The following is a 144,179-nucleotide window of genomic DNA, read 5'->3' on the forward strand; positions in this document are numbered from 1 at the left end:
GCCAAAGTCCGCCGTCAAATATCTGGAATATTGCTGACTGTGGCATTAAACATACATATGTATATAACCATGTATATACTGTTCATTCCAAACTATAGACACCTGTATTTTATTGAAAAAATCGTTAATTGCTTGGAGCAAATGAAACTCATGAAAGAATGACTGTGGTCGTGCATACGTCCATGTTAGTGTGTGTGCTAACTCAGACCCAGACCCTCTCACTCGCTCGATCACTCACTCACTCGTCCCAAATGGAATCTGTTTCGGCAGATAATCTGGACTAACGAAGCATTTATCAATAAATTATAAAAGGACCATGTTTGGGTCGAGATATTACGATTGCCCCTTACTACAGTGTTGCACAGTTTCTGAAGTATTTCCCTATATTTGTCAGCAGCAGGATTTCTGCACACGTACGCAGCAGACGTAATTCCAACAAAATCCGTAAACACGTTGTTGAGAAAAGTTTTAATTTACATTGCAATTGTGATTTGTAAAACAACGGATTTTTTACGAACACCTGCAGGCGCGCAATTCGGCGTCAAAAATAGGTGCTCCCGTTCCGTAATCGTGGCACACGCCAGTGTAGACCAGTCGCTGATTAACGCACACAACGTAGTAGGGAGAGTTGAGGCGCCATTCGTAGACGTTGAGGCCGTCGGCGAGGTTCCTGCAGGTGGGGTTGTTAACGTGGCACGGTTGCCCACAGTCCGGTCCCCCAAGATATGCATGCTGGTCATATTCGCCTGGAAATGAACATTTTTCAGATCCCGCTATATTTGTAATTTGAATCCGAAAGCACACCAACAACATGTATAGCCCTTTTAATATTCAAAGTAACGTTCGTATTCAAATGACACATTTTGCAGGATCAATTTCATTTAACAGTCCTCTAATGTGAAAACAGTAGTTTGGATGATGGAACTGTATTACATTGTTTCTACTGAGATTGGGTAGAAGGTCAATGCATTGTATTTGGACAGTGATTAGTTGTCAGGAATGTTGTACTATTTAATGTAAGCAGTTGTGAGGAAGTTACTATATAAACTGTAGTGAACTGTGATAGAGTGGTACAGAAACATGTAGAATATTCTATGTTGTAATGACACTGTGAGGCAGTACATAAGGGGACAAGAGCGTGCCTGACTAATTGCCTTGATGTCCACGGTTCTGAAAGAAAAGGGGACACGGGTGGCCCAGTCGTCTTAGGTGCCGCGATTCGCTGTGTAGAGTTGGGCATCCCTTTGGGCATGCCAGAAACCTATAATTGTGGGTTCGAATCCCGGTTCGCCCCGATTATGTTTCTAGGTTTGTCAGCACCATACCCGTGCTCGTGGGTTTCACCGAAGTGGTAAACGTCTGAGACCTGCATCACTTCGGTGCTTTCCTCCCACATTAAGCTGACATGCCGCGATATAACTGGGATATTGTTAAAAGCGGCGTTAAACCCAACTCACTCACTCACTCTGAAAGAAAATGAATAATGTCCAATTGGAACTAAAGACTCATGAAAGAACTTGGTATAAGGGACATATGGCATTATCCCACGTACTAGTATAAGGCCAGTATGTCAAAACCTAAAGACATTTCCATTCCTCTTTTGTACTGGATTCCAAAGCTACATAAACATCCCTACAAAGAGAGATATATTGCTGAGTCCAGTATGTACCACCAAATTCTCCATCTCACAGATTAACCACAATCCGAAGTACAATCAAGGAAGGACTTCTTTCATTACATTCGCAGAACGTATTTGAGACAAGACTTATTTGACTTAATATCATGTGGATTATCAAAACTCCAAGGGATTTGTTTGAATGTTTACAATTTCAGAAAAGAACCAAGTTCACTTATTACAAAATATTTGTTTTTCAACTTTGTACAATTAGGGAAAAACTTCATTCCTTGATCCATGGAGCATTTGTTACTAAACATGGTGACCATATTTACATCTGTCTTCAGAGGTTCGGGACAAATTGTTCCAAATGAAAGCAAATGTCAACTGAAGTTTAATGTGAAAACAATTTGTGAAATGCTGGACTTCCTTATTGATATTATATATGTGAAATTAATGGGTTGCGGGTAAGGCGTTAAGGCAAGAAGTAGGCATCCCCTACTGGCCCCCTTCTGGCTGAAGTGTTTCTTTAAGCATGAATCTGAATTTCTGCTCGAATTGGCAAAATCAAAACAAGGGATATAAGCCAAGAAGTTTGACTTGTGGCGTATCATTGATAATGGTCAAATAGCCACTTGTTTCCCTACTCGAGCTAGAAATAATAGAGACCAATGAAACTGACTCATCTGTTTCAGAATTAGATCTATGCATTAACATTCGGAGTGACAAAGAGCTATCCACATGACAGTGTGACAAGAGGGATAGTGACTTAACTTTCCAATAGTCAACTCTCCCTTTATGTCGAGTAATGTTCCAACAGCTGCTGCCTGTCGTGTCTACATTACACAACTTTTGAGGTAAAATCGATCTTGCTCTTTATACAAAGATCTTAAAGAGCATCATACTTGCTCAAAAGTTGTTCGATCAAGGATTGTAAAAGCGACAAAATCCTTTCCATATCCATAAGAAATCCCCGTCAAAAGTTTATTTACGATTCGGACTATATCATGAGCATGTGATCATGAATCACTATCAAATAGTGATGATACCAGGTGTTACCGAAAAGTCGAACGTATCCTTGCCAACCAGTGGCACACGTCACAAACACATGCAGAGGCAAGACAAGTGTTCAAATGACAAAACACAGGAACAATATGGTAAAAGTCAAAATAGGGAATTGTATCCGAAATCATTGTTGTCGCTGCTGCTTCAAACTTGGAGATGTCCTGCTTATGTCTACCACAAAACATTCCACCTCGGTTATAAAAGGTTAGGGTTTGTTTAGATTTAATTATGTCATAAATTCTGCAACAGGGGCGGGGGATATAGCCATGTTAGTGGCTAACTCTTGTTTCTGTTAAAGGTACGCCTATGCTCCTATTTTCTTTAGAGAATAAGGAAGCCTGGGTACTTACATTTCCCCAGGGGCTCTGTCCTGCTGCCACACGTGACCATGCTGTAGTGCTCACATCTCTGTGTTCCAGGGTTGTACAACTGCGGGAAGGGACATTCCTGTAGGTTCTGCTCCCAGGAGTCTTCCATGGCAGGCGTGTTGCAGTCGTAGTACTGGGCGCACTTAGTTGGGTGGGCGATCAGTGTTTCCGTTGTCGTCATGCAAATGGGGTTCACGTCGCTTGTGGGTGCATTCAATGCCGATGCTGGAATCAGCGTGAAGTGACAGGTTAAACACTAGCTTGTGAGTGAGGACTCTGAGGTCCACTCCGACCCTTGTTAACAATGCTACCAGAAACTCCGCACTCCCCCTACCTCTACCTACCCCCTCTCCACAATGACCTCTCTTACACCCCACATCGCATCCCTCTCTCCACCTATCTTTCTTACCCTGCCGATCAACACTCCCACCCGGCCCCCCTTTCTCAACCAACTTTTACCACAGCCAACCAAAGATCCTCAACACAACCCTCTCTCCACCTACCTTCTGAAACTTCAGCCGTCCAACGTTCCTCACCACACCCCTAACTCCATCTACCCTCTCTTACCTTAGCCAACCAACGTTCTCCATCGAACACCTCTCTCTATGGCCATCTACCCTCTCTTACCTTAGCCAACCAACGTTCCCCATCGCACCCCTCTCTCCATCTACCCTCCCTTACCCCCACCCAGCACAATATAGACACTACAACATACACACACAAGAACACAACACACACATAGACACACACTCACAACAAACACACATCACATAGCACAACAAACATAGCACAAAACACACATACAACAACAACAAAAACCACAACACACACATACTATACACACACAGACACAACACACACAACGTATCACAACATCACTAAGAAAGGGAATCTTGCTCACATGATTCCAAGGCGGAAATCAGCAGCATCAAGAAGCACAACGCCCTAAACTCACACATCATGGAGTTATAGATGAGATCCAAACTGTCAACAAGAAAAGTAACGCATTTAAATGTTGGAGTCGATGTAGAGTAAACGAAATTTCAGTTGTTGAATCTTAAGCAGATTGGTGTTACTCAAAGCTCGATCCGGATATTTTAATACAATAACAAATTAGATTAGAAAAAAATCATCAAAGCAGTTCACATTGGTAATATCAAGTATTGTTTTTCGAATATTTCATTTCTTTTGTGCATGTTAAGAATACATAACATAAAAATATGTTTGACTATGTCATGGGCCACAGTTCGGCATTGACATTCTCGCGATTCTATTATAGAACATCCCATTTTGATCATATAAGACAGAACATAAAACACAAAACATTGAAGGAATGGGTAAGCAAAGTTGGCAAATCCTGTGTCGTCCTTCTGACCTGAGATACTAATGTATCTTACTTATCGTGTTGGTCGTACATTTGTCTCGCATGCATTATTACGGTGGCCCATAAGGGACATGGAGTCTGTTTTTCAATATTTTGATGTTTAACTTACTTTTATCTTAACCTTTTGCAAATTAACACAATCTGCCATACAAATATGTGATAAATCATGTATAAAAACATCCGAAAACATAGAAAATGTACTTTTAAGTAGCTTTTGAGTCGCTGAAATGTGAAGTGAAAATGTCAAAGACTAAAATTCATTTCAGTTTTTGACATTTTCATTTTGTGTTTTTGACATTTTCATTTTAGTTTTTGACATTTTCGTTTCGTTTTTCAGCGATTCAATATCTTCTTTACACATGATTTATCACATATTTGTAAGACAAATCATGTTAATTTGCAAAAGGTTACGATAAATGTAAGTGAAATATCAAAATATTGAAAAACAGACTCCGTGTCCCTCATGGGCCACCGTACATTATAGATTCCACATTCTTATCTTTTCATTCACAAGACGAGTCCATTTACATTTACTGTGAACATTACAATTAGCAATGTAAATAATTATGACATGGGAAAGATCACATTTATGGGCAAGGCGCAGCATGTTGAAACAGGGATATTTCTAACACCTTTTGTCAAAATATGGTTCACATTTGTTTTGTCTAAGTCTGCCATTAAATAATTGCTGAAGATATAAATCACAGCTATATCAATTTGTGGCCAGTAGTCTTGGTAGGAACATAATAATATAGTGTTCCTCCCACTTTTGTTTTCCATATAAATACATAAAATTTATTATTTTTATTCAGCCTGATATATAGAGAATCTCACACGAGTGGCTTTTGATATCAAATAGTTGATATATTTTCAAAAGACACGAGGGTGAGATTTTATTTATCATCCAACATCATTCTTTCAACTTTTTCAATTTATAGACAGTAATTAGCAGCGTCTTCAGTGTAAAAAGTATTGCTAACAGCTTCAGTAGCAGAGCCATTAGTGATGTCATTTCATTGTGACGTCTTGGTAACAGTGACGTCAGAATGGTCTGCAAAGCATTGTGATGTAATTTCATTGCAGCGATATCTACAGTGTAGATATCGCTTGATCTCATCCAAGCAATATCTCCTGTGGGAGCCAGTTTTGGATGATAAATAAAATGAGTATGAACTTACCTTGACAGGGCTGCGTCTGATACAGGACCACTGCTGGTGGTAGTGATGAGATACGCGTCACGCTTCTTAAACGTAGCACAGGCAGTTTCTGGAAATGTCAGCCGTTATCAGAGCAGGCAGAATATAAAATGACTTTTGCGCATTAAAGTAACTATTCTTAAGCTGTCATAAAGTGCTGTTTGTCAAAATCTTCAAATAGAAGAGGATATAAATGTCATAAATGAATGTTGAGATCTGATTGGTTCACGTGATCTTGATAATTATACCACGTATTCCGCCTGGGGTGAAAATAACTTCCTGAGTGGGATAATAAATGCCATATACCCCGTCAAGGAGAAAAAAGTTTGCACGTGAATTTCTGAATGTGACAATTAATCTCTTGAAGCCTCCTACGACGTTTAAACGAGTCTGTGACAAATCACGTGACACAGCTCAAGGTAACATCAATCTAACAGCAGGGTTTGTTTTCAGTTTGTTTTAACTTTTTTTTACAATATCTGATTGAAACATGTCGGTACTCGTGATGGTCCGGGGTAGAATAGATATTCAGCAACCCATGCTTGCCGTTAAAGGTGACTATGCTTGTCGTTTTGGGCGACCAACGGGATCGGGTGGTCAGGCTCGCTGACTTGGTTGATGCATGTCATCATATCCCAATTGCGTGGATCGATGCTCATGGTTTTAATCACTGGATTGTCTGGTCCAGTTTCGATTATTTACAGACCGCCGTCATATATCATATATATTGCTGAGTGCGGCGTTAAACAACAAATACACAAACAAACAAACACCCCCACCCGTGCTCGTGGGTTTCACCGAAGTGGTAAACGTCTGAGACCTGCATCACTTCGGGCTTTCCTCCAACATTAAGCTGACGCGCCGTGATATGACTGGAATACTGTTAAAAGTGGCGTTAAACCCAACTCACTCACTCACTGTTCCTGTTTCAATGACTACTGTATATTTACATTGAATAAACACATCAGTCTTCTCGTGAGATGAATCCGACAGTGATATGTGCTGTTGACTAGATTCGATCACTTACAGACCTCCGTCACATAGCTGGAATATTGCTGAGAGCGGCGATAAACAACAAACAAACAAATAAACGTGTTGCAAATATGAAACACAGCCTCCGTATTATAATATAAACTGACGTCCAAAAGAAACTTTACCAGAGTTTGAAATCACTCAAATTGCTCAAAAACAACACAACATACATGCATGAAGTAAAGTGTATCAATATATCAACATAATCAACACTGAAAATGACAATCATACCGCGACCGAGAATGACGTCAGAGCCCCCCAAAGTTGGGTGTGGTACAAAACTCGAGCTTTCAGAATCATGGACAATAGGCAGAGTACATAAACAATCGCTCACGTTCAATAACAAGTCATTAGTAGCGTGTGTGACCACCAAATGCCTCAATATACGCAAAAACTCTTCGACACACAGAAAAAGTCAGTCGTCTGATGAGGTCTCGTGGGATTTGACGCCATTCTTCTTGGAGGGCCAAGATCAGTTCTTGCCGGTTGGCTGGAGAGTAAGGGTCGTTGTCGAACACGACGATCCATCAAGTCCCAGACGTGTTCTATGGGGGACATGTCGGGTGAGCGTGCAGGCCACGGCAGGAGGTTGACGTTGTTGGCTGCGAGGAAGTTAGTGACAATTCTGGCTGTATGGGCTCTAGCGTTGTCATGCTGAAAAATGACACCACGTGGCTGCTGTTGGAGAAATGGTAGGACAACTGGACGAAGAATGTTATCCATGTAACGCTGAGCTGTTAAGTTTCAGTCAACGATGACCAGCGGTGTCCTCTCCTGCCCACAGATCCCTCCCCACACCATGACACTCCCTCCATCATATGGTACGACCTCCTGCACGCAACACGCCGCCGTTCGTTCACCCCTCGGCGGTAAACACGTTGTCTTCCATCAGCCCTAAACATACAGAATCGACTTTCGTCAGTGAAGACAACCCTCTGCCAGTCACGTCGTTGCCAACGTCGTACAGTCCGGGTCCATCTCAATCGCAGACGACGATGTTGCGCTGTCAATAGCTGTCCTCTGTTTGGTCTAAAAGCCCTGATTCCATGAGCCCAGAGTCTGCTGGCCACTGTCTGTCGACTAACCCTGTGACCTAAGGCATTTGTCGCCGATGACGTTACTGTCAGGAAGCGATTTCGGAGGTGCAAGGTACGCAAGTACCGGTCATCATGGGGCGTGGTCACCCTGGGTCTGCCTGTTCTTGGCCTGTCAGCGGTCCGCCCTGTCTGTCTGTAACGTTGCATCAAGTTGGTAACGGCAACACGGGAGCAACCGAAGGTTCGTGCAATATGGGCGTGGGTGGCTCCCATCTGTAACCATACCCAAGGCTCGTTCACGTTGTTCGACTGTGAGTCGTGGCATTTCTTTTGTGTTTTTTATCACTGTGGATGTCTGACTTGCCTTTGCAATCGTTTTATATACCCTTACCCGCACATGCATTTGCAGTTGTCCGTGGTGCACGTGTTTTTCACTTTTTCGCGTGTTATCTCGCAAACATGTAACAGACTATTAACATTTTCTGCATACACTATTGCTGTATTTAGGTTATGTGTTTTAGATAGACTACATCGAAAACAAAATTACACTTTGTCTGAAATTTATATTTTCAGTTGCTAAAGTTTCTTTTTGACGTCAGTTTATTTGTGTAACTTTGTTACATTATAAATATTCTATTGTGTATATTACTACCTACTTTACCAATTGAAACATGATTCCATTAGTTTAAATATGAACAATTATGATGAAAATCGTCAATAGGATATATTACAATTGAGTACAAAACACACAGAGTATTTCTCAAATATATAAGAAAACTAAGTACATTCTAGTAATTAATCCTCTTCTGGACAACCATAGAAATGAAATTCCAATGCGTTTATATATACATATAATTATACAACAATGTACGATAACGACCTCAATCCTCCCCCACACCCATACTTTAATAACGATTGTACGATAAACCCTGTACCAACCCTGACAAGGATAGGTTTTAGTCATTTAACGCCCTTGACACTAAACTTATAAGATTATTACAATTTACGTAAAAAGTTATTACATTTAACTGCAAGTTGAGATTATTACAATTTACATCATGCAGTGATGTGTGGTTGAATTCTGATCCCAAATGGTGGGACCAGGTTTAATAGATTTTGAAACAGGTTTTCATATTCAGGGTGGAAAACAGTTGTATGCTGGATTACATTTATTTGAGTACAGTTTAGTGATATATTGCAGTGAAGGTTTAATGCGGCGCAGTTCGAGTGAAGGTTCATCTGCCTCCACATACAAACTGTCCACGGGAGAGGTCCTAAAAGCTCCAAGACAGAATCTTAGGCCTTGATGGTGTAGAGTGTCCAATTTTTCTAAATTGCTTTTGCAGGCTCCACCATAGACAATGGAACCATAGTCTAGTTTGGAGCGTATTAACGATCTGTACAAGTGAAGGAGGGTGGCCTGATCGCCGCCCCACTCGGAATTTAAAACGACTTTGCCTTTAGATATTTAATGATACCTTGATAGGAGTACCATCTAAAAATACATCTGAATCCTTGTGAGGTTTGTATTTACGACAAAAGTGAATACAGTTTGTTTTGGATTTAGAAAATTTGAAGCCGTTTTCGTTTGCCCATTTTTGAATTTTGTTAAGACAGAGCTGTAGTTGTCTTTCTATTGTATTCATATTCTTACCACGACAAGAAATGTTGAAATCGTCCACAAAAAGTGAACCATCAACGCTATTGTTTAATACTTTAGTGAGACTACTAATTTTGATGCTGAAAAGGGTGACTGATAGTATGCTGCCTTGAGGGACGCTCTGATCTTGATCGAAATGATCAGACAGGGTAGATCCAAAGTAGTACTTGAAATTGTCTGTTGTTTAAAAATTGCAATATGAATTGAGATAATCTGCCCCTCAATCCAAATTCATGCAAATCTTTTAAAATACCATGTTTCCACGTTGTATCAGAAAAATCCCTATGAAATATAAATTCGCATTAGTAGGACCATTTAGCATTAGGGGAGGGAGGGGACACAAACGTTTCTGCTTAAAGTCATAAAGTTTCGTCTGAAAGAATGAGCTGAGCAATTTTAATGCACGCCAAAGTCACCCTCAAATATCTGGAATATTGCTGACTGTGGTATTAAACATACATATGTATATAAACATGTATATACTGTTCATTCCAAACTATAGACTCCTGTATTTTATTGAGAAAATCGTTAATTGCTTGGAACAAATGAAACTCATGAAAAAATGACTGTGGTCGTGCATACGTCCATGTTAGTGTGTGTCATAACGTAGACCCAGATTCACTCATTCACTCGCTCGCTCGCTCACTCACTCGTTCAAATGGAATCTGTTTCGGCAGATAATCTTGACTAACGAAGCATTCATCAATTTTTTTTAAAAGGACCATGTTTGGGTGGAGACATTACGACTGCCCCTTACTAGTGTGTTGCACAGTTTCTGAAGTATTTCCCTATATTTGTCAGCAGCAGGATTTCTGCACATGTACGCAACAGACGTAATTCCAAAATAATCCATAAACATGCTATGTATTGGATTGTCTGGTCAAAGTTTCGACATAATTATTATCTGAACTCCAAACACAAATTCCAGGCCCCAATGGTCCCAAATGGAGAGGGGGGTGGGGGGTTGGTATTATTTGCCCCATCTCATGGCATTGGCAAGTTGCCATCGAGTGGGTAGGTTGAGTCTTGTGAACGCAATTTCCTCTGGGGGTACATTTGTGTAAGGATACCCCGGGGTTAAAAACATGCAGACAGATACATGTATTGTTGAGAAATTCTTTACTTCACATTGCAATTGTGATTTGTAAAGCAACGGATTTTTTACGAACACCTGCAGGCGCGCAATTTGGGGTCAAACATAGGCATCCCCATTCCGAAATAGTGGCACTGGCCAATGTAGACCAGTCGTTGATTAACGCACACCACGTAGTAGGTAGAGTTGAGGCGATCTTCGTAGACGTTGGGGCCGTCGGAGAGGTTCCTGCAGGTGGGGTAGTTAACGGAGCATGGTATCCAACAGCGCATTCCCTCATGGCATTTGCCCTTCTCATATTCGCCTGGAAACAAACATATTTCAGATGCCGCTACATTTGTAATTTGAATCCGAAAGCACACCAACAACATTGTATGACCCTCTTAATATTCAAAGCAACGTTAGTATTCAAATGACAAATTTTGCAGGATTAATTTCATTTAACAGTCCTCTACTTTGGAAAACAGTAGTTTGGATGATGGAACTGTATTACATTGTTTCTATTGAGATTGGGTAGGGGATCAATGCATTGTATTTGGACAGTGATAAGTTGTCAGGAATGTTGTACTTTTTAATGCAAGCAGTTGTGAGGAAGTTACTATATTTATATGCTGGTGTGCTGTGTAAACTGTAGGGAACTGTGATAGAGTGTTACAGAAACATGTAGAATATTCTATGTTGTGATGACACTGTGGGAATTTCCAGTAGCTGGTTTGACCATACATAAGGGGACAAGAGCGTGCCTAATTATTTGCCTCGATGTCCACGGTTCTGAAAGAAAATGAAAAATGTCCAATTGGAACTAAAGACGCATAAAAGAACTTGGTATAAGTGACATACAACATTATACCACGTACTAGTTTAAGGCCAGTATGTTAAAACCTAAAGACATTTCCATTCCTCTGGATTCCAAAGCTACATAAACATCCCTACAAAGAGAGATCAAGTGGACGGTCCCAGGGAACAAATCTGGAACAGAACGCAATGCCCCCACACAACACGCATTCTCTATCACTACCTCGCCTCGTTTTAAATTCGCCTCGTTGCCTGAACACCTGTAAATTTGTTAAAGATTAAAGATCAATCACCGAAACAACAACAACAGTTCCATGGCCAGTACAGAACTTTTTGTTTCTTTGGTTGGTTGTTTTTTAACGCCGCATCCAGCAATATTCCAGCTATATGACGGTGGTCTGTAAAATAATCGATTCTTGACCAGATAATCCACTGATTGACATCATGAGCATCGATCCACGCAATTGAGATCGATGACATGCATCAAACAAGTCAGTGAGCCTGTCGCCTCTTACGACAAGTCGCCTTTTACAGCAAGCATGGGTTATTGTTCTTTTGGCCACATATATGAATACACTGTCTGTCTGTCTGCCCATGGCCAGCATGATCATCGGATCCGAAACAGGTACGTGTCAACAGAATTCAGCAACATGCTTTTGTAAAGGAATTACGGAGAATCCTGTATGGCGTCATAAGGCCATTCACGATGTTTTGTTGAACGGAATCCTGAACAAGTCGAGCAATATGAGGCTAGGCGCTGTCATGTTGAAAGGTAATGCCTGGGACATGACGACGCAAAAACGGTAGAACAACAGGGCCGATGATCTCGTCACGGTGGCGCTGTCCATTGAGATTTCCCTTTACCACTATCAAACTGGTCCTCTGTCTTGCTGTAATCCCATCCCATACCAAAACGCTGCCGCCCGAACCGATCTTCTTCCATGACACAATGATTCACCTTCACGTTCACCTCGACGTCGGTACACTCGAATCCGTCCATCGCTGTGGCTGAGGTGAAAACAAGACTCGTCAGTGAATATAACTTGTCCCCACTGCATGGCCGTCCAGCGTAGACGCTGTCTGCACCACTGTAGACGTGCTTGACGGTGGTTTCCTGTCAAATTGGGACGTCTGGCGGGTCTTCTGGCGACAATCCCTGCACATCTGAGGCGGCGACGTATGGCTTGTGAAGATATTCGTCGAAGGCCAGGGATGCTTCTTGAAGTCACTGTTGCTGGCTGGAATTTTGTAGGTGTGCTGTTCGAATCCAGTTGTCTTGTCCATTATTGGTTACACGTGGCCTGCCACTTCTAGGATGGTCTCTGACTGCATTCGTATGTTGCCAACGTTGCCATAAACACCAAATGGTTTTTCTGTGGACGTTAAATTGTCTTGCAACATTACGTTGACTCATTCCTGCTTCAAGCATACCAATGGCTCGCAGACGCTCATTGTCGGACAGGCGTGGCATTTCGTAATGTTGAATAATTGCATAATTTTGTTGTTTTTCTGAGTGGTTGTTGTCAGCACGATCCTAAACAATGCACATGGAAATCCCGTTAACGCACATGTTTTTATACCCATTCTTGAGTAGTGAAATACATGGGGCTTGCATAAAAGACATCTTTTGCATGGAATGCGTGCTTTAATGTAGCAGTTGCGTTTTAGTGGCTTGATTCCATACACGTCCTACAATATTGAAAACCAAGCTTCACTTGTTTGAAAAATACACTAAAATATTGGTGTCACAGGAACTTTTGTTGTTGAGTATATGATATGATCAAACGTGTGCACTTTCATTTCGTTTAAATGTACGCTAGCCTGGTGTATGTGAGGAAAAACCTATTGCATTCCTGTGATATAAATACTTTCAGCCATTTGCGGCAAATTGGCCAGTTACTGTAGTTGAATGTTGAAGGTATATATGTCCATGCTCTTTGTTTCTATCGAGAAGAGGGAACCCAGATGTAATGTTTCAAGCAGCCGATTGGCTGTGTCACACTGGATGACAAGTGTTTAGTCGACAAAGTCATCTATATCCCCCGCTACTATATCTACTTCGTTGGGCGGGGTATAATAAACGATTGACGACCTAGTGGCGTGCGCCATGCTTAATGTTATTCCCTCGCTTCCCTGACCCAAGGGGCATAACTCTCGTGCCTCATTACACCAAGCATACCGCTAAAATACATATCGCACTGTATTATTCTCATGTGCTAACATGTGAACACGACACCTGGGTACTGGCCAAGAATACTTACACCTCCCCAGAGGCTCTCTTCTGCTGCCACACGTGACCATGCTGTAGTGCTCACATCTCTGTGTATCAGGGTTGTACAGCTCCGGGAAGGGACATTCCTGTTGGTTCTGTCCTAAGGTGTAACCCTGCATTTTCAGGCCCGGTGCGCTACAGTTGTAGTACTGGGCACACTCAGTTGGGTGGGGGATCAGTGTCTCCGTCGTTGTCTTACAAATGGGGTTCACGTCGACGTTGCTTGTGGGTGCAATCAAAGCTGATGCTGGAATCAGTGTGAAGTGACAGGTTAAATACTTGTTTGCGAGTGAAGACTCTTAGGTCCACTTTATCCCTTGTTACTAGTGACGCCAAACACTCTGCACCCACCTCTGGGGAACAACGTTCTCAATCTACCCCATCAACACTCTAACCTCTCTTACACTGCACATCACATCCACCTATTCTCTCACATCCACCGACCACCTCTCCTCACCAAATCCATCTCTCAACCTACCCTTTTGCAGGGGTAGCCCAGTAGTTAAAGCATTCGCTCTTCACACTGAAGGCCCGGGCTCGAGTCCCCCGCCCTGATATTACTGGAATATTACTGAAGGCGATGTGAAATCACAGTCAGTCAGTCACTCACTTACCTCCGCAGACTAGCGATCCTCAATATCTCCCTTACCTCCACCAAGCACAACACTGACGGTATACAAAACAAACAGTACAACATACACGCATGAAAACAAAGCATACTACACACAACAAACACACAATGTAACACTCACATAAAACCAACATCACACAACAGAGAACACATAAAAACGGATCACAACACACCAGAACACAACACACACACTATACACAAACATAACGAAAGACACACAGACATACATCACACACATAATATAACGCAACACATTAAAAAGAGAAGCCTGCTCACATGATTCCAGGGCGGCCAGCAGCACCATCAGCAAGCACAACACTCGACACTCACACATCATGGGGCTGTTGATGAGATCCAAACCGTCTACAAGAAAGCTGATGCATTAACATGTTGGAGCTGATCAGTAAACGAAATTTCGGGTGTTGTGTGTTAAACAGGTTGGTGTGACTTAAAGAGCGATTCAGATATTTTAATATGAGAAATATTGATATTTTGAATGACATGTAAATGACTGTTTGGAATGTGTTTTAAAAGTACAAGTTTGGATATGACTCCAATCACTTCTTGTATCCATAATATCTTTATGTCCTAGTTTGTAAGTCAGCTACTTCAAATTCGGCAGCACCTGTCTATGGTCTTGCCTGTATAGTCCTACAGATAAAGGTCAGCCATATTGAATTTGTATGGCTTGTAGAACTGAAGTTAAAACAGTGAATACAACATATTTATTAAATATAATTATACTGGTATGTTTTATCTAACTAATATTCCACTAATAGTTAGATTAAAAGAGGTATCTCACGATTACTCCAAACTACAAAAGTACAGCTTTAATACGGCTAAAAGTGACGGAAATGTTTCTTCGGTATTGGCTCGTCACCTCAAGTTGGCTCAGTTGACTATAAATAGAACACAAACGAGTTTCGTATATTTTAAGGATCCAGATTCAGTGTGTGCCCAGTTATGTATGTTGGTATTCTGGGAAGGAAAATAATCAACAGCGTCCCTCTCACTTTTGTGTTCAGTAAAAAGAATGAAGAAATAATTTATTATCTTTATGCAGCATTATAATTAAAATGAATGTAAGCTTACCTTCACAGAGCTGGACCTGTTCACGGGCAGGTGCTTGTTGTAGTTACGCTTCAGGCGTCTTGAGTGCAGCATACGCTGTCCCTGTAACCAACAGGCGTTATCAGTGTGGAATATGGAATGAATGTTGCGCATTAAAGTCGCTATTCTTCAGTTGACGTGAAGCGTCATTTGTCTACCACTTCACTATAGGATTTAAATGTCTGTGTATATTTAGATATGGGAAATGCACAAGTGGTTATCTGAACAGATATGTTTTTTCAAGTGCAAGGATTCATTAACTGTTCGCGTTTTGTGAAGCGCCTGTTGTACAGACACTCAAGGACACACACAGGCACGAACGCACGCAAGCTTCTTAAGTCGAGAGCCGTAAATGTGGATGGCACGCGTTAAGGTGTTGATCCAGGTCTCATGAAGTGTGCATACGTGGTGGTTGTCAAGGTATCACTGACATAAATGTCGAATGCAATTCCCTGTTTTGAATTGTTCCAAATGTTCATGTGTTTTTTCAGGTGAACAATTTACCTTTACCTGTATTTGTCATGGGTGCCACTGGTAGGGCGGGATAACACTCACCTGGCATCATCACTATTTTTGTCACTGATGGGTCAAATTTGGAAATGTCCTCCACATGTCTACCATACAACTTTGCTTTGAAAGCTTTGCTGAGGTCTTGTATGTTGTAACATTGATTAAACCACTCATGAGAAAGAATGGCATGACGCTCTTTGAAATATTCACAGAAAGAACATGCTCGAATGTACCTCAAAAGTACTGAAATGTAAACAGTGAAGGCTGACTATTGGAAAGTTCAAGCCATCCCTCTTGTCATTCAGTCTTGTGGAGAGTTTTTTGTCACCCTGAATCTTTAAATGTAGTATAAAACACGTCGGAGTGTTTGGGGAGTTTCAAAACCGGAATCCAAGGGATAAAAACCGAGTGGCGTCGACCCCGAGGTTTTATCCCAAGGTTGAGGGTTTTAAATCTCATAACAACCCGATGGTAAGTGTTTTATCCCTCTTGACATCCCTCTTGTCATAAAGTATTGGGGATGGTGTTTTGTCAAACTGAATCTCTATGCGTTGATCTAAAGATGAAAAAGATTTGGCAGTATCTCTCGTCTGCTTTTATTTCTAGCTCAGGTGGGTACATCTGTGGAAGGGAAATGGCTATTTCACCATTATTGAACGATTTTAGACCACTAATATACCTGATTCTTAAGTTCAACTTCTTGGCCAAATTCCCTTTTCACAACCTGAGCAGACCTTCCTCTTCATGTGCATAAAGAAACAGATGAGCAAGATGGGGAGCACAATTGGTGCCCATGGGGATGCCTACCAAATTTTACATAGATGTTATCAAAGACTTCATATGTTGTTTTCTCAATGTACGTCAGATAACATTTTCTTTTATATTCCACAAATTCTCCCGAACCTCTAACGATAGAGATATAACTATATCAATAGCCACCGCGTTTAGTAACAAATGCCCTACGAATCAAAGAATTATGTTTTCGTGTGGATGACAAGGACAGCTATTGACAATGGATCGGGCGATCCTGAGGCTCTGACGATTCAGTATACACGTGGAAGATGCCCACTTACGTTAATTTAACCCAGACCATGTACATGTTAGGGAAATAGTCCAATGATTTACTAATTTCATCTCTGATTTTTTTAGGGGGGAACAAGAAAAATGATGCGGAAGAGGCAGGAGTACTGTTGTGCGGCTTCAGACAACAGACACCTACTTTTTATGCAAATTGTTGATGCTGGTGCTACCTGTGCAGCAGAATGTGATTTCCCTTCTCGCGAATACCTGGTGTCATCACTTATTTTCTGGCCCGTGAAGATCCGGGGCAGAATAGGTCTTCAGCAACCCATGCTTGCCGTGAAAGGCGACTATGCTTGTCGTAAGGCCACTAACGGGATCGTGTGGTCAGACTCACTGAATTGGTTGATGGATGTTATCGATCCCAATTTCGTGGATCGATGCTCATGATGTCAATCACTTGATTGTCTGGTCGAGACTCGATTATTTACAGACAGCCGTCATATAGCTGGAATATTGCTGAGTACGGCGTTAAACAACAAACAAACACTTATTTTCTGTGTTTCATTCATATCATCGTCACCGCTATTTTGCCTTTCACACCGAATGGAATCTGTTTTGTCATATAATCGAGACTGGGTATTGTCTGCCCTTGAAGTTATTTGTATATATATATATGTGTATATGTATAAACTGCCATGTAGATTGCTCCACCTTACGGCCAAGGGGGTAGGTTTAGTCTTGTAAACGCAGTTACCCCTGATGATATATTTGCCCTATGGGGATACATAGGTGCCGACAAATGCATTGTTGATATACTCTTTAATTTCAGTTGACATTGTGATTTCAAAAATAACATATATTTTATGAACACCTGCAGGCACGCAAGTTAACGTCAAAGACAGGTGTCCCCGTTCCGTTATCGTGGCATTGGCCAGTGTAGACCAGTCGCTGATTAACGCACACAACGTAGAAAGAAGAGCCGGGGCGGTTTTCGTAGGCGTTGAGGCCGTCAGGAAGGAACCTGCAGGTTGGGTTGTTGACGAAACACGGTGGTCCACAGTTGACTGACCCAAGACACGCGTACCGGGCATACTCGCCTGGAAACAGACATACCACAGATCCACCTAAAGTTGTCATTTGAAACCGAACACTGACTAACAACAAGTGCGTGTCCGTTTGGTTTCAAATGAAAGAAATAGCGGGATCAAGTTTAAAAAATCAGTTCTCTAATTTGATTTGGTTGGTTTGTTGTTTAACGCCACACTCAGCAATAATCCAGCTATATGACGGCGGTCTGTAAATAATCGAATCTGGACTACACAATCCAGTGATTGATATCATGAGCATCGATCCACGCAATTGGGATCGATGACATGCATCAACCAAATTAGCGAGCCTGACCACCCGATCCCGTTAGTCGCCTCTTACGACACGCATGGTCGCCTTTTACGGCAAGCATGGGTTGCTGAAGACCTATAATTCTACCACGGGTCTCGTTGCTTGGATATACGGAGCCTTTTCTGTGTATTGTATTGTGATGTTTAGTGGCGCATGCTGTTTTGGTATATATGTAGGGATTGGCGGCAAACGAGTGAACTGCTGGTATAAAAAATATCAAGTGCTGCTGTGGCCAGATTTGAACAACAGTCAACAGCAGCGAAAGAAGCTTTACAGAATCGTTTAGTACTAGAATTAGAGTTGTCTGTCCTTATTGGGTACGTGAACATGACAGGCTAGCTAACTGCAGCTTGGATATCTATTTGGAAACACTGAATTCCTGCCACTGTCCAACATTATTCTGGACTGAAGAACTGACAAACCCTTTAAAGACATTCAACTGAACACTCATGCATATTCTCAACATTTGTTGGTGAACTGACATTAATTCTTGGGCATGTTACTTATTGCTGTTGTCACCCTCTTTACCTTTTGTATTGAATGCCTTCTTGTTGACTGTAACCCCCAAACCCTGTGTTTCAATATAAGTTATTAATCATGTGTGGTCACATACTGACTTCACAATTAAGTTGTGTACGTACCAATATCTGGGTTAACCTCTGGATTTTAATTTGGAAATCACCCCTTAGCAGTCAGTTAGGGTACATTGCAACATTCTATATTTCTGCGATCGTAATGCTCGTGTGTGTGTGTGTGTCTATATATATATACATATATAACATCTTTGTTCGTGTTAAAGCATGGCAACACAAGGAGTGAGTGAGTGAGTGAGTTGGGTTTAAAGCCGCTTTTAACAGACGTATTCCAGTTATATCACGGCGTGTCCGCTTAATGTGGGAGGAAAGCCCGAAGTGATACAGGTCTCAGACGTTTACCACTTCGGTGAAACCCACGAGCATGGGTATGGTGCTGACAAACCTAGAAACATAATCGGGGCGAACCGGAATTCGAACCCACAATCATTATATATCTGGCGTGCCCAAGGGACGCAACTCTGCACAGCGAATCGCGGCGCCTTAGAACGACTGGGCCACCCGTGCACCCGGCAACACAAGGAACAATCATCTATTATTGTTATCTGTGAATTATCAACTCAAATGTGTTCACTTTTTCCAATAGAAATGAATCAACGCATCATTGTGTGTATGGACAGAATGTTGCAACTACTGTGAAGCGCGTTCAGCCATTGGCCAGTAAGTAAGGATTGCTGTAGTTAACAACTGTTAAAAGGTATATACCGTATTCGACGTAATAAGCGTCCCGCTCTAATAAGCGCCCACGGCGATATTTGCTAATATATTGGCTAGTGAACAATCCCAATTAACACCCCTTCCGATTGATCAATGTACACAAGACTTATTTATTCGCGTATAATACGCACTCGTATTTCTAATACCCATATTTCTAATTTTGATAGCGCCCTGGGCACTTATTACGTCGAATACGGTATGTATATTCATGTTCTTGGCTTCTATGGAAACGAAGAGGAAGCCTGGGCACTCACATTTTCCCATGGCTCCATTCTGCTGCCTCACGTGACCATGCTGTAGTGCTCACATCTCTGTGTTCCAGGGTTGTACAGCTGCGGGTGGGGACATTCCTGTAGGTTCTTCCCCAAGATGATGCGGTTAAATTTCATGGCTGGGGCGCTACAATTGTAGTACTGGGCACACTTTGCGGGGTGGGGTATTAGCGTCTCCGTCGTCGTGTTGCAAATGGGGTTCACGTCGCTTGTCGGTGCAATCAATGCTGATACTGGAATCAGTGTGAAGTGGCAGGTTGAAACTAGTTTGCAAGTGGGAAGTCAACACCACCCCTCGTTACCGTGCCACCAAACACACTGCATCCTTCTCTCTCCTTGCTCACCTCTTACTGACCGCCTCCGTGGTCTAGTGGTAGAGCGTCCGCCCGGAGAGTGGAAGGTGGCCGCGTCATACCAAAAAGACGTTAAAAGATGGTACTGTTTCTGAGTGGGGTATTCATGTTAAACTGCGGCATGGTATCTCAGTGGGCTAGCACTATAAATCGGCATCAGTCCGGACTAGTACAAGCAGCCACACACACACACACACACATACACACACACACACACACACACGTCGCTATATAAGTGCAAGAATCTTGGACGCAACGTTAAACCCCATTTCACCACCTCACCTCACCTCACCTCACCTCACCTCACCTCACCTCACCTCCGCCGACAAACGATCCTCACCGCATTCTTGCCACCTACCCTCCCTAACCTTTGCCCAACATTACACTGAAAACAAACACACAGTAAACACACAAAGACAGCACAACACAAACACACATACTATACACAGGAAACACACATTGCAACACACATACAACACACACCAAACATACATCACATTGTACAAGAGAAAACCCCAAAAATAAGCACAGCACATACACACGACCACTACACACCGATACCATAACCACCAAACACATCACATAATAGACACCACAAAAAAACATAGCACAACACAGGCACAGACATACAAGAACACAACACACATATACTTTACACACACACGGAGGCAACACACAACATGCCCACACAACACATACATCACGCACAACACAATACAACATCTTTAAAACATTGAATCATGCTCACATGATTCCAGGGCGACCAGCAACACCATCAGGAAGTACAACACTCGACACTCACACATAATGGGGCTGCAGAAGAGATACAAATCGTCTACAAGAAAACTTATGCATTAAGTCGTATGCGATCATCTGGTTGGATAAAACGAAATTTCACTTGTATTTTAAAACGATTGGTGTTACTCAGAGCTAGATCTGTATATTTTAATATAATAACAAATTCGTATTGTGTAGAACATGTAAATGGTCGTTTGGAATGTGTTTTAAAAGTACAATTTTGATTTGGTTGGTTGGTTTGTTGTTTAACGCTGCACTCAGCAATATTCCAGCTATATGACGGCGGTCTGTAAATAATCGAGTCTGGACTAGACAATCCAGTGATAAATATCATGAGCATCGATCCACGCAATTGGGATCGATGACATGCATCAACCAAGTCAGCGAGCCTGACCACCCGATCCCGTTAGTCGCCTTTTACTACAAGCATAGTCGCCTTTTAAGGCAAGCATGGGTTGCTGAAGACCTATTCTATCCCGGAATCTTCACGGGTCTACAAGTTTGAATTTGACTCCAATCACTTCCTGTATCCATAGTAATCATAATGTCCTTATGTCTCAGTGTGTCAGTCAGAAACTTCAAATTCGGCCACACTCGGTTATCTTGGGTTAAGAAGAAAACAGCTGTCTCCCGTCTTGTCTGTATAGCTCTTCAGACAATGGTCAGCGTAAGTTAAATTCCACTTCCATTTATTATTTTGTGAATACGTGTAGAACTGAAGCTAAAACTGTAAATATTTATTGAATATACTTGTACTGGCATGCTTTATCTAACTTAAATTCCACTTCCATTTGTTATTTTTATGCAGCCTGATATATAACATAAATCACAGCTTACCTTATCAACGCTATAACCGATATAGTGCAGGTGCTTGTGGTGTCTTGACTATAGGATTAAATGTCATTGTATATTAGATAAGAAAAATGCGCATATTCTTATCTGAACAACAGATGGGTTTTTTATGTGCAAGGATATATTGGGTCTCCCTGTGCTGTAAAGTCTATTGTACATACATGGACAGACACAGATACGCACAGACGCACGCACGGACTCGGTTTTGCCTGCACAAGGCACACAGTCATCACAGATCATGAGTTTCATTTGTTCTAAGTAATTCACGATCTTCTCAATGAAACACTGTAACCTATATTTGGGAATGAAGTTATTTTTCTCTTTGTTGTTTATTGATGCAATCAGCCAATAATCAGCTACATGGCAAGGAGCATGTAAATGACTGAGTTTGAACCACACAATCCAGTGATATATATTTTGGGGAGGGGGACACGCAATCAAACGAGTCAAAGAGCCTGACCATCAGATCAAGTTAGTAGCTTCTCACTACCAGCATAACAGTTTGTCTTTTATTGAAATTGAACAGGGCCTGTCTCATTTCATTTTTATATCATTACCATTTCTTAGTGTGACACAATCAGTATCGTTAACAGCTGATATAATTGACAGCCGTTGTGTACGTCTGGTACGCGTAAAGGTGTTCATCCACCTGCCGTTATATGCGTCTACGTTGAGCTTATCAAAATCTTTATGAAGACGAGTTAAATGTCTGCGTGTCTGCCCAGTCAATAGATGAAAGACCCGTGAAGATCCGGGGTAGAATAGGTCTTCAGCAACCCATGCATGCCGTAAAAGGCGACTGCTTGTCGTAAGGCCCCTAACGGGATCAGGTGGTCAGGCTCACTGACTTGGTTGATGCATGTCATCAATCTCAATTGCGCTGATCGATGCTCATGATATTAATCACTGGATTGTCTGGTCGCCGTCATATAGCTGGAATATTGATGAGTGCGGAGTTAAAAAAACAAACAAACCAACCAATCTTATCTTGGAGTCAGGTCAAAAGATGTTAGTACTTAGGAAACATACTGGCTTGTCGCATTAGTTGATATGTCACTTGTCCCAATTTCTTTCATCAACAAATCATGTAGTGAGGGTAACTTTTTATAGTTATAATATTTCAGGTCTTGTCAGTGGAAATGGCTACACACTTTTCATGTAGCCAGCTGGCTGGGACAAAATGAGTTTATTACAATTCTGTTACCCCTTTTTTTAGTTTTTGCATTCTACTAATGATAACATCAAGCACTGACTTAAAACACCATAGTTATTAGTTGTTGCAAGCAATAATCGACCTCCTCAATGAAACACTAGAGTCTATATTTTGGAATAAGCGGTAACACACGGTTATTCTGTTTAGAACCACATTGTGTCATAATACCTATCATAAAGACTTTTTCTTAATACTTTAATTTTTCTTGTAGAATGGATGAAAACACAAACAATCAGTTTGGGTCAGTGTGTAGTGCGTTCGCGTGCCGTTTAAATTTGTAATTTATATATTAAGGATAGGGTGTGTTATTCATTTATCGTAATGATTAACAGTAAAGGTGCATATGGTAAGGTTTGATATATAGTTCAGGCGTGTGAAGGAAACTGTGGACACAATCACAGCGTTTGTTGTAAACATCTTCTTTTCTTTTAAAGGGGGAGTGTTTGTGTCCCTCAGTTTCTGGACCAGCCAACCCAGAAAAAAAGACGTAAAAATAATGTCTTCCCCTGGCTTCATCCACTGTCATCATTGTTTGTTGTCTCTGTTGTGTTTGTCAAGGCAAAGTTGTATTTAACCTCAACTAAACAACTACACAGCCGGGCAAAGGAAAGTACACGCACATGTTTGATGGTTGCTAGAAATAATTATTCGATGGTGAAGTATAACACGGTTCTCATAGTGTCTATTTACCTTTGCAGTATTTCGGCGACTGTTTTAAACCTTGCAATTGAACTGTGTTCATAACGTTTGTTATTTTGGGTCAAATCTAATTGTCACGTGTAAACGTCCATTGGCCTGGCAGTTTATGTCCTGGTGGTTTATCACTAGCTTGATAAAGTTACCGGTATCTGTAGCGAAACGTCGCACTGAAAGAATAGAAAAGTTGAGCTCATGTCTTGGTCTCGACAGTTGCAGTCTTGGTCTAGACAGGTGCAGTCTTGGTCTAGACAGTTGCAGTCTTGTTCCAGACAGTTGCAGTCTTGTTCTAGACAGTTGCAGTCTTGTTCTAGACAGTTGCAGTCAGTTACAGTCTTGTTCTAGACAGTTGCAGTCTTGTTCCAGTCAGTTACAGTCTTGTTCTAGACAGTTACAGTCTTGTTCTAGACAGTTGCAGTCTTGTTCTAGACAGTTGCAGTCTTGTTCTAGACAGTTACAGTCCTGTTCTAGACAGTTACAGTCCGGTTTTAGACAGTTACAGTCTTGTTCTAGACAGTTACAGTCCTGTTCTAGACAGTTACAGTCCTGTTCTAGACAGTTGCAGTCTTGTGCTAGACAGTTACAGTCCTGTTCTAGACAGTTACAGTCCTGTTCTAGACAGTTACAGTCTTGTTCTAGACAGTGACAGTCTTGTTCTAGACAGTTGCAGTCTTGTTCTAGACAGTTGCAGTCTTGTTCTAGACAGTTGCAGTCTTGTTCTAGACAGTTGCAGTCTTGTTCTAGACAGTTATAGTCAGTTACAGTCTGGTTCTAGACAGTTACAGTCTTGTTCTAGACAGTTGCAGTCTTGTTCTAGACAGTTGCAGTCAGTTACAGTCTTGTTCTAGACAGTTGCAGTCTTGTTCCAGTCAGTTACATTCTTGTTCTAGACAGTTACAGTCTTGTTCTAGACAGTTGCAGTCTTGTTCTAGACAGTTGCAGTCTTGTTCCAGACAGTTACAGTCCTGTTCTAGACAGTTACAGTCCTGTTTTAGACAGTTACAGTCTTGTTCTAGACAGTTGCAGTCTTGTTCTAGACAGTTAGTCTTGTTCTAGACAGTTACAGTCCTGTTCTAGACAGTTGCAGTCTTGTTCTAGACAGTTACAGTCTTGTTCTAGACAGTTACAGTCCTGTTCCAGACAGTTACAGTCTTGTTCTAGACAGTTACAGTCCTGTTCTAGACAGTTGCAGTCTTGTTCTAGACAGTTACAGTCTTGTTCTAGACAGTAGCAATCTTGTTCTAGACAGTTGCAATCCTGTTCCAGACACTTGTTTGATAAAGTTACCAGCATCTGTAGCGAAACGTCGCACTGAAAGAATAGAAAAGTAACAGTCTTGTTGAAGCTGTGATGACAGCTACAGGCTCACAGATGTGTCTACAGGCACACCTTGTACAAAGTAATATCACTTGGTCCCAGCTGTTCCTTACAGTCATCATCACGTGGTCACAGATGTTCCTTACAGTCATTATCACTTGGTCACAGATGTTACTTACAGTCATCATCACTTGGTCACAGATGTTCCTTACAGTCCTCATCACTTGGTCACAGATGTTCCTTATAGTCATCATCATTTGGTCACAAATGTTCCTAACAGTCATCATCACTTGGTCAGAGATGTTCCTTACAGTCATCATCATTTGGTCACAAATGTTCCTAACAGTCATCATCACTTGGTCACAGATGTTACTTACAGTCATCATCACTTGGTCACAGATGTTCCTTACAGTCATCATCATTTGGTCACAAATGTTCCTAACAGTCATCATCACTTGGTCAGAGATGTTCCTTACAGTCATCATCACTTGGTCACAGATGTTACTTACAGTCATCATCACTTGGTCACAGATGTTCCTTACAGTCATCATCACTTGGTCACAGCTGTTCCTTGGTCATCATCACTTGGTCACAGATGTTCCTTACATTCATCATCACTTGGTCACAGATGTTCCTTACAGTCATCATCACTTGGTCACAGATGTTCCTTACAGTCATCATCGATGATTAAAGGTGTCTTGAGTGATGAGGCCTTACTGTATATAGAATGGCCAGGTCGTGTACAAACTGTTGAGTGATGGTATGCGTACTGTGTTGAGTGAATGAGTAAATTGGGTTTGAGGGCGCTCTGAGCATTATGTGAGAAACATCCCAATGAAATATAAATTCGCAATAGTAGGACCATTTATCTTTCAGGGAGAGAGGGGATACGATAGTTTCTGCTTCAGTTTCGTCTGACAGAATTAGCCGAACAAGGTTAATGCACGCCAAAGTCCGCCGTCAAATATCTGGAATATTGCTGACTGTGGCATTAAACATACATATGTATATAAACATGTATATACTGTTCATTCCAAACTATAGACACCTGTATTTTATTGAGAAAATCGTTAATTGCTTGGAACAAATGAAACTCATGAAAGAATGACTGTGGTCGTGCATACGTCCATGTTAGTGTGTGTGCTAACTCAGACCCAGACCCTCTCACTCGCTCGATCACTCACTCACTCGTCCCAAATGGAATCTGTTTCGGCAGATAATCTGGACTAACGAAGCATTCATCAATAAATTATAAAAGGACCATGTTTGGGTCGAGATATTACGATTGCCCCTTACTACAGTGTTGCACAGTTTCTGAAGTATTTCCCTATATTTGTCAGCAGCAGGATTTCTGCACATGTACGCAGCAGACGTAATTCCAACAAAATCCGTAAACACGTTGTTGAGAAAAGTTTTAATTTACATTGCAATTGTGATTTGTAAAACAACGGATTTTTTACGAACACCTGCAGGCGCGCAATTCGGCGTCAAAAATAGGTGCTCCCGTTCCGTAATCGTGGCACACGCCAGTGTAGACCAGTCGCTGATTAACGCACACAACGTAGTAGGGAGAGTTGAGGCGCCATTCGTAGACGTTGAGGCCGTCGGCGAGGTTCCTGCAGGTGGGGTTGTTAACGTGGCACGGTTGCCCACAGTCCGGTCCCCCAAGACATGCATGCTGGTCATATTCGCCTGGAAATGAACATTTTTCAGATCCCGCTATATTTGTAATTTGAATCCGAAAGCACACCAACAACATGTATAGCCCTTTTAATATTCAAAGTAACGTTCGTATTCAAATGACACATTTTGCAGGATCAATTTCATTTAACAGTCCTCTAATGTGAAAACAGTAGTTTGGATGATGGAACTGTATTACATTGTTTCTACTGAGATTGGGTAGAAGGTCAATGCATTGTATTTGGACAGTGATTAGTTGTCAGGAATGTTGTACTATTTAATGTAAGCAGTTGTGAGGAAGTTACTATATAAACTGTAGTGAACTGTGATAGAGTGGTACAGAAACATGTAGAATATTCTATGTTGTAATGACACTGTTAGGCAGTACATAAGGGGACAAGAGCGTGCCTGACTAATTGCCTTGATGTCCACGGTTCTGAAAGAAAAGGGGACACGGGTGGCCCAGTCGTCTTAGGTGCCGCGATTCGCTGTGTAGAGTTGGGCATCCCTTTGGGCATGCCAGAAACCTATAATTGTGGGTTCGAATCCCGGTTCGCCCCGATTATGTTTCTAGGTTTGTCAGCACCATACCCGTGCTCGTGGGTTTCACCGAAGTGGTAAACGTCTGAGACCTGCATCACTTCGGGCTTTCCTCCCACATTAAGCTGACATGCCGCGATATAACTGGGATATTGTTAAAAGCAGCGTTAAACCCAACTCACTCACTCACTCTGAAAGAAAATGAATAATGTCCAATTGGAACTAAAGACTCATGAAAGAACTTGGTATAAGGGACATATGGCATTATCCCACGTACTAGTATAAGGCCAGTATGTCAAAACCTAAAGACATTTCCATTCCTCTTTTGTACTGGATTCCAAAGCTACATAAACATCCCTACAAAGAGAGATATATTGCTGAGTCCAGTATGTACCACCAAATTCTCCATCTCACAGATTAACCACAATCCGAAGTACAATCAAGGAAGGACTTCTTTCATTACATTCGCAGAACGTATTTGAGACAAGACTTATTTGACTTAATATCATGTGGATTATCAAAACTCCAAGGGATTTGTTTGAATGTTTACAATTTCAGAAAAGAACCAAGTTCACTTATTACAAAATATTTGTTTTTCAACTTTGTACAATTAGGGAAAAACTTCATTCCTTGATCCATGGAGCATTTGTTACTAAACATGGTGACCATATTTACATCTGTCTTCAGAGGTTCGGGACAAATTGTTCCAAATGAAAGCAAATGTCAACTGAAGTTTAATGTGAAAACAATTTGTGAAATGCTGGACTTCCTTATTGATATTATATATGTGAAATTAATGGGTTGCGGGTAAGGCGTTAAGGTAAGAAGTAGGCATCCCCTACTGGCCCCCTTCTGGCTGAAGTGTTTCTTTAAGCATGAATCTGAATTTCTGCTCGAATTGGCAAAATCAAAACAAGGGATATAAGCCAAGAAGTTTGACTTGTGGCGTATCATTGATAATGGTCAAATAGCCACTGGTTTCCCTACTCGAGCTAGAAATAATAGAGACCAATGAAACTGACTCATCTGTTTCAGAATTAGATCTATGCATTAACATTCGGAGTGACAAAGAGCTATCCACATGACAGTGTGACAAGAGGGATGATGACTTAACTTTCCAATAGTCAACTCTCCCTTTATGTCGAGTAATGTTCCAACAGCTGCTGCCTGTCGTGTCTACATTACACAACTTTTGAGGTAAAATCGATCTTGCTCTTTATACAAAGATCTTAAAGAGCATCATACTTGCTCAAAAGTTGTTCGATCAAGGATTGTAAAAGCGACAAAATCCTTTCCATATCCATAAGAAATCTCTGTCAAAAGTTTATTTACGATTCGGACTATATCATGAGCATGTGATCATGAATCACTATCAAATAGTGATGATACCAGGTGTTACCGAAAAGTCGAACGTATCCTTGCCAACCAGTGGCACACGTCACAAACACATGCAGAGGCAAGACAAGTGTTCAAATGACAAAACACAGGAACAATATGGTAAAAGTCAAAATAGGGAATTGTATCCGAAATCATTGTTGTCACTGCTGCTTCAAACTTGGAGATGTCCTGCTTATGTCTACCACAAAACATTCCACCTCGGTTATAAAAGGTTAGGGTGTGTTTAGATTTAATTATGTCATAAATTCTGCAACAGGGGCGGGGGATATAGCCATGTTAGTGGCTAACTCTTGTTTCTGTTAAAGGTACGCCTATGCTCCTATTTTCTTTAGAGAATAAGGAAGCCTGGGTACTTACATTTCCCCAGGGGCTCTGTCCTGCTGCCACACGTGACCATGCTGTAGTGCTCACATCTCTGTGTTCCAGGGTTGTACAACTGCGGGAAGGGACATTCCTGTAGGTTCTGCTCCCAGGAGTCTTCCATGGCAGGCGTGTTGCAGTCGTAGTACTGGGCGCACTTAGTTGGGTGGGCGATCAGTGTTTCCGTTGTCGTCATGCAAATGGGGTTCACGTCGCTTGTGGGTGCATTCAATGCCGATGCTGGAATCAGCGTGAAGTGACAGGTTAAACACTAGCTTGTGAGTGAGGACTCTGAGGTCCACTCCGACCCTTGTTAACAATGCCACCAGAAACTCCGCACTCCCCCTACCTCTACCTACCCCCTCTCCACAATGACCTCTCTTACACTCCACATCGCATCCCTCTCTCCACCTATCTTTCTTACCCTTCCGATCAACACTCCCACCCGGCTCCCTTTCTCAACCTGCCCTCTTTTACCACAGACAACCAAAGATCCTCATCACACCCCTCTCTCCATCTACCCTCTCTTACCACAGCCAACTAACGTTCCCCATCACACCCCTCTCTCCATCTACCCTCTTTTACCACAGCCAACCAAAGATCCACAACACACCCCTCTCTCCATCTACCCTCTCTTACCACAGCCAACCAACGTCCCTCATCGCACCCCTCTCTCCATCTACCCTCTCTTACCACAGCCAACCAACGTCCCTCATCGCACCTCTCTCTCCATCTACCCTCTCTTACCACAGCCAACTAACGTTCCCCATCACACCCCTCTCTCCATCTACCCTCTCTTACCAAAGCCGACCAACGTTCCTCAACACACCCCTCTCTCCATCAACCCTCTCTTACCACAGCCAACCAACGTTCCTCATCGCACCCCTCTCTCCATCTACCCTCTCTTACCAAAGCCGACCAACGTTCCTCATCACACCCCTTTCTCCGTCTACCCTCTCTTACCACAGCCTACCAACGTTCCTCATCGCACCCCTCTCTCCATCTACCCTCTCTTACCACAGCCAACCAACGTTCTTCACCACACCCCTCTCTCCATCTACCCTCTCTTACCACAGCCAACCAACGTTCCTCACCACACCCCTCTCTCCATCTACCCTCTCTTACCACAGCCGACCAACGTTCCTCAATACACCCCTCTCTCCATCTACCCTCTCTTACCACAGCCGACCAACGTTCCTGATCGCACCCCTCTCTCCATCTACCCTCTCTTACCAAAGCCGACCAACGTTCCTCATCACACCCCTTTCTCCATCTACCCTCTCTTACCAAAGCCGACCAACGTTCCTCATCGCACCCCTCTCTCCATCTACCCTCTCTTACCACAGCCGACCAACGTTCCTCATCACACCCCTTTCTCCATCTACCCTCTCTTACCACAGCCTACCAACGTTACTCATCGCACCCCTCTCTCCATCTACCCTCTTTTACCACAGCCAACCAACGTTCCTCACCACACCCATCTCTCCATCTACCCTCTCTTACCACAGCCGACCAACGTTCCTCAATACACCCCTATCTCCATCTACCCTCTCTTACCACAGCCGAACAACGTTCCTGATCGCACCCCTCTCTCCATCTACCCTCTCTTACCACAGCCGACCAACGTTCCTCATCGCACACCTCTCTCCATCTACCCTCCCTTACCTCCACCTAGCACAATATAGACACTACAACATACACACACAAGAACACAACACACACATAGACACACACTCACAACAAACACACATCACATAGCACAACAAACATAGCACAACAAACACATAGAAAAAACAACCACAACATACACAACACATCACAACATCGCTAAGAAAGGGAATCTTGCTCACATGATTCCAAGGCTGTCATCAGCAGGAAGCACAACGCCCGAAACTCACACATCATGGAGTTATGGATGAGATCCAAACTGTCTACAAGAAAAGTAATGCATATAAATGTTGGAGCCGATTTGGAGTAAACGAAATTTCAGTTGTTGAATCTTAAGCAGATTGGTGTTACTCAAAGCTCGATCCGGATATTTTAATACAATAACAAATTAGATTAGAAAAAATGATCAAAGCAGTTCACATTGGTAATATTGTTTTTCGAATATTTCATTTCTTTTGTGCATGTTAAGAATACATAACATAAAAATATGTTTGACTATGCCATGGGCCACAGTTCCGCATTGACATTCTCGCGATTCTATTATAGAACATCCCATTTTGATCATATCTAACACCTTTTGTCAAAATATGGTTCACATTTGTTTTGTCTAAGTCTGCCAGTAAATAATTGCTGAAGATATAAATCACAGCTACATGTATATCAATTTGTGTATGAGTATGAACTTACCTTGACAGGGCTGTGTCTTATACAGGACCACTGCTGGTGGTAGTGATGAGATACGCGTCACGCTTCTTAAACGTAGCACAGGCAGTTTCTGGAAATGTCAGCCGTTATCAGAGCAGGCAGAATATAAAATGACTTTTGCGCATTAAAGTAACTATTCTTATGCTGTCATAAAGTGCTGTTTGTCAAAATCTTCGAATAGAAGAGGATATAAATGTCATAAATGAATGTCGAGATCTGATTGGTTCACGTGATCTTGATAATTATACTACGTATTCCGCCTGGGGTGAAAATAACTTCCTGAGTGGGATAATAAATGCCATATACCCCGTCAAGGAGAAAAAAGTTTGCACGTGAATTTCTGAATGTGACAATTAATCTCTTGAAGCCTCCTACGACGTTTAAACAAGTCTGTGACAAATCACGTGACACAGCTCAAGGTTACCTCAATCTAACAGCAGGGTTTGTTTTCAGTTTGTTTTAACTTTTTTTTTACAATATCGGATTGAAACATGTCGGTACTCGTGAAGGTCCGGGGTAGAATAGATATTCAGCAACCACTGCTTGCCGTTAAAGGTGACTATGCTTGTCGTATTAGGCGACCAACGGGATCGGGTGGTTAGGCTCGCTGACTTGGTTGATGCATGTCATCATATCCCAATTGCGTGGATCGATGCTCATGGTTTTAATCACTGGATTGTCTGGTCCAGACTCGATTATTTACAGACCGCCGTCATATATCATATATATTGCTGAGTGCGGCGTTAAACAACAAATACACAAACAAACAAACACCCCCACCCGTGCTCGTGGGTTTCACCGAAGTGGTAAACGTCTGAGACCTGCATCACTTCGGGCTTTCCTCCAACATTAAGCTGACGCGCCGTGATATGACTGGAATACTGTTAAAAGCGGCTATAAACCCAACTCAATCACTCACTGTTCCAGTTTCAGTGACTACTGTATATTTACATTGAATAAACACATCAGTCTTCTCGTGAGATGAATCCGACAGTGATATGTGCTGTTGACTAGATTCGATCACTTACAGACCGCCGTCACATAGCTGGAATATTGCTGAGAGCGGCGATAAACAACAAACAAACAAATTAACGTGTTGCAAATATGAAACACAGCCTCCGTATTATAATATAAACTGACGTCCAAAAGAAACTTTACCAGAGTTTGAAATCACTCAAATTGCTCAAAAACAACACAACATACATGCATGAAGTAAAGTGTATTGAGAAGATCAATATATCAACATAATCAACACTGAAAATGACAATCATACCGCGACCGAGAATGACGTCAGAGCCCCCCAAAGTTGGGTGTGGTACAAAACTCGAGCTTTCAGAATCATGGACAATAGGCAGAGTACATAAACAATCGCTCACGTTCAATAACAAGTCATTAGTAGCGTGTGTGACCACCAAATGCTTCAATATACGCAAAAACTCTTCGACGCACAGAAAAAGTCAGTCGTCTGATGAGGTCACGTGGGATTTGACGCCATTCTTCTTGGAGGGCCAAGATCAGTTCTTGCCGGTTGGCTGGAGAGTAAGGGTCGTTGTCGAACACAACGATCCATCAAGTCCCAAAGGTGTTCTATGGGGGGCATGTCGGGTGAGCGTGCAGGCCACGGCAGGCCGTTGACGTTGTTGGCTGCGAGGAAGTTAGTGACAATTCTGGCTGTATGGGCTCTAGCGTTGTCATGCTGATAAATGACACCACGTGGCTGCTGTTTGAGAAATGGTAGGACAACTGGACGAAGAATGTTATCCATGTAACGCTGAGCCGTCAACGATGACCAGCGGTGTCCTCTCCTGCCCACAGATCCCTCCCCACACCATGACACTCCCTCCACCATATGGTACAAGCTCCTGCACGCAGCACGCCGCCGTTCGTTCACCCCTCGGCGGTAAACACGTTGTCTTCCATCAGCCCTAAACATACAGAATCGACTTTCGTTAGTGAAGACAACCCTCTGCCAGTCACGTCGTTGCCAACGTCGTACAGTCCGGGTCCATCTCAATCGCAGACGACGATGTTGCGCTGTCAATAGCTGTCCTCTGTATGGTCTAAAAGCCCTGATTCCATGAGCCCTGAGTCTGCTGGCCACTGTCTGTCGACTAACCCTGTGACCTAAGGCATTTGTCGCAGATGACGTCACTGTCAGGAAGCGATTTCGGAGGTGCAAGGTACGCAAGTACCGGTCATCATGGGGCGTGGTCACCCCGGGTCTGCCTGTTCTTGGCCTGTCAGCGGTCCGCCCTGTCTGTCTGTAACGTTGCATCAAGTTGGTAACGGCAACACGGGAGCAACCGAAGGTTCGTGCAATATGGGCGTGGGTGGCTCCCATCTGTACCATACCCAAGGCTCGTTCACGTTGTTCGACTGTGAGTCGTGGCATTTCTTTTGTGTTTTTATATCACTGTGGATGTCTGACTTGACGTTGCAATTGTTTTATACACTTACCCGCACGTGCATTTGCAGTTGTCCGTGGTGCACGTGTTTTTCACTTTTTTGCGTGTTATCTCGCAAACATGTAACAGACGATTAACATTTTCTGCATACACTATTGTTGTATTTAGGTTATGTGTTTTAGATAGACTTCATCGTAAAAAAATATATACTTTGTCTGAAATTTATATTTTCAGTTGGTAAAGTTTCTTTTGGACGTCAGTTTATTCTGAATGAAACTATGTAAAAATCACTTTATTGGTGAAATACGTTCAAAGTGAGATTGCCAATCATGAGCCATGACAGGTATTACGTTATTAACAACAAAATTAAAATAAATTGAGATTTACCAAAAGATGTTGAAAGATGGTAATTGTTGTTACCCTGCCTGGCCTTCGGCGCACAGACACAATGTCGCTATGTAAGTGAAGCAATTTTTAAAGCGACGTTAAACCCATTTTCACCTCAACCACAGGTTTATAGGAGGCGTCTCAGGTATGAAGTCCCCAACATCTGTGATAATTATAAGCTTATATACTAAACAACAAAAGTTCCTGTGACATTCAATAAAATTTAAGGCAAAGTTATGTTTTTTTCCAAATCTGAAACAATTTCGGTTGGCAACAGATAAAATACTCCTGTAAGTGTTCAAATGGTTTAATTTGCCATACTGACTTCAGAAAATGCGTGATTCCATTAAAAAAAAACATGTCAATTTACAAATCAATAGCGTGTGCGTCCACCTCTGGTTGCGATGCAAGCAACACATCTTCGTCTCATTGAATGGACCAGGCGTCGCACAAAGTCCTGGGGGATATCTGTCCATATCTGCTGGAGCATGTTTCGAAGTTCCTGGAGTGTCTGTGGAACACGTGGTTGACGTCGAAGGCGCCAATCCAGCTCACCCCACATATGCTCGATTGGTGAGAGATCAGGGAAGCGAGCCGGCCATGGGATGACATTCATGTTGTTCTGTTGAAGGGAATCCTGAACAAGTCGAGCAATATGAGGCCGGGCGTTGTCATGTTGAAAGGTAATGCCTGGGCCATGACGACGCAAAAACGGTAGAACAACAGGGCCGATTATCTCGTCGCGGTAGCGCTGTCCATGGAGATTTCCCTCTACCACTATTTAACGGGTCCTCTGTCTTGCTGTAATCCCACCCCATACCATAACGATGCCGCCCCAGAACCGATCTTCTTCCATGACACAATGATTGACGCAACGTTCACCTCGACGTCGGTACACTCGAATCCGTCCATCGCTGTGGCTGAGGTGAAAACGAGACTCGTCAGTGAATAGAACTTGACCCCACTGCATGGTCGTCCAGCGTAGACGCTGTCTGCACAACTGACGGTGGTTTCCTGTCAAAATGGGACGTCTGGCGGGTCTTCTGGCGACAATCCCTGCACATCTGAGGCGACGACGAAGGGTTTGTGAAGATATTCGTCGAAGGCCAGGGATGCTTCTTGCAGTCACTGTTGCTGGCTGGAATCGATTTCGTAGGTGTGTTGTTCGAATCCAGTTGTCTTGTCTATTATTGGTTACGCGTGGCCTGCCACTCCGAGGATGGTCTCTGACTGCTGTCAACTGTTTCGTCTGTTGCCAACGTTGCCATAAACACCAAATGGTGTTTCTGTGGACATTAAATTGTCTTGCAACATCACGTTGACTCGATAGTGCTTCAAGCATACCAATGGCTCACAGACGCTCATTTTCGGACAGGCGTGGCATTTCGTAATGTTGAATAATTGCGTAGTTTTGTTGTTTTTCTGAGTGGTTGTTGTCAGCACGAGGCTAAACAATGCATATGGAATCCCGTTTACGCACATGTTTTTATACCCATTCCTTGGTAGTGAAATGCATGGGGCTTGCATAAAAGTCAACTTTTGCATGGAATGCATGCTTTTCTGTAGCAGTTGCGTTTTTGTGACTTGATTCCATACATGTACTAAAATATTGAAAACCAAACTTTACTTGTTTGAAAAATACACTAAAATATTAGTGTCACAGGAACTTTTGTTGTTGAGTAAAGTTACATTAGTGACACATTAAAGTACGATAATTAAACTTATATGTGTCTTTCCGTCTGAAATAATTGTGGACTTCTACTGATGAGAAGCTTTTATATATAGATGTGTGTGTGTGTGTGTGTGTGTGTGTGTGTGTGTGTGTGTGTGTGTGTGTGTGTGTGTGTGTGTGTTCATGGTACCAAAATAAGAAATAGTGTTCCTCCCACTTTTTTTCAATAAAATCACCAACTATTATACTTCTCTTTTGGACCCGTGAAGATTCCGGGGTAGAACAGCAACCCATACTTGCCGCGAAAGGCGACTATGCTTGTCGTAAAAGGCGACTAACGGGATCGGGTGGTCAGGCTCGCTGACTTGGTTGATACAGGTCATCGATCTCAATTGCGTGGATCGATGCTCATGATGTCATCACTGGATTGTCTTGTCCAGACTCGATTATTTTACAGACCGCCGTCATATAGTTGGAATATTGCTGAGTGCGGCGTTAAACAACAAGCAAATAAAAAGCTTGAGGTACTCATGTAATACCTCTCCTTCTTTAAATGGAGGATTGAAATTCCCGAGTATATTTAGAAATGGGAAATGTGCATGTGGTTATCTGTTATTTCAGGTATGTATTAAGACTTTGTAAAATATGGATAGGACGACTTGTATGGAATAATTTGTCGTATAATAAATGAAACATATGTATTAATGTTTATAAACGATGGATATGAGGATAAGAATAAGGTTTGATAGTTGTTTCAAGTAGAAATATTTTAATGGGTAATACAAGAATGTTATATAACGCCAAATCAGGAATACCTAAATCAAATCATTTGTTTAAATATCTTTGTGAAAAAGTCGAAATATTTGGATCCCTAGGTTGAAGCAGTTGCCCCATAAAGTAACCATAATTTTTTAGGTCTTTTGGGATGACGCGGCCGGGGATCACATCACCAAGCTTCCGCTCCCAGGGAAGTCACTCTCTCCACAAGACCATGGATGCGGTCCGGTATTTACTGGAGTTTCTGGTATGTATTAGGATTGCGTGTCATCGTGCCCCAGGGCAGATGTGTTCATGTGCAGGGACATATTAACTCTCCGTGTGTTGTTAACAGCCTAGTACACACGCACGCACGCACGCACGCACGCACGCACGCACCACACGCACGCACGCACCACACGCACGCACGCACCACACGCACGCATTCAGTCATATCTTCATGTGTTTCAAATTTTTAGAAGTCAGGAGTGTGTGTTTGTGGCTGCTTGTACGGGTCCGGACTGATGCCCGTTTATAGTGCTAGCCCACCGAGATACCCCACTCAGACACAGTATACTGACCGAGACGATCTGTACAACAAGTACTATCTTTTAACGTATTTTGGTATGACGCGGTCGAGGATCGATCCATCGTCCTTCCACTATGGGTAGAGGCTCTAAACACTACACCACGGAGGCGGTCTATGACGTCAGTAGACGAAGCAATAGAACAGAGGCTGATAATGTCAGTCTAGTGCGTGCACTAAGCTCATGCATCATCATATGATATCGACAACTATCGTGTTATGCCGCCACTGACTAGTTTATTACTGAGTACTTGGCCACAGCAGGGACAAGATGGGTTTGTTTGTTTGCTTTTTTAAACAATCGATTCGGGGCCAGACAATCCAGTGATTGACATCATGAGCATCGATCCACGCAATTGGGATGCGATGACACGCGTGTATGTGTGTATTCTTCGTGACGTTTGTTTGTTTTTTGCTTTACGCATTACCCAGCAATAGTCCAGCTATGACGGCGGTCTGTAAATAATCGAATCTGGACCAGACAATCCAGTGATAAATATCATGAGCATCGATCCATGCAATTGGGATCGATGACATGCTTCAACCAAGTCAGCGAGCCTGGCCACCCGATCCCGTTAGTCGCCTCTTGCGACAAGCATAGTCACCTTTTACGCCAAGCATGGGTTGCTGAAGACCAATTCTACCCCGGATCTTCACGGGTCGCAGGGACAAGAAGATGTTTTCCACAGCATACGTGAGAATCTAACCCGCTTATCTGTAAATGCATTTATCACTCCGCTAACACTAAAGCATAGAATGTAATGGGTTAACAGACACTGAGAAAAGAAATAATTGGTGGAAAGATTTATTCAATCAAAAACAATAATCACCATACAGTGAACTCATATCAGGGGACAGGATCATCAAAGCGTGTATTAAACCTGAATCCATTGATGAGGTTCGCCATCAATTTATTCAACACTTCCAACACAACATATTGCTCATAATCACAACGATTACATATTCACAACAAATATAAACCGGGAGTTTATACCGCCCGCAATGAGACTTACAGGGTAAGTGTGTACACATTCAATGACGGGCAGGTCAATACATCAAGACTTAGTGTTAAATACAAGCTTGGTAACGAATATAGAATTATTCACGAACTTCAAAATATTTTAGGCAACAGAACAGTATTCATGGTAGTGACTTACTTATTTACCCATGTACAAACAGAAAACCTTAGAAATCCTATTCAGGACGCGGCGTTAGTTACATCCGATTCCTTGAACACATGAAAGAAACTTGACTGTCAAATTCTGGATTGCTCTATCGCCCCAAGTATGCATCACAAATTGATTGATTAGGCTGAAGAAGTCCGGGAATGTGTAAAAGAAATTCTGGATATCGGCACAAAAGTAAAGCATCACGTGACCCCGTTCAAGTTCTTAATCTTCATTTCTTCAAGCAGTCTGCTCAACGCACATCCTCTTGACTTTATCGAAGATCTGTGGTCCGTTCTCCTGGTTGCACGTACCCGAATACACCACCCGCCCATCCTCACACACGACAAAGTTGGCGGTGTTTTCCCATGCCGACCATTCAGCCCAGTGGTTCAAGCCGTCGGGAAGACCCTTGCAAGTTGGGTAGGTCACATTACAGGGTCTACAGTGAGCAACCTCGCATTGGTACACGCGGTAGTCGCCTGTCAGAGAGAGAGAAGGTTGTAAACCCTTGAGTTGTAAACCATTGTGGACGAGACAAGACTGATTGTGAGGAACGACCAACGTCGTCGGGTACGACGACACCTACCAACCAAGTCACCGAACCTCATACGACCGGCATAGCTTGATGGGTTGGTTGGTTGTTGTTTAACGCCGCGTTCAACACTATTCCAGCTATATGACGGCGGTCTGTAAATAATCGAGTCTAGACCAGACAATCTAGTGATTGACATCATCGATTCGTCATGGGATACGATGACATGCATCAACCAAGTCAGCGAGCCTGACCACCCGATCCTGTTAGTCGTCTCTCACGACAAGCATAGTCGCCTTTTATGGCAAGCATTGGTTGCTGAAACCTATTCTTCACGGGTCAGCTTGATGGGCACCTATTCTAACCAAGACCCTCCACAGGCTGAATATGCTCAAGTATCCCATGCTGATCGTAAAAGTCGACGAGTGAGGGGTTTTACGCCTCTGTTAACATAATTCAAGCCATATCAGATATCAACACCAGAAATGAGCTTCACGCCTTCTACCCTTCATTGGAAGGGTGGCGCCTGGTATGGCCAACTATCGGCAGTCAGTTTCCGACGCTGTTGGGAGTTGCTCAAACTGGTTTCCCTGATCCATACGTGATTATGTACTGTACGCTTTGACACATTTGGTTTATGGCCAACAAAGGCTTAAATATCCTTACTTCGTTCGCTCACTATCAACGTGTTCTAGATTAAAGAGCTTCCTCTATGAATGTCATAGGTAATGATATACTCACAGCGATTTTTGGGTTCGACTCTTTCACCGCATTCCACCATGGTGTAGTGCTCGCATCGTTTAGTGATGACGTTGTAGAGCTGGGGGAAGGTGCACTCCCTCAGATGCTCAGGCCAAAAGTACCCCTGCTTCGGCTCAGAGCAGTTGTAGTACTGGGCACAGTTGGTTGGGTGGGGGATCACGGCACTAGACTCTGGCAGACAGATGACCGTCTCTGCTGGGTTTTCCTTGGTACCTGGCGAATAATATTATCATTTCAATCAAATATTTCAATTTTTTAATAATCCAAAGGGGTGAGCGTTTATCGTACAGGCACACATGCCTCAGTATATCTGAATAAATAGAGAGAGAGAGCAATCGTCCAGCGAGTTTTCCAATTTAATGAGGTATCTGGACTGACATGGAATCCGGACTAATGGGGTTCTGGACTATGAAGGTCTCAGAAATGACATGGAAAAAGGATTGGCGAATTTCCGGATTAACAAGGTTTCTGGATTATCAAGGTTGCGGACTAACAAGGTTTCCAGATTAACAGGATTTCCAGACTAACATGGAGTACAGGTTTTGGACTGTGTTGGTATGTCAGTTCACGGTCTACCATATGTCTGTAAAAGCAAGTACTTCTATTTTGCAAAATCAGTTTGAAGTCCATTTACTTAGTTTGAAACCGTTCAAATCATTTGCTAATTATCATTTTTAATGTATTGCTCGTATATCAATGCGTTGATGTCGTCATGAAGAAGACCCGTGAAGATCCGGGGTAGAATAGGTCTTCAGCAACACCTGCTTGCGGTAAAAGGCGACTTTGCTTGTCGTAAGAGGCGACTAACGGGATCGGGTGGCCAGGCTCGCTGACTTGGTTGAAGTATGTCATCGATCCCAATTGCGTGGATCGATACTCTTATATCAATCACTGGCTCATCTGGTCCAGGCTCGATTATTTACAGACCGCCGTCATATAGCTGGAATATTCCTGGGTGAGGCGTAAAACAACAATAAAACAAACCAACGTCACGAAGAATACACAAATACACGCTTTTGAGGTCTTTCTTTGACAAACATTATTTAAGCCCACGACCAGCCAACGCGTGACACAATAAACTACACCTGTGTCGAAATGTGAGTGAGTGAGTATGGTTTTACGCCGCTTTTAGCAATAATCCAGCAATATCACGGCGGGGGACACCAGAAATGGGCTTCACACATTGTACCCTTATCCGGAATCGAACCCGGGTCTTCGGCGTGACGAGCGAACGCTTTAACCACTAGGCTACCCGACCGCCCCTTGCTGACGAGAACATTTGGAACAAATCATTGCTGAGTGGCGTCAGCTGCATGCGTAAACGACGTCTGTGTTGGCGGACTGTCATATTACCTATAAAGTACATGCAAAATACTGCCGGCTTGAGCAAAGAAAACATGTGTCTGTCTTGTTCTGATTATCCTTCACGGAATCGACGTGAGGGATGAAAAAATGAACATCAGGTTGGCTGTGCTTGAAGTTACAGAGAACATTGCATCTTGGCTTTGAGAAGAAAGTTGTTGGTCGTTCGGTTTTTGTACATGATTATTGGTAGAGTTCCTAGGGCAACCATTTTTGTACGTGCAAGGTATAAAGCGCATTTTAAACCAATATCTAGGAGACGAATATTAACGTAGAATACACATTCATATTTGAACTAACTGTATCAGCCAAATCAGCTTAGTGAGTGACTTTAAGGTCAGTGATGTTTCAGCCTCGTAACGACTCAAAAATCCAGTTTCCACCCTTGCCGAACTAGGCTGGAATTATTGAATTTTGGCTGGAATGACTAGTATATGAATAGTCCAATCAAAATCGCGTAACGAAATCGACATCCGGTTCGTAAACTGCCGTACAAATTTCGGTCGTTAGCAGTTTTTGCAAAGCATGTGTACCGCCAACTCGGCATCAACAGGTTATTTCCAAAACTTTTCATGTTTTTAATCAAGGTGCTCATGTGATTTGATGCACTTCGCGAAGTAAGACCCGTTAAGTTTTATGACAATAAAGATTTTGATTATCGATCAGATCGTCTTGACTTGACGCCGCCATTTTGTTTGAAGCAAATTCATGTGATATGAGAGGTGGACTCTGATTGGTCAATAGGAGGGGCATAGAAGGGACATAACTCGTAATAGCTACTCTGTCGCTACGATCGAGCCCAGAAATTCCAGCCTGGTTCGGTAAGGGTAGAAACAGGGCTTTTACAGTCAGATAACTCCCTTGCCTCTGGTAGATGGCCCACATTGGGAATAGAAAGAGTGAGTGAGTATGCTTTTACGTCGCTCCTAGCAATATTCCAGCAATATATCGGCGGGGGACTCGGGAATAAAACCAGAGTCTTCGGCTTTGCGAGGCTACGCGTTAACCACAGGACTACCCAACTGCCCCCATATCTCAGTTCAGGAAGATAGAATCGAATATTTTTAACCGTAATAAATCCTCCGAATAGAGTGGGTCAGTATGGTTTTACGCCTCTGGTTCCAGCAACGTCCGGGCGGTGGAAATACATACATGAGCTTAACCATGCGGGGAATCGAACCCGGGTGACGAGCGAACGCTTTAACCACTAGTCTACCCCACCGCCCACTGAATATAGAGTTTAATACATAGTACTTACATCTATCGTAGATGGATCCCTCGGCTACGCATGAATTGGTCTCGGGGTCGAACACGCTGTCTGCACAGTTGAACTTGTACAGGATCTCATTGGTGCACACATAGTAGACCGAACAGTCATCGGGATCTGGTCTGAAGTCGGGGTTGCCTTTAACCACACAACTACCCACTGATGTTGAAGCGGTTGCCATGGCCACGATTAAGCAAGCGAGTACAATTCGAAATGCCATGACGAAATAAAACTTCAGCCACACGATTTCACCGAAAGTACTTAAACAGTTATACGCGAACTCACTGGGTTTAACCTTTCTCACGAGCAATACACAGTTTTCTCATATATGCCTATGAATTCTGATCTTGGTGAGAGTAACATCGTATTTATACCCATCACAGACATGGAAATGGGTGATTTCCTGGCTGGTTTCTTGTGTGACGTCACCGCCGTAGAAGATCGTTTGTCGAATCTGACAGCTGATTGGCGACTCGGAGACTCGTGTCCTTGATGTGACGTCACGTGCGCCGCCTGGTAACAAATCAGCGATCTAACTGACTAGCGGCTTGTAAATAAAATAAGGCGTCAGTTACCCCTTCTTTTCAATTTTATTGTACTGTTTAGCCAACCGGGGATACAGTTTTTTCAAACTGATTCATGAATAACTTAATGTACACCTTGGCTGTATAATGTAAGAGATTCTTCAGAAGATTGGTTACTTGTTTGTCGAGGGCGAAAATGTTTCTGTCGTCAACAAGGAATCATTTCCTCGCCTGAAACGCGAGGGAGGGCGCTAAACAGGGGAAAGGGTAAGCTTGTTTTCGAAAGTTCACCATCGTGATGCGTACATGTATAAACGCTCCGATAGACGGGGTGACGGATGTGCCTATCCCAATGATGGAGTAATTAATTATGCTACTTCTAAATGAACACTATTCAATTATAAATATCAAGTTCGCGGCTTGAACGTTAATAGAAACTCATTATTATGAGTTCACGGTGGATTTGGGGTAGATTTGTCTTTTTAAGGGAATATGGACCTTAGTTGTTGATACTATACGAGTACACATGCAAAACCCTTCATTTTAACCTTCATCTACCTACGTCATCTTAAATACACGTAAATACATCACTCCATCTCGTCCCCCGCGCATGTTACCTCAATATATGACCGAAATATATACCTCAATATATGACCCAAATACATACCCGTTTAGTTCCGGGGTAGAATAGGTCTTCAGCAACCCATGCTTGCCATAAAAAGCGAGTATGCTTGTCGTAAGAGGCGACTAACGGGATCGGGTGGTGAGGCTCGCTGACTTGGTTGATGCATGTCATCGTATCCCAATTACATGGATCGATGCTCATGATGTCAATCACTGGATTGTCTGGTCCAGTATCAGTTACTTACAGACCGCCGTCATATAGCTGGAATATTGCTGAGTGCGGCGTCAAACAACAAACAAACACACAAACAAAGAAACAAACATACCCTTAGCACAGTACCTTATCACATCGTCCAATCACCTCATCCAGGCACGCCACCTAATCATACCATCAAAGCATGTCACCTCAGAATACACTGTCCAAGCACGTCACCTTAGCAAAGTCAACCAAGCACAACCCCAGCGCACAACATCTATGTTTGTCACCTAAACACGTCACGTAAACACGTTCCCTCATAACCTAAATACGTCACAAAAAATAAATTTAGTAAGTTACAAAACACTAATTTAGTAAGTTATAAAACATTTTTTTTAAAAGATACAAATTATTAATTCAGTAAGTTACAAAACATTAATTTAGTAAGTTACAAAACATTATTTTAGAAAGATAGAAAACATTAATTCAGTAAGTTACAAAACATTAATTTAGTAAGTTACAGAACATTATTTTAGAAAGATACAAAACATTAATTTAGTGAGATACAAAGCACGTAGTATTCACTATTCCCTAATCACTAAGGAAGTTTAAATAAATACCACAAGGTGCAACGACCTTCTCTGCTTAATAAGTGTGACGTATAGGGTACAGGCAATGATTATCGAGTTACTTACTCGATTCATGGTTTATATTATTTGATGATCATGAGATATCGTTATAATTACTTTTTTTTGTTAAGCCACAGCAACTTTATTCTTATTGGCCGGAATTTCTTCATTACTAATTTAAGACGTCAATTGCAGAGAACAACCGTCTCGATTATCTGCAAAATAATGGTCGAGATTATATGAACGGATAACTGAAAATCAGTGATGACACCAGGCGTTCGCTAAAAAAAATTAAAAACACATTTTTTCACATTCACAGGTGAAACCGACCCGTGAAGATTCCGGGGTAGAATAGGTCTTCAGCAACCCATGCTTGTCGTAAAAGGTGACTATGCTTGTCGTAAAAGGCGACTAACGGGATCGGGTGATCTGGCTCGCTGACTTGGTTGATGCATGTCATCGAATATCCCAATTGCGTGGATCGATGCTCATGATGTCAATCACTGGATTGTCTGGTCCTGACTCGATTATTTACAGACCGCCGTCATATAGCTGGAATATTGCTGAGTGCGGCGTTAAACAACAAACCAACCAACCATCCACAGGTGAAACCAAACGTGTATTTCTTCTTTGCTGATGTCAAATAAAAATTAATGAAAATGTCGCTTACTCACCAAGAAAAAAAATATACATAGCAGTTATATTTCAACTTAAGATTTGTGCTCAAGTTTCCCATAAATTTGAATTTTATTTGCCCTTGGTGAATTTGTTTTACCATCTGATCAAGTATAGTGTACTTCTCAAAATGAAATCGGTCCTTGGAATCACGACTTACAATAGTCCAATAAATCACAACGAATCACACCGTCACACACGGGGCCAGTTCATAATGCAACCGTAGCGCTGCGACCATCTTGACACCTGCTCTTTAAAGTAGACTTCGACAGTTTTTGCGCTGCGATCGCTTTGTGAAACGGGGCATTAGAACCAGTGAAAATATATTTCGCAACAAGCGAAGAGTCAATGATAGATCACTGCCTCAATAAGAATGTCATCGAGACGGAACCTACAGCTCTACATCGAATTCAACGAAACTGCCGGGCCGGGCAAAAGAAAGTCCGGCAGTTTGCTTAATGGTGGGTAAAAATGAAGCAAACAATAAATGGTAATTCGATAGTGATGGATTTGATACTGGTATCATAGTTGTATTTGGGTCCTTAGGTTTGCGGTGTTTGTTATAAGCCTTATAACATAACGCTTGTAATTTTTTGGTCAACTCCAATTTTAGGTGTTTTCCTTTCTTTGTATATATCTCGCGATACTGGAGATTAACGATACTAAGACATATTTGGTACGATTTAAACATTCTAAACTATTTGCCAAAATCTTGATTTTTCAAAAAGAAAACACCGAATGATTTCACTTAGGAAAATTAAAATGATGAGAGAGGTGTAACATTGGGTTTTTATAGACAAAGCGGCCTGTAGTCCTAGAACGGTCGTCATTAACATTATACTTTAATATGGACTTAAGATGATCGCTGTGGTATACTGGATGGAGCCCGAGAGGGGAACGTCAGTGGTTCGATCCCGTCAGCCTCATACCAAAATGCATTTAAAGATGCTTCTTGTTTCCCTGCCTAGCGCTCGGCATAAGGTGATAAACCAAGGACTGGTCGGCTTGGAGCCAGTGCAATGTGTCTGAGTGGAGCATCCATGCGGTACAGAATCTCAGTGGGCTGGCACTGTAAAGCCGGTATTAGTCCGGACTGGTACAAGTAGACACACACACACACACACACACACACACCACGCACACACCACGCACGCACGCACGCACGCACGCACACACACAGGTGACCTTTAACCCCACCTCACAGACATCCGAAAGATGGGTTTTCCAGAATAATTGGATCTGCAAGAACAAGATTTTACTGTATCCAGAAACACAGCGATCTTGCTATTTGGGCGTTTCACGTATTTTCTCGGTTTAACGCTATGATATAAACGAGTTTTACCTTATATATTCCGTTAATGGAATGAATACTAAACATCAGTAAAAGTCATGAATATGGGGTTTTGCTTATTGACGGGGTTCGCTGCATTCAAGTATATATGACAGGCGGACCTCTTCATGGGAGGGTAAATAAATATTACAGTTATCAAAATATATTAAAAAATCGTTTTTAATTTAACTCTCCCCAGTGACGTATGGCTCGTCTGCTTATCAATGATTGATGATGTCGTTGAGTGATATTGCAGATACTGAAGTGACAACGTTTCTCTTGAGGCAAGGCGGTGTCCGTCACTCACTGACGACAACCCACTGCAATACAAGACGTGGTTTGGGAAAAAATACCCTTTTTCTCACTGATGAATCATGCATGTGACATTCGTTACTGTATTTGTATTGCAGGCCATAGGCTACTTAGGTCCACGTGCACCCCCGCCCCGCTCCATCGACCCACCTTCCAACAAAACCTTTTTACCTGAAGCCCCTGCATGTCCTGAACATGAAATCGAATCGAAAATATGGGGATGCTCCAGCTGTTATCATCATATTCGTGGGTGTTCCCTCGAAGCGATTTCGCGATCCGCGTCGAGCGTCATTTTCGGACCCAAACGAAAAAGGTCCATAGAACGCTTCGAAAATCTTTAAATTTTATATTACGCATTATATCAAAAGAAAGCTCAAGTAATTTTGGTTACCATTACACCATTTCCAATTACATAGCATGGACATTGTAAAATTTCTTAAACTTTGATATAATATAACATGATTTTTATATTTGCTCCACGCGGGTCCTTCTAATTTTCAATAATTTCTATTTCATGCAAATTTACATGGGAGGTTTTCACATACAACTAATTGAAGACATCTGTTGGTACTTTACTTTGCCAATTAAATGAAGATAATAACGTTTCAAACTATGCACGGTTCAATGCATGGAAATATCAGTCGATATTATACATTTCTGGTCTGTTACGAGTACTTTTTGTTTGGGAATACAGAATCAATGGTATTAAATTTGGGTCAAGTGAATGAAAATTTAAATATGAATAATGGCCGCAAAGGTAGAGATAAGATTGGGTCTACAGTACATATTGCAGGAATAGTTTTCCCGTGAAGATCCGGAGTAGAATAGGTCTTCAACAACCCATGCTTGCCGTAAAAGGCGACTTTGCTTGTCGTAAGAGGCGACTAACGGGATAGGGTGGTCAGGCACGCTGACTTGGTTGATGCATGTCATCGATCCCAATTGCGTGGATCGATGCTCATGATATCAATCACTGGATTGTCTGGTCCAGACTCGATTATTTACAGACCGCCGTCATAAAGCTGGAATAATACCTAATGTAAACGCCATGGCTGATGTTGCCTTGTGAAAGTCATTCCTCTGGTCGATTGGCACTGATGCCATGCTCACGATGGGGTAACGACTGATGATGCACATGACGTAAACATTGCAAAACAGTGGATATTGTTTGGAGGGAAAGTACAGGAAAATACACCAATGTCTGACAATGAAAGTAAGTGAGTTATGTGTCAAGAACATTTCAGAAGAAATCAAGCTCCGAAACCAACACTGCACTACAAGGGGTGGTATGCCAGATTTACCATTGTCACTCAGACTCGGTTGTGAGCATGCGCATATTGTTTTCCTGGAACCTAATGCTCAAAGATACCCATTAAACACATTTCATCACTAAGGAAGCAACAGAATTGATGATGCGACGCTTGCAATGTGCCGAACGTTTATGGGCCATGGGCATGTTGCCAGTGGGCACAGTCAGAATACTGATGGTCAAACGCTGCATGTTTCTCAATCTGTCACCAGTAGACTGTGGGCCCGATACGAACAAACGATGGCATTAAGATATCGGTTCCAAACTGCCACTCAGATAAGGGACTGGTTTCAACGAGTGATGGTATAAGAGGACTGCCAAGGCGGGGTGAAATCGTCTTCACAGATTGCATTTGCGTGCACGACGTCAACGTCTCATCCCCACCTTACTGCACATGATGTGAATCAGAGCCTTCAGAGATCAAGGGTAAAACTGCACTGGGATAATCGACGATGGGCTAATATCATGCTTTTCTGACGAGTCGAGGTTCACTCTCGACTTACGTGACTCTAATGAGCGTTTTATGGACGTTAACGTCGTACTGCATAATCGTCTATAAAGGTATGGGGTGGTATGGCAGTGACTGCGCTCCATATTGTCCAGGGCAGAGATACAGGTCAATAATGTCGGGGCAACGTCATTGCAGCACAATGTCTGGACAACAGAGGTGGTTTTAGCCAATATTAGTGACGTTGGCTGCAAAAGGCAAATTTCGAATTTGGCCCCGATCTCTTTAACGACCTAGTGCGCCACCATCTCATAACACCAACCATTAGAACCCATTAAATCTGATCGCCCACTATCCCCTACTGTTGGCAAAGTATATTTATTTTAATAAAAATAACATCTGTATATTTTCTGATGATTCTCAGTTTATATTTGAATTTATTTATCAGATATGTGTTTTTGTTTGTTTGTTTGCTTGTTGTTTAACGCCGCACTCAGCAATATTCCAGCTATGTGACGGCGGTCTGTAAAATAATCGAGTCTGGACCAGACAATCCAGTGACTAACATCGTGAGCATCGATCCACGCAATTGGGATCGATGACCTGTATCAACCAAGTCAGCGAGCCTGACAACCCGATCCCGTTAGTCGCCTTTTACGACAAGCATAGTCGCCTTTTACGGCAAGCAATGGTTGCTGAAGACCTATTCTACCCCGGAATCTTCACGGGTCCAGTGAATGTATGCACATTGCTTGCAGCATGTAATTCAGTAGACTGTGTATAAGCAATATACATAACAAATGGATTCTGGTAAAGTTATTGTGAAATTGCATCGTAAGCAAATATTACCTGCTGTTTATGACACATTGTGCATTGCACTCTGGATCGGTGCTGTTTATGACAAATTGTGCAGTGGGTGCCTTATATGGTCTCTGTTTATGACGCATTATGTAGTGAGTCCCCTGTCTGAGTGTTGTTTATTAGGCATTATGCAGTGTGTCCGTTGTATGGTACTACCTATGACGCAATTAAACTTCTGAGTACAGATACAACTGCAATCATTTATCTTTATGACGTAAATGCAAAGAATATGTTCCTAATAAATAACTAAGGGAAATCTTTGTAGGGACTGGGTACAAATAAGTCTTCAACACAAGAGTCGACTAAAGTGAGCATCTGGTGGATGTTACCCCTTTGGCCTCGATCGATGACCACGGTGTGCCTGTTCCAGCATTGATTATTTAGCTAAAATAATTTACCAGTTAACAATGTTTCTCCCGAGTGTTAAATGAACAAGTTTGAAAACAGAAATTGTCCAGCTATTTTACGGCCTGTATACATGCGAAGTGTGGGGTTTCACTGATTTTACATGTCTTGAAAACGTTCAGAAAATATTTTTGTAATTTGTATCTCAGGAAAAGTACTACCTCATGTTTGTTTTTTGATGAGACCAGGAGACTACCAATTTTGATTGCCATTGAAAAACGCATTATTGCTTTTTCATATTGTATTAATATGACAGATACCAAAGATAATAAGCCAACAAAGATTATTTACAATACTTTCTAACCAAATGTATCTCAAACATATATGTCGTTCAAAGTGGATAGATTTTATTCAGGATATATTTCATATTTGTGGACTAAGTTTTGTTTGGATAAACCAGCGTGCATGCAGTGAACACTGGCTCCTCTCTGTTGTGGAAAGGAGGCTCCGAGGCCAGTTTATTCAAGAATGGCATCATGATCAAACACTTACAAAGGGGAAATAATATTCTTGTATAAAGCCTGATTTTTGATTGGAAACTTATATTGATAATGACTTTTCATGCATAAATGTATTAGTTAAATTCAAAATGAGCAATCTTAGATTCCCTTGAGAGGTTTGTCGATGGATGAATCTGCCATGTGTATATGCAGTGATAGAATATGTCCATTGTGTAAAATCTCAATTGGGAATGAGTTCCATTATCTGTTTGAGTGCACTGTTTTTGCGAATGAATGTAAACTATATTTAAAGAAATATCATATGCAACCAAATTATTATAAACAACTTTTTGTTTTATGTAAAATGAACTCGGCTATAAAGGATTTTTTAAATATTAATACAGTTGATTTGTGCAGTAAGTTATATAGTATATGTGTAATACGTTGAAAGGATGGAAATTAAGAGCTTCCTGTGCCTCTGTAATCTGTAAAATGCCATGTACTACTGTGAGTGGTGTTTTGGAATAAGTGAGGTGAGGTAAAATGGGGTTTAACGTCGCGTCCAAGATTATTGCACTTATATAGGGACGTGCATGTACGTGTGTGTGTGTGTGTGTCTGTGTGGCTGCTTGTACTAGTCTGGACTGATGCCGATTTATAGTGCTAGCTCACTGAGATACCATGCCGCAGTTTAACATGAATACCCAACTCAGACACAGTATACTGACTCCGAGCCGACCACTCCTTGTTTTAGCCCCTTAATGCCGAGCGCCAGACAGGGTAACAACAAGTACCATCTTTTGGTATGACGCGGTCGGGGATCGAACCCCGGACCTTCCGCTCTCACTAGACCACGGAGGCGGTCTGTTTGGGAATAAAGATTGATTGATTGATTGATTGATATTGGTTGTTTTCAACTCCTTCTTCTATACCACAGTTTTTATATAATGAAGTCTAGACCAGACACACCAGTGTTTGAGCAACGTACGCCGTCCGGGTATGATGTCACGCAATCAGCCAAGTCTTCGCGTCTGACTACCCGATCCATTTAATGACCTGTTCCTACCGGGGTCCCCAAAGAATTAGATAAACAAGAGCCCAAGCAAGGCAAGATTAATGGGGAATTCCGACATGCTGTCAGTCACAGCAGGTTGGATTCAACATGTCTCAAAAACGTTTCTAACGCCTCTAACTCATATTGTAGATCTATCAGTTAATGCCTTCCCTACTCGTGAAGATCCGGGTTAGAATTGGTCTTAAGCAACCCATACGTGAAAGAGCTGACAAGCGGGATCGGATGGTCAGGCTCCCTGACTTGGTTGATTAATGAGGTCAAGCAGTGGATTGTTTTGTCCAGACTCGAATATTTTCAAAGCGTTGTCACCATCTTGGTAGAATGGAGATAAGCCTACTGTCTTTTGAAATTTGACGTAGTCCCACTGCAGAGGCGATTCCTCTTGTTTATACATTTGAAACCTTAAAATTTCAAAACACAGTAGGTTTAACTCCATCATGGAGCTCACCCGTGAAGATCCGGGGTAGAGTAGGTCTTCAGCAACCCATGCTTGCGGTAAAAAGCGACTATGCTTGTCGTAAAAGGCGATTTACGGGATCGGGTGGTCAGGCTCGCTGACTTGGTTGATGCATGTCATCGATCCCAATTGCGTGGATCGATGCTCATGATATTAATCACTGTCTAGTGTGGATCGTCGAGAGAGGTGAGGGAGTGACGAGTGTTTAACGCTGCACTCGGCAATAGTCCAGCTATATGACGGCGGTCTGTAAATAATCGAGTCTGGGACAGAATCTTCACGGGTCAGAATATGGAATGACATGGTGCACATGCAAGCAACTATTGTGAAGTATTATTTGGCAACCTTTTGATATAGAGGGGGTATAAATGTCATAAATGATTGTTGAGATCTGATGATTTACGTCATCTTGATAAGATATTACGTATGAAATGAATTTATGAGTGGGACAACAAATCCGCCCTCCCCCCCCCCCCCCCCTACAAAAAAAAGAAAAAAGACTGCAAGTGCATTTCTGAGTGAAACAATAAATCTCTTGCACCCGGCTACGATGCAATGAGATGCACGAATAAAACAAATAACGTGACACAGCATAAGTGTACCTTAAAGGGCTGATTTCTATCTCAATTTGTTTTAATTCTTTACAATAGCGGAGTGAAATAGTTCGGCTAGATATATTCGTTGTAGCATCATCACTCGAGGTAGATGTGGTTGTGCTGAGGCTCCATATTGGAGGACCGCCGCCTTGTATTTTTATTGCTTATGTACATTAAATGTTACATTCCCTCCAGATTATCGTTACATTTATTACGGCAACAATTAAACCACTTGGGCCTTTATTGTATATAAAACATTTTTAAAGTGCAAACGCTGCACCTCATCATGGTGGTTTTATTATCTATGTTAAATAATATGCTAATCCGTAGTAAAAAGCACACTTTATCGCCTTGAAGGATTAAAGGTTCTTAAAACCTAGCCGACTGGGGAGAAAGACTTTCATTGCAGCGTCGCATGCCCTGACGTCCGGGCTTTGTTGCTCTTGTAGGATTATATATTGTCTGAGAGTGAGTGAGTGAGTAGGGTTTAACGCCGCTTTAACAGTATTCCAGTTATATCGCAGCGTGTCAGCTTAATGTGGGGAAAAAGCCCGAATTGATGCAGATCTCAGACGTTTACCACTTCGGTGAAACCCACGAGCACGGGTATGGTGCTGACAAACCTAGAAACATAATCGGGGCGAACTGGGATTCGAACCCACAATCATAGGTTTCAAGCGTGTCCAAGGTACGCAACTCTGCACAGCGAATCGCGGCGCCTTAGACGACTGGGCCACCCGTCTGAGAGATTCTCCCGAACTGGACAACAGTTTGTACGGCAGCGTCGGTGTCCCGACGGAAGTTACGAGTCGGTTCCTCTGTGGGTGAGGCGTGACTCTCGCGTCGCCGACGTAAACGTTAATGAAGCACCCTGACAGAGGTTTTATGTGTCTCCATGTGGCGTGTGGTATAAAATCTAACACGGGTGACATAAGACCACAGATACCCTTAGTGATACTGCTGCAAATTACCGTGTATACTTGGACATGGGAATTGGGCATATGGTGATCTGAACATTAGATGTGCAAGGATATATTAACCCTCTGTGTGTTGTGAAGAGCCTATTGTACATACAAGTACACACACACACACACACACACACACACACACACACACACACACACAGGACAAACAGCTGTGAAAATTATATGAATGGACAGCTGAAAATCATAGGTGTTCGCGAAAAGGGTTAGCATGTCATGCCCTACCGGTAGTACCGCCATTCAAACATAAAAAGTAAGTATTTATTGCCCGACGCCGCACAGCAGTACCCAACAAACAAGACAATCAAGTGATGATATGCCACAGTTGTAATATGAGCCATCTGTACAACGCTATCACTGCAACACGACATATGCTTGTGTTTGTTGTTTAACGCCGTAATCAGGACACGACCAACGACCCATCCACGCAATTGGGATCGATGACATGCATGAACCAAGTCAGCGAGCCTGACCACCCGATACCGTTAGTCGCCTTTTACGACAAGCAGTCACCTTTTACGGCACGCATGGGTTGCTGAGGACCTATTCTACCCCGAACTTTATTGACATTGAGTAGGACCTGTCAACTTTCATTATTTCTTTTCAAGTATCACCTTTAATGTTACACAACCAGTATCGTTGACACCTTCAATAATTGAAAGCCGTTATCTGTGGCTTGTACGCATAAGGGGTTCAGCCGCTGTGAAGTGTGACAACACTGTGGTTGTCAGCAACTTCATAGAGACGAGGCCCGTGAAGATCCGGGGTAGAATAGATCTTCAGCAACCCATGCTTGCCGTAAAAGGCGACTATGCTTGTCGTAAGAAGCGACTAACGGGATCGGGTGGTCAGGTTCACTGACTTGGTTGATCCATGTCATTGATCCCAATTGCGTGGATCGATGCTAATGATATCAGTCCCTGGATTGTCTGGTCCAGACTCGATTATTTACAGACCGCCGTCATATAGCTGGAATATTGCTGAGTGCGGCGTTAAACAACAAATAAACAAACAAACAAATGTAATATTTTGTGTTTCAAGGGATAGCCTAGAGGCTTAAGTGTACTACCCGTCCTTCAACAATAAGCTTGTCTATGCAAAGATGGGCCTGCTTCCTCGCTTGCTGTAAGTATTGAGTTAGTCTTCTTCTTCTGTCTACGACAACCCTGGAGTATTGATCAGAAATTCCAAAATTGGTGCCCTTGAAGTATTTAGCATGGGACTTAATCCAATCTTTGTCAGCTGATGAGGGAAAACAACAAATGGTCATTGTTTACCTGTTTTGAAAGGACCCATCCGGTGATCTCTGTCAATGATGTCAGAATCTTCCTTTATTGTTGATGATTTTAACAGCATGTTCATAAAGCAGTTTTGCAGCTATCTTGTTCCTCTGGAACACAAGGTTTTGCTTCATTTGTCTGCATCATATATCAATTTGGGTTTCTGTCACATCATGAAAAGTCACTCTCAAATTTTCAATTTCTTCAATTTTATTTGCAGGTTCTGCAAGTTCTGCCTCTAGCCTCTCTAAATGATTCTTGTTAGCACTGGCAACGTTTCGGAGTCGGCTAGGTTACACACAATATTCTGTGAATTGATTTCTAGACTCTGCATTTGCAGCATCAATGTGTTTACCTTAGCTTTGGTATTTCTCAAAGCAAGTTCTAAATTGTCTAATTTATTCATTTCCTGGTCAATGTGGTCCAAATGTACCAGAATAGCTTGTATCAATGGTGGGGAGGCTCTTGCCCAGCATCATGTTGGTTCACATGGTAGAGGTTCACGTTCGCATGTGTCGTCGTGCCCGGGGAAACTGTCGTGGCTTCCATATGCCTTGCCATCACTTTTCTCTGGAGATTTGTTGCTTTAGAGAAGTCAAAATTGTCCAAAATTTGACAACTTCTTTTGAACAATTTAGATGGTTTCCTTCGTTTTAAAGCTCATTTTCCCTCAACTTTGACGAGAGCAAGACAAACGATAGACAGTCCACCACCAACTTGTATAACAGCTCCCATCTTGTATAATAGCTCGCTGAATATAGGTTCGCCCGTGTACACTCCACAAGGGTGTTGATATGCTGAGTGAACATTTGTTTGTTTGTTTGTTTGTTATTTAACGCCGCACTTGTGTGCCGAGTGACCGAGTAAATTAGATTTAAAGGAGCAGTATATAAGCTCTACCACGGCCTTTAAGCTTAGTGTAGGTGGAAGTCAAAATTGATGAAGGTTAGCCACTTTGGTGAAATAAAAGCTACAAAGCCATTTCCATATTCATAAGAAATATCTGTCGATTGTTCGACTCTGACTACATCATGAGCGTGTGTTTATGAATCACACTATGAAATAGTGATAATACCAGGTGTTCGCGAAAAGGTGAGCGTATTCTGCCCAACCGGTGGCACATCACAAACACATGCAAAGGCAAGACAAAAAACGCACACGCGCAAAATTAAGACATGGCCATGGCTAGGGTTCCTTTTTTAATCTCAGTCATTTTCATCTGCGCTAAATTGAATCCAATATCAGACTGTGTGGAAAAACGCATGCTAAGTATACGAGACGCCTGGGCCCTCTTTCACAAAGCGATCTTAGTGCTACGACTATTGTAAGCCAACGTTGAAGTATGTGAGTTACGATCATCTTAGCGGTAAGATCGTTTTGTGCAAGTGGGCCCTTGTGTTTGTACGATTGGGTCAGCTGTTAGTGTGCTGTTGGTTTAGACTTGTCTTGTAAACGTTTTTAATCCCTGGGGTTACATTTGCCCCCATGGGGTCAGGTTAGATGCAGACAAATACTTGATTGATGAATTCTTTAATTTTAACAGCAGCGTTTTTCGATCACCTGCAGGCACGCAATTTTGCATCAAAGATGGATGTCCCCGTTTTGTTGTTGCACACGCCAGTGTAGACCAATCGCTGACTTACGCACACAATGTATTTTGGAGAATTGGGGCAATGTTCGTAGGCGTTGAGGCCGTCAGGGAGGTTCCTGCAGCTGGGGTTGTTGGCAAAACATGCCATCCCAGAGTCCCTTCCCACAAGATACTCACCTGGAAACAGACATATTTCGGATGCCACTATTTTTTTCATTTAGAGGGATCAATTTTACAGTACTCTAATTGCAGTAAGTTAGCGATATTCCCGAAACAAGAGTGTCAACTTGCCTATATCAAAGTCTAGTTTTCACCCTTGCCATTTCAAGACTACTTTTCTGTGCAAAAACAGACAGGGATTGGATCATCACATATATTGATATTCCGATCAGAGAATATTTACAAAATCAGCATCCGGGTTCAGCGTGTCAAGATTTGCACTGAAATTATTCTAACAACTAAGCGAAGACAACTATTTTCGAAGTTTTTCAATCAACTCGCCCAATTATTTTGTGCATTTTATATATTTAAGTGCAAACTGCATTGTATTTTAACTCGAACGACTAAAGGCTTATGATAGCGACTGAGATGCAGTGCTATTTTTAGATGGCCAATGCTGAGCGTTTCATGTTACCGCGATGTGCAGTGTTACTTAATACTGTGTAGTCCGTCAGCCTCTTTTGTGTAACTGCGAAATTCGGCATCATTAAGTATCTTACTGTGGTAATCTGTCAATTTGTTTGTTTGAAAACTCGAATCTTTTATTTATCTGATCGATCAGTGGTATGCAATGGTAATTGACACTGTGAAGTCGTTTGAAATAAGAACAGCGATCTGTTTGGATATCGCGTTTTCATCACAAGGGGGACAATTCGTTCTCTACATTGGGTTGCGCTAAGATCGTGCCAAGAAAAGTAGGCTTGAAATGGCAAAGGTGAAAACTAGACTTTCATATGGGCTAGTAGACACTGCCTCTTGCCTCGGGAAGATGTAAGTTAGTGGGATCAATTATACATAGACATTGTTGATGTGTCATTCCTTAAGAGTGATAACATAATGTACACATATAAGTGTTTGTACTATTTGTTCCCACTGCCCATGAAAGGAGAGAATCAGCTTTAAAATGTCCAAGCGAACAAAAGAAAAAGATGCAATTCGTAAATATCTAGGAACTTCACTGAAATATTCTTTTGAGACCTACAATGTATTGTACTTTCTTCGTAACTAAACTTTATTGTATTTATTAATAATTGTTAAATAAAATATGTACATCTGAGAACAAATGTTTTGAGTTTCAAGTTAAATATACATTTAAACAAAAGAACATTTTGATATCAGATAATAGTGTTCGTTTTTCAATGTTACTATATTTCTTATCTGTACCACCCGTGAAGATTCCGGGGTAGAATAGGTCTTCAGCAACCCATGCTTGCCGTAAAAGGTGACCATGCATGTCGTAAAAGGTGAGTAACGGGATCTGGTGGTCAGGCGCGCAGACTTGGTTGATGCATGTCACAGTATCCCAATTGCGTAGATCGATGCTTATGAAATCAGTCGCTGGATTGTCCGTCCTAGACTCGTCTTTATTACATAGCAATATTCCAGCTAAGTGACCTCGTTAAATAACAAACAAGCAAACAAACAAATCTTAACTGTACATACATTTGTTCTAGTTAAATCGAGACGTAGCAAGGTGCCTTCGTGATTACTGTAGTTTAAACGGTGATACTGTCCATGCTATTGAAGACCCGTGAAGATTCTGGGGTAGAATAGGTCTTCAGCAACCCATACTCGCCGTAAATGGCGACTATGCTTGTCGTAAAAGGCGACTAACGGGATCGGGTGGTCAGGCTCGCTGACCTGGTTGATGCATGTCATCCATCTTAAATGCGTGGATTGATGCTCGTGATATCAATCACTGGATTGTCTGGTCCAGACTCGATTATTTACAGACCGCCGTCATATAGCTGGAATATTGCTGAGTGCGGATTTAAACAACAAACCAACCAACCATGCTGTTGAAGAGGGGACGCCAAGGATACTTACACTTCCCCAGGGGCTCTGTTCTGTTGCCGCACTGGACTGTGGTGTAGTGCTCACATGTTTCAGTTCCAGGGTCGTACAGCTGCGGGTAGGGACATTCCTGTAGGTTAGCCTCCCAGTAGTGTTTCATGGCGGGTGTGGTACAGTTGTAGTACTGGGCACATTCAGTTGGGTGGGGTATCAGCGGCTGCCTCTTCGTCAAGCAAATGGGGTTCACGTCGTTTATGTCTGCAGAAATCAATGTGAAATGACAGGTTTAAATCTATTTTGTGTATGTAAACTCGAAAGTTGTTGGCATACCAGATTTTTAAATCGTAGTATATTTGTTAGTTTAATCAATGGCTAAACTTGCATACAATCGTCAGCGACTGAAGGCATGGTGTAAATCCTGCCGGGGCCCATGCAGGAAGCAAAGGCACTGTAAGTCCCCATGGTCCCTAGTATTGTGATCTCCCTTTAGTTACTGACGATCCCTAGCCCATTTTTATATTGTGTTGTTAACTGATACTTATGACTTTTATATATTCTCAACCAGTTTTAAATCGAATCTGTGATATCCTAGTTATTGTACTGTCCTTCGTTAACAGCTTTTAATTTAGTCTTAATCTCTGTATTATTAATGTACTTCTCGTCACGATATGGCTGAAATACTGCCGATGTGACGTTAAATCTTGACTCACTCACTCACTCTAAAATTGTTACCAGTCCCAACAAACACCCCGAACCCCTCTCCACCTACTCTGTCTCTTACTCGTACCTCGACCTTACACTCTCCTCACCGCGCTCTTATCTCCACCAGTATAGTTGTATCCTCTTACCCCTGCCGACCAACGCTCCTCGTCGCACCCCTATATCCGCCCTAACCCTTTTCACCTCCCCCGAACAACGCTCGTCACCAGAGGATAAAATGCATCGATGATCATGTTCAGTTAGCCCAGGTCAGATAGTGTTGACATGAAATATTTCCAATCTGAGGGGTTTTTTTTAATTCAGGGGTAACATATTGTGCTCTACGTCATGTCATGGGCAAGCTAGACAATTAGACAAATACATGCACTGTTGGCAAACTCTTCAATTGACAATACTGAATTTTAAACAACAGGTTTTTTACGACCATCTGCAGACAAGCAATACTTCGTCAAAGAATGTTGGCCCAAATCCGTTTCTTTGGCAAATGCCAGTGTAGATCAATCTCTGATTAAGGCACACAATGTAGGAGGGAGAGCCGATTTTATTCCTGTCCGCATTGGGGCCATCGGGGAGGTTTCTGCAGTTGGGGTTGAAGGCTTGACACGGAATCCCACAGCCTCTGGCAAAACACTTGGATCGGTCATATTCACCTGGAAACAGTCATACACCGGATCCCTTGAAAGGGGAAGGTGGGATAAGGGCCTTTTTGGCCCGCTGTAAATGTAAGAAGATTTAACTTTAAAATATTGGTATGGTGACATGTAGAATGCATCAGGTGACCACGTATGGTCATACCTCATATTAGTGTCTGTGGCACCATCAAATGTTGTCTGGCATATTATCCATTCTGGATAAACTGGGGTTTTTACACTTTTGATTTTGGAGTGTGTTCCCTTGTCATGTTATGTGCAGCTAATGGCATTTGTTATGTTCTTTATATGCTCAGGTAGTGGTTAGAAACTCATAGTTTTGTCTTTAAAGGTTAAAAACTGTTGTTCACCGTGCATACTTGTTTGTTTGTTTGCAATATTCCAGCTATATGACGGGATCTGTAAATAATAGAGTCTGGACCAGACAATCCAGTGATTATCATCATGAGGATCAATCCGCTCAATTGTGACACAGTGACGTGCATCAACCAAGTCAGTGAGCCGATACCGGTCTCCTATTACAACAATCATAGTCGCCTTTTACGGCTATCCGGACTCTTCTCACTTTCATTGTATAACTTTATGAATGAAAATAGTCCCGATTGTCATCTGGGGTTATTGGGGTCAAGATTGTTGTTCAACCAATCAGCTACTGTTTACTGCACATAAAAGGGACATTTTATACGTAAACAGTATTGATGTACTCGATTATTTCTAGCCCTGCAGGTAATAATGTCCATGCTTCTGACCAGAAGAGGGGAAGACAAAGATACTTACATCTCCACAGGGGCTCTGTTCTGTTGCCGCACTGGACCATGCTGTAGTGCTCACATCTATCTGTATCAGGATTGAACAACTGCGGGTAGGGACATTCAAATAACTTCTTCGTCATGGTGTAGCGGCCGTATAAATAGTTGTCGGGCGCACTACAGTTGTAGTATTGGGCACACTGAGTGGGGTGAGGGATCGGTGTGTCCGACGGCGGATTGCACATTGGCTCCACGTAACTTGTGGGTGCAATCAATGCTGATGCTGGAATCAATGTGATTTGACAGGTGAAGAACTAGTTTGTGTTTGTTTGTTTGTTTGTTTGTTTGTTTGTTGTTTACCACCGCACTCAACAATAATCCAGCTATATGACGGCGATCTGTAAAAAATCGAGTCTGGACCAGACAATCCAGTGATTGACATCAGGAGCATCGATCCACGCAATTGGGATCGATGACATGCATCAACCAAGTCAGCGAGGCTGACCACCAGATCCCGTTAACAGCAACCTTTGGTATTTACACTGTTCCAAAACGTGCTTCATTTACCAGTATATGTACCCAATATGATCCCGTTCGTCGCCTATTACGACAAGCATAGTCGCCATTTACGGCAAGCATGGGTTGCTGACGACCTATTCTCCCCCGGATCCTCATTAGTTTGTGAATGAGGACTCTGAACTCCACTCCTTCTTACCAGTGAAACCAAACCCGCGGCACTCCCTCTACCTATCCCGTTGCTTACCACCTATCCTCTCGTACCCCACCGAGCAATGACCCGTCTCTCCATATATCCCTCACCCCCGTCGGCCAACACTCCTCACCGCAACCTTCGTTCCACCTACCCTCTTCTATCCCGCCATTTAACACTTCTCTCTGCACTTCTCTTACCCTTACCGAACAATGCTCCTAACTGCAACCCTCTCTCCACCCTAAACTCACTTAGCTTGGCCAGGGGCGGCCAGGTGCGGTCAGCAACACCATCAGCAAGCACAACACGCGACACTCACGCATCATGGAGCTGTAGATGAGATCCGAACCGTCTACAAGAAAACTAATGCATTTAAATGTTGGAGCTGATCTGGATAAAATGACATGCCATATGTAGTATGTTAAACAGGTTTGTGTCAACGTTTTCATCCGAATATATCAATATAATAACAAATTAACATTTTGTATAACATGTAAACTACCGTTTTGGGTGCAATCGAATGTCCTAATATCCCAGTTTATAAGTCAGATATCTTATCTTCGGCGACATTTAGTGATCTTGGGTGAAGAAGGAAACCACAGATAAAGGTCAGCCATATACAGAGTGCATACGTTTTGAACTGAAGTTAAAAGATAAATACAAACATACACACTTTATTAAATAAAAAATTATAATTGTTCTGGCATGCTTAATATAACCATTACTATTTAGATTTAAAGAAGTATCAAACGATTACACCGCACAATGAGTGAGTGAGTTTGGTTTTACGCCGCTTTTAGCAATATTCCAGCAATATCACGGCGGGGGACACCAGAAATGGGCTTCACACATTGTACCCATGTCGGGATTCGAACCCGGGTCTTCGGCGTGACGAGCGAACGCTTTAACCACTAGGCTACCCGACCGCCCCTACACCGCACAACAAAAGTACACCTTTAATTGGGCTGAAATAGAAGGAAACGTTTCTTTCGCATTTGGCGTCACTATTAATCCAACATAAAGATATGTTTAAATTTCCCATCGTTATATGAAGTGTTATATGCTCTGCTCTCTATAAAATGAACACAAACGTGTGTTGTTTGTATTAAAGAGCCAAGTTCAGTGCATGCACAGTTACCTTTGTCTGTTTTCTTGGTATGAACATTTTAAAAAGTGTTCCTCCCACTTTTTTCCAAAAACAACAACATTCTACCTCCCTCCTCACTTTTAGAAACATTATTATTTTTATGTACCCCGGTATATATAAAAATATATGAACTCACCTTAACAGGGCCAAAATTGCTACAGGACAGCAGCGTGTGGTAGTTATGTAATATCTCTCCTGAAATGCCAAGGTATATTTAGATATGGGAAATGCGCATGTGGTCATGTGTAATTTCTGCTGTGGAGTAAACATTTGTATAATAGGGATAGGTGTGAAGTAATAATCTGTCGTAGAATTACATCACATAAGTATTAAGGATCAAGATGCATATGGAGATAAGAACAAAGGTTCAGGCAATACTTGAATGTTGTTTAACGCCACATCGGGAATATCTAAATCAGGACGACTTTTTGTTGTAAACATGTTTTTGGATCCCCAGGTTGACGGAGATGCCTCAAAATTAAAGATACGTTGATTTTGTTCTTCGCCAAGTCTGTTAACAAACGTCAACATAAAATAGATAGCAATGTGTGTGTGTGTGTGTGTGTGTGTGTGTGTGTGTGTGTGTGTGTGTGTGTGAGAGAGAGAGAGAGAAAGAGTCCTTAATTCCCTTATTGTCGAGCGCCAGACAGGTAAAACACAAGTACTGTATTTTAACGTCTCTTGGTATGACGCGGTCAGGATTCGAACCACCAACCTTCCGCTCTCTTGTCAGGCAACCATCCACTTGACCATGGATGCGGTCCGCCATTTACTGGAGTTTCTGATAGGATTGCGTGGCATGGTCCCCGACTGTGTGGGACATGATCATGTGGTGGTTATCTGAAGGGCAGATATGTGGTTTTATGTGCAGGTACATATAAACTCTCCCTGTGTTGTGAAGCTCCTTTTGTAAAAACACACACGGGCCACATACGCATGCACGCGCGAAGATACACAAACACGGACACACGCACGCACGCACTCTCGTATGATGCACACACGCACACAGCCATAACTTCATGAGTTTCATTTGTTCTCAAAGAGTGTGTTGTAATGAATTAATTTGTCGTATAATATACATAAAATATGTATTAAGGATTATTAAAGATGACGATGAGTTTAAGAACAAGGTTTTATATTTGGTTCAAGTAAAAATATTTTAATAAAGAAATATTGTTTATTCTACCTCCATGTGCAGTGTAGTAAAGTAAAGTTTTTCAATAAATTAGTATAGCTAAAGCACGAGGACGCTTGACCTCACATAATCGATAGGCAACACATGATTACCCACTGAATCGGGTATATTTAAGTCATCACGACGTTTGCTATAAAGACTGACATCATGCGCATCGATCCATGCAATTGCGATACCATGACATGCATCAACCACTCGATCCTATCATCGTATCCCAATTGTGTGGATTGATGCTCATGATATCAATCACGGGATTACATGTTCCAGACTCGATTGTTTGCAGACCGCCGTCATATAGCTTGAATATTGCTGAGTGCGGCGTTAGACAACAAACAAACAAACAAAACCATTAGTCGCCTCTTACGACAAGCAAAGTCGCCTTTTACGGCAAGCATGGGATGCTGAAGACATATTCCGTATTCTACCCTGGATCTTCACGGTTCAATACTTTTATGCCTAGGTTGACGGAGAGCCCACAAAATAATGATACATTTAGTAGTTTCTCGCCGATTTCCCCCCCCCCCCCCCGACTAAACCATAGATTGTGTTAATCAAGTAGTGATCTAAACCATGTGTTAGCTTAAAGGCAGCACCTACCACAAACATGCAAACGCGCGTCCTTTCTTACAAGTCGAGGTAGGGCATTGCATCAGACATCGTTTTTGTCACTGGTTTTGGAAACTTAGGAAATGTCCTTCACATTCTGACGTAAAAGGTTTTGAAAGCTTTACTGAGCCAACGTTTGAGCACTTGTATGACGCTCTTTGAAACCTTCATACAAAAGGCACGCATGAAAAGAACCTCAAAAGTACCTGAAATGTGGAAACCCAAGATTGGAGCTGCTGGAATATTGCTCGACATAAATTGAAAGTTGACGTCATCTCTCTTGCCATACAGTCTTGTGGAGCGTTTTTGATTCTTTATGCATGGATCTAAATATGTGCAATAATCTTGAACCCGACGTTAAGCCCTCATTCACCTCACAACACAGCACACACATACTATACACACAACAAACACACATAAATGATACACATAGGACAACGAAGAGTGAGTGAGTTTGGTTTAACGCCGCCTTTAACAGTATTCCAGTCATATCAGCTTAATGTGGGAGAAAACATAGACAAACCTAGAAACATAATCGGGGCGAACCTGGATTCGAACCCACAAGCATAGGTTTCTGGCGTGCCCAGGGGACGCAACTATGCACAGCGAATCGCGGCGACTTAGACGACTGGGCCACCCGTGCCCCCCACAACGAAGATGTAATTAATGATCAAATCCATCATTTCACATATTGTTTCCTCAGTAAACTTCAGATGACATTAACTTTTCTTTTTTCTCTGAAGATAGAGATGTAACGATATCTATGTCATCCCATTTAGTTGCTTATGCACCAGACCGCAGTGGTCTAGTGGTAGAGGGTCCGCCCGGAGAGCGGAAGGTCCGGGGTTCGATCCCCGGTCGCGTCATACATAAATACGGTAAAAGATGGTATTTGTTGTTACCCTGCCTGACTACGGCATAAAAGGGGACTGGTCCGCTCGGAGGAGTCAGTATACTGTGTCTGAGTTGGGTATTTATGTGAAACTGCGGCATGGTATCTCAGTGGGCTAGCACTATAAAACGACAGGTGCAGTTACAGTAAAATACGGTTATAACGAACTCAAAGGGACTACTTATTTTAGTTCGTTTTAACCGTAGTTCGTTATACGCATATATACAGAATAACTACAGGAAATAGTCAGGACCAAAAAAGTAGTTCGTTATATCCGTCATTTCGTTATAAGCGTGTTCGTTATAACCGCAGTTTACTGTATCTCAAATGCGACGTTAAACCCCATTTCACCACCACCATGAATATCGTTTCGTCTGTTTCCGGTATAGTACACCGAAGTCCCCCGAACTTAATAAATAAGCGTTCAAATAGTTTGGTGGTTTTTTTGCCTTTTACGTCCAATGGAATCTGTTTCGGCAGACAATCCACACTGATATTCTCTGGCGTCCACGTTTTAGATTTACATGAACTGGGTCGATGTTTCTGCTGGCGGACTGACGTCCTAGAGTACCATCATCACCTCAACGACAAAAGAACAGTTTGAGCCGAGACATTAAAACTAGCCCCTCGTATTCTGTTGCAAAAACAACATATTTCTGAACCGTTTCTCTTTACGTGTGTGGGGGGTACGGGTGGCCCAGTCGTCTAAGGCGCCGCAATTCGCCGAGTTCGTAGAGTTGCGTCCCTTGATCTCGCCAGAAACCTATGATTGTGGGTTCGAGTCCCGGTTCGCCCCGATTATGTTTCTAGGTTTGTCAGCACCATACCCGTGCTCGTGGTCTTCCTGCACCACTTGGGGCTTTTCTCCCACATTAAGCTGACACGCCGTGATATAACTGGAATAATGTTAAAAGCGGCGCTAAATCCAACTCACTCACTCTCTTGACGTGTACGCAGCAGAATTTCTTCACTTGTACAGAGCAGATGTAGTTTCAAATTAACATACCGTTTTCAGTTTTAAAATCAAGAAACACGCTGTGTACTGGATTGTCTGTTCACTGTTACGACAGATGTTGACGTTATATATTTCCACCAAAAATATTTGCCTAAGGGCCACTTTTTATCCTATTTGCTCGATCTTGTGGCATGGGTCAGTTGCCACCGAGTGGTAGGTTTGGTTTTGTGAACGCATTCAGCAATGGGGGTACATTTTCCCCACAGTATCCCCAGGGTTAAACAGATGCAATGTTTACATGCTTTTTATTTCTTACTGGACATTGTGATTTTTTAAACAATGCATTTTTTATCTACACTCGCAGGCACGCAAATTTGCGTCAAAAATAGGGCTCCCCGGGTCGCAATTAGGACACACGCCAGTTTTGAGCAGTCGCTGATTAAGGCACTCAACGTAGTTACGAGAGTTGGGGCGATGTTCGTAGACGTTGAGGCCGTCGGCGAGGTTCCTACAGGTGGGGTTGTTGATGAAACAGGGTGGCCCACAGTCCTTGCCCCCAGCACACGCGTGCTGAGCATACTCGCCTGAAAAGATATAACTCATATGCGCTAAATGCCAACTGTAAGTGTCAAAATTAAAAGTTGTGAAAAACTTATTGGCATGAACATTATCAGACATGATAAGACCTTGTGTATATCTTTCTTACACTTGCAATGTTTCGACTTTTGACATTGGCAAGTACATAAGTATGGATACAATGAGTGAAAAACGCAGAATTTTAGAATTTCAAGTGAAAATCAAAGTATGAGCAAGACGTTGTCTCAAGATGATTTTTATCACATGTTTGTAATGTTTGTATTCTAGGAAAATGCATCTTCCCGAGGCAAGAGAGTTAACTGATTTTAAGGTCCAGTTTCCACCCTTGCCGAACTAGGCTGGAATTCCTGGGCTCGATCGTAGCTATTACCTGTGGCTATTACGAGTTCTGCCCCTTCTAAGCCTTTCCTATGGACCAATCAGATTCCACATCTCGTATCGCTTGCATTTGTTTCAAACAAAATGGTGGCGCCCTGTCAAGACGATCCTATCGATAATCAAGATCTATATTGCGATAAAACGGGTCTGACATCGCGAAGTGCATGAAATCACGTGAGCACCTTGATTAAGACATGAAAAGATCTGGAAAACATCAAATGACAACGAGTTGGCGGTGCACATGCTTTGCAAATCCTGCAATCGACCGAAATCCGACGACAGTTTACGAACCGGATTTCGATTTCGTTGCGCGATTTTGATTGGGCTATGCATAGACTCGTTAGTCCAGCCAAAATGTAACTCCAAAATACCAGCCTAGTTCGGCAAGGGTGGAAACTGGACTTTTATAGTCAGTCAACTCCCTTGCCTCGGGAAGATGAGGAAAATGAGCTAGGGTCAAAGATTTGCTCAGGTGTAAATATTAGATAAACATTTCCTGAAAACCTATATCAAAAGCCTTTTTGACTCATTTTATCCTAACCTATGCCTGTAGTTGAATTCTTTGAACAACCAAAGCTAAGCTCACATTCATACAAACATATCTCATTAATTTTCTTAGTACTAATTTTTAGCCAAAGTTTTTCCCAATTCTTAAATTATGCGGAAAAGGGGCTGTTATCCTACCATGTCCTTTGTCATTTGAAAATAAATTATATCATACTTTACACATACTGGTGTTTATACTATTTGTTTACGCTGTCCACACAAGGACATATTCATTTAAATCTATTTTTTTAAGAAAATACATTTATATAAAACCAAAGAGGTTCATTCAATTTACAACAGGGAAAGTCTAGAAATACTTCACACTAAATCTAAATTCGATTACCAACATTGGTATGTTATTGTTGCTAAAAGCTAGTTCTTTCAAAAACAAATCTGCACCACTGAAAGAGCTACTAAAATCTTCAAATTTACCAAGACAACAAAATGACTGAAACGTTGGTATAAGATATGGTATAAGTCCCATACAAAATAGTTGCTTGGCGATACGGAGCATTCTGTTCATGTTGGGTTAGGTTACACAGCAAACGTTCTTTATCACTGCAAAAAAGTGTTCTTTTTACAGTCAATATTACTATATTTCTTAAATCTGTACTTATATAAAATACAGTTTTGTTCTAGTTAAAATCAAGCGTAGCAAGGCGCCTGCGTTATCTCACGTCACATGTTTCGATATCGGTCTTATTTTAAAACATTTATATTCTACGGTTAAAGTATTTCAATAAAAATTTGTTATTGTTACCTGTGTATGATCAAACCAAACCCTTTTAATTAACTTTTTTCAGTTAAAAGGAGTAAACGCATCATAGTCTGTATTGACAAAATATTGCAATAAAAGTGACAAAACCCTTTCTATATTACTAAAAATAATGGCCGAAAACAGTGACGATTGTACGATTACGGCTATATCATGAGCGTGTGTTTAGTGACGATGCCCCCACCCCATCCCCATCATAGACAAAGGCAAGTTAATTGTTCATTTGGTACAAGTCAAAATAGGGAATTGCATAGGACTGATGTGTCAAATTTGGAAATGTCCTCGCATGTCTACCAAAAACGTTTAGAAAGGTTTACTGAGGCCTTGAATGTTGTAACCAGGCTAAAAAAAACTGAGCAGGAGCTGTATGACGCTCATTGAAATCCTGGTAGAAAGAGCATGCTTGATTGAAGCTCATAAGAAATGAAGACACTAAGAGATGGAGCTGCAGGAATATTGCTCGACCTGAAGGGAAAGTTGAAGTCATCCCTCTTTTCTACGGTGGCCCATAAGGGACATGGAGTCTGTTTTTCCATATTTTGATATTTCACTTACATTTATCGTAACCTTTTGCAAATTAACACGATCTGTCTTACAAATATGTGATAAATCATGTGTAAAGAAGATATTGAATCGCTGAAAAACGAAACGAAAATGTCAAAAACTAAAATGAAAATGTCAAAAACACAAAACGAAAATGTCAAAAACTAAAATGAAAATACAGAAAACTATTTCCACCGCGGTGATAATATTCCCACCCCGGTGATAATATTTACACCGCGGTGATAATATTTACACCGCGGTGGAAATAGTTTTCTGTGTAATCATTTTAGTTTTTGACATTTTCGTTTTGTGTTTTTGACATTTTCATTTTATTTTTTGACCTTTTCGTTTTGGTTTTTGACATTTCCATTTTAGTTTTGGACATTTTCACTTCACATTTCAGCGACTCAAAAGCTACTTAAAAGTACATTTTCTATGTTTTCGGATGTTTTTATACATGATTTATCACATATTTGTATGGCAGATTGTGTTAATTTGCAAAAGGTTAAGATAAAAGTAAGTTAAACATCAAAATATTGAAAAACAGACTCCATGTCCCTTATGGGCAACCGTACTTTTCATACAGTCTGGTGGAGAGTGTTTTGTCACTCTGAATCTTTATGAATAGATCTAAATATGAAACAGACAAAGCTTTCTAACCGAATTATTCGTTTATATGGCCTCCTTTATTTCTAGTTCAGGTGGGTAAGTCAATGGAAATTGGCTATTTACTGGTTATTGATCAGCATCTGATCAGTGCTATACCTGAAGCTTAAATTAAACGTCTTGGCCATATTAGCTTGTTTTGACTAGGCCAGTCCGAGCAGAGTTTCCGATTCGCATGCATAAACAGATCAGCGAGAAGAGTGGCACCACTGGTGTCTATGGGGATGCCTTCTTCTTACCTAAACGTCTTACCCCCAAATAATTCATATAAATTATCAATGAGGAAGACCAGCGCTTCACATATTATCTCAGTAAACTTTAGAAGACATTTGCTTTCAATTTTCACAAATAACCTGAAACTCTGAGGATAGATATGTAATTATATACCCATGGATCAAGGAAAAAAGATTTTAATTAGGTTTGTCATGTGGGAAAGTGGTGTACAAAACTTAAAAATCCATATGTTTTGACAGCATTGAACCTGGTTCTTTTCTGAAATTGTAAACAGTCATTGAAATCCTTTGAGATTGTGACAATCCTCATGGTATAAATTCCACTTGTCTCAAATATTTTCTTTGAATATAAAGGAAGTCCTTCCTTGATTGTGTTAAGGCTTATAGTTAATCTTTGGTGGTACATTTGCTGGACCCAGCAATAAATCTCTCTTTGTATGGATTTTTATGTAGCTTTACAAAAATCCGGTACAAAAGACCAATGGACATGTCTTCATGTTTTAGAGCCAAGTCAAAATTTGATAGTACTGATGCATGGTTATGGCATATGTCTTCCTCAGTAAACATACGAGCCTTATTATTAGATATGGCGCTTATATCAAGTTCAATTAATGTAGTGATGCTTACATGTAATGGTTATGTTATTTGAGGCCTTGTCAGAGGGAACAACTACAAACTTTTCATGTAGGGCAGCTAGGCTGTGGATGTCAGCTGGCTGGGACAGAATAAGTTTCTTTCCTTTCTGTTTCCTCTTTTCCAGTTTCATCCTCTTAATTTCTAGGGGTCGCATTTCGGTAACCCTGGGGGTTAGTGTAGGTTTACCGAATTGAGAGCCCTGGAGATATAGAGGATGTTTCAGTTTGTGCTTTCTATCAATGACATCACACACTTACTTAGCCCACTCTGAAACACATTCAACAGATTCTCCTTCTTTTTTGGCCCATATACTGGCATATGCTTCGACAACATCCATAATGATTTTAAAGTTGTGATCCAAATTAGTAGGAGGCTGCTCGCGATATTAACATATTATGGCACATGTTTGGAAAGTGATTTTTGTCTGAGAATGTTGTTTGAATTAAAGGCATCAGCTCCCTTTTTTGCAAATTACAATTTCAAGAATATGCAGTCTTTGTCTGATTTAGTGGAGTCTGTTCCTGGTTTGGCTAAAAGTTCCAAAGCAATATCAAGAAATATACTCTCTCGTCGATATTGTGGGCTCTTTACAATCTAGTAGATATTGTCGACTCTGACTGTATGTAGACACGCTAATCAGCAAAAGCTGCAGGAGTCGTTGAAATTCTTAGTATAGTCTTCCAAATGAATGGTATGATTTGGACCTTTCTTTTAATCATGGCTGGGTAGACGTCTTTGGGATGCATGAAACAGACTCTTTTCATTAAAAGCTGGCAGTTCATTGGTTAGAAAGACTGCAACCGTCGTTTATGACCGTGAACGTCAACTAATGTGCCATTTTTGGCAACTTTCTCGATAATTATAAGTCTAAGTAGTTGATAAATGTTAAAGGTGTATATACGAGGGGTGGCTGAGCCTAATTACGAAGGATATACAGTACACACTTTGCAGTACACACACAACCATTTGATTCAGCGAGGTAAAGGGATTTGTTTCTGAAAAAAAAATTAAGTCCATGTTAAACTGAAAAACTTACATACGCCTCGCAGTGAAGGAAAAACATGATATACCCTAATCTTGAAGACGGTGTGTATTTAATTGTTGAGAAGTAACTGTGAACTTACCAAGTGGTAGCACTGGGGACAAGTGGCTGTCTGGCACCTCAAAACTAGAATTCCACCTCTACCCAAACTTGAAGAAAGAACTCTCTGGTAAGCATTAAGTAAACGGTGATGAAGTCATGTCTGCTGCGGGGGTCTCAGCAATATTCCAGCTATATGACAAAGGTTTGTTGTCAGCCTTGTCTGACAACTCTTCCAGGAGGAACACACCTAATCTCCTAAGCCTTGCGACTATATGAATCCATGGGAAAGGATATGGGAAATCCGGAGTCAGGGTCCGTAAGGCAGTATCCTGTTGTCTTCAAGTCCCTACAGGCAGCTCTTGTGAAGCATCTGATACCATCTTGCTCTGCACATCAGTTGTCCCAGGCCTGCACCCATTAGAGGCAATTCCAGCATCAACTCACAGTGACGGCACAACCCCGGAAGCAGGTGTCTACTAGTGATAGACCTAGCTTGATTGACGTACAATATAGCACCAAAGGTTGGAATGCTGGAAAGTTTGCACCATGACGACCGGATTGTAATGGACCTCGGAGATAAGTGATGTACCAAGACCGCTGTCATCAACAACGAAGTCCATCAACTGCACGTGGACCTCACCTTGCTACAGGCTTTGCTGTCAAGGACTCAATGCTCAGAATGATAGAGAGTGGCAAGAATGGAATGGAGAGAATTCGACTCGTCACATCCGAAGGGCCTCATCAGGCTGCCCGTTGCTACCCTCTGCTGCACACAGAAGGTAAAGCACAGGTTCGAGTTCTAGGGAGAACAGCAAGCTGACAACCCACACCAGTCTACATAGCCTTCTTCTTAAGCACAATGTTGTACGGCAGTGAGTCTTGAACCCTCTCCTCCAGACAAAGAAGAGAAACTCAGTACCTTCCACATGTGCAGCCTCGGAATTAGCTGGAGTGACCGAGTCACAAAAACTGAAGATCTGAAGACGCCATATCCTGAGTCTCTTCCCCCCAGCTCGAACAGCACTAACTTCGCTGGATTGCCACGTCCTTCGCATGGAGGATGTGACAACACTGAAGTACTTCCTGTATGGCTAGCTCGCCTACAGCAAAAGGAGGTGAGGTGAAATGGGGTTTAACGTCGCGTCCAAGATTATTGCACTTATATAGCGACGTGCATGCACGTGGCTGCTTGTACTAGTCCGGACTGATGCCGATTTATAGTGCAAGCACACTGAGATACAATGCCGCAGTTTAATATGAATACCCCTCTCAGACACAGTATAGCCGATCAGTCCTTGTTTAAGCCCCTTAATGCCGAGCGCCAGACAGGGTAACAACAAGTACCATCTTTTAACGTCTTTTGGTATCACGCGGCCGGGGATCGAACCCCGGACCTTCCGCTCTCCGGGCGGACGCTCTACCACTAGACCACGGAGGCGGTCTTTGAGCAAAAGGAAACCTTCAAATACGTCTGCAAGCGGGACATGATGTCACTGGATGTTGAGAGGTGTGAGGAACTGGCTGAACAAAAATAAAAGTCACGAGTGTCTAAATAATACAGTTCGATTTTTGGTATTTATTTTTTGTAAATAATTCACCAACTGTTGATATTGAAAGAAATAATTGAGGTCCAAAGCTTTACAAAATGTTGATCCACTTCCACTGCCACCAAAATGTTGATAAAATACATGATATGATTATGAATGATCGGCGATTCACCACGCAGCACATTGCCGATACAGTAGGCATATCTAGTTAAAGAGTTGGGAACACTCATAGGAATGAACCGAGTATGAAAAAGGTCTAAGCACGCCAGGTTCGAAGGCCTCTAATGCTACAGGTTCATCATATTTATGTCATTTTGAAGCAGAATCAGCCGATTTTGTCTTTGTACCAATAAATAAATCTTGGGTTTACCACTATCAGCCTGAAACTAACAACAGTCAAAGCAGAGGAAACCTGTTACGTCGAGGACAAAAGGCAAAATTTGTATCAAATGTCAACACTAAAGTCTGGAGCTGGTAGAATATTGCTCCACATAACGCGAAAATTGACTATTGGAATCCTACTGGTGGAATACCTTATGAAAGGTGAGACCAATAATGATCAATATTAAGGTAACATGCTGAGGCAACTGCATGTATATCAAGGCTAAACGTCGTGAAAAACTCACTAAAGGTGTGTTGTACCACGAGGACTATGCAGAATAACCCACTAAACATGCTCCGTATTCACCAGATCTGGTACCGTTAGAATTCCACCTCTACCCAAACTTGAAGAAAGAACTCTCTGGCAAGCATTAAGTAAATGGTGATGAAGCCATTTCTGCTGCGGGGGACCTTTTACCACCAGGAGGAGGTTTCCTACACCAGTGGGGTCCAGGCACTCCAGCATCATTGACAGAAGTGTGTGGACTTTGGAGTCATTATGTTCAAATATAATTGGCAACCAACACCATCAACGCATTCCTTCGATTAGTCTCAGAACATTTCGACCACCCCTCGTATGTCAATTCTCTTGGTTTCCATCAAGAAGAAGGGGGAGGCTAGGATACTTACATTTCCCCAGGGGCTCTGTCCTGTTGCCACACGTGACCATGCTGTAGTGTTCACATCTCTGTGTTTCAGGGTTGTACAACTCCGGGAAGGGACATTCCTGTAGGTTCTGTTCTAAGGTGGAACGATGTATTTTCATGGCGGGCGCACTACAGTTGTAGTACTGGGCACACATAGCCGGGTGGGGAATCAGTGTTTCCGTCGTCGTCTTGCAGATGGGGTTCACGTCGCCTGAGTCTAGAATGAATGCTGATGCTGGAACTGATGCAAAAAGTGACAGGTTTAAACCTAGTTTGTGAGTGACGAAGACTCTACCAGTGACGCCAAACTAACCACAGCCCTAAACCTACCTACCCCCTCTCGCCATCTACCCTCTCTTACCCCGCCATTCAATATTTCCACAGCACCCGTCTCTCCATCTACCCTCTCTTACCCCGCCATTCAACACTTCCCACTGCATCGCTCTCTCCATCTACTCTCTCTTACCGTGCCATTCACCACTTCCCACTGCATTCCTCTCTCCATCTACCCTCTCTTACCCCGCCATTCAACACTTCCAACTGCATCCCTCTCATTCTACCCTCTCTTACCCCGCCATTCACCACTTCCCACTGCATCGCTCTCTCCATCTACTCTCTCTTACCCTGCCATTCAACACTTCCCACTGCATCCCTCTCCATCTACCCTCTCTTACCCCGCCATTCAACACTTCCCACTGCATTCCTCTCATTCTACCCTCTCTTACCCCGCCATTCACCACTTCCCACTGCATTCCTCTCATTCTACTCTCTCTTACCCCGCCATTCAACACTTCCCACTGCATCCCTCTCTCCATCTACCCTCTCTTACCCCGCCATTCACCACTTCCCACTGCATTCCTCTCATTCCACCCTCTCTTACCCCGCCATTCACCACTTCCCACTGCATCCCTCTCTCCATCTACCCTCTCTTACCCCGCCATTCAACACTTCCCACTGCATCGCTCTCTCCATCTACCCTCTCTTACCCCGCCATTCACCACTTCCCACTGCATTCCTCTCTCCATCTACCCTCTCTTACCCCGCCATTCAACACTTCCAACTGCATCCCTCTCATTCTACCCTCTCTTACCCCGCCATTCACCACTTCCCACTGCATCGCTCTCTCCATCTACTCTCTCTTACCCTGCCATTCAACACTTCCCACTGCATCCCTCTCCATCTACCCTCTCTTACCCCGCCATTCAACACTTCCCACTGCATTCCTCTCATTCTACCCTCTCTTACCCCGCCATTCACCACTTCCCACTGCATCCCTCTCCATCTACCCTCTCTTACCCCGCCATTCAACACTTCCCACTGCATTCCTCTCTCCATCTACGCTCTCTTACCCCGCCATTCACCACTTCCCACTGCATCGCTCTCTCCATCTACCCTCTCTTACCCCTCCATTCACCACTTCCCACTGCATTCCTCTCTCCATCTACCCTCTCTTACCCCGCCATTCACCACTTCCCACTGCATCCCTCTCTCCATCTACCCTCTCTTACCCCGCCATTCAACACTTCCCACTGCATCGCTCTCTCCATCTACCCTCTCTTACCCCGCCATTCACCACTTCCCACTGCATTCCTCTCTCCATCTACCCTCTCTTACCCCGCCATTCACCACTTCCCACTGCATCCCTCTCTCCATCTACCCTCTCTTACCCCGCCATTCAACATTTCCCACCTACCCCTCTTTGTTTCTCCCAGCACAACACAGACATCACTACACACAACAAACACACCTCACATTACACAACAGACAACACAACAAACAAAGCACAATACACAACTCAACACACACACAAACACATACACACATACACAAAGGACAATACACAACACAAAACACACAACAAGGACAACACACACGAACACACAAGCGCAATAATCTGGAACTCGACGCTAAACCCTAATTCTCCTTTCAACTCAACACACACACATACTATACACACAACACACATGCAACATGTGCACTCAACACACACACACACACTCTCACACACACACACACACACACACACACACACACACACACACACACATACACAAAGTACAATACACAACACAAAACACACAACAAGGACAACACACACGTCGCTACATAAGCGCAATGATCTGGAACTCCTCGCTAAATCCTAATTCTTCCTACAACTCAACGTACACATACTATACACACAACACACATGCAACACACACAAAACATACACACAACACACACACGTCGTTATAAAAGTGCAATAATTATGGAATCTTAATTCACCTCACCTCATAGCGTGCACGCACGCACACACACACACACACACATACACACACACACACACACACACATAAACCATGCAAATATAACACACATATACATAAACACACAACATACGCATAAGCACACATCACAAAACGATACACACGACACAATAACATTAAGAAATAGCTCACATGAATCCAGGGCGGCCAGCAGCACCATCAGCAAGCACAACACGCGACTCTCACACATCATGGAGCTGTAGATGAGATCCAAACCGTCTACAAGAAAACTAATGCATTAAAATATTGTAGCAGATACAGTTTGGATAAAACGAAATTTTAGTTGTATCTCAAACAGGTTGATGTACATTTGTATGTTGTTAATGACAAATTAGTATTTTGTAGTATTTAGTATTTTGTAGTATTAAGTATTTTGTATGACATGTAAATGGCCGTTTGGAATGTTTTGAGAAAAATCAAGTCACTTCCTATATCCATAATGTCCTTTGGTCCTAATGAACTTATGTCCTAGTATATAAGTCAGGTACTTCATATACCCCGAGGGGCGGTCGGGTAGCCTAGTGGTTAAAGCGTTCGCTTGCATTGTCACGCCGAAGACGCGGGTTCAATTCACGACATGGGTACAATGTGTGAAGCCCATTTCTGGTGTCCCCCGCCGTGATATTGCTGGAATATTGCTAAAAGCGGAGTAAAACCATACTCACTCACTCACTCACTCATATACCCCGACACAGACAAGTGTCAGCCATATACAGTGTGCATGCCTTGGAGAACTGAAGTTGAAACGGCGAATACAAAAGTATGTATTAAATATAGTTGTTCCGATATGTTTTATATAAGTTAACTAACATACCACTACCATACTGGCGAATATTGATGTATCATACGATTACTCCGCACAACAAAACTACACCCATAATATGGCTAAATATAAAATGACATCTGAGCGTCACTTTTAGTCAAATAAAAACAAAAACTAATCATTTTTTTTCAACGCTTTATGATTTCGTTATCCATAAAATACACATTTTATAAAAGAGCAGAGTTCAAAGTGTGCACAATTGTTTATGTTGGTATTCTTGGCAAAGTCAAGAAAATAATAGATAGTGTCTTCCACTTTTGGTTTTTAATCAAATAATATAAAAATTCTACCTCTTTCCTCATTTTTTTTTTAAAAAAAGCATTAATTATTTTTATACAGCCAGGCATATACCGTCTGGTACATAAAATGAATATTACCTTACCTTCACAGCGCTATAACGGCTACAGGGCAGCGGCTTGTGGTAGATATGTTATACATCTCCCTCTTTAAATGTAGGGTTTAAATACCAGGGTATATTTAGATATGGGAAATGCGCATGTGGTTATCTGTAATTTCTGGTATGTATTAAAACTTGGTTTGAAAAAGGATAGCACCAGTTGCTTGGAATAATTTGTCGTATAATATATATAACATATGTATTAAGGTGAGTAAGTATGGTTTTACGCCGCTTTTAGCAATATTCCAGCAATATCACGTCGGGGGACACCAGAAATGGGCTTCACACATTGTACCCATGTCGGGAATCGAACCCAGGTATTCGGCGTGACGAGCGAACGCTTTACCACTAGACTACCCGACCGCCCCTATGTATTAAGGAGTATAAAGGATGAATATGAGGATAAGAACAAGGGTTGGTACTTCTTTCAAGTAATTATCTTTAGATAATTCATAAATTCTGTTCAACGCCAATATCTAAATTAAAGCATTTGTTATAAACATCTTTGTTAAAAAGCGAAGTGTTTGGATCCCAAGGTTTCAGGAGCTGCACAAAAATTACTCATAAATGTGTTTTGTTCTCGCATTTCAAACTATCACCTTGATGTCGAACGCCAGGCTGAGAAACAACAAGTAGTATCTTTAAAGGTCTTTGATGTGACGCGGCCGTGAATCCAACCACCATCATTTCGCTCCCCGGCAGACACTCTATCCGTTAGACCACGGAGGCGGTCCGCTATTAACTGGAATGTCCCATATGTATTAGGATTGCGTGTCATCGTGTTCCACCTCAAAGGACATACACATATTGTTATCTGAACAACAGATACATTTGTTGATGTGCAGGGTTGGTTTGTTGTTTTACGCCGCACTCAGCGATAGTTGATGCGCAGGGATAGCTAGTCTGTGGTGTAGAGCCCAAGCTACATACACGCAGGGGCACATGCACTACCAACCGCACGCACACGTCTATTGTTATGATGCGACCAGGAGCCGAAGCATTGGCCTTCTACTCTCGAGGCAGACGCGCTATCCACTATTCCACGAAGGCGGTCTCAGACAGACGCGCTATCCACTACACCACGAAGGCGGTTTCAGGCAGACGCGCTATCCACTACACCACGAAGGCGGTCTCAGGCAGACGCGCTATCCACTACCCCATGAAGGCGGTCTCAGGCAGACACTCTATCCACTACACCACGAAGGCGTTCTCAGGCAGACCCGCTTTCCACTACCCCACGAAGGCGGTCTCAGGTAGATGCGCTATCCACTACCCCACGAAGGCGGTCTCAGGCAGACGCGCTATCCACTACCCCACGAAGGCGTTCTCAGGCAGATGCGCTATCCACTACACCACGAAGGCGGTCTCAGGCAGAAGCTCTATCCACTACACTATGAAGGCGGTCTCAAGCAGACGCGCTATCCACTACCCCACCAAGGTGGTCTCAGGCAGACGCGCTATCCACTACACCACGAAGGCGGTCTCAGGCAGACGCTCTATCCACTACCCCACGAAGGCGGTCTCAGGCAGACGCTCTATCCACTACACCACGAGGGCGGTCTCAGGCAGACTCTCTATCCACTACACCACGAAGGCGGTCTCAGGCAGACGCGCCTCAACTACCCCACGAAGGCGGTCTCAGGCAGACGCGCTATCCACTACCCTACAAAGGCGGTCTCAGGCAGACACTCTATCTACTACCCCAAGAAGGCGGTCTCAGGCAGACGCGCTATCGACTACCCCACGAAGGCGGTCTCAGGCAGACGCGCTATCCACTACCCCACGAAGGCGGCCTCAGGCAGATGCGCTGTCCACTACACCACAAAGGCGGTCTCAGGCAGACGCGCTATCCACTACACCAAGAAGGCGGTCTCAGGCAGACGCGCTATCCACTACACCACGAAGGTGGTCTCAGGCAGACGCGCTATCCATTACCCCACGAAGGCGGTCTCAGACAGACGTGCTATCAAAGCAATAAAACAGAGGCTGATGACTTCAGTCTGGTGCGTGCATTAAATTCAGCACCATATGGTCTCGACAACTATCGTGTATGTTGAACATCCGTCACTGGCTACTTTATAACTTACCACTGACAGGAATATGGCCTCATAAAAACAAGTATGAAAGTTTGCATTAGTGTTGTTCCCACTAAATAGGACGTCACTGACAGCTGCCTACTTTGTGCTGAGTCGTGATGCGTGTAGGTTTACCATTCAAACAAAGAGAGGGTGTTGGTGCACCAATAGCAGTCCTCATATATGCGTACAAATGAAGAGATTGTTGTTAAGTGAAAGAGGTGAGTAAGTCGGTAGGTGAGGAAGTTTGGTTGGTATGAGTGAGGGAGTGAGTGAGGGAGGGAATGGGTTAATGGTTGAGTGAGTGAGTGGCTGGGTGGGGTGGTTGGTTGGTTGAGTGGATGGTTGAGTGAGTGAGTGAGTGGGTGGGTGGATGGGTGGGTGGGTGTTATTTGGTGGGTGGGTTTTATGGTTGAGTGGTTGGTTGAGTGAGTGAGTAGGTGGGTGGATGGGTGGTATGGTTGAGTGGTTGGTTGAGTTAGTGAGTGTTAGGGTGGGTGGTATGGTTGAGTGGTTGGTTGAGTAAGTGAGTGGGCGGGTGGGTGGGTGGGTGGTATGATTGAGTGGTTGGTTGAGTAAGTGAGTAGGTAGGTGGGTGGTATGGTTGAGTGAGTGAGTGGGTGGTATGTTTGAGCGGTTGGTTGGTTAAGTGAGTGAGTGGGTGGTATGTTTGAGCGGTTGGTTGGTTAAGTGAGTGAGTGGGTGGGTTGGTTGGTTTTATGGTTGAGTGGTTGGTTGAATGAATGAGTAGGTGGGTGTGTGGTATGGTTGAGTGGCTGGTTGGTTAAGTGAGTGAGTGGGTGGGTGGTTGTGTTTTATGGTTGAGTGGTTTGTTGAGTGAGTGTGTAGGTGGGTGGATGGGTGAGTGAGTGGGTGGTTGGGTGTTATTGTTGAGTGGTTGGTTGGTTGAATGAGTGGGTGGGTGGATAGGTGGTTGGAGGGTATGGTTGAGTGGTTGGTTGGTTAAGTGAGATAGTGAGTGAGTGATTGGGTTGGTGGGTGGTATTGTTGAGTGGTTGGTTGAGTTAGTGAGTAGGTGGGTGGGTGGGTGGTATGTTTGAGCGGTTGGTTGGTTAAGTGAGTGAGTGGGTGGTATGTTTGAGCGGTTGGTTGGTTAAGTGAGTGAGTGGGTGGGTTGGTTGGTTTTATGGTTGAGTGGCTGGTTGGTTAAGTGAGTGAGTGGGTGGGTGGTTGTGTTTTATGGTTGAGTGGTTTGTTGAGTGAGTGAGTAGGTGGGGGGATGGGTGAGTGTGTGGGTGGTTGGGTATTATTATTGAGTGGTTGTTTGGTTGAATGAGTGGGTGGGTGGTATGGTTGAGTGGTTGGTTGCTTAAGTGAGTGAGTGAGTGATTGGACGGATGGGTGGTATTTGGTATGATTGAGTGGTTGAATAAGTGAGTGGGTTGATTGGTGAATGAATGGGTGGGTTGGTAACTTGATTTGAGTAACATATCACAGTAGGAATAAGAAGATATTTTGCACAGTGTATCCGAGACGCTACCCCCTTGCTGACACTACAAGATAGAATGTGATTGGTTAATAGACACCGAGAAAAGACATAATTGGTAGAAATATTTATTCAATCAAGCATATTTGCAACATAAATAGAATAAAAGAATAAAACCCGAATCCGCTGGGGAATTGAGTTTAGATTTACAATCAAATTACACAACACTGTTAACACAACACACAAACACAACACATTGATCATAATTACAAGGATTCAGAAATAAATAAACCGGGTGTTTATACCGGCTGCAATGGGACTTACAGAGTTAGTGTGTACACATTCAATGACGGGCAGGTCAATACTTCAAGTGTTTAATACAAGCTTGGTACCATACAGAACACAATATTGTTCACAAACTCCAATATAATTTAGGCAACAGACGGTTTTCATGGTAATGACTTAAATTTTTATTCACGTAAAATCACAAAGACTCTAGAAATCCTATTTAGGACGCGCATTTGTTAAATTTGATTCCTTGAACACATGAAAGAAACTTGAATGTCTAAATTTGGATTTCTAAATGGCCACAACCAGTTATAGAATACGCTGAAGAAGTCCGGGAATGTGTAAAGGAAATTCCGGACTGCGGCACAAAAGTCCATCATCACGTGACCCCGAGGTGAATATGACTGCCAAATAAGGAATGACCAATCATGAAACAGGAAGTTCAGAAACAGTACCAAGTGCAAGAAATTGAGAAAGTTTTTCATCTTCATTACTTCAAGCAGTCCGCGCAACGCACATCCTCTTGGCTTGATCGAAGATCTGTGGTCCGTTCTTCTGGTTGCACGTACCCGAATACACCATCCGTCCACCCACACACACGACGAAGTAGGGAAAGTCTTCCCTACCCACCCAGTGGTTCAAGCCGTCGGGAAGACCCTTGCAACTTGGGTAGCGCACCATGCAGGGCATGCAGTGAGCAGACAGGCACTGGTTCGCACGGTAGTCGCCTGTCAGAAAGAGAGAGTGAATGAGTAAATGAGTGATTTGACACTGCTTTGAACAGTCTTTCAGTTATATCACGTCGTGTCAGCTTGACATGAGAGTGAGTGAGTATGTTTTGCGCCGCTTTTAGCACTATTCCAGCACTATCACGGCGGGGGACACCAGAAATGGGCTTCACACATTGTACCAATGTCGAGAATCGAACCCGGGTCTTCGGCGTGACGAACGAATGCTTTTACCACTAGGCTACCCGACCGCCCCTGCTTGACATGAGAGGAAATCCCCTTAGGTCTTACACGTTTACCACTTTGGTAAAACCCACGAGCACGGGTATGGTGCTGACAAACTTAGAAACATTATCAGGGCGAACCTGGATTCGATCAAAGGTTTCTGGCACGCCTAAGCGACGCAACCCTGCAAAATGCGGCGCATTTGGCGTCTAACCACCCGTCCCCACTACCAGTTTACAGCTACAGGTTCGTTATAAGCGTGTTCGTTATAAACGTAGTTTACTGTAATGTGAGTAAGAAAGTGAATAAGTGAGATGCCGTTTTAAGCAATTCCAGCCAGGGCAGAGAAACTGAGGTGAAGTTAGTGGAACCTTAATCAATGGTCGTGGATTTCAAAGCAGAATAGAACCCAAGCACTTTATAACAGCCGAGTGTCGACCAATCTGGTTGTTCCAATGCCTCCCCGAGTAAGAGTACTGGAGTGAGTGAGTGAGTTGGGTTTAACGCCGCTTTTAACAGTATTCCAGTAATCCAGTTATATCGCGGCGTGTAAGCTTAATGTGGGAGGAAAGCCCGAAGTGATGCAGGTCTAAGACGTTTATCGCTTCGGTGAAACCCACGAGCACGGGTATGGTGCTGACAAACCTAGAAACATAATCGGGGCGAACCGGGATTCGAACCCACAATCATAGGTTTCTGGCGTGTTCAAGGGACGCAACTCTGCACAGCGAATCGCGGCGCCTTAGACGACTGGGCCACCCGTGCCCCCCTTTCCGGTATGAATGGCATGGTTAATGGTATACTCACACTGACTGATGGCTTCGACTCTCTCACCACACTTCACCATGGTGTAGTGCTCGCACCGCTTAGTGATGACGTTGTAAAACTGGGGGTAGGGGCACTCGCTCAGATGTTCTGGCCACCTGAACCTTGTCGGAGCAGAGCAGTTGTAGTACTGGGCACAGTTGGTGGGGTGGGGGATCAAGGCACGGGACTCTGGAAGACAGATGACCGTCTCCGCTCGGGTGTCCTTCTTGGTACCTGGCGAACAATATTCATAATTTGTAATCAAATATATCTTCTTTTTTTAATTACCCGATGGGGTGAGTGTTTATCTCACAGGCACATGTGCCTCCATATATGAAGCAATCGCCAAACGGGTTTTCCTGTTAAGTGATGTTTCCGTTCTAATTTGGATTCATAAAAAGGGTATTCCGGATTACATGATTTCCGGATTATCAAGGTTTATGGACTGACATGTAATTCGGACTAACGGGGGTCCGTACTATCAAGGCTTCCGGAATGACCTGGAATCCGGATTGACGGGAGTCCGGACTTTCAAGGTTTCTGGAAGGACATGGAATCCGGATTGCCGGGTTCCCGGATTAACAAGGTGTCCGGAATGTCGGGGGTTCCAGATAAACAAGGTTACGGACTAGTTAGGTTTCTTATTAGTCCCGGGGCAAGTCCTGCATAACTGCTGTAACCTGAAATATATCACTGTCATGTACAACGACTCTCGGCGGGGTCGCACCTCGGCGACAGGGACGACTGACAGTGTACACAACTGCGCCGCCTCGACTTTATTCTCAGCTAAGACGTTGTCGAAATAACGCTGACATGCAGCAGCGACGACGACGAGGATTGACGTTGCATCACACAAGTCTTACTCTTTTAAAGCATTTCGCGGTTTGCTGACAAGAACATTTAAATAAATTATTGCCGTGCAGCGTCAGCTGTGCGTTGTAGCACATTTGTTTTGGGCCGGCTGTCATATTTCGTATTAAGTATAAAGTACTTGCAATATACTGCCCGCTTGAGCGAAGATGTTTTGTGTCAGTTTTGTTCTGATTTTTATATCACCTTGGCTGAGCTTTAGATAACAAAGAGCATTAGTATCTTGGCTTTGAGAAGAAGTTGTCGGTCGCTCGGTTTTTGTACATGATTATTGGTAGATTTCCTAAAGTAACCTTTATTTACATTCAAGATACAAATTGTATTTTAAAGAAGTAGATTACACTCTCGTCTTTTCACTAACTGCATCGGAAAAATCTATTATATTTCAAGAAGGCCAGTAAGTGAAATCAAATTTAACTTTGAACTTGATGTTTCAGCCAATTCCTGTAAATAAGCAAGGTTTAACATCGCTTTTAGCAATATTTCAGTGAGATCGTGGATGGTTTAGCATCGCTTTTAGCAATATTTCAGTGAGATCGCGGATGGTATAACATCGCTTTTAGCAATATTTCAGTGAGATCGTGGATGATTTAACATCGCTTTTAGCAATATTTCAGTGAGATCGTGGATGGTTTAACATCGCTTTTAGCAATATTTCAGTGAGATTGCAGATGGTTTAACATCGCTTTCAGCAATATTTCAGTGAGATCGCGGATGGTTTAACATCGCTTTTAGCAATATTTTAGTAAGATCGTGGATGGTACCAGGAGCGAACTTTAACCTGGGTACCCACATCATGACTAGAACCCCTCGACGTGACGAGTGAACGCTTCAACCACAGGCCTACCCAACTGCCCATATATCTCGGTAAACGAAGATGGAATCGATGCTTTGTAAATTTATCAAATCTTCTGATTATAGTGAGTGAGTGTGGTTTTACGCCGCTTTTAATAATATCCCACAAATATCACACGGGGGACACCAGCTTAACACCATTTAGGGCATCGAACCCGGGCATTCGGCTTGATAGAGAACTACTTAACCACTTGGCTACCCCGCCACCCTCTGAATATCGAGTTTAATACACAGTACTTACAATTGTCGTAGATGGATCCCTGGCCGACGCATGTTTTGGTCTCGGGGTCGAACACGCTGTTTGAACAGTTGAACTTGTACAGGATCTCATTGGTGCACACATAGAAGACCGAACAGTCATCGGGATCTGGTCTGAAGTCGGGGTTGCCTTTAACCACACAACTACCCACTGATGTTGAAGCGGTTGCCATGGCCACGATTAAGCAAGCGAGTACAATTCGAAATGCCATGGTGAAATGGAACTGCAGCGACACAAATTCACCTAAAGTACAGTTATACGTGAACTCACTGGGCTTAAACAGTTTTCTCGTATATTCCTGTGAATTCTGATCTGAGTGAGAGATAACGGCGTATTTATACCTATAACAGACATGGAACGCCCACAAGGTATATAGTTTCCTGGCTTGTTTTTGTAACGTCACCGCTGTAGAGGATTCTGTTTGTCAAATCTGACAGCCGATTGAACTCGCGTTCATGATGTGATGTCACGTGCGCCACCTGGTGACAAATCAGCGATCCAACTGACTGACGGCCTGTACATCACCGCGGCGATAGGCTAGTGAGATGGGGGGGGGGGGGGGGGGGGGGGGGGGTGTTAGTAGGAGGAGACATGTCGTGACGTGCCTGGTGATATCATTTTAATAATAGATCATATCCCTGAAATGGCATTTATAATATTAAAAAATAAAATACCCACCAGTACCATACTCACTCACTCACTCACTCACTCATATACCCCGACACAGACAAGTGTCAGCCATATACAGTGTGCATGCCTTGGAGAACTGAAGTTGAAACGGCGAATACAAAAGTATGTATTAAATATAATTCTTCTGATATGTTTTATATAAGTTAAATAATATACCACTACCATATTGGCGAATTTTGATGTATCATACGATGACTCCGCACAACAAAACTACACCCATAATATGGCTAAATATAAAATGACATCTGAGCGTCACTTTAAGTCAAATAAAAACAAAAAATAATCTTTTTTTTTCAACGCTTTATGATTTCGTTATCCATAAAATACACATTATGTATAGAGCAGAGTGCAAAGTGTGCACAATTGTTTGTGTTGGTATTTTTGGCAAAGTCAAGAAAATAATAGATAGTGTTCCCACTTTTGGTTTTTAATAAAATAATTTTAAAATTCTAACTCTTTCCTTATTTTTATTTTAAAAAAAACATTTATTTTTTTATACAGCCAGACATGTACCGTCTGGTACATAAAATGGATATTACCTTACCTTCACAGCGCTATAACGGCTACAGGGCAGCGGCTTGTGGTAGATATGTTATACATCTCCCTCTTTAAAATGTAGGGTTTAAATACCAGGGTATATTTAGATATGGGAAATGCGCATGTGGTTATCTGTAATTTCTGGTATGTATTAAAACTTGGTATGAAAAAGGATAGCACGAGTTGCTTGGAATAATTTGTCATATAATATATATAACATTTGTATTAAGGTGAGTGAGTATGGTTTTACGCCGCTTTTAGCAATATTCCAGCAATATCACGGCGGGGGACACCAGAAATGGGCTTCACACATTGTACCCATGTCGAGAATTGAACCCAGGTCTTCGGCGTGACGAGGGAACGCTTTAACCACTAGGCTACCCGACCGCCCCTATGTATTAAGGAGTATAAAGGATGAATATGAGGATAAGAACAAGGGTTGATACTTCTTTCAAGTAAAAATATTTAGGTAATACATAAATTCTGTTCAACGCCAATATCTAAACATTATTATAAATTGGTAGTATGGTTGAGTGGTTGGTTGAGTGAGTGAGTAGGTGGGTGGGTGGTATGGTTGAGTGGGTGGTATGGTTGAGGTTGGATGTTATGGTTGAGTGGGTGGGTGGTTGAATGTTATGGCTGAGTGGTTGGTTGAGTGAGTGAGTAGGTGGGTGGGTGGTATGGTTGAGTGAGTGAGTGGGTGGTATGGTTGAGCGATTGGTTGGTTAAGTGAGTGAGTGGGTTGGTGGGTAGGTTTTATGGTTGAGTGGTTGTTGAGTGAGTGAGTAGGTGGGTGGATGGGTGGTATGGTTGAGTTGTTGGTTGAGTTAGTGAGTGGTTGGGTGGGTGGGTGTTATGGTTGAGGGGTTGGTTGAGTTAGTGAGTGGGTTGGTGGATGGGTGTTATGGTTGAGTGGTTGGTTGAGTTAGTGAGTAGGTAGGTGGGTGGTATGGTTGAGTGAGTGAGTGGGTGGTATGTTTGAGCGGTTGGTTGGTTAAGTGAGTGAGTGGGTGGGTTGGTGCGTTTACTGGTTGAGTGGTTGGTTGAGTGAATGAGTAGGTGGGTGGGTGGTATGGTTGAGTGGTTGGTTGGTTAAGTGAGTGAGTGGGTGGGTGGGTGGGTTTTATGGTTGAGTGGTTTGTTGAGTGAGTGAGTAGGTGGGTGGGTGGATGGGTGAGTGAGTGGGTGGTTGGGTGTTATTGTTGAGTGGTTTGTTGGTTGAATGAGTGGGAGGGTGGATAGGGGGGTGGGTGGTATGGTTGAGTGGTTGGTTGGTTAAGTGAGTGATTGAGTGATTGGGTGGGTGGGTGGGTGGTATGGTTGAGTTAGTGAGTAGGTGGGTGGATGGGTGGTATGGTTGAGTGGTTGGTTGAGTGAGTGAGTAGGTGGGTGGATGGGTGAGTGAGTGGGTGGTTGGGTATTATTGTTGAGTGGTTGGTTGGTTGAATGAGTGGGTAGGTGGTATGGTTTAGTGGTTGGTTGGTTAAGTGAGTGAGTGAGTGATTGGGTGGGTGGGTGGCATTTGGTATGATTGAGTCCGACTGTGGTTGAATAAGTGAGTGGGTGGATTGGTGAATGAATGGGTGGGTTGGTAACTCGATTTGAGTAGGAATAAGAAGATATTTTGCACAGTGTACCCGAGACTCTACCCCCTTGCTGACACTACAAGATAGAATGTGATTGGTTAATAGACACCGAGAAAAGAAATAATTGGTAGAAATATTTATTCAATCAAGCATATTTACAACATACAATGTTCAATTTACACTGAACTCATATTAACGGATATTCTAAGCGAGAATAAAACCCGAATCCGCTGGGGAATTGAGTTTAGATTTACAATCAAATTACACAACACTGTTAACACAACACACAAACACAACACATTGATCATAATTACAAAGATTCAGAAATAAATAAACCGGGTGTTTATACCGGCTGCAATGGGACTTACAGAGTTAGTGTGTACACATTCAATGACGGGCAGGTCAATACTTCAAGTGTTTAATACAAGCTTGGTACCATACAGAACACAATATTGTTCACAAACTCCAATATAATTTAGGCAACAGACGGTTTTCATGGTAATGACTTAAATTTTTATTCACGTAAAATCACAAAGACTCTAGAAATCCTATTTAGGACGCGCATTTGTTAAATTTGATTCCTTGAACACATGAAAGAAACTTGAATGTCTAAATTTGGATTTCTAAATGGCCACAACCAGTTATAGAATACGCTGAAGAAGTCCGGGAATGTGTAAAGGAAATTCCGGACTGCGGCACAAAAGTCCATCATCACGTGACCCCGAGGTGAATATGACTGCCAAATAAGGAATGACCAATCATGAAACAGGAAGTTCAGAAACAGTACCAAGTGCAAGAAATTGAGAAAGTTTTTCATCTTCATTACTTCAAGCAGTCCGCTCAACGCACATCCTCTTGGCTTGATCGAAGAACTGTGGTCCGTTCTCCTGGTTGCACAAACCCGAATACACCATCCGTCCACCCTCACACACGACGAAGTAGGGTGAGTCTTCCCTGCCCACCCAGTGGTTCAAGCCGTCGGGAAGACCCTTGCAACTTGGGAAGCGCACCATGCAGGGGATACAGTGAGCAGCCAGGCACTGGTTCGCACGGTAGTCGCCTGTAAGAAAGAGAGAGTGAATGAGTGAGTGAGTGTTCTGACTGCTTTGAACAGTTTTTTAGTTATATCACGTCGTGGCAGCTTGACATGAGAGTGAGTGAGTATGGTTTAACGCCGCTTTTAGCACTATTCCAGCAATATCACGGCGGGGGACACCAGAAATGGGCTTCAAACATTGTACCCATGTCGAGAATCGAACCCAGGTCTTCGGCGTGACGAACGAATGCTTTAACCACTAGGCTACCCGACCGCCCCTGCTTGACATGAGAGGAAATCCCCTTAGGTCTTACTCGTTTACCACTTTGGTAAAACCCACGAGCACGGGTATGGTGCTGACAAACTTAGAAACATTATCAGGGCGAAACTGGATTCGATCATAGGTTTCTGGCACGCCTAAGCGACGCAACCCTGCAAAATGCGGCGCATTTGGCGTCTAACCACCCGTCCCCACTACCAGTTTACAGCTACAGGTGTCTCCTGTCGAAGACACGCTCGGGCAAGGCAGATCAGAAATATATACAGCTTAGTCCTTATTCCGCACATTGTACCCATGTGGGAATCGAAGCCGGCCTTTGGCTTGACGAGTGATCGCTTTTACCACTAGACTACCCGCCGCCCCGGAACCATATACAGTAAAATACGGTTATAACGAACTCAAAGGGACCATTAATTTTAGTTCGTAACAACCGTAGTTCGTTATAAGCATATATACAGCATATATGCAACAAATGGCCGGGACTAAAACATATGTTCGTTATATCGGTCAGTTCGTTATAAGCGTGTTCGTTATAAACGTAGTTTACTGTAATGTGAGTAAGAAAGTGAATAAGTGAGATGCCGTTTTAAGCAATTCCAGCCAGGGCAGAGAAACTGAGGTGAAGTTAGTGGAACCTTAATCAATGGTCGTGGATTGCAAAGCAGAATAGAACCAAGCACTTTATAACAGCCGAGTGTCGACCAATCTGGTTGTTTCAATGCCTCCCCGAGTATGAGTACTGGAGTGAGTGAGTGAGTTGGGTTTAACGCCGCTTTTAACAGTATTCCAGTAATCCAGTTATATCGCGGCGTGTAAGCTTAATGTGGGAGGAAAGCCCGAAGTGATGCAGGTCTCAGACGTTTATCACTTCGGTGAAACCCACGAGCACGGGTATGGTGCTGACAAACCTAGAAACATAATCGGGGCGAACCGGGATTCGAACCCACAATCATAGGTTTCTGGCGTGTTCAAGGGACGCAACTCTGAACAGCGAATCGCGGCGCCTTAGACGACTGGGCCACCCGTGCCCCCCTTTCCGGTATGAATGGCATGGTTAATGGTATACTCACAGTGACTGATGGCTTCGACTCTCTCACCACACTTCACCATGGTGTAGTGCTCGCACCGCTTAGTGATGACGTTGTAAAACTGGGGGTAGGGGCACTCGCTCAGATGTTCTGGCCACCTGAACCTTGTCGGAGCAGAGCAGTTGTAGTACTGGGCACAGTTGGTGGGGTGGGGGATCAAGGCACGGGACTCTGGAAGACAGATGACCGTCTCCGCTCGGGTGTCCTTCTTGGTACCTGGCGAACAATATTCATAATTTGTAATCAAATATATCTTCTTTTTTTAATTACCCGATGGGGTGAGTGTTTATCTCACAGGCACATGTGCCTCCATATATGAAGCAATCGCCAAACGGGTTTTCCTGTTAAGTGATGTTTCCGTTCTAATTTGGATTCATAAAAAGGGTATTCCGGATTACATGATTTCCGGATTATCAAGGTTTATGGACTGACATGTAATTCGGACTAACGGGGGTCCGTACTATCAAGGCTTCCGGAATGACCTGGAATCCGGATTGACGGGAGTCCGGACTTTCAAGGTTTCTGGAAGGACATGGAATCCGGATTGCCGGGTTCCCGGATTAACAAGGTGTCCGGAATGTCGGGGGTTCCAGATAAACAAGGTTACGGACTAGTTAGGTTTCTTATTAGTCCCGGGGCAAGTCCTGCATAACTGCTGTAACCTGAAATATATCACTGTCATGTACAACGACTCTCGTCGGTGTCGCACCTCGGCGACAGGGACGACTGACAGTGTACACAACTACGCCGCCTCGACTTTATTCTCAGCTAAGACGTTGTCGAAATAACGCTGACATGCAGCAGCGACGACGACGAGGATTGACGTTGCATCACACAAGTCTTACACTTTTAAAGCATTTCGCGGTTTGCTGACAAGAACATTTAAACAAATTATTGCCGTGCAGCGTCAGCTGTGCGTTGTAGCACATTTGTTTTTGGCCGGCTGTCATATTTCGTATTAAGTATAAAGTACTTGCAATATACTGCCCGCTTGAGCGAAGATGTTTTGTGTCAGTTTTGTTCTGATTTTTATATCACCTTGGCTGAGCTTTAGATAACAAAGAGCATTAGTATCTTGGCTTTGAGAAGAAGTTGTCGGTCGCTCGGTTTCTGTACATGATTATTGGTAGATTTCCTAAAGTAACCTTTATTTACATTCAAGATACAAATTGTATTTTAAAGAAGTAGATTACACTCTCGTCTTTTCACTAACTGCATCGGAAAAATCTATTATATTTCAAGAAGGCCAGTAAGTGAAATCAAATTTAACTTTGAACTTGATGTTTCAGCCAATTCCTGTAAATAAGCAAGTTTTAACATCACTTTTAGCAATATTTCAGTGAGATCGCGGATGGTATAACATCGCTTTTAGCAATATTTCAGTGAGATCGTGGATGATTTAACATCGCTTTTTTCGCAATATTTCAGTGAGATCGTGGATGGTTTAACATCGCTTTTAGCAATATTTCAGTGAGATTGCAGATGGTTTAACATCGCTTTCAGCAATATTTCAGTGAGATCGCGGATGGTTTAACATCGCTTTTAGCAATATTTCAGTAAGATCGTGGATGGTACCAGGAGCGAACTTTAACCTGGGTACCCACATCATGACTAGAACCCTTCGACGTGACGAGTGAACGCTTCAACCACAGGCCTACCCAACTGCCCATATATCTCGGTACACGAAGATGGAATCGATGCTTTGTAAATTTATCAAATCTTCTGATTATAGTGAGTGAGTGTGGTTTTACGCCGCTTTTAATAATATCCCACAAATATCACACGGGGGACACCAGCTTAACACCATTTAGGGCATCGAACCCGGGCATTCGGCTTGATAGAGAACTACTTAACCACTTGGCTACCCCGCCACCCTCTGAATATCGAGTTTAATACACAGTACTTACAATTGTCGTAGATGGATCCCTGGCCGACGCATGTTTTGGTCTCGGGGTCGAACACGCTGTTTGAACAGTTGAACTTGTACAGGATCTCATTGGTGCACACATAGAAGACCGAACAGTCATCGGGATCTGGTCTGAAGTCGGGGTTGCCTTTAACCACACAACTACCCACTGATGTTGAAGCGGTTGCCATGGCCACGATTAAGCAAGTGAGTACAATTCGAAATGCCATGGTGAAATGGAACTGCAGCGACACAAATTCACCTAAAGTACAGTTATACGTGAACTCACTGGGCTTAAACAGTTTTCTCGTATATTCCTGTGAATTCTGATCTGAGTGAGAGATAACGGCGTATTTATACCTATAACAGACATGGAACGCCCACAAGGTATATAGTTTCCTGGCTTGTTTTTTGTAACGTCACCGCTGTAGAGGATTCTGTTTGTCAAATCTGACAGCTGATTGAACTCGCGTTCATGATGTGATGTCACGTGCGCCACCTGGTGACAAATCAGCGATCCAACTGACTGACGGCTTGTACATCACCGCGGCGATAGGCTAGTGAGATGGGGGTGGGGGGTGGGTGGGTGGGGGGGGGGGGGGGGGGGGTGGGTGGTGTTAGTAGGAGGAGACATGTCGTGACGTGCCTGGTGATATCATTTTAATAATAGATCATATCCCTGAAATGGCATTTATAATATGAAAAAATAAAATACCCACCTGTACCATACTCACTCACTCACTCACTCACTCATATACCCCGACACAGACAAGTGTCAGCCATATACAGTGTGCATGCCTTGGAGAACTGAAGTTGAAACGGCGAATACAAAAGTATGTATTAAATATAATTGTTCTGATATGTTTTATATAAGTTAAATAATATACCACTACCATATTGGCGAATTTTGATGTATCATACGATGACTCCGCACAACAAAACTACACCCATAATATGGCTAAATATAAAATGACATCTGAGCGTCACTTTAAGTCAAATAAAAACAAAAAATAATCATTTTTTTTCAACGCTTTATGATTTCGTTATCCATAAAATACACATTATATATAGAGCAGAGTGCAAAGTGTGCACAATTGTTTGTGTTGGTATTTTTGGCAAAGTCAAGAAAATAATAGATAGTGTTCCCACTTTTGGTTTTTAATTAAATAATTTTAAAATTCTAACTCTTTCCTCATTTTTATTTAAAAAAAACATTTATTTTTTTATACAGCCTGACATGTACCGTCTGGTACATAAAATGGATATTACCTTACCTTCACAGCGCTATAACGGCTACAGGGCAGCGGCTTGTGGTAGATATGTTATACATCTCCCTCTTTAAATGTAGGGTTTAAATACCAGGGTATATTTAGATATGGGAAATGCGCATGTGGTTATCTGTAATTTCTGGTATGTATTAAAACTTGGTATGAAAAAGGATAGCACGAGTTGCTTGGAATAATTTGTCATATAATATATATAACATTTGTATTAAGGTGAGTGAGTATGGTTTTACGCCGCTTTTAGCAATATTCCAGCAATATCACGGCGGGGGACACACATTGTACCCATGTCGGGAATTGAACCCAGGTCTTCGGCGTGACGAGGGAACGCTTTAACCACTAGGCTACCCGACCGCCCCTATGTATTAAGGAGTATAAAGGATGAATATGAGGATAAGAACAAGGGTTGATACTTCTTTCAAGTAAAAATATTTAGGTAATACATAAATTCTGTTCAACCCCAATATCTAAACATTATTATAAACATCTTTGTAAAAAAGCGAAGTATTTGGATCCTAAGGTTTCAGGAGCTGCACACACAAAAAACTCATAAATGTGTTTTGTTCTCGCATTTCAAACTATCACCTTGATGTTGAATGCCAGGCTGAGAAACAACAAGTAGTATCTTTAAAGGTCTTTGATGTGACGCGGCCATGAATCCAACCACCATCATTTCGCTCCCTGGCAGACAATCTATCCGTTAGACCACGGAGGCGGTCCGCTCTTAACTGGAATGTCCCATATGTATTAGGATTGGGTGTCATCGTGTTCCACCTCAAAGGACATACACATATTGTTATCTGAACAACAGATACATTTGTTGATGTGCAGGGTTGGTTTGTTGTTTTACGCCGCACTCAGCGATAGTTGATGCGCAGGGATAGCTAGTCTGTGGTGTAGAGAGCTCAATCTACATACACGCAGGGACACATGCACTACCAACCGCACGCACACGCACACACAAGTATACACGCACGGACGCACACATGCATGCGCGCACAGACACACAATCACGCGCGCGCACGCACACAGACACGCGTGCGCACGGACACATACTAGCACACAGTCATAACTTTCTGAGCTTCATTTGTTCTGAGCAATGAAAGATGGAGTGTTTGTGTGTGGTTGACTCTGACCCGACCAGTCCTTGTTTTAGCCGCTTAATGTCGAGCGACAGGCAGAGAAACAAGTACCATCCTTTAACGTCTTTTGTTATGACGCGACCAAGAGCCGAAGCATCGACCTTCCACTCTCGAGGCAGACGCGTTATCCACTACATCATGAAGGCGGTCTCAGGCAGACAATCTATCCACTACACCACGAAAGCTGTCTCAGGCAGACGTGCTATCCACTACACCACGAAGGCGGTCTCAGGCAGACGCGCTATCCACTACCCCACGAAGGCGGTCTCTAATCAGACGCGCTATCCACTACCCCACGAAGGCAGTCTCAGGCAGACGCGCTATCCACTACCCCACGAAGGCGGTCTCAGGCAGACGTGCTATCAAAGCAATAAAACAGAGGCTGATGACTTCAGTCTGGTGCGTGCATTAAATTCAGCACAATATGGTCTCGACAACTATCGTGTATGTTGAACATCTGTCACTGGCTACTTTATAACTTACCACTGACAGGACATGGCCTCACAAAAATCAAGTATGAAAGTTTGCATTAGTGTTGTTCCCACTAAATAGGACGTCACTGACAGCTGCCTACTTTGTGCTGAGTCGTGATGCGTGTAGGTTTACCATTCAAACAAAGAGAGGGTGTTGGTGCATCAATAGCAGTCCTCCAATATGCGCACAGATGAACAGATTGTTGTTAAGTGACAGAGGTGAGTAAGTCGGTAGGTGAGGAAGTTTGGGTGGTATGAGTGAGGGAGTAGGTTTATGGTTGAGTGAGTGAGTGGCTGGGTGGGGTGGTTGGTTGGTTGAGTGGATGGTTGAGTGAGTGAGTGAGTGAGTCTGGGCGTTATGGTTGAGTGGGTGGGTGGGTGTTACGGTTGAGTGAGTGGGTGGGTGGGTGTTATGGTTGAGTGGTTGGTTGAGTGAGTGAGTATGTTGGTGGATGGTATGGTTGAGTGAGTGGTTGGTATGGTTGAGTGGGTGGGTGGGTGGGTGTGATGGTTGGGTGGTTGGTTGAGTGAGTGAGTAGGTGGGTGGGTGGTATGGTTGAGTAAGTGAGTGGGTGGTATGGTTGAGCGATTGGTTGGTTAAGTGAGTGAGTGGGTTGGTGGGTGGGTTTTATGGTTGAGTGGTTGGTTGAGTGAGTGAGTAGGTGAGTGGATGGGTGGTATGGTTGAGTGGTTGGTTGAGTATGTGAGTGGTTGGGTGGGTGGGTGTTATGGTTGAGGGGTTGGTTGAGTGAGTGAGTAGGTGGGTGGGTGGTATGGGTGAGTGAGTGAGTGGGTGGTATGGATGAGCGATTGGTTGGTTAAGTGAGTGAGTGGGTTGGTGGGTGGGTTTTATGGTTGAGTGGTTGGTTGAGTGAGTGAGTAGGTGGGTGGGTGGGTGTTATGGTTGAGGGGTTGGTTGAGTTAGTGAGTAGGTAGGTGGATGGTATGGTTGAGTGAGTGAGTGGGTGGTATGTTTGAGCGGTTGGTTGGTTAAGTGAGTGAGTGGGTGGGTTGGTGCGTTTACTGGTTGAGTGGTTGGTTGAGTGAATGAGTAGGTGGGTGGGTGGTATGGTTGAGTGGTTGGTTGGTTAAGTGAGTGAGTGGTTGGGTGGGTGGGTTTTATGGTTGAGTGGTTTGTTGAGTGAGTGAGTAGGTGGGTGGATGTGTGAGCGAGTGGGTGGATAGGGGGTGGGTGGTATGGTTGAGTGGTTGGTTGGTTAAGTGAGTGAGTGAGTGATTGGGTGGGTGGGTGGTATGGTTGAGTGGTTGGTTGAGTTAGTGAGTAGGTGGGTGGGTGGGTGGGTTGTCATGGTTGAGTGGTTGGTTGAGTGAGTGAGTAGGTGGATGGATGGGTGAGTGAGTGGGTGGTTGGGTATTATTGTTGACTGGTTGGTTGGTTGAATGAGTGGGTAGGTGGTATGGTTTAGTGGTTGGTTGGTTAAGTGAGTGAGTGAGTGATTGGGTGGGTGGGTGGCATTTGGTATGATTGAGTCCGACTGTGGTTGAATAAGTGATTGGGTGGATTGGTGAATGAATGGGTGGGTTGGTAACTCGATTTGAGTAGGAATAAGAAGATATTTGGCACAGTGTACCCGAGACTCTACCCCCTTGCTGACACTACAAGATAGAATGTGATTGGTTAATAGACACCGAGAAAAGAAATAATTGGTAGAAATATTTATTCAATCAAGCATATTTACAACATACAATGTTCAATTTACACTGAACTCATATTAACGGATATTCTAAGCGAGAATAAAACCCGAATCCGCTGGGGAATTGAGTTTAGATTTACAATCAAATTACACAACACGGTTTACACAACACACAAACACAACACATTGATCATAATTACAAGGATTCAGAAATAAATAAACCGGGTGTTTATACCGGCTGCAATGGGACTTACAGAGTTAGTGTGTACACATTCAATGACGGGCAGGTCAATACTTCAAGTGTTTAATACAAGCTTGGTACCATACAGAACACAATATTGTTCACAAACTCCAATATAATTTAGGCAACAGACGGTTTTCATGGTAATGACTTAAATTTTTATTCACGTAAAATCACAAAGACTCTAGAAATCCTATTTAGGACGCGCATTTGTTAAATTTGATTCCTTGAACACATGAAAGAAACTTGAATGTCTAAATTTGGATTTCTAGATGGCCACAACCAGTTATAGAATACGCTGAAGAAGTCCGGGAATGTGTAAAGGAAATTCCGGACTGCGGCACAAAAGTCCATCATCACGTGACCCCGAGGTGAATATGACTGCCAAATAAGGAATGACCAATCATGAAACAGGAAGTTCAGAAACAGTACCAAGTGCAAGAAATTGAGAAGGTTTTTCATCTTCATTACTTCAAGCAGTCCGCTCAACGCACATCCTCTTGGCTTGATCGAAGAACTGTGGTCCGTTCTCCTGGTTGCACAAACCCGAATACACCATCCGTCCACCCTCACACACGACGAAGTAGGGTGAGTCTTCCCTACCCACCCAGTGGTTCAAGCCGTCGGGAAGACCCTTGCAACTTGGGAAGCGCACCATGCAGGGGATACAGTGAGCAGCCTGGCACTGGTTCGCACGGTAGTCGCCTGTAAGAAAGAGAGAGTGAATGAGTGAGTGAGTGTTCTGACTGCTTTGAACAGTTTTTTAGTTATATCACGTCGTGTCAGCTTGACATGAGAGTGAGTGAGTATGGTTTAACGCCGCTTTTAGCACTTTTCCAGCAATATCACGGCGGGGGACACCAGAAATGGGCTTCAAACATTGTACCCATGTCGAGAATCGAACCCAGGTCTTCGGCGTGACGAACGAATGCTTTAACCACTAGGCTACCCGACCGCCCCTGCTTGACATGAGAGGAAACCCCCTTAGGTCTTACACGTTTACCACTTTGGTAAAACCCACGAGCACGTGTATGGTGCTGACAAACTTAGAAACATTATCAGGGCGAAACTGGATTCGATCATAGGTTTCTGGCACGCCTAAGCGACGCAACCCTGCAAAATGCGGCGCATTTGGCGTCTAACCACCCGTCCCCACTACCAGTTTACAGCTACAGGTGTCTCCTGTCGAAGACACGCTCGGGCAAGGCAGATCAGAAATATATACAGCTTAGGCATTATTCCGCACATTGTACCCATGTGGGAATCGAAGCCGGCCTTTGGCTTGATGAGTGATCGCTTTTACCACTAGACTACCCGCCGCCCCGGAACCATATACAGTAAAATACGGTTATAACGAACTCAAAGGGACCATTAATTTTAGTTCGTAACAACCGTAGTTCGTTATAAGCATATATACAGCAAATATGCAACAAATGGCCGGGACTAAAACATATGTTCGTTATATCGGTCAGTTCGTTATAAGCGTGTTCGTTATAAACGTAGTTTACTGTAATGTGAGTAAGAAAGTGAATAAGTGAGATGCCGTTTTAAGCAATTCCAGCCAGGGCAGAGAAACTGAGGTGAAGTTAGTGGAACCTTAATCAATGGTCGTGGATTGCAAAGCAGAATAGAACCAAGCACTTTATAACAGCCGAGTGTCGACCAATCTGGTTGTTTCAATGCCTCCCCGAGTATGAGTACTGGAGTGAGTGAGTGAGTGAGCTGGGTTTAACGCCGCTTTTAACAGTATTCCAGTAATCCAGTTATGTCGCGGCGTGTAAGCTTAATGTGGGAGGAAAGCCCGAAGTGATGCAGGTCTCAGACGTTTATCACTTTGGTGAAACCCACGAGCACGGGTATGGTGCTGACAAACCTAGTATGAATGGCATGGTTAATGGTATACTCACAGTGACTGATGGCTTCGACTCTCTCACCACACTTCACCATGGTGTAGTGCTCGCACCGCTTAGTGATGACGTTGTAAAACTGGGGGTAGGGGCACTCGCTCAGATGTTCTGGCCACCTGAACCTTGTCGGAGCAGAGCAGTTGTAGTACTGGGCACAGTTGGTGGGGTGGGGGATCAAGGCACGGGAATCTGGAAGACAGATGACCGTCTCCGCTTGGGTGTCCTTCTTGGTACCTGGGGAACAATATTCATAATTTGTAATCAAATATTTCATTATTTTTTTTAATTACCCGATCGGGTGAGTGTTTATCTTACAGGCACATGTGCCTCCTTATATGAAGCAATCGCCCAGTGGGTTTTCCTGTTAAATTATGTTTCCGTTCTAATTTGGATTCCTAAAAAAGGGGCTATTCCGGATTACATGATTTCCGGATTATCAAGCTTTCTGAACTGACATGTAATTCGGACTAACGGGGCTTCCGTACTATCAAGGCTTCCGGAATGACATGGAATCCGGATTGACGGGAGTCCGGACTATCAAGGTTTCTGGAAGGACATGGAATCCGGATTGCCGGGTTCCCGGAGTAACAAGGTGTCCGAAATGTCGGGGTTTCCGGATAAACAAGGTTTCCTGACAGGCATTCAATCCGGACTAACGGGGTTTCCGGATTTTTAAGGTTACGGATTAGTTAGGTTTCCAGGGTAACTGGGTTTCCGAGATAACATGGACTAGCGGGTTATTTCACTGTATTGGGATGTAAATTCATGATCATATTGTCTGTCAAAGAAAGTGTTACAATTATGCGAAATCCGTTTTAGTTCTGTCCATTAAAGGACTGGTCATTTATTATAGGGGAGGGTGAGATGAGAGGGTGGCATGAAAAATGACCCAGTTCTATTATTTCAAATAATATTTATAAAAATGTTACATAAAATAGGGCGTCGGTTAAATATGATACAGTCGTAATACCAATCTCAAAAAGAAAGTTCAGCGCTGACGACAACCCACGCGTGACACAACCAACTTCCCCCACTGTCGAAATGAAAGAGGCGGTTGCACGTGCAAGTCGAGGTGTCGTTGGTATAAAAACTTGAGGCACGTGGTGAACCAATCGTTCACAATGGAACAGTTCATGTTGATAGAGGGGGTTTCAGGTATTTGGATGAAATTGTTCGTGGGAAATAATACACGGTGGGAAAAAGAGAGTGACGTCACGAGAATTATTTATTTTTAACAACATATATTATTTTAAGTAGTTTGCTCTACGTCCTAACTTTCCCGATCCTATTAGTCCCGGGGCAAGTCCTGCATAACTGCTGTGACCTGAAATATATCACTGTCATGTACAACGACTCTCGGCGGGGTCGCACCTCGGCGACAGGGACGACTGACAGTGTACACAACTACGCCGCCTCGACTTTATTCTCAGCTAAGACGTTGTCGAAATAAAGCTGACATGCAGCAGCGACGACGACGAGGATTGACGTTGCATCACACAAGTCTTACACTTTTAAAGCATTTCGCGGTTTGCTGACGAGAACATTTAAACAAATTATTGCCGTGCAGAGTCAGCTGTGCGTTGTAGCACATTTGTTTTTGGCCGGCTGTCATATTTCGTATTAAGTATAAAGTACTTGCAATATACTGGTCGCTTGGGCGAATATGTTTTGTGTCAGTTTTGTTCTGATTTTTATATCACCTTGGCTGAGCTTTAGATAACAAAGAGCATTAGTATCTTGGCTTTGAGAAGAAGTTGTCGGTCGCTCGGTTTTTGTACATGATTATTGGTAGATTTCCTAAAGTAACCTTTATTTACATTCAAGATACAAATTGTATTTTAATACAATGTCTAGGAAAAGAAGTAGATTACACTCTCGTCTTTTCACTAACTGCATCGGAAAAATCTATTATATTTCAAGAAGGCCAGTAAGTGAAATCAAATTTAACTTTGAACTTGATGTTTCAGCCACGATCCAATTCCTGTAAATAAGCAAGTTTTAACATCACTTTTAGCAATATTTCAGTGAGATCGTGGATGGTTTAACATCGCTTTTAGCAATATTTCAGTGAGATCGCGGATGGTATAACATCGCTTTTAGCAATATTTCAGTGAGATCGGGGATGATTTAACATCGCTTTTAACAATATTTCAGTGAGATCGCGGATGGTTTAACATCGCTTTTAGCAATATTTCAGTGAGATCGCGGATGGTTTAACATCGCTTTCAGCAATATTTCAGTGAGATCGCGGATGGTTTAACATCGCTTTTAGCAATATTTCAGTAAGATCGTGGATGGTACCAGGAGCGAACTTTAACCTGGGTACCCACATCATGACTAGAACCCTTCGACGTGACGAGTGAACGCTTCAACCACAGGCCTACCCAACTGCCCATATATCTCGGTACACGAAGATGGAATCGATGCTTTGTAAATTTATCAAATCCTCTGATTATAGTGAGTGAGTGTGGTTTTACGCCGCTTTTAATAATATCCCACAAATATCACACGGGGGACACCAGCTTAACACCATATAGGGCATCGAACCCGGGCATTCGGCTTGATAGAGAACTACTTAACCACTTGGCTACCCCGCCACCCTCTGAATATCGAGTTTAATACACAGTACTTACAATTGTCGTAGATGGATCCCTGGCCGACGCATGTATTGGTCTCGGGGTCGAACACGCTGTTTGAACAGTTGAACTTGTACAGGATCTCATTGGTGCACACATAGAAGACCGAACAGTCATCGGGATCTGGTCTGAAGTCGGGGTTGCCTTTAACCACACAACTACCCACTGATGTTGAAGCGGTTGCCATGGCCACGATTAAGCAAGCGAGTACAATTCGAAATGCCATGGTGAAATGGAACTGCAGCGACACAAATTCACCTAAAGTACAGTTATACGTGAACTCACTGGGCTTAAACAGTTTTCTCGTATATTCCTGTGAATTCTGATCTGAGTGAGAGATAACGGCGTATTTATACCTTTAACAGACATGGAACGCCCACAAGGTATATAGTTTCCTGGCTTGTTTTTGTAACGTCACCGCTGTAGAGGATTCTGTTTGTCAAATCTGACAGCTGATTGAACTCGCGTTCATGATGTGATGTCACGTGCGCCACCTGGTGACAAATCAGCGATCCAACTGACTGACGGCTTGTACATCACCGCTGCGGTTGGCTAGTGAGATGGGGGGTGGGGGGTGGGGGGTGGGGGTGGTGTTAGTAGGAGGAGACATATCGTGACGTGCCTGGTGATATCATTTTAATAATAGATCATATCCCTGAAATGGCATTTATAATAAGAAAAAATAAAATACCCACCTGTACCATACTCACTCACTCACTCACTCACTCATATACCCCGACACAGACAAGTGTCAGCCATATACAGTGTGCATGCCTTGGAGAACTGAAGTTGAAACGGCGAATACAAAAGTATGTATTAAATATAATTGTTCTGATATGTTTTATAAAAGTTAAATAATATACCACTACCATATTGGCGAATTTTGATGTATCATACGATGACTCCGCACAACAAAACTACACCCATAATATGGCTAAATATAAAATGACATCTGAGCGTCACTTTAAGTCAAATAAAAACAAAAAATAATCATTTTTTTTCAACGCTTTATGATTTCGTTATCCATAAAATACACATTATATATAGAGCAGACTTCAAAGTGTGCACAATTGTTTGTGTTGGTATTTTTGGCAAAGTCAAGAAAATAATAGATAGTGTTCCCACTTTTGGTTTTTAATTAAATAATTTAAAAATTCTAACTCTTTCCTCATTTTTATTTTAAAAAAACATTTATTTTTTTATACAGCCTGACATGTACAGTCTGGTACATAAAATGGATATTACCTTACCTTCACAGCGCTATAACGGCTACAGGGCAGCGGCTTGTGGTAGATATGTTATACATCTCCCTCTTTAAATGTAGGGTTTAAATACCAGGGTATATTTAGATATGGGAAATGCGCATGTGGTTATCTGTAATTTCTGGTATGTATTAAAACTTGGTATGAAAAAGGATAGCACGAGTTGCTTTGAATAATTTGTCATATAATATATATAACATTTGTATTAAGGTGAGTGAGTATGGTTTTACGCCGCTTTTAGCAATATTCCAGCAATATCACGGCGGGGGACACCAGAAATGGGCTTCACACATTGTACCCATGTCGAGAATTGAACCCAGGTCTTAGGCGTGACGAGGGAACGCTTTACCACTAGGCTACCCGACCGCCCCTATGTATTAAGGAGTATAAAGGATGAATATGAGGATAAGAACAAGGGTTGATACTTCTTTCAAGTAAAAATATTTAGGTAATTCATAAATTCTGTTCAACGCCAATATCTAAACATTATTATAAATTGGTAGTATGGTTGAGTGGTTGGTTGAGTGAGTGAGTAGGTGGGTGGGTGGTATGGTTGAGTGGGTGGTATGGTTGAGGTTGGATGTTATGGTTGAGTGGGTGGGTGGTTGAATGTTATGGCTGAGTGGTTGGTTGAGTGAGTGAGTAGGTGGGTGGGTGGTATGGTTGAGTGAGTGAGTGGGTGGTATGGTTGAGCGATTGGTTGGTTAAGTGAGTGAGTGGGTTGGTGGGTAGGTTTTATGGTTGAGTGGTTGTTGAGTGAGTGAGTAGGTGGGTGGATGGGTGGTATGGTTGAGTTGTTGGTTGAGTTAGTTAGTGTTAGGGTGGGTGGTATGGTTGAGTGGTTGGTTGAGTTAGTGAGTGTTAGGGTGGGTGGTATGGTTGAGTGGTTGGTTGAGTAAGTGAGTGGGTTGGTGGATGGGTGTTATGGTTGAGTGGTTGGTTGAGTTAGTGAGTAGGTAGGTGGGTGGTATGGTTGAGTGAGTGAGTGGGTGGTATGTTTGAGCGGTTGGTTGGTTAAGTGAGTGAGTGGGTGGGTTGGTGCGTTTACTGGTTGAGGGGTTGGTTTAGTGAATGAGTAGGTGGGTGGGTGGTATAGTTGAGTGGTTGGTTGGTTAAGTGAGTGAGTGGGTGGGTGGTTGTGTTTTATGGTTGAGTGGTTTGTTGAGTGAGTGAGTAGGTGGGTGGGTGGATGGGTGGATGGGTGAGTGAGTGGGTGGTTGGGTGTTATTGTTGAGTGGTTGGTTGGTTGAATGAGTGGGAGGGTGGATAGGGGGTGGGTGGTATGGTTGAGTGGTTGGTTGGTTAAGTGAGTGATTAAGTGATTGGGTGGGTGGGTGGGTGGGTGGTATGGTTGAGTTAGTGAGTAGGTGGGTGGATGGGTGGTATGGTTGAGTGGTTGGTTGAGTGAGTGAGTAGGTGGGTGGATGGGTGAGTGAGTGGGTGGTTGGGTATTATTGTTGAGTGGTTGGTTGGTTGAATGAGTGGGTAGGTGGTATGGTTTAGTGGTTGGTTGGTTAAGTGAGTGAGTGAGTGATTGGGTGGGTGGGTGGCATTTGGTATGATTGAGTCCGACTGTGGTTGAATAAGTGAGTGGGTGGATTGGTGAATGAATGGGTGGGTTGGTAACTCGATTTGAGTAGGAATAAGAAGATATTTTGCACAGTGTACACGAGACTCTACCCCCTTGCTGACACTACAAGATAGAATGTGATTGGTTAATAGACACCGAGAAAAGAAATAATTGGTAGAAATATTTATTCAATCAAGCATATTTACAACATACAATGTTCAATTTACACTGAACTCATATTAACGGATATTCTAAGCGAGAATAAAACCCGAATCCGCTGGGGAATTGAGTTTAGATTTACAATCAAATTACACAACACTGTTAACACAACACACAAACACAACACATTGATCATAATTACAAGGATTCAGAAATAAATAAACCGGAAGTTTATACCGGCTGCAATGGGACTGACAGAGTTAGTGTGTACACATTCAGTGACGGGCAGGTCAATACTTCAAGTGTTTAATACAAGCTTGGTACAATACAGAACACAATATTGTTCACAAACTCCGATATAATTTAGGCAACAGACGGTTTTCATGGTAATGACTTAAATTTTTATTCACGTAAAATCACAAAGACTCTAGAAATCCTATTTAGGACGCGCATTTGTTAAATTTGATTCCTTGAACACATGAAAGAAACTTGAATGTCTAAATTTGGATTTCTAAATGGCCACAACCAGTTATAGAATACGCTGAAGAAGTCCGGGAATGTGTAAAGGAAATTCCGGACTGCGGCACAAAAGTCCATCATCACGTGACCCCGAGGTGAATATGACTGCCAAATAAGGAATGACCAATCATGAAACAGGAAGTTCAGAAACAGTACCAAGTGCAAGAAATTGAGAAAGTTTTTCATCTTCATTACTTCAAGCAGTCCGCTCAACGCACATCCTCTTGGCTTGATCGAAGAACTGTGGTCCGTTCTCCTGGTTGCACAAACCCGAATACACCATCCGTCCACCCTCACACACGACGAAGTAGGGTGAGTCTTCCCTGCCCACCCAGTGGTTCAAGCCGTCGGGAAGACCCTTGCAACTTGGGAAGCGCACCATGCAGGGGATACAGTGAGCAGCCAGGCACTGGTTCGCACGGTAGTCGCCTGTAAGAAAGAGAGAGTGAATGAGTGAGTGAGTGTTCTGACTGCTTTGAACAGTTTTTTAGTTATATCACGTCGTGGCAGCTTGACATGAGAGTGAGTGAGTATGGTTTAACGCCGCTTTTAGCACTATTCCAGCAATATCACGGCGGGGGACACCAGAAATGGGCTTCAAACATTGTACCCATGTCGAGAATCGAACCCAGGTCTTCGGCGTGACGAACGAATGCTTTAACCACTAGGCTACCCGACCGCCCCTGCTTGACATGAGAGGAAACCCCCTTAGGTCTTACTCGTTTACCACTTTGGTAAAACCCACGAGCACGTGTATGGTGCTGACAAACTTAGAAACATTATCAGGGCGAAACTGGATTCGATCATAGGTTTCTGGCACGCCTAAGCGACGCAACCCTGCAACATGCGGCGCATTTGGCGTCTAACCACCCGTCCCCACTACCAGTTTACAGCTACAGGTGTCTCCTGTCGAAGACACGCTCGGGCAAGGCAGATCAGAAATATATACAGCTTAGGCCTTATTCCGCACATTGTACCCATGTGGGAACGAAGCCGGCCTTTGGCTTGATGAGTGATCGCTTTTACCACTAGACTACCCGCCGCCCCGGAACCATATACAGTAAAATACGGTTATAACGAACTCAAAGGGACCATTAATTTTAGTTCGTAACAACCGTAGTTCGTTATAAGCATATATACAGCATATATGCAACAAATGGCCGGGACTAAAACATATGTTCGTTATATCGGTCAGTTCGTTATAAGCGTGTTCGTTATAAACGTAGTTTACTGTAATGTGAGTAAGAAAGTGAATAAGTGAGATGCCGTTTTAAGCAATTCCAGCCAGGGCAGAGAAACTGAGGTGAAGTTAGTGGAACCTTAATCAATGGTCGTGGATTGCAAAGCAGAATAGAACCAAGCACTTTATAACAGCCGAGTGTCGACCAATCTGGTTGTTTCAATGCCTCCCCGAGTATGAGTACTGGAGTGAGTGAGTGAGTTGGGTTTAACGCCGCTTTTAACAGTATTCCAGTAATCCAGTTATATCGCGGCGTGTAAGCTTAATGTGGGAGGAAAGCCCGAAGTGATGCAGGTCTCAGACGTTTATCACTTCGGTGAAACCCACGAGCACGGGTATGGTGCTGACAAACCTAGAAACATAATCGGGGCGAACCGGGATTCGAACCCACAATCATAGGTTTCTGGCGTGTTCAAGGGACGCAACTCTGAACAGCGAATCGCGGCGCCTTAGACGACTGGGCCACCCGTGCCCCCCTTTCCGGTATGAATAGCATGGTTAATGGTATACTCACAGTGACTGATGGCTTCGACTCTCTCACCACACTTCACCATGGTGTAGTGCTCGCACCGCTTAGTGATGACGTTGTAAAACTGGGGGTAGGGGCACTCGCTCAGATGTTCTGGCCACCTGAACCTTGTCGGAGCAGAGCAGTTGTAGTACTGGGCACAGTTGGTGGGGTGGGGGATCAAGGCACGGGACTCTGGAAGACAGATGACCGTCTCCGCTTGGGTGTCCTTCTTGGTACCTGGGGAACAATATTCATAATTTGTAATCAAATATTTCATTATTTTTTTTAATTACCCGATGGGGTGAGTGTTTATCTTACAGGCACATGTGCCTCCATATATGAAGCAATCGCCCAGCGGGTTTTCCTGTTAAATTATGTTTCCGTTCTAATTTGGATTCATACAAAAGGGGCTATTCCGGATTACAGGATTTCCAGATTATCAAGCTTTCTGAACTGACATGTAATTCGGACTAACGGGGCTTCCGTACTATCAAGGCTTCCGGAATGACATGAAATCCGGATTCCCGGGTTCCCGGAGTAACAAGGTGTCCGGAATGTCGGGGTTTCCGGATAAACAAGGTTTCCTGACAGGCATTCAATCCGGACTAACGGGGTTTCCGGATTATCAAGGTTACGGATTAGTTAGGTTTCCAGGGTAACTGGGTTTCCGAGATAACATGGACTAGCGGGTTATTTCACTGTATTGGGATGTAAATTCATGATCATATTGTCTGTCAAAGAAAGTGTTACAATTATGCGAAATCCGTTTTAGTTCTGTCCATTAAAGGACTGGTCATTTATTATAGGGGAGGGTGAGATGAGGGGGTGGCATGAAAAATGTCCCAGTTCTATTATTTCAAATAATATATTTATAAAAATGTTACATAAAATAGGGCGTCGGTAAAATATGATACAGTCGTAATACCAATCTCAAAAAAAAAAGTTCAGCGCTGACGACCAGCCCACGCGTGACACAACCAACTTCCCCCACTGTCGAAATGAAAGAGGCGGTTGCACGTGCAAGTCGAGGTGTCGTTGGTATAAAAACTTGAGGCACGTGGTGAACAAATCGTTCACAATGGAACAGTTCATGTTGATAGAGGGGGTTTCAGGTATTTGGATGAAATTGTTCGTGGGAAATAATACACGGTGAGAAAAAGAGAGTGACGTCACAAGAATTATTTATTTTTAACAACATATATTATTTTAAGTAGTTTGCTCTACGTCCTAACTTTCCCGATCTTATTAGTCCCGGGGCAAGTCCTGCATAACTGCTGTGACCTGAAATATGTCATTGTCATGTACAACGACTCTCGGCGGGGTCGCACCTCGGCGACAGGGACGACTGACAGTGTACACAACTACGCCGCCTCGACTTTATTCTCAGCTAAGACGTTGTCGAAATAACGCTGACATGCAGCAGCGACGACGACGAGGATTGACGTTGCATCACACAAGTCTTACTCTTTTAAAGCATTTCGCGGTTTGCTGACAAGAACATTTAAATAAATTATTGCCGAGCAGCGTCAGCTGTGCGTTGTAGCACATGTGTTTTTGGCCGGCTGTCATATTTCGTATTAAGTATAAAGTACTTGCAATATACTGGTCGCTTGGGCGAATATGTTTTGTGTCAGTTTTGTTCTGATTTTTATATCACCTTGGCTGAGCTTTAGATAACAAAGAGCATTAGTATCTTGGCTTTGAGAAGAAGTTGTCGGTCGCTCGGTTTTTGTACATGATTATTGGTAGATTTCCTAAAGTAACCTTTATTTACATTCAAGATACAAATTGTATTTTAATACAATGTCTAGGAAAAGAAGATTACACTCTCGTCTTTTCACTAACTGCATCGGAAAAATCTATTATATTTCAAGAAGGCCAGTAAGTGAAATCAAATGTAAAGTGATGTTTCAGCCACGGTTCAAATACTGTGAATAAGCAAGGTTTAACATCGCTTTTAGCAATATTTCAGTGAGATCGCGGATGGTTTAACATCGCTTTTAGCAATATTTCAGTGAGATTGCGGATGGTTTAACATCGCTTGTAGCAATATTTCAGTGAGATCGCGGATGGTTTAACATCGCCTCTAGCAATATTTCAGTGAGATCGCGGATGGTTTAACATCGCTTTTAGGAATATTTCAGTGAGATCTCGGATGGTTTAACATCGCTTCTAGCAATATTTCAGTGAGATCGTGGATGGTTTAACATCGCTTTTAGGAATATTTCAGTGAGATCGCGGATGGTTTAACATCGCTTTTAGCAATATTTCAGTAAGATCGCGGATGGTTTAACGTCGCTTTTAGTAATATTTCAATGAGATCGCGGATGGTTTAACATCGCTTTTAGCAATATTTCAGTGAGATTCAACTGCCCATATATCTCAGTACAGGAAGATGGAATCGATGCTTTGTAAATTTATCAAATCCTCTGATTATAGTGAGTGAGTGTGGTTTTACGCCGCTTTTAATAATATCCCACCAATATCACACGGGGGACACCAGCTTAACACCATATAGGGCATCGAACCCGGGCATTCGGCTTGATAGAGAACAATTTAACCACTTGGCTACCCCGCCACCCTCTGAATATCAAGTTTAATACATAGTACTTACATTTGTCGTAGATGGATCCCTGGCCGACGCATGTATTGGTCTCGGGGTCGAACACGCTGTTTGCACAGTTGAACTTGTACAGGATCTCATTGGTGCACACATAGAAGACCGAACAGTCATCGGGATCTGGTCTGAAGTCGGGGTTGCCTTTAACCACACAACTACCCACTGATGTTGAAGCGGTTGCCATGGCCACGATTAAGCAAGCGAGTACAATTCGAAATGCCATGATGAAATAAAACTTCAGCGACACAAATTCACCTAAAGTACAGTTATACGTGAACTCACTGGGCTTAAACAGTTTTCTCGTATAATCCTGTGAATTCTGATCTGAGTGAGAGATAACGGCGTATTTATACCTATAACAGTGATGGAACGCCCACAAGGTACATGTTTATAGTTTCCTGGCTTGTTTTTTGTAACGTCACCGCTGTAGAGGATTCTGTTTGTCAAATCTGACATCTGATTGGACTCGCGTTCATGATGTGACGTCACGTGCGCCACCTGGTGACAAATCAGCGATCCAACTGACTGACGGCTTGTACATCAACGCGGCGATAGGCTAGTGAGATGGGGGGGGGGGGGGGGGGGTATTAGTAGGAGGAGACATATCGTGACGTGCCTGGTGATATCATTTTAATAATAGATCATATCCCTGAAATGGCATTTATAATAAGAAAAAAAAATACCCACCTGTGGCTACCAGAGTTGTAGGCTGTTTAACAAACATATTGATATTTGGTATTTGTTTAAATGTTTATTTTTCGTATTTAATCAAGATTGCATCCATCCATAATTTAAAAGTTTAATTAATTAATTACTTGATTAATTAGTAAGTCACATTTAAGGCGTTAACTACACCCTTTTATGTTTTTTCTCCCCTGTTAATAAAACACAAAAAATGCAAATTCCAAAAACTTAATCCGTAGTATCACCACAAATCATCGCCAGTGTTTGTACCGCTCCCCTTTCTCATACACACAGCCCCTTGTATCTTAGCATCTTCGGAAACAGGCGGGAATGTCCGAACGGAAGCCAAAAAGATGGAGGTATATCTTATCAACTTCGGATACCGACAACCTCGGACCTCCTGATATGGTAGTGATAGTCGCTGGCGCGTGTTAGGCGTCTACAATATCAAATATAGGATTAGCCCATTTATTTCCGAAAATAGCCGAAGAGACACCAACTGTTAAAGATGAGCACTGGTCGGGCAATAGATAAAGAAGTCCAACAAGTGGTTCAACAAATATAGCTGCTCGTGTCGCCACTTTATTTTCAAAGGTGTTATACGTCAACGAAACAGTGTCATTGTTGCCTCTTTAACAAATTTCTATATTGACACAGTTATAGTTAAGTATCGGCAGTAAGAATGTAGCATTCGTCTCGTCACGAGTAAAGTCACGTGGGTCATCTGTCTTACAGACGTGTTTATAGATGAGAATATTTAGATCGGGAACTTACGGTAATAACACCATGTAATCCTATAGCGCCATGTATCTTTTTGTTGGGGGTCATAATCCCCCCCAAAGACCGATCCTTGGAAATTATGGCATGTGTTAAGTAGCCTGTTTTCGTCTTAAAGGGATGAAGATGTATTTAGTGATGCTTTTCACGCTTTGCAAACAGTGTTATGGAAATTATGACATTGCTAATCTGGCTTTTGTAGCAGAGATCACGTCGCTGTTAAACTTTGAATAACGTGGTATAACTGACTATATACCAGTACAGCAGGAGCGGTGGATAATATTTTACGCCGTTGTTAGCAATATTCCAGCAATATCACGATGGGGGGAAACAGAAATGGGCTTCACACATTGTATCCATGTGGAGAATCAAATCCGGGTCTTCGGCGTGACAAGCGAACGATTTATCCACTGAGCAACCCCACAGCCCCGAGTACAAGAAAATAGTATCGGTTTGTTCAGTTGTTTATATTGCTAGGCGTTTTAGCTTAAGAGAGCGGCTTTATCTTTTAATAATACAGTAACTAATAATACCTTACATGAAATGTGCATTTTTTCAAATATGCAACAATACTTTACCCAAATAAATTACGAATATACACAAATTCAGTTAAATAATTCTTAAGAGACTGTAATTGTACATGAGGTTGTTTTATCATAACCTTTTGTATGGGACTTATTCAACAAAAGTAATATTTTCCCCATTCTAAAATACTTAGAGCATATTTCCTGTAATTAAGCATGTACCAAGAAGCATGTTTTTATGCAGTGCGTCATGTTACGACTAGTTGTGACGTAAACAGTATCCTCTAACAATATGTCCGTATTGTCTGATGTATCATATACAACTTCTGACAAGTTGAAGTGTAATTATATTTATGACAATTCAACTCCCGGATCCATTCCATAATTTATACCCATCGCATGACTTCACATAGGTGTGCTTAGAATGTCCTGATTTAATAAACAGATCCGGGGATAAACAATAAACACTGAAATATCTTTCTTCACATTGCAAGCCCTGAACAATAACGCCACCGGATACCCTTTTAGCAATTTAATTGTAAAGTACAGCCCACGCAGGGATACGCTTGCACGAACCGAATAACGAAGAGTTTAATATGCCGCCCATGCAATACAATTGAAGAGATTCCTCAGAAAGTCAGTAACTTGTTTGTCAAGGGAGAGATTTTTTTTCTGTCGTCAACTAGGAGGAGTCGTGTTTAAGAAAGTCATTCACTAGCCCCAAACGCGGGGGGTGGGGTGGGGGGGGGGGGGGGGTGGGTGAGCTATTCTGGGGAAAGAGGTTAGCTTGCTGTCAAAAGTTCGCCCCCGTGGTGCGTATATGTACAAACGTCTGGTTAGACGGGATAACAGATGCGCTCTAACCACACAATGATGAAGTCATTAATTACGCCGTTTCTTAAATAAAACACTATTTGGGTAAATTGTAAATATCGAGTTCGCGGCTTGAACGTGAATGAAGACTCGTTATTATGAGTTCACGGTGGATTTGGGGTAGATTTGTCTCAAGAGAATATGCTGGTACAAGTTGTCAGTTGTCACTGTGTCTAAAACTAAGAGTTCCCTTCTTCATTTCCAGCAGTATTGTACTCATACAACTCCCTGCAGATTTATGTCTCGCACCACTGACGTACCGACACGCTGAGTCACGTCACCTACGTACTCCACCTAAAATGTACCTAACTACGTCACTTCAACTCGTCACCTGCACCTAACTACGTCACTTCAACTCGTCACCTGCACCTAACTACGTCACTTCAGCTCGTCACTTGCACCTACGTCACTTCAGCTCGTCACCTGCACCTAACTACGTCACTTCAGCTCGTCACCTGCACCTAACAACGTCACTTCAGCTCGTCACCTGCACCTAACTACGTCACTTCAGCTCGTCACCAGCATCTAAATACATTACTTAAGCTCGTCACCTGCACCTCACTACGTCACTTCAGCTCGTCACCTGCACCTAACTACGTCACTTCAGCTAGTCACCTCAACACACGCTGTGAGCATGTCACCTAAACACACCGTCGATGTGCGTCACCTAAGCACACTGTCTAATCACGTCACCAAAGCACATCGCCTAAGTGAGTCATCTGAGCACATTACCTAAGTGTGTCACATAAGCACACCGTCTAAATGCGTAATCTAAGCACATCGTTTAGGCGCGTCACCTGAGCACACGATGTGCGTCACCTCAGCAGATTGCCTAAGTGCGTCACATAAGCACTCCGTCAAAGTACGTCACCTCAGTACATCGCAAAAGCATGTACACCACCATTTAAGCACGTCAACTAAGCACGTCACATCCACACACCACATAAGCACGCCATCTTATCATACATCAAAGCACGTCATCTGGGCACATTTCGTGTACCTAAGCACGTCACCTAAGCACACTGTTTATGGTCGTCACCTCCGCACACTGTCTTAGCACTTAACCAATGCACACCAAGCGACACATAAGCATACTAAGTGCGTTCACCTAAGCACATCGCCTAAGTGAGTCATATAAGCACTCCGTCGAAGCACGTCGCCTAAGCACACCGCATAAGCATGTCACATCCACACACCTTTTAAGCATGTCAACCAAACACGTCACATCAGCACATCACCATCTAGTCATAACATTAAAGCACGTCACCTGAGCACACGTCGTTTAAGCACATTACCTAAGCACGTCACCTAAGCATCCCTGCACTACACCTATCCCTGCATCCCTGCTTGTCACCCAAACACGTTACGTGAACAAGTCCCCACGTAACCCAAGTAAGTTAAAACGTTAATTTAGTAACTACAAAGCTAATAATAACACAATTCAAACAACTACTTCAGACAAACCAGTCTTCTGGAAAAACAAAATCAATCATCTAAACTAACTAAAAAAAAATTTAAATTTTTTAAATTACGACAGAGCGCAACGACCTTCTCTGACGTCACAGCCGCTGCACCCATATCTGCGGTGGCTCTGGGATGTGACGTTTAGGGCACGGCTAACGTGTTTTCAGATTACTTACTGGTTATAAATAATTTCTTTGTTAAGCCAAGGGAACACCATTTCTTATTGGCCCGAATCACCTCATTACATCTTCTTGAGTTAGGTTTAACGCCGCTTTTAACATTATTCCAGTTATATCGCGCCGTGTCAGCTTAAAGTGGGAGGAAAGCCCGAAGAGATGCAAGTCTTAGACGTTTACCACTTCGGTGAAACCCACGAGCACGGGTATGGTGCTTAAAAACCTAGAAACATAATCGGGGCGAACCGGGATTCGAACCCACAATCATAGGCATCTGGCGTGGCCAAGCATGGGCGGATACAGAGGGGGGTGCGGGGGTGCGCACCCCGCCTTTTTATTTCGAAAACAATCTTTATTTCTGTATAAATTACCTCCAAAGACAATAAATAGATCTAAATTGTGCACACACACTCCCCCCCCCCCCCCCTTTTTCAAAAAAGCTGTATCCGCCCATGCCAAGGGACGCAACTCTGCACAGGGCGCCTTATACGAATGTGCCACCCGTGCCCCCTCCTCATTACAAATATACTCTTCAAAATAATAGGGAATACTCGCATATAACTTGAAAGTTCAATAATTGTTATTGTAAGTAGATGATGTGTAAAGACATGAAATAAGTCGTCAAGACAGTAGCACTTGTATGTACATGTATATACACGTGTTTTGGTTCAGTAGTGTGTAATACCGCCACGACTTTTTAAACAGCCATGCGTCAATCACCTACACGTAGCAGAGCGAAATAAACATACACAGCTGTTATATTTCAACTTTAGTTTTGTGCTTATAAATATACATTTTATTGGCCCTTGGCGAAATTATTTTGACCAGTTAAGTATTTTGTACGTCTCAAACTGAAATCAGTCCTTGAAACGACGGCTTGCAATAAACTTATACCACAATGAACCACACAATCACAGGGCCTCGTTTTATAAAGCGGCCGTAGCGCTACGACTTTCGTAACCACTATACATTAATACCGCCTCCGTGGTCTAGTGGTAGAGCGTCCGCCAGGAGAGCGGAAGGTCCGGGGTTCGATCCCCGGCCGTGTCATACCAAAAGACGTTAAAAGATGGTTATTGTTGTTACCCTGTCTGGCGCTCGGCATTAAGGGGCTAAAACAAGGAGTGGTCGGCTCGGAGTCAGTATACTGTGTCTGAGTGGGGTATTCATGTTAAACTGCGGCATGGTATCACAGTGGGCTAGCACTATAAATCGGCATCAGGCCGACTTGTACAAGCAGCCACAGCGCAGCGAGCGCTTTGAAAATATATCGAGTTATCTGGAGTTCGGGACAAGCGGAGTATCAATGATGGATAATCGCGTCGATAAGATTTTCACCGGGTGGACCGCATAAGTCTACATCGTAATCAACTACAAGTCAAGTCTCGTTAATCCGACACCGTAAATCCGACAATCAGCTTCATCCGACACTGATGAAGGGAACCGATTACATCAGTGCTAATTAGACCCGTTAATCCGACAACCTCGCACTACGACTCCGATTTTGCAAGAAATTGCTGAAATCACTCATAAACAGCCTCGTTAATCCGACACAGTGATCAGCTTACTCTGTGATTCGCCTGACCGTGATTCCACAGCCCCGTGTTCGGTTTACTCTCACTTTGCCAGCAGGCTGGGAGATTAACTTGTACGGTCCAGTGACTTGCCAGCTATAGCCTGTTCTGATTATCTGAGCTCCTTGATGACTAAGCTGTGACCCACTGTGACCCAAACTTAACTAATGAAGTGAACTGTGTTCAGCTTAACAGATATGGCTAAATTATTTGATGTGAACATAAATCACTGATTACTATACTTTTCCAAACAGGCAAATTGAGTGAGTTTAAAATAACGGATATATACACTGTCTATATATGGAGGTGCCATTTGAGAATTTTATGCAAAATGGCAAATGCACAGGTAAACGTTAAGTTCATCCTTCATTCGCGAGGTGGACATAAGTTCAGAGTCAAGACAAGAAGACGAGGCACAGTGCACTGGAGGTGTTGTAAGGCTGGATGCATGTCCTGCAGCCATCAACACTGCCAACAATCTCATCACTCAAAGTCATTTTGCTGTAGCCAGATATAAATTTTGCAAGCTATATTGTATTAGATTGTCTTGAAAATTTGTACATCTGAACATAAATGGATTTTTTAATTAATAATTAATAAAAACCTACACTACTACATACATTTTTTGTATCAATACAAACTACTGTATTACATTGTCTTGAAAATTTGTACATCTGTACAAAAATGTAATTTTTAATTAATAATTAATCAAAACCTATACTACTACATACATTTTTGTGTGTTATATCTACCGAGACAGGCTGTAGTCTGGCTATAGTCAGTGAAAGTGAAACAGTCTATAGTGTTAACCCCCATTGTTGTAGGGCTTATCACGGGCTGCTGATTTTTAAACTAGAACAATAGCTGCTTGCAAAGTGAGAACACCCCCCGTGTTCATTCGTCCCCACTCGCCCCTTTCCGTAACCTGCAAGAAGACTCTCGTACCCCTATCGATAATTGTTATGTGCGAAAATACGACAAACCAATCAGAATGCGCGTATGACTTCAAGTTCTTCGTCAAAGAATCCCTCAGGAATAATTTTTGATTTTACATGTCTTGCATCTAAAAATATACCCCGGAGACACAGTTAAATGTGTTCAAACATACTGTATAATTCCGCATGTCCCGAACAGCTTTAAATTGCATCTAAAATATATATGATATATGGGGAAATATATGGCCACGAGAGGGGCACGAGTCGCTATTCGGCTTGTCCCGGAATAACACGAGTTGCGCATTGGTCACGTATGCCCCGTGTTTTGACGCGACACGAGTCGGCTTCTGACTCCAAATTGCAATGTCTGCAGAGATAAACTTAACAATTAACAATCCAGCCTTCAAAAAAACAACCAGGAAAAGCTAGTTTACAAATGGAAGCCAGATAAATGTGCATGAAGCCAGTTAAAAATACGAACAGGTATAAAAAACATGGTCGACTTGCCTTGTACCATTCGTCAAAATGTCTTTCAGCAGTACACCACCAAGAAAGCGTGCACGAGCAGAAATCACCCCGCAAATCAAGAAAGAGATTTGTCTTTTTAAGCAGAGTAAACCGAATATCACTCAGAATGAAATCATTACGTTTGCACTTGAGAAATTCGGCGTGGAGATCGGCAGATCAACACTATCGGACATTTTGAAGGCATCGTCGAAATGGACAGTCGTTTCTTTGTCGGACACCAGCGACGGCGACGCGGCATTGACAGCCGATGACGACATCCCACACGAGGAAGATATGACTTTCGACACCATCGTTCGCGGGGAGCCTGACGATAACACAGAAGATGAAGTTGACGACAGTGAGGAGCCAATTATCCCACCACCAGCAACCATCAAGGCCCATCTCGCTCAACTTGCATGCTTTGTTGAAAACCACTTGGATGTGTTTTGTGTTACGGACTTGGACGTTATTGCGAAAATGCAAGCATCTTTGAGAAATGTGTCATCCAAGATTGAGAGTGAGTGAGTTTGATTTTACGCCGCTTTCAGCAATATTCCAGCAACATCACGGCGACCAAGACTGAGAAACAGAAGACACTGAAAGACTATTTTACCAAGTAACCAGTAGATGATGTGTAAATAATAGCAAGACATGTAATAAGTCGTCAAGACAGTAGCATTTGCATGTACATGTATATATACACGTGTTGTTGAGGGGATGAATTCACGAGCAATGTCTGTATTGTAGCGTAAAAATGTGAAAATTATTTGTATTTTTGCAATGTTATTAATCATAAATTAAGGAACGAATGAATAAACAACATAACGATAGGAATATTTCGTTTTTAATGATTTCATTTATACACGTGTGGTTCTTTTCTATCGGGAAGAAGTCCGATTTTCGATCACAAACTTCGAGAATATCTAATTTCGCTTATCCGACATACTCGTTAATCTGACATCATTATATGCAACCAACCATACCGGATTAACGAAACTTTACTATACATAGGGGACACGGTTGGCCCAGTCGTCTAAGGCGCCGCGATTCGCTGTGCAGAGTTGCGTCCCCTAGACACGCCAGAAACCTATGATTGTGGGTTCGAATCCCGGTTCACCCCCGATTATGTGTCTATGTTTGTCAGCACTATACCCGTGCTGGTGGGTTTCACCGAAGTGGTAAACGTCTGAGACCTGCATCACTTCAGGCTTTCCTCCAACATTAAGCTGACACGCTGCGATATAACTTGAACACTGTTAAAAGCGGCGTTAAACCACACACACACACACACACACACACACACTGGAGTTTACTGTACTGAGACATACTGCAGCTGGTACGATTTGAAACATTCTAGTCGGTTTGCCAAAATCTTGATTTTCCAAAAGAAACACCTAATGATTTCACTTAGGACAATTAAAATGATGAGAGGGGTGTAACATGAAGGGTTTTATTTTGTATAGCAAACATAGCCGTTCCACAAAGCGGTCTCAAGCACTAAGACAATCGTAATTAACATACTATAACACAGGCTTTGGACATTCATAGCGTTAAGATCGCTTTGTGGACTGACTGAGTATGATTTTAAGCCGCTTTTAGCAATATTCCAGCAATATCACGGCGGGGGACACCAGCAATTGGTTTCACACATTGTACCCATGTCGGAAATCGAGCCCAGGTCTTCGGCGTGACGAGCGAACGCTTTGACCACTGGGCTACCCGACCTCCTAGCTTCGTGGGACAGGGCTAAGGTCTCCATTAAAATCTTAACATCAACATATTTGTATCAGTCTGAGATTCCAATTCCAATAACAAAGTTTAAAATACCCGCTTACCCGACAGTCCGAGACGGTCTTTTTTGCTGACGGATGTCTAGTTTTGAAAAGTTGCACGTCCGATGGTCGGGGGGACAATCCACCAATTATTCTTATGTTTACCCTTTGTTCGTTAGCCTAGAACATTGTGGACTGGCAACATTATATGTGGTCTGGTAACTCTGCAATGCTGCCAGTCCTGTTGTCTGACTGAAATTTTGGGGGATTTTATAATTGGTATGTATTGTTGTCAAAGGTGAGGTGAGGTGAAATTGGGTTTAACGTCGCGTCCAAGATTATTGCACTTATATAGCGACGTGCATGCACGTGTGTGTGTGTTGCTGCTTGTACTAGTCCGGACTGATGCCGATTTATAGTGCTAGCTCACTGAGATACCATGCCGCAGTTAACATGAATACCCCACTCAGACACAGTATACTGACTCCGAGCCGACCAGTCCTTGTTTTAGCCCCTTAATGTCGAGCGCCAGACATGGTAACAACAAGTACCATCTTTTAACGTCTTTTGGTATGACGCGGCTTGGGATCGAACCCCGGACCTTCCGCTCTCCGGGCGGACACTTGTTGTCAAAGGGACCGACCAGAGGAACATAATATAATTTTGTCTCGGTGAAAGTGAGTAACCATTGATGTGCCACGCATTTGCCGAATATACGTGGCTCAGACTGCAAGAAACCAATAGCTTTAATCGGGAACAGGATGTTGCCGTCTCAACACCCGCGTCATAATCACATTCAAGTTCAAGTTTAACAAATAATTGGGATAAAACTTTCTTTGTCAAGTACAGATTCTTACACGCCCAAATGTGTCTTCTATTGTCAGCGCTCTATATTTAACCACATTGTATCCATAAATACCCGGATACACGCATCGTTGTTCCATTACGATGTCCCTTTGTAATAATCACTGTCACTGTGGTATAGTGGCTTGGTTTGTTGTTGAACGCCGCAATCAACAATACTAGTATTCCAGCTATATGACGGCGATTTGTAAATAATCGAGTCTGGACCAGACAATCCAGTGATTAATATCATGAGCATCGAACCACGCAATTGGGATACGATGACATGCATCTACCAAGTCAGCAAGCCTGACCGCCCGACCCCATTAGTCGCCTAGATGAATGTATCTTGTGCTTGGGTTGTCACCCTTGGTCTTCCTGACCTTGGTCTGTCGTCAACTCTGTTGGTGTTGTTGTATCGGGTCCACAGTGCGGAGATTGTCTGTCTGGATACGCCAAAGTGCCTGGCCACTTCTTGCTGAATTGCTCCAGCTTGTAATCTCCCAATGGCGTTGTTCCGTTGAGCTGCATTCAGTCTTGGCATTCTGTCCCCGCCTCTACTGCTGTTATAAGGACTGTATGAACGGCCGTTGAGGTGGATTTTTATACCCATTCAGCAGGGGGGGGGGGGGGGGGGCCTGCATGCCTAAATGCAGGATCCTGTGCTGCACGTTTTTTACAGGCGGTTGCGTTTGGATGAAGCTGTAAAATTGATCCCCAAACGCTACGTTTACGTGTATTGCATGTGTTTTCGCGAATTATAGACACATCATCTTTCTGTTTGACTTATTTGGTTCTCATATAATGTAATTATTTTAGATATTTGGCAAAAAGTGGTTTTACATCTATGTAACGTTTCTTTTTTTGAAGAGTATATTTTAAGTCTCCTTGACGTTCTACGTCTACTTCAGAAAGATTGATGATTCCGTCGAGTGGCATTGTATATACTGAAGTGACAACATTTCACCAGAGGCAAGGTGGTGTCCGTCACTCACTGACGACAACGTTCTGCAGTACAAGACGTGGTTTTGGAAAAAAATACCCTTTTTTCACTGATGAATCATGCATTTAACATTCGTGACTGTACGTGTATTGTACTATTTATGTAACCTATACTCTCGGATGTGCATTTTGATGTTAATTATACACTCCAGAAACGAGACGAACTGACAGAGACACTGCTTAATCCGAGCGGTTTGGTTCCAAGTGAAATAGTCTGGATAAACGAATTGTCCGGATAAATGAATCATTGTTACTGCGTAGCAATATCGTCTGAAAACTGGCTTTCCCTGTTTGACACAAGCTTTAATTTGTCGCTTTAAATATGGAATTATTGAAACGTTATCAGAGAAAATAGTTATGAAAAGATAATGCTTTTTCCCTGTTCGTATGAGTGAGTGAGTTCGTTTTCACGCTGCTTTTAGCAATATTCCAGCAATATCACGGCGGGGGACACCCGAATTGGCTTCACACAGCTAAACTAAAGATCTCAGGACATCCCATTACGGGTCACGTCAGACCGACCAATGGAATGACCAATCAGAAGGCAGCTTTCTCGTGCCTTCCGGCACTAATTTCAAATTGGCGACTACGCTTCGAAACATATTTTTTAAAATTCTCGATTACAAATTTGAAACCTGAACTAAAGAACATTCTGGAATGGCTAATAGATGGTCTAGATTGTATGGATTCAGTCGTTAAACCCGTAACTATCGTTCGGAGTTAAAGTTTTCGAGGTTGCATGATTAGAAATCACATTCCGACTGTCACTTTCATGATCTGGTAAGCGATGCTCTGATTGGTCGGATGAAAGGTTGTTCTGACGGGACCCTAATGGGATGTCCTCAGAACTTTGTTTAGCGGTAGCGAGAACTGAGGTCTGATTTTAATGAGATTGTGATATAGTTGATGATCTAGTGTTTCATCATTATAGAAATGAATGACAGGATAGTGTAGTGGTTAAAGCGTTTACTCATCACACCAAACAATCGTGTTCGATTCCCTAAATGGGTACAATGTGTGCAGACAGCTCTTGCCTGAAAATATACTTACTGTTAAGCCAGGATAAGTTGAGTTGTAACCTGACAATTAACCCCGTATGACTATGTGTGAGGTGCGCCCACTTGCGCGTATCATTGTGAAAAAAGGGGTAGCGGGAGGACCTCGACAAGTTGTTTGTTTGTTTGCACTAATTAATGTTTGTTTGTTTGTTGTTTAACGCCACATTCAACAACATTCCAGCTATATGATTGCGGTATGTAAATAATCGAGTCTGGACCAGACAATCCAGTGATTGACATCATCGATCAACATCGGTCCACGCAATTGGGATACGATGACATGCATCAAACCAAGTCAGCGAGCCTGGCGCAGCATACCCAGGGAACCAGACTGGTCGATTCTCAGATGTATTGTGTATGTATGATAATTAAGAAAATAAAGAAAACTATAAAATTCTAAAAAAAATTTCACATCTTTTTTTTTTTTTCTTTTTTGTTGATTAACGCCGCACTCAGCAAAATTAAAGCTATATGACGGCAGTCTGTAAATAATCGAGTCTGGACCAAACAATCCAGTGATTGACATCATGAGCATCGAACCACGCAATTGGGATACGATGACATGCATCAACCAAGTCAGCAAGCCTGACCACCCGATCCCGTCAGTCGGTCGCCTCTTACGATAAGCAATACTGTTAAAAGCGGCGGTAAACCCAACTCACACACTCGTACGATAAGCATAGTCGCCTTCAACGGCAAGCATGAAGACTTATTCTAACCCGGATCTTCACGGGTCCCACATTAATGTACTGATGATTCATTATAAGAACAATTATTCTCTGACCGACCACGCGTGTCATGTCCTGCCATGCGCCCTAACGACAGACAGAGCTGGTTGAGTGATGGATGGTGACAAGTGAATGTTAAACCAAAGTTATTTTCTGGTTTGACTGTCGAGCATATCTGTCTGATTGTTTCAAAGAAGGAGCGGTGCATGTACAGATTTCCCCCTAACGTTTGTTGTGAATCTGTCACGTAATTTCAATCCTACTTTTGAGAAAGCATTCATCATGCAGTTCTTTGACTTCATTTGTTTGCACATCGCTGTCTTGCACCTACTTAGCCCCATCCTCGATAATACAGGGCACTATAATTCCATGATATTTCATCAGCTAATGCTATCGATTTGTTTGTTTATTTGTTTACTTGTTGTTTAACGCCTAACTCAGCAATATTCCAGCTATATGACGGCGGTCTGTAAATAATCGAGTCTGGACCAGACAATCCAGTGATTGACATCATGAGCATCGATCCACTCAATTGGGATACGATGATATGCATCAACCCAGTCAGCAAGCCTGACCACCCGTTAGTCGCCTCTTACGACAAGCATAGCCGCCTTTTACGGCAAGCATGGGTTGCTGTAGATCTATTCTACCCCGGATCATCATGGGTCTAATGCTGTCACTAACTGGTTCATGTGTCAACAAGCCGATGGAATATGAACCTATAAAAAAACACCTATTGGTCACTTTGGAAGTTGACAGGTCATGCTGGACATCCAAGAAAAAAATGTCTGGCTGCTATTTTCAGGGGGAAAAGGTTTTGAAGCATTGACAAAACAAGGTTAAGAGTGAGTGAGTGAGTTGGGTTTAACGCCGCTTTAACATTATTCCAGTTATCTCACGGCGTGTCAGCTTAATGTGGGAGGAAAGCCCGAAGTGATGCAGGTCTCAGACGTTTACCACTTCGGTGAAACCCACGAGCACGGGTATGGTGCTGACAAACCTAGAAACATAATCGGAGCGAACCGGGATTCGAACCAACAATCATAGGTTTATGGCGTGCCCAAGGGACGCAACTCTGCACAGCGAATCGCGGCGCCTTAGACGACTGGGCCACCCGTGCCCCCTAAACAAGGTTATGCTTCCAATACACTCTCGCTGTTTCCAACTTGGTACCACTTGGTCCGGAATGTTCTTGTTGTTGTTTGTTTTGTTTGTTGTTTAACGCCGCCGCACAACAATATTCCAGCTATATGACGGCGGTCTGTAAATAATCGAGTCTGGACCAGACAATCCAGTGATTGATACCATGAGCATCAATCTACGCAAAAGGCAATGACGGCATGCATCAACCAAGGCACCGAATCTGACCACCCGATAGTCACCTCATACAAGAATGGTCGGCTTTTACGGTTGCTGAAGACCGATTCTAAGCCAGATCTTCACGAGTCTGGTCCGGAATGCAACGAGTGGTCACGAAGATCTTCCCTTCAAGCAGTGTCAAGGATAAGGAGTATATTGTGTTTGTTTCTAAAGTTCAACACACATTGATGATGGATACCGCCACTGTATTATCTGCGACATCCTACAAGCTGATGTACGTGTTCCGTGGGGGCAAACAGGTCAACCAGGTGCAGCCACCACTGCCTCATCCCCACAACACTGTGACATGCCCTTTGTTGTTGTCACGTGACCGGGATCAGATACTATTTACCCTAAGACTGCTCACATGACTCATCCCACATTTCCATCAGACAATGATGTAGCGTCTATTTAACGTGGTTTTCATTGCTTCCGCCAAACCCAAATAGATTCCTGTGACACTGGGGATGACGAAAAACAAACTCATTTAGTAAAGTGTGTTTTACATAAAAGCCTGAAATCACAGATTTTATACATGTTAATATTCGATACTTTGTGTCTGGTGGTGAGTGAGTGAGTGGGTGAGTATGGTTTTACGCCGCTTTTAGCAATATTCCAGCAATATCACGGCGAGGGACACCAGAAATAGGCTTCACACATTGTACCTATGTCGGGAATCGAACCCGGGTTTTCGGCGTGACGAGCGAACGCTTTAACCTATAGGCTACCCGAACGCCCCTGTCTGGTGATGAAAAACGCTTGATGGGTGTTAAATTTTGACATGGGGTGTACAACGTTTCGCGAACCACCTGTATCATCACTATTTGATTTATAAACATATGCTTATGCTTAGTCGGAATCGTACAATTGACTGATTCTGCTTTCAGCAGAGATTTCGTATTATTATGGAAAGTGAGTGAGTGAGTTGGGTTTAACGCCGTTTTTAACAGTATTCCAGTCATATCACGGCGTGTCAGGTTAGTGTTGGAGGAAAGCCCGAAGTGATGCAAGTCTCAGACGTTTACCACTTCGGTGAAACCCACATAATCGGGGCGAACCTGGGTTCGAACCCGCGATCAGAGGTTTCTGGCGTGTCCCAAAGGGACGCAACTCCGCACAGCGAATCGCGGCGCCTTAGACGACGGGAAAGTGTTTGGAAGGTTTTATTTAAGAAATAAACGACGAGTGGGTGTTGTATATCGTACCATAAAACACTACAGGGAGAATGAAGCACGAGGGGCTGCGATACGATCAACAACGGACACGAGTCGTTTATTTCTTATATGAGACATCAACATTATATACAGCCTCTTTAAGGATGATGATAAAATGTACAAGTTTTAAAAATGTTTACCTGAATTTTTATAATGATGACTCCCTGAATTATGGAATACTGTAACGCGAGATGTTGGCCAAACCTCGCGTTCTCGCGATCTCGCATTCTCGTGTTTTGGGCATATTTACCTCGTTTCCAAAGGTCGAGATCGCGAGAATGCGAGATCTCGAGAATGTCCCTTACAGTATTCCATACTGAATAGAATCTATCTTTACTAACAGGTGGGTTTGGTATTGGTATTTCCCGGATATTCTCACAATCCTCGCGTCGATTATTTTTACCTTTTCTCGCAAAACGATTGTCACATCTCTACCACTTTTAGAAGCCATCATTAAACCACTGCGTTTATCTAAATCTATGTCGAACAACTCACTAGACACTTAAAAATTCCCTCTCTCAAATAAATATCGTCAAATATAAGTCATCAAGTTGCAAGCGCATATTCGAACCTCAAGAAATGACGTCATGATAGAACAAAGTGTTATCGTGAAAAAAACATGCTTCGTTCTTCATTGTTCTTTACGATTTATCGCTTATCTATCTTATATTTATATTTAAAGTAAATTATCAGATATGTGTGCATGTATACATGTTGCAGTAGAATGTAATTCAGCACAAAATCGCAGACTGTGTATTATCCAATGGATGTAACGAATGTGTTCCAGTGAATTTGCATGGTGAGCAAATATGACCTCCTTCAGAAATCTGGATGCCAGCTGCAATGCAGGGCCCGGTTCCACAAAGCAACAATAGCGTTAAGACTGTCGTAACGTTAACATAAAGTTACCGTAGACGTAGAGCTACGGTCGCTTTGTACAGGGTGTCCCTGTATGGGAACTATTTATGGGATGTAGTCAAAACGGCCTCAACCCCTGAAGATCCCGGGTAGAATAGGTCTTCGGCAACCTATGCTTGTCGTAAGAGGCGACTCTGCTTGTCGTAAGAGGCGACTATGCTTGTCGTAAGAGGCGACTATGCTTGTCGTAAGAGGCGACTATGCTTGGCGACTCGATTATTTACAGACCGCCGTCATATAGCTGGAATATTGTTGAGTGCGGCGTTAAACATCAAACAAAACAAAACAAAAATAACGGCTTAGTATCAGAAAACTCAAAACTCAAGACGGTCACCAAAAATGACAAAATGGCCACAAAGCCATAGTCAAAACGGCCGCACCAAAGTCAAAATGGATAAGACAATGATGAACCGCCACTGTTAGCGGGATGTGTACGCTGTACGTGTTAGAGATAGTCATTGCAAAGAAATCTCTTGGTAATCTCTTCAAGTAGTTTTAATCAATCTCATCATATTACTTTTGCTTAAAAAATGAATAAACTTTGATCCCAATGAGGAAAGCTTTCTTTGTTTTTATTTCAAACTAATCCATTCGTGAGTCGGAAAACTCAGCTTCAGCTCAATACAATGTATATCAGATTTAATGTAACATAATAATTGAGTTTGTTGTATTTATATGTTTCTGTCGCTCGTCACGCTGAAGGCCCGGGTTCGATTCCAAATCGGTACAATGTGTGAAGCAAATTCGGGTGTCCTCCGCCGTGATATTCCTGGAATATTGCTAAAACGGCGTTAAACCATACTCATTCACCCACTTATATTTTTTGTGTGGCCGTTTTGACTTTTTTTTGTTGAGGTCCTGTTAACGCCTTTGTGTGGCCGTTTTGACTTCACCTTTTGAGGTCATTCAAGACGTCATGAGACGTTTTTACCTACTCTCATATTTATGACGCCTTGTGCAGTAGGTACCTAGTATGGATGTTGTTTATGACGCTTTTTGCAGTGTATCACCTGTATGGATACAAGTTATGACGCTTTGTGCAGTGAGTCCTTGTATGTGCATTATTTATGACGCATTGTGCTTTAATAAATCAGATGCATGTTATATTGCACAGATGCAGCTACGTTGTTTATGTTTATGACGTTAATGCATGTAATATTTTCCTCAAATGTTATCACGGCAAATCATATTTGTTCTTATACTTTTTTCTCCTCAGCAAAAATCAGCACGTATGGATTTTGTTTTTAGGCCGAAGACAGCAATTATTCAGAGTCACGGACTGTATACAAGGGAGGATGGCCCAGATAAACCTATGGTTGATATTATGAGCAACGCACGCCATGGGGGAAAGGTGACATGCAATCAACAAAGTCACCGAGTCCGACCACCCGATCCATTTGGTTGGTTGGTTTGTTGTTTTACGCAGCACTCAGCAATATTCCAGCTATATGACGGGGGTCTTTAAATAATCGAGTCTGGACCAGACAATCCAGTGACTGACATCATGTACATCGATCCACACAATTGGGATCGATGACATGCTTCAACCAAGTCAGCGAGTCTGACCACCCGATCCCGTTAGTCGCCTCTTACGACAAGCATACCGATCCATTTGATTACCTCTTACGACACGCATCGGTTAACGGGGACCTGAGTGAGTGAGTGAGTGTGTTTGATTTTACGCCGCTTTCAGTAATATTTCAGCAATATCACGGCGAGGGACACCAGAAATGGGCTTCACACATTGTACCCATGTCGGGAATCGAACCCGTGTCTTCGGCGTGACGAGCGACCGCTTTAACCACTAGGCTACCCGACCGCCCCCGGGGACCAGCAGCTGATGCATCCAGGCTTTAGATCAACAAGAGGCCAAAACAAGACAATATTAAAGCATACTGGCAATTCAACACGTTTCAAAGCCAAACTCGTTCTAACTTATATTGTATAGCTATCTACATGTATCAGATAATCCCTTTCCTACCCGCGCAGATACTGGTTAGAATTGGTCTTCAGAAAACATTACCTGAAAGAGGCGGGATCTGGTGGTCAGGTTCGCTTTCTAGGTTGATGCGTAACACCGTATCCCAACTGGGTAGATCGATGCTCATGATGTCAAGTACTGGGTTGTCTGGTCCAGGCTCGATTGTTTACAGACTGTAATATAGCTGGAATATGGGTGCTGCGTTAAACAAACGAACAAACAAACAATAATACCTTCCCGAAGTACACAAACACACAGTTTGAGACAGAGCAATGTCAAGCTACCTGGAAAATACTAAACTTTAAGAGGTTAAAATAACATTCACTCACTCACATCTTGGGACATTGCAAGTAGCCAAAAGGATACTGTGTGTGTCCCACACGGATTCGAACCCCTGGTGTTTATTTATGTAAATCTGTCTTCGTATTCACCGCCCTGTTTGTCTCACCCACTAACCCACAGAGAGGTCGACGTAACACTTGCTTACGGCTTTTAAAACCATTCATATGTGACCTTCACACTCGAATAGGCTTAGTTGTCGACAGGCCCTGTGGGTAGATCCCAAGGGATTATTGGTTTGGCCTTTGTGTACTCAGTCTGTCAGTTTTGCGGTTTCGTCTTCATTTGTAAAATGTCGCAAATGATTGATGATGTTTTGATGAAGGAGTCTGAATTATGCTGCTCGGGGATTGTTAAAGCGTCTTCATCGACAACTGAAGTTTGCCGATTTATGTTTACAAAACATAAGCTTAATTGTGTGAACGTTTTACGAACTCGTGTGTGAAGTTTGACAAACTGTTGGTGAAATATAGTATCAGTCTCTATTCTCACCAATATTTTAGCCAACATTTTATTGTTTTCAAACTCGATTTTGACATGTGCAAAATATGTTAATATGTTGCTTACAACCAATCAGATACTGCATAGCTGTCACATGTTCTAGCTGCCACGAAATTGCGTCTTTATTTGAGAGAAGTGAAAAGTAACTGAATTACAACAAACATAGTATTACCATAACAAATGTTATATTTGGGATAGCACTTTCTTAGTAAACTTTTGGGGATTCGAACCCACACTGCCAGAGTGAGGCACCTAATCGCCAGCACACAAAGAAGGCCACCTAACCCACTCACTTGTCAGAGGGGTACACAAAGTACGTGATCTAGACTACCAGTTGTCGGACTTCCATTTCTGTGGAAGCCCCGATGGCTGAGTGGGTTAGATCGCTGACTTTGTGTGCTGGCGATTAGGTGTCTCACTCTGGCAGTGTGCGTTCGAAGCCCGGACGGGGCTCAACCCCTAAAAAATACGAGGATCTGTACTTTACTTAGAAAGTGTTATCCCGAATATAACATTTGTTACATTTGGCCACTTTCTAAATGGCATTGTGTATTCAAAACATACTAGTCGTGTGGAAACACACGTTGACGCGTGTGCAGCCGCCTTAAGTGATCATGTTTGTAATTGCTTCGCTGTTGCAACTTCAGAAAGTACCAAATACTAAGTAAACCGTATATTTTACTGCGAAAGACACCTGCTACATTCCCCCAACACAGTGTACATTGTATGAGTTTAGTTTAACGCCACTTTACGTTAGGAGTTTGCAACAATGGTGAAACCCATGTGTACGGACATGGTGCTGACAAACCTAGAAACTTAATCAGGGTGAACCGGGATTCCAACCCACGATCATAGGCTTCTGGTGTGTTCAAGGGACGCAACACTGCACAGAGAATCGCAGCACCCAGATCAACACAAGTAAGCATCATCATAGTCTGCAATTTGCCCCAGGACAAAAGCAGTCAACATCATCAGGGTTGCCAATTGCCCCAGGACAAAAGCAGTCAACATCATCAGGGTTGCCAATTGCCCAAGGACAAAAGGAGTCAACATCATCAGGGTTGCCAATTGCCCCAGGACAAAAGCAGTCGACATCATCAGGGTTGCCAATTGCCCAAGGACAAAAGGAGTCAACATCATCAGGGTTGCCAATTGCCCCAGGACAAAAGCATTCAACATCAACAGGGTTGCCAATTGCCCCAGGACAAAAGCAGTCAACATCATCAGGGTTGCCAATTGCCCCGGACAAAAGCAGTCAACATCATCAGGGTTGCCAATTGCCCCAGGACAAAAGCCGTCAACATCATCAGGGTTGCCAATTGCCCAAGGACAAAAGCAGTCAACATCATCGGGGTTGCCAGTTGCCCCAGGACAAAAGCCGTCAACATCATCAGGGTTGCCAATTGCCCAAGGACAAAAGCAGTCAACATAAACAGGGATGCCAATTGCCCAAGGACAAAAGCAGTCAACATCATCAGGGTTGCCAATTGCCCAAGGACAACAGCAGTCAACATCACCAGGGTTGCCAATTGCCCCAGGACAAAAGCAATCAACATCATCAGGGTTGCCATTTGCCCCAGGACAAAAGCAGTCAACATCATCAGGGTTGCCAATTGCCCCAGGACAAAAGCAGTCAACATCATCAGGGTTGCCAATTGCCCCAGGACAAAAGCAGTCAACATCATCAGGGTTGCCAATTGCCCAATGACAACAGCAGTCAACATCATCAGGGTTGCCAGTTGCCCCAGGACAAAAGCCGTCAACATCATCAGGGTTGCCAATTGCCCAAGGACAAAAGCAGTCAACATAAACAGGGATGCCAATTGCCCAAGGACAAAAGCAATCAACATCATCAGGGTTGCCATTTGCCCCAGGACAAAAGCAGTCAACATCATCAGGGTTGCCAGTTGCCCAAGGACAAAAGCAGTCAACATCATCACGGTTGCCAATTGCCCCAGGACAAAAGCAGTCAACATCACCAGGGTTGCCAATTGCCCCAGGACAAAAGCAGTCAACATCACCTGGTTGCCAGTTGCTCTAGAACAACACCAGTCTACATCGTCAGGGTTGCCAATTGCCCGAGGACAACACCAGTCAACATCACCAGGATTGCCAATTGCCCAAGGACAAAAGCAATCAACATCATCAGGGTTGCCAATTGCCCTGGGACAGCATCAGAATAACATATCAGGGCTACCAGTTGCCCGAGACATTGTATTCGTAAGACGCCGAACTCATGAGATCCGCTGGTCTCAGTTCGAATCTGAGATCCTCCTCGTTGAAGAACTTAGGTCTGTCGGCACTACACCCTAATAAACGTCTACGACTGGCGCCACTTCGGACTTTCCTAAGGGTGTCACGCCGTGACATAACCCAAATATTCAAATATTGAACTCGGAAATGTTTGTGATATCCAGCCATATCATATAACACCTTTGATGAAACAGATCAGATGTTTCCTGATTGGATATAAGACGTCATCCACTCAATAAAATATAACGAACTGATGTGTTTATTAGTTTGTGACATGTTTCACAATATACACACAAAAAATCTTCACAGAGGATCAATTATACCATGAAGCGAAAGAAAACATTGTTCGATTATAAACTTTTAGAAATTCAATCGACCAATAACTGATATGCTCTTTCGTGTTTTATTGTTCATATTCTACATAAAAACAAGGGATTAAATTAATTGATCTAAAGCCCAACATTGTCGGTAAAATTGTTATATGGCTGTAAAAATGTATTCACTCTCCAACTGCCAAAAAGTTTTAATGGCCATTACCCTGTGCTACTTCTTAAAATCAAGTTTGATTTTAATTTAAAAACTGATGTGTTGATAAGAAATATCTTGGCTGCCGTGATTTGGAGTCCAGTTATGTAACACAAAATGCTGTGATAATTAAATCATTCAGAATGTAACATTTAGGACGTATTTCACCATGAGAAGCTCAACAATAAAATCATTAGACAATAAAGCTCTGACATACAGAGCTCACAGGGACATATTCCAACTCGTCTTTCGAGTTTTCCGAAATTCATGACGATGCTTACCATGAAAACGGTACTTAAAAGGAGCTCGTTATAAAAAAATGGTTAGTTCCTGACACTTCTTCTTTCAGTTATCTTTCCCCAAAATAAACTATGATGTCACACAGATCAAACTACATGAGTTCTTTGAGATCCCGTTCGTCCTTGACCACCTCGCACGCGCGTTTTTCTGGATTAAAGAGTTCCTGCGCATTGGTCTCGTCACACTGACCCTTGTAGACAACTCTGCCTTGTTCGCAGACAACGAAGAAGGGAGACCACTCTCGTCCGACCCACGAGTTCATGCCATCTTGGAGTCCGTTACAGCTAGGATACCTCACATGGCACGGTATGCAGTGAGATCGTTGACACTGGTTTGACTCGTATTCACCTGATCAAAAGAAACAGGTTTAACATAATTGAACATAATATTGATGTCTCTAACAAGGTTTTAAACTTAAATCCTTAGATAATACCGACCATGATCAATTTTCTTTTCATCACTTATTTGTGGGTTGGGGGCACGGGTTGCCAAGTCGTCTAAGGCGCTGCAATTGCTGTGCAGAGTTGCGTCCCTTGGGCATGCCGGGAACCTATGGTCGTGGGTTCGAATCCAGGTTCGCCCTGATTATGTTTTCTAGGTTTGTCAGCACCATACCCGTGCTCGTGTATTTCAGCGAAGTGGTAAACGTCTGATACCTGCATCACCTCGGGCTTTCCTCCCACATTAAGCTGGCACGCCGTTATATGACTGGAATACTGTCCAAGCGGCGTTAAAGCCACCTCACTCACTCACCTTGCTTAGCGTGTGTCATTGTACCCCAACGGCATGAATCAATGCCTATGGTGTCAACAATGGGTTTACCTATTCGTGATATACCGTAGTTGAATTATTGTTCACTGTGGCATAAAATAACATTCACTCATCCAGGAACTCAAAGATTACAACTGTTACTTAAACAACACTATAAACTATCAAGCCTTTCAAAAGAATAAAAGTTAGTTTGATACTTGTGAAGTAAACATGTGTTTGATAACTGTAAAGCGAATATTTGTTTGATCCTTCTGATAGACTATGAAGTGAATATTTGTTTAATACCCGTGAAGTAAACATTTGTTTGATACCTGTAAAGTAAACATTTATTTGATACCTGTGAAGTGAATATTTGTTTGATACCTGTGAAGTAAACATGTAACCCTTTATCTTATTTATTAAGTGCCGTCAGTTTCACTTCAGTAGTATTATGTTATTATCAAGCACTTTTGTCACAATATGATCTCGATTTACTTACAAGGGTCTTTGGCCTCTTTCCTTTGTCCACAGGTCACTAGCGCGTAGGGCTCGCACCTGTTGGTCTCGTCATTGTACAACATAGGGTAGGGGCATTCCTTAACGAGCGGATCCGAGGTGAGGGTGGAGTCACGTGATACGCAGTCGTAGTACTGTGCACAGTTATCTCCCTTGGCTGCCCGTTCGACGTTGCGACTGCTGCATGGGTTGAGATTCTCCAGCTGAGATTTGATTGAACCTAAAAATACAAACAATGGAACATGTCATTGGTTATAATGAATGATTGAATACGGGGAATGATAATAGTGTCTACTGTAATATAGAATTAATTTATCTTGGCATGTCTCCTCTAGTACTGAGGTGAAGGTCACCAAAATATTCATCCATTCTAGATCATGCTGAGCTGAGCTGAGAGGAGATTCTTGTACATGTAGCTTAGATTTCCGGAAGCGTATCGTGTGAGATGTGTGCATTTAGACAACAATGTGAAGGAGATGAGTGAGTCACGTCACGTCACGTCACGTCACGCCATGTCAAATCACATCACGCTACGTCACGTCACAGCTCTGACAAGTCTAGTCAAGTCTTTCTTCGTATCAAGACAACTGATATATATATATATATATATATATATATATATATATATATAGTACAATGGTACATATTACAATGGTACATGAATCCATACATAAGTTCCATCGTATTATTCTAATATTTGCAAAACTTGAGTAAGTGGGTAGCTTACAATCTATGATCTAACATGTGTATATTAAGGGTTTGTAGACATCCAAGGACAACAGCTACTGCACAACCTATTATAACATTTTTTCATATTAAAACAAACAGTGAAATGATTGATGTGTTTAAATTGCGATCCTAAATTTATCAAAGTGTTTTAGTGTCTCATTTTGAGCTATACGTTGGAAGATGGCAAGAGTACCCCGATTTGTCGAGGGTGAACCACTTGCGTGGATCGATGCCCATGATATCAATCACTGGATTATCAGGCCCAGATTCACAGACAGCCTAAGTGTGGCGTTAAACAACAAACAACAAACAAACAAACCAAGTCAGGCCCATAATTACTCTCACTCACTCACTCACTCACTCACTCACTAAGATTGAAGCTTACATTTGTCCCACTCCGATCCAGCTCCCACGCACGTTCTTGTTGTAGGGTCCCATACATTTTCTCCACAGGTGAAGTTGAATTTCTGTCCATTAAAACACAGGTAGAACTTTGAGCAGTCCCGGGGGTCCGCCTTCCAGACTTGCCCCCCTTGTCTCAGGTTACAGGAGACGTCCCCTGACACCCAAGCTCCAAACAGAGCAACACAAACGACAAACAATACCGCCATCATCCAACAACTAACGCTGAAACACAAAACTCGTCTTAATTTCCGCTTACCTGGCCTTGGAATGATGAGACTGTATATTCCGGTGGTGTTATATGTACCCGTATTCCACCCACGTGTATTTCAAAAGCACTGGCACTACCCGTGACGTCACTATGACGTCACAGAGAAAGATGAAAGAGAGACCAGATAACGCCATGACCTTGTTGTCAATGGGGCGGTGTTTTATGTCACCCTGGCACCCCAACTTCCTTAATCACGTTGCTATTATCTCATCTTGTCTCGTGCTTCTGACAAAGATTACAATCTCGAAGTGATATGTCATGTTAAAACAACACCCCTGGAACGTTCCAACCTGCTGTAGATTAGCCATGCGTATTTCTGAACAGAAAGGCCACGTGTCCAACTTCAGACGCAGGGCCTTTTCATTTTGATTTTATTGCAGAATGTGTTTTAGTCTTTTAAAACTTTTCATGTTTTATCAACACTCGTTTTCGATTGGATGGAAATGTTTATTTCCACAATTAAAGATAATATGTTTCAGATCTATGAGGGATGTCAATGAAGAAAATGTCCTAGGATTCTGAAATCAAAGAACCAACAAGTGTCAAGGAGAGAGAGAGAGAGAGAGAGAGAGAGAGAAAGAGAGAGAGAGAGAGCACTTGCATAAAAATATTGTTCCTTCATACAGTGATTGTTGAGAGTGTTTAAGGCTGCTTAATTTGAAACCTTTTTCAAATGCCTATGTTGTGTTTTTAGGACCAGTCAAAGATACCCCCTTTGCATATTATTTTGATATATTTTTCTATAACTTAATTTAGATAGAAACATTGTTCACATTTCAGATCAGTGAACCCAAATAAACGTTCATCATTTATGATGTATACCCTGACACCTGATCACCTGATTGATTTCTTATTCTAGAGTGAGTGAGTGAGTGAGTGTTACGCCGCTTTGAGAAATATTCCGGCAATATCACAGCGAGGAATACCGGAAATAAGATTCACACATTTTACCCATGTGAGGAATCCAACCTGGGTCTTCGGCACGTCGGGCGAACGCTTTAACTACTAGGCTACCTCACCGCCGCTTATTCTATACATGAAGTCACTCGTGTGCTCTGTGAGCCATTCAACCCCTACATCAGTGGTGACATTCGTTTGGGTAAAAAATATACTAGTATTCCAAATTTGGGCTGGTACAATATGTCTATAAAATTTAAATGGTTTCTCAAAACAGGTCATTAATTGGGTAGAATAGGTCTTCAGCAACCCATGCTTGCTGTAAAAGCCACTATGCTTGTCGTAAGAGGCTACGAAAGGGATCGGGTGGTCAGGCTCGCTGACGTGGTTGGTGAATATCATCGTATCCCAATTTCTCTGGATTGTCTGGTCCAGACTCGATTATTTACAGACCGCTGTCATATAGCTTGAATATTGCTGAGTGCGGCGTTAAACAACAAACAAACAAACATTAATTAGAGCATCTCCATAAATATCTCAATACTTGTTTTTTTCATACAGTTCATGTGGGGATGGTTTTAATTCCATACTTTGACCCTTAATGATAAAGACAAACTAAGGTCTGACGCCATGACGTGTCGCGGATGGTTCACTGATAATTATTAAATACAACACATTAGTTCTAAAAAGAGACAAAAGTGTGTTTTAACGTTTGTAAACATGTTTGAGATATGTTAACCGACTTTAACAGGTTTAGAGATTATAGCGAGGGGGAGCTAAACATAGCGTTTCACTGTGAGGTGAAAGTTGCAGAACTGGCGTGTTCCAGTTGCTGTGACGATGCAAGATGTAAGATGCAAGATGCGGAACCAACTGATATGCCTTTCATTTTCCTGTGTAATGGAATGGCAGCTTCAGAACTGAATATATCAACCCTACCAACAAAAAGATGCCACACCAGTATCAGTTTGTGGAGAGGAGAGAGCGAGAGAGAGAGAGAGAGAGAGAGAGAGAGAGTGAGAGAGAGAGAGAGAGAGAGAGAGAGAGAGAGAGAGAGAGAGAAAGAGAGAGAGAGACTACGTTTCCCGTGGATCGTCCGGATTATCGAATGCGTGTAGTTTTACGCCGCTTTTAGCACTGTTACATCAATATCAAAGTGAGGCACACCCGTCATGGGCTTCGCGCTTAATACCCATGTGGGAATCGAACCCGGGTCTTCGGCGTGACGAGCGAAAATGAGTGAATGTACGAAGCCCATTTCTGGTGTCCTCTGCCGTGATATTGCTGGAATATTGCTAAAAGCGGCGTAAAACCATACTCACTCAATCATTCTAATGGGTGTTATTATAGAACAGAACAAAGATGTTCTAAAGAAGGGGTTTCCGGATAGACGGAGTTCTGAGTAATTTGTTTCTGTGTTGATTGTTTTGGCATAGGAGCATAAGAGCAATCGTGACGTTAAGTTGGTTCCCGGCTTTCTCTGCGCGTCGTCGACTTGCGGAAGGTTAATAAGCCCAGCTTACATCATCTTCCCGAGGCAAGGGGGTTAACTTACTATAAAAGTCCACTGGCAGTTTCCACGCTTGCCGAACTAGGCTGGAATTTCCAGGCTCGATCGTAGCGCCACCAGTTGCTATTACGAACTATTACGACTTATGAGCCATCTACGTCCCTCCTATTGACCAATCAGATTCCACCTCTCATTACACTTGCAATTGCTTCAAACAAAATGACGGCGCCCAGTCGAGACGATCTGGTCGATAATCAAGATCTATATTGTAATAAAACGGGTGTTACCTCGCGAAGTGCATCAAATTACTTGGCAACCTTGATTAAAAACATGAAAAGATTTGCAAAATATCTGTCGACGCCCAGTTGGCGGTATACATGCTATGCAAATCCTGCAGTAGACCGAAATATGCACGATGTTTACGAACCGGATGTTAAGTTTGTTACGCGATTTTGATTGGACTATGCACAGACTCGTTAGTCCAGCAAAAATGTATTAGTCCAGCAAAAATCAATTCAAGCCTTGTTCGGCAAGGGTGGCAACTTGACTTTTACAGTCAGTTAACTCACTTGCCACGGGAAGATGAGTTAACATTTACGCTACATAATAAACTGGTTCTACTGTTGGTACGCGCCGCAAGCTTAGCGCCTTTAGTATATGAGCCAAGTTCGAGACATCCGGTCGCTGGTTGCTTAGCAACACAAGAGCCGGTTCGCGTTGGTCAATACAATATAGTACATGTCTAATACATAACGTGAACTGTCAATGGTGAATGTTTGTATAAAATGTTTCTGTTTGAGCTTGGCTTAACAAATAACCTAGTTACAAACTTGGTCACCAAAACACCGTCTTGAGGTTGGACTATATGTCAATATCAGTCAAATACCAGAACAACATCAGGTGCCTGTATTGACATGCTAAAATTAGTCTAACTCAAACATTTATTTTCGACGGCAGAAATAAAAGCCACATATATTATGCAAATGAAAATACAGATCACCAAAGCAGGCTTGTGGATTTAAGGTTGTTTGAGCAAGCTGTACAGTTGTAGGATTTGTTAGGGGGCATGGAGAAACTATATTTGGCATGTGTGTTTTGAAAGGTGTATCGTTACGCTAGCCGCTGTACTTATATCGAAGAAACGATAGTGTTTCGTGACTGGAAATACTCGCGTCTCCGCGAAACACGGAGTTACTTTCACTTGGGGATATGTGTACTGTATGACATGGGGGATAGCTTCAAATGTCGAAACATCAACTCTCCCTTTTTGTCGAGCAATATTCCAGCAGCTTCAGCTTTTGGTGTCTACATTTCACAACGTTTGATGCACAATCGAGCAGGCTGTTTGTACGGAGATTTCAAACAGCGTCATACGACTCTTGTTCAGAAGTTGTTTCATCAAGGCTACAACATTCAAGGCCACAATAAAGCTTTCAAAACGTTTTATGGTAGACATGTGGAGGACATTTTCAAATTGGACGCATCAGTGACAAAGATTATGTCCGATATTTTTACTTTTTCGGACTTTTTTTTTCAGGTGAACATTTGACTTGCCTTTGCATGTGTTTGTCACGAGTGCCACAGATGGAACATGATATGCTCACGTTAACGCGAACACCTGGTAGTACCCAAAGTGATGCAGGCCTTGGACGTTTGATGACGACATTGGTGAAACCCACAGACAAGAGATCGTAATTATTGTTCAGTGGCAAAAACCCAACTCACTCACTCACTCACCTTGACTATTGACTCGGACGGATCGTGTTTGACTTTCCGTTGTTTTAGGTGAACGATTGACTTGCCTTCGCATGTGTTTGTGACGACGACGGGGCAAGATTCCATCACCTTTTCGCGAACACCTGGTATCGTCACTATTTGAAAGTGTTTCATAAACACATGCTTCCGCTTTAGTCGGAATCGTACAATCAGTTTTGGCAGACATTTCTCATGAATATAGAAATGGTTTTGTCGTTTTAATTGGTAATATATTTTCTAAGATAGTTATTTAAAAAGATTTGGTACAAACTTGGTTAAGCAGTGATTAATCTAGTATAAGCAAAATGAATATTTTATGTTGCTTTTTTTTCTTATATAAACTGCCGAGCAAAAACAAATACGCTTGAAAAGTGGGGAGGGGGGGGGGGGGGGGGGGGTGGGGGGGGGTAATTAAAAACGTTATCATAACATTACAAAGCTAAGAACAGCCACCGCAACGCTGCAAACATAAGGACCTACACACAACGACGATACTCGAATCAAATACATCACCATTTCTTTTTAGCCCACATCAAACATGGGTGTATACTTCCTTTTTCCCACCAGTTTCTATTTATACATGCAAAAAACAAAATATAATCGTTTTATCATTCGCATCCACACCCAACCCAAATTACTATCCTCACCACACCCGCACCACATCCGCATCCACACCGACAAGCACACCAACCAATAGTCATTATAACCGTAACTGCGTCTCACGTCAACGCTTGTCCGCCACATTTCCCCCCGAGGTGCGAATCAAAGCGCACCCTGTGACGTCAAATCTCAAGTACACCCTAGTTGCTATTTTTGCTTTATAATAACCTGTATATTGTTCAGATGTGAAAATAATACCCTCTCTCGCTTCTCGACATCTCCGTGCATATCTCCTGCACCCTGGAACTATGTTACCGGGCGGTAGACTCTATTTGGAAAGCGTGATGTGTGTGTGTACACTGCGGTCTACCTTTGAACGGGTGTATCCCTCCGCCCATCGCCTGTAAGTCGGGCGGTTGTTGTGGGATGAAGAGAAATGATGAAAGAAGATTGTGTGATACTGTTGACGATTTCACGAAATGTTAATGAATTTGGGCGAAGATGTGTATAAAATAAGAGTTGAGGTCCCGTGGATAAATATCCCTGTTCCATTTAGATACGCGTGCACGCGTGCAGTAAAGCATGTATACCGTGTATTTGTAGTGAATGGAGCAACTGTTTTAAGCACTTAATGGGTACGCTTAATTTGAATTATGATGACGTCACGAGATTAGGGTTGCAGATACAACCGTGAAGATCCGTTCTAGGTGAGGTGAAATGGGGTTTAACGTTGCGTCCAAGATTATTGCACTTATATAGCGACGTGCATGTACGTGTGTGTGTTTGTGTGGCTGCTTGTACTAGTCCGGACTGATGCCGATTTATAGTGCTAGCTCACTGAGATACCATGCCGCAGTTTAACATGAATACCCCACTCAGACACAGTATACTGACTCCGAGCCGACCAGTCCTTGTTTTAGCCCCTTAATGCCGAGCGCCAGACAGGGTAACTACAACTACCATCTTTTAACGTCTTTTGGTATGAAGATCCGTACTAGAATAGGTCTTCAGCAACCCAAGGGGCGGTCGGGTAGTCTAGTGGTTAAAGCGTTCGCTCGTCACGCCGAAGACCCGGGTTCGATTCCCGACATGGGTACAATGTGTGGGTACAATATTTCTGGTGTCCCCCGCCGTGATGTTGCTCGAATATTGCTTAAAGCGGCGTAAACCATACTCACTCACTCTTCAGCAACCCATGCTTGTCGCAGGAGGTGCTTAATGGAATCAGGTCAGACTCGCATGTCATCGTATCCCACTTTCGTGGTTCATGCTCATGATATCAATCACTGGATTGTCTGGTTCAGACTCGATAATTGTGTGGTATTGAACTCGCCACTAGAGCTCACACATCTTACTACTTGTCGCTGAGGCGTAAGAGGCGACTAACGGGATCGTATGATCAGACTCGCTGACTTGGTTGATGCATGTCATCTGTCCCAATTGCGTTGTTCGATGCTCATGATGTCAATCACTGGATTGTCTGGTCCAGACTCGATTATTTTCAGACCGCCGTCATATAGCTGGAATATTGCTGAATGTGGCGTTAAACAACAAACAACATAATGCTGCAGTTGATTCAGAGCCAAGTAACTAGTAAAACTGTCGCAACTTGAAGTCAAATTGCAAATCTATAGAGATATCATATATCAACTATAACATGGTTGAAGTTTTGATTCTCATGATTTCTTCATTACGGAGATGAAGATCAAGACAATGGCAGTCCCAGCGAACATGCCGGAGTTGGAGAGAATAAAATTCGACATAAAACATACACGTGGATTCCATATCCGCAGCAAAGAACGTAATATTTGATTGTTGTTATTTTAAAATAACACGCTTACTCTGTTATGCATCACTCCCACACTCCTAAACTCATTCACTAGCTCACTCCCATAATCACTCACTCACTCACTCACTCTCACACTCACTCCGACACACTCCCACACTCACTCCGACACTCACTCACTCACTCACTCCCACATTCACTCCCACTCACTCTCACACCCACTCACTCACTCTCACACTCCCACACCTACTCACACACTCAGTCCAATACTCATTCCATACTCACTCATTCCCACAGCCACTCACTCCCACACTCTTTCATTCACTCCGACACTCACTCCCACACTCACTCACTCACTCTCACACCCACTCACTTACTCTCACACTCCCACGCCTACTCACTCCCACGCTCACATACTCACGCACTCAGTCCAATACTCACTCGATACTCACTCATTCCCACAGTCACTCACTCACTCACTCCTACATTAACTCACCCACTCCCACATTCACTCACTCACTCCCACATTCACTCACTCACTCCAACATTCGCTCACTCCCACACTCACTCACTCCAACATTCGCTCACTCCCACATTCACTCACTCACTTCCACGCTCGCACACTCGCATACTCACTCACTCACTCACTCACTCACCCACTAGACTAGTGAGGATCTGGTGGGTGCGATGTGTGTTCTGGCTCGACGTTCATCACCCATTGGTTTGTCTGGTCCAGACTCGAACAGTAACAAACCGCCCAAATATAATTGAAATACTACTCGAAACATCGCTCCTAATTGTAAAACAGAAGTTGTTCATCCATATATCATATCCTTACTTTGTAATCCAACTTCTAAATGCCCCTCAAAGAAGTTGTACAAACATGTATGTATCACATCTCATATGGAAACCCCAGCAAAAGAAAGTATACACTTGAAAACTGGATTTGACCCAAACTTTCCTAAACGTTATCAAACGTTACTAGGCTGTCGCCGAAAAACGCCAACGTTAAGTTCTAAAACACAACTATGATACCCGTATGAAATACATCGCTATTTCTTGTTTGTTTCATTCTTAGCCACCATCAAACATTAGTGAATATTTTTTACCCGGCAGATAAAGTTGTTTATCATTTGTATTGTTTGCTTCTATTTTTATAACTATATTTTATTACGAAATGCCACTTTTTTAATTCACAAGCTTTATCATGTATGGGGGGTCAGCAAGAACGTTCTTAGAAGAAGTTTAATCAATTGACATTGATCAGAAAAAAGCATGAAAGGAGGTCAAAAAGGTTGTCAGTTACTTTTAGTGTGAATGCCATATGATATCCTCTTAGTGAAATTTAAAATCTTATTCATTAATTTTATTCATGTAGAAATTTTGAATAAGATTCAGCCACAGGCACTTGATCTATATAATTCAATTTTATGAAAAAGTTTAATTTCTCTATCGCAAGGGAAGGGCGTTGGTTTTAAAAGCACTTACAAATAAATATTTCCTTATACGACCGGATGTGCTTTAAGCGTAAGGTATTGTGATTCATTTGAACAGAGTGGTTTGAAAAATGAATACCATTAACACGGAGGTCAAAATTTTCTAAACAAACAGCGAAAAATACTTTTTCGCCAAATCAACAAAGTGAGGTGAGGTGAAGTTGAGTTTAACGTCGCGTCCAAGGTTATTGCACTTATATAGCGACGTGCGCGCATCTGTGTGTTAGGCTGCTTGTACTAGTCCGGACTGATGCCGATTTATAGTGCTAGCTCACTGAGATACCATGCCGCAGTTTAACATGAATACTCCACCTACACAGTGTATACACAGTATACTGACTCCGAGCCGACCAGTCCTTGTTTTAGCCCCTTTATGCCAAGCGCCTAACAACAAGTACCATCTTTGAATGTCTTTTGGTATGACGCGACCGGGAATCGAACTTCGGACCTTCCGCTCTTCGGGCGGACGCTCTACCACTAGACCACGGCGGTCTAAATCAACAATGTACCCGCACCTTGTCAGTCAGAGACATTGGAAGAAAAAAAAAGGTTGCATTATGTTTTAATTAGTATTTTGCATGATCTAGCGTAAAGCGAGTTAAATACAATTTCCATCAAGTAGGCATGTGAGACAAATCTATAAAACCGTAGTTCACGCACACGCACACGCAAACACTTAAAGGAATCCATCGAGCAATAACCAAAGATTAAAAGACCATAAGTAACACGTGATCTAAGCATGTCACAATGGAATTTCCTTTCTCAATACAATGATGTTATACCTACCACTAAGAACTTTAAAAGCATTAAGCAGCGCTTGAAATGCGCGTTCGATGGGTATCTTTAACGCCGTGACATTTTAGCCATGAGAGCGGCGAGGGCTAATTATCCGTAATGCTCATTGAAGGACGGATTAGTCAGCACGGGAGAGCTAATATCTTTATCGTCACACTGTGGTAGTTGGAACTGGCGGGTCATTCATGACGTCACCGTAAACCAAGTTTGTAAAATATAAACAAACACACTACCTCCTACTCATTGATGTGGCTTTTGAGACAGGACCGCCTCCGTGGTCTAATGGTAGAGCGTCCGCCCGGAGAGCGGAAGGACCGCGATTCGAGCCCCAGCCGCGTCATACCAAAAGACGTATAAAGATGGTACTTGTTGTTACCCTGTCTGGCGCTCGGCATTAAGGGGCTAAAACAAGGACTGGTCGGCTCGGAGTCAGTATACTGTGTCTGAGGTATTCATGTTAAACTACGGATATCTCAGTGAGCTAGCACTATAAATCGGCATCAGTCCGGACTAGTTCAAGCAGCCACACACGTACATACACGCGCATGCTCGTCGCTATATAAGTGCAATGATCTTGGACGCGACGTTAAACCCCATTTCACCTCACCTTTGAGACAGACTTACGCCCCATTCTTATGTAGACGTCTACACATGTATGAAATATTTATGGTTTGGTTACTTTCGGTTGGGATGTGAGTAAGGCCATGGCTATTCTTGGAATGTTTACACATGCCCAATTTGAAGACAGTCAATGCCCTATTACATAAGACAACATAAGCTAAGGTTAACCTTAACCACTAAAGTTAGAATAAAGGTTGTTGGTTTGTTGTTTAACGCCGCACTCAGCAATATTCCAGCTATATGACGGCGGCTCAGAATAAAGGTTAACCTAAAGTAAAGTTACGCCCGTTTCACAAAGCAACTGTAGCTTGATCTTGATTTTGGTGTGTCAATCTTAGCGCGAAGGTTGCAATCGTGAGACTGTATGATACGAAGATCAATGGCGTCTCTTTCACGGCGTCTACTGGTTGGCCTCCTTTGCCACGAAGTCTACTGGTTGACCTCTGTCAAGACGTCTACTAGTTGGCCTCCTCTGTCACAGCGTCTACTGGTTGACCTACCCTGCCACGGCGTCTACTTGTTGACCTCGTCTGTAACGGCGTCTACTGGTTGAACTCCTCTGTCACGACGTCTACTAGTCGGCCTCCTCTGTCACGGCGTCTACTGGTTGACCTACCCTGCCACGGCGTCTACTTGTTGACCTCCTCTGTAACGGCGTCTACTGGTTGAC

At 42.8% G+C, this 144,179-nt stretch overlaps 11 protein-coding genes and 1 long non-coding RNA gene across 14 annotated transcripts; all 12 read right to left on the reverse strand.

Annotated features, from left to right (window-relative positions):
• Positions 1–449: 449 nt before the first annotated feature.
• Positions 450–5,780, reverse strand: LOC124146574. The gene is made up of 4 exons (XM_048401725.1): positions 5,611–5,780; positions 3,950–4,032; positions 3,031–3,273; positions 450–746 (listed from the first exon to the last, which is right to left on the reverse strand). Exons 2-4 carry the CDS (start codon positions 4,008–4,010, stop codon positions 511–513), a joined length of 540 nt encoding a protein of 179 aa, XP_048257682.1. The 5' UTR covers positions 4,011–4,032; positions 5,611–5,780; the 3' UTR covers positions 450–510.
• Positions 5,781–10,459: 4,679 nt separating this feature from the next.
• Positions 10,460–15,328, reverse strand: LOC125383479. Of its 2 annotated transcripts, none has more exons than XM_048401722.1 (4): positions 15,241–15,328; positions 14,425–14,511; positions 13,507–13,764; positions 10,460–10,754 (listed from the first exon to the last, which is right to left on the reverse strand). In XM_048401722.1, exons 2-4 carry the CDS (start codon positions 14,483–14,485, stop codon positions 10,519–10,521), a joined length of 555 nt encoding a protein of 184 aa, XP_048257679.1. In that variant the 5' UTR covers positions 14,486–14,511; positions 15,241–15,328; the 3' UTR covers positions 10,460–10,518. The 2 variants fall into 2 exon arrangements, with proteins under 2 accessions (XP_048257679.1, XP_048257678.1); XM_048401721.1 differs by having other exon boundaries at positions 14,425–14,522; positions 15,241–15,302.
• A 4,441-nt stretch (positions 15,329–19,769) lies between these two features.
• Positions 19,770–21,825, reverse strand: LOC124146576. The gene is made up of 3 exons (XR_007222770.1): positions 21,760–21,825; positions 20,873–20,937; positions 19,770–20,004 (listed from the first exon to the last, which is right to left on the reverse strand). It is a non-coding gene; the product is annotated as an uncharacterized LOC124146576 (long non-coding RNA).
• Positions 21,826–26,395: 4,570 nt separating this feature from the next.
• On the reverse strand, positions 26,396–31,485 carry LOC124146571. 2 transcript variants are annotated; one of them, XM_048401727.1, is made up of 4 exons: positions 31,334–31,485; positions 30,829–30,909; positions 28,976–29,218; positions 26,396–26,692 (listed from the first exon to the last, which is right to left on the reverse strand). In XM_048401727.1, the coding sequence occupies exons 2-4, from the start codon at positions 30,881–30,883 to the stop codon at positions 26,457–26,459; spliced, it is 534 nt and encodes a 177-aa protein (XP_048257684.1). In that variant the 5' UTR covers positions 30,884–30,909; positions 31,334–31,485; the 3' UTR covers positions 26,396–26,456. The 2 variants fall into 2 exon arrangements, with proteins under 2 accessions (XP_048257684.1, XP_048257685.1); XM_048401728.1 differs by having other exon boundaries at positions 30,829–30,905; positions 31,334–31,483.
• Positions 31,486–37,946: 6,461 nt separating this feature from the next.
• LOC124146562 lies at positions 37,947–42,623 on the reverse strand. The gene is made up of 3 exons (XM_046516903.2): positions 42,241–42,623; positions 39,600–39,833; positions 37,947–38,805 (listed from the first exon to the last, which is right to left on the reverse strand). The coding sequence occupies exons 1-3, from the start codon at positions 42,467–42,469 to the stop codon at positions 38,564–38,566; spliced, it is 705 nt and encodes a 234-aa protein (XP_046372859.2). The 5' UTR covers positions 42,470–42,623; the 3' UTR covers positions 37,947–38,563.
• A 13,284-nt stretch (positions 42,624–55,907) lies between these two features.
• Positions 55,908–61,089, reverse strand: LOC124146557. The gene is made up of 6 exons (XM_048401703.1): positions 61,032–61,089; positions 60,980–60,985; positions 60,145–60,399; positions 59,143–59,367; positions 58,031–58,255; positions 55,908–56,161 (listed from the first exon to the last, which is right to left on the reverse strand). The coding sequence occupies exons 3-6, from the start codon at positions 60,359–60,361 to the stop codon at positions 55,950–55,952; spliced, it is 879 nt and encodes a 292-aa protein (XP_048257660.1). The 5' UTR covers positions 60,362–60,399; positions 60,980–60,985; positions 61,032–61,089; the 3' UTR covers positions 55,908–55,949.
• A 4,819-nt stretch (positions 61,090–65,908) lies between these two features.
• LOC124146567 lies at positions 65,909–77,246 on the reverse strand. Its single transcript, XM_046516910.2, has 4 exons — positions 77,165–77,246; positions 76,092–76,178; positions 73,637–73,894; positions 65,909–66,204 (listed from the first exon to the last, which is right to left on the reverse strand). The coding sequence occupies exons 2-4, from the start codon at positions 76,150–76,152 to the stop codon at positions 65,969–65,971; spliced, it is 555 nt and encodes a 184-aa protein (XP_046372866.2). The 5' UTR covers positions 76,153–76,178; positions 77,165–77,246; the 3' UTR covers positions 65,909–65,968.
• A 3,567-nt stretch (positions 77,247–80,813) lies between these two features.
• LOC124146563 lies at positions 80,814–85,055 on the reverse strand. The gene is made up of 3 exons (XM_046516904.2): positions 84,716–85,055; positions 82,750–82,983; positions 80,814–81,717 (listed from the first exon to the last, which is right to left on the reverse strand). The coding sequence occupies exons 1-3, from the start codon at positions 84,942–84,944 to the stop codon at positions 81,485–81,487; spliced, it is 696 nt and encodes a 231-aa protein (XP_046372860.2). The 5' UTR covers positions 84,945–85,055; the 3' UTR covers positions 80,814–81,484.
• A 2,612-nt stretch (positions 85,056–87,667) lies between these two features.
• Positions 87,668–92,197, reverse strand: LOC125383477. Its single transcript, XM_048401705.1, has 3 exons — positions 91,858–92,197; positions 89,933–90,166; positions 87,668–88,606 (listed from the first exon to the last, which is right to left on the reverse strand). The coding sequence occupies exons 1-3, from the start codon at positions 92,084–92,086 to the stop codon at positions 88,374–88,376; spliced, it is 696 nt and encodes a 231-aa protein (XP_048257662.1). The 5' UTR covers positions 92,087–92,197; the 3' UTR covers positions 87,668–88,373.
• Positions 92,198–96,416: 4,219 nt separating this feature from the next.
• Positions 96,417–101,528, reverse strand: LOC125383478. Its single transcript, XM_048401706.1, has 3 exons — positions 101,191–101,528; positions 98,558–98,791; positions 96,417–97,355 (listed from the first exon to the last, which is right to left on the reverse strand). The coding sequence occupies exons 1-3, from the start codon at positions 101,417–101,419 to the stop codon at positions 97,123–97,125; spliced, it is 696 nt and encodes a 231-aa protein (XP_048257663.1). The 5' UTR covers positions 101,420–101,528; the 3' UTR covers positions 96,417–97,122.
• Positions 101,529–104,193: 2,665 nt separating this feature from the next.
• On the reverse strand, positions 104,194–109,405 carry LOC124146565. The gene is made up of 3 exons (XM_048401704.1): positions 109,069–109,405; positions 106,458–106,691; positions 104,194–105,132 (listed from the first exon to the last, which is right to left on the reverse strand). Exons 1-3 carry the CDS (start codon positions 109,295–109,297, stop codon positions 104,900–104,902), a joined length of 696 nt encoding a protein of 231 aa, XP_048257661.1. The 5' UTR covers positions 109,298–109,405; the 3' UTR covers positions 104,194–104,899.
• Positions 109,406–130,799: 21,394 nt separating this feature from the next.
• On the reverse strand, positions 130,800–134,068 carry LOC124146560. The gene is made up of 3 exons (XM_046516901.2): positions 133,762–134,068; positions 132,631–132,867; positions 130,800–131,729 (listed from the first exon to the last, which is right to left on the reverse strand). The coding sequence occupies exons 1-3, from the start codon at positions 133,988–133,990 to the stop codon at positions 131,473–131,475; spliced, it is 723 nt and encodes a 240-aa protein (XP_046372857.2). The 5' UTR covers positions 133,991–134,068; the 3' UTR covers positions 130,800–131,472.
• Between the last annotated feature and the right edge of the window lie 10,111 nt (positions 134,069–144,179).

The sequence above is a fragment of the Haliotis rufescens genome, unplaced genomic scaffold (genome assembly GCF_023055435.1).
Source record: "Haliotis rufescens isolate VD_foot unplaced genomic scaffold, xgHalRufe1.0.p SCAF_23, whole genome shotgun sequence".
Classification (NCBI taxonomy): Eukaryota; Metazoa; Mollusca; class Gastropoda; order Lepetellida; family Haliotidae; genus Haliotis; species Haliotis rufescens.

Coding starts and splice junctions, on each gene's coding strand:
- LOC124146574 (XM_048401725.1), bottom strand. CDS start 4,010: ATGATGTGTGAGTTTAGGGCGTTGTGCTTCTTGATGCTGCTGATTTCC. Junction 3,274..3,949: donor GATTTCCGCCTTGGAATCAT/GTGAGCAAGATT, acceptor CGCTGATTCCAG/CATCGGCATTGAATGCACCC. Junction 747..3,030: donor GACAGAGCCCCTGGGGAAAT/GTAAGTACCCAG, acceptor GTTCATTTCCAG/GCGAATATGACCAGCATGCA.
- LOC124146563 (XM_046516904.2), bottom strand. CDS start 84,944: ATGGCATTTCGAATTGTACTCGCTTGCTTAATCGTGGCCATGGCAACC. Junction 82,984..84,715: donor GGGATCCATCTACGACAATT/GTAAGTACTGTG, acceptor ATTGTTCGCCAG/GTACCAAGAAGGACACCCGA. Junction 81,718..82,749: donor AGTCGAAGCCATCAGTCAGT/GTGAGTATACCA, acceptor TCTTTCTGACAG/GCGACTACCGTGCGAACCAG.
- LOC125383478 (XM_048401706.1), bottom strand. CDS start 101,419: ATGGCATTTCGAATTGTACTCGCTTGCTTAATCGTGGCCATGGCAACC. Junction 98,792..101,190: donor GGGATCCATCTACGACAATT/GTAAGTACTGTG, acceptor ATTGTTCCCCAG/GTACCAAGAAGGACACCCAA. Junction 97,356..98,557: donor AGTCGAAGCCATCAGTCACT/GTGAGTATACCA, acceptor TCTTTCTTACAG/GCGACTACCGTGCGAACCAG.
- LOC124146562 (XM_046516903.2), bottom strand. CDS start 42,469: ATGGCATTTCGAATTGTACTCGCTTGCTTAATCGTGGCCATGGCAACC. Junction 39,834..42,240: donor GGGATCCATCTACGATAGAT/GTAAGTACTATG, acceptor ATTATTCGCCAG/GTACCAAGGAAAACCCAGCA. Junction 38,806..39,599: donor AGTCGAACCCAAAAATCGCT/GTGAGTATATCA, acceptor TCTCTCTGACAG/GCGACTACCGCGTGTACCAA.
- LOC124146557 (XM_048401703.1), bottom strand. CDS start 60,361: ATGTGCAATCCGCCGTCGGACACACCGATCCCTCACCCCACTCAGTGT. Junction 59,368..60,144: donor AACAGAGCCCCTGTGGAGAT/GTAAGTATCTTT, acceptor GACTGTTTCCAG/GTGAATATGACCGATCCAAG. Junction 58,256..59,142: donor AGTATTGCTTGTCTGCAGAT/GGTCGTAAAAAA, acceptor TGATTTCTGCAG/ACATAAACGACGTGAACCCC.
- LOC124146560 (XM_046516901.2), bottom strand. CDS start 133,990: ATGATGGCGGTATTGTTTGTCGTTTGTGTTGCTCTGTTTGGAGCTTGG. Junction 132,868..133,761: donor TGGATCGGAGTGGGACAAAT/GTAAGCTTCAAT, acceptor TTGTATTTTTAG/GTTCAATCAAATCTCAGCTG. Junction 131,730..132,630: donor GAAAGAGGCCAAAGACCCTT/GTAAGTAAATCG, acceptor TCTTTTGATCAG/GTGAATACGAGTCAAACCAG.
- LOC124146565 (XM_048401704.1), bottom strand. CDS start 109,297: ATGGCATTTCGAATTGTACTCGCTTGCTTAATCGTGGCCATGGCAACC. Junction 106,692..109,068: donor GGGATCCATCTACGACAAAT/GTAAGTACTATG, acceptor ATTGTTCCCCAG/GTACCAAGAAGGACACCCAA. Junction 105,133..106,457: donor AGTCGAAGCCATCAGTCACT/GTGAGTATACCA, acceptor TCTTTCTTACAG/GCGACTACCGTGCGAACCAG.
- LOC124146571 (XM_048401727.1), bottom strand. CDS start 30,883: ATGATGTGTGAGTTTCGGGCGTTGTGCTTCCTGCTGATGACAGCCTTG. Junction 29,219..30,828: donor GATGACAGCCTTGGAATCAT/GTGAGCAAGATT, acceptor CGCTGATTCCAG/CATCGGCATTGAATGCACCC. Junction 26,693..28,975: donor GACAGAGCCCCTGGGGAAAT/GTAAGTACCCAG, acceptor GTTCATTTCCAG/GCGAATATGACCAGCATGCA.
- LOC125383477 (XM_048401705.1), bottom strand. CDS start 92,086: ATGGCATTTCGAATTGTACTCACTTGCTTAATCGTGGCCATGGCAACC. Junction 90,167..91,857: donor GGGATCCATCTACGACAATT/GTAAGTACTGTG, acceptor ATTGTTCGCCAG/GTACCAAGAAGGACACCCGA. Junction 88,607..89,932: donor AGTCGAAGCCATCAGTCACT/GTGAGTATACCA, acceptor TCTTTCTTACAG/GCGACTACCGTGCGAACCAG.
- LOC124146567 (XM_046516910.2), bottom strand. CDS start 76,152: ATGATGTGTGAGAGTCGCGTGTTGTGCTTGCTGATGGTGCTGCTGGCC. Junction 73,895..76,091: donor GCTGGCCGCCCTGGATTCAT/GTGAGCTATTTC, acceptor TTTTTGCATCAG/TTCCAGCATCAGCATTCATT. Junction 66,205..73,636: donor GACAGAGCCCCTGGGGAAAT/GTAAGTATCCTA, acceptor ATATCTTTTCAG/GCGAGTATGCTCAGCACGCG.
- LOC125383479 (XM_048401722.1), bottom strand. CDS start 14,485: ATGATGTGTGAGTGTCGAGTGTTGTGCTTGCTGATGGTGCTGCTGGCC. Junction 13,765..14,424: donor GCTGGCCGCCCTGGAATCAT/GTGAGCAGGCTT, acceptor CACTGATTCCAG/CATCAGCTTTGATTGCACCC. Junction 10,755..13,506: donor AAGAGAGCCTCTGGGGAGGT/GTAAGTATTCTT, acceptor GTTTGTTTCCAG/GCGAATATGAGAAGGGCAAA.